Source organism: Leptodactylus fuscus, chromosome 8, assembly GCF_031893055.1.
Source record: "Leptodactylus fuscus isolate aLepFus1 chromosome 8, aLepFus1.hap2, whole genome shotgun sequence".
Lineage (NCBI taxonomy): Eukaryota > Metazoa > Chordata > Amphibia > Anura > Leptodactylidae > Leptodactylus > Leptodactylus fuscus.
This window is the reverse complement of record NC_134272.1, coordinates 71,424,815-71,568,993: the sequence shown is the minus strand read 5'-3', so window position 1 is coordinate 71,568,993 and position 144,179 is coordinate 71,424,815. Positions and strand designations below refer to the sequence as shown.

Sequence of the window (144,179 nt, the reverse complement as noted above, 5' to 3'; positions counted from 1 at the left end):
ACATGCCTACGTGTAAAGATCTTATTCCCTTTCCATTCTACTTTTACTTTTACGTCACACTGAGCGTGTTAATGTTCATTGCCGTAATAGTCCAATACTGTAATGCTGCTGCTTTAACCACTTCAGGACCGCTCACTGGGTTTTTACATCTAGAAAGTGGCTGCCTTTTTTTTGGGAAGGACGTACTGATATGTCCAAGCAGATTTCAGCAGCACGAAATTGTGCAGCTGCTGAAACAGGGAGATGGCTGTAACTGCAGCTGGAGCTCCCCTAGAGAAGGCAGGGAAGGTTTATTACCGTCCCTGCTTTCCCTGATCGCTGTAAACACAGTTGTAAATGAGCACTGTGTAAGTCGCTGTGGGCGCCACCATGATGTAGCTTCCCCACTGACCCCGGCGGTCACGTGAGCCGTCAGCTCTATATTTATTGGCAAGAGGCTGTATTCCTCCTGCAACTGGGGCTAAAGGTACCAGCCCCAGTTACAGAGGAAATCTGCCTCCACCCCAAAAAAATTGTGATCAAATGTCCACAAAGGTCTTTTTATAACCTTAATGGAAAAAAATATATATAAAAAAAAAAAAGACTAGAGAGGTAAAAAAAAATAAATAAAATACTATGTCAATAACGTGCATTTATTAAAGATTTTAGCCCCACCCCCAATAATGCCATACAAAATAAAAATTACCATAACAGAGGAAAACCAATTTTCTAAATATTTTTAGTAGCACTTTGTGCTATTAAATAAAATTTAAAAAAAAATTAAGTGAAAAACAGGTTTTTCATCCTCTTTTTTTGTTTATATTTTCCTGGATATATATATATATATATATATATATATATATATATATATATATATATATAATCAAAACATAGAAATAAAGCCGTGTGTGTCACCGGAAAAAAAAAGCAGAAAAATTAGATGAATAACTCAAATGTGACAGCCCTCAAAACAGAATATACAAAAAACTCGAGAAGGTGTCTGGTCCTGATACCACAAATTGGCCCGGTACTGAAGTGGATAAAGGGTTAAAAAGATCCCTGTATTGCCCATTCATACATTTCTGCGTCCACCTATTCCCTCGGTCACCTCGCCTGCACCCCTCGCTACACAGGTGCCCAAAATTGTGCACAATATTCTGTGTGTTCTGACTATTGATGTGTATAGAGGCAAAATTGTGTTCCTGACATGGGCATCTATGTTTCTTTTCAGGCATGTCATGATTTTGTGTGCCTTGGCATCACCTACCTGGCACTGGTTGCTAAAGTTGAGTTTACTGGTAAATGTTGTTTATGGGCCAATCCCTTAAATTTATTTCTGAGTTTATACTAAGGAGATCAGAATTATTTTTAGCCGCCTTCGATTTACATCATGTTTAACTTTAGAATGGCCACTGAAATCTGAAAACAAAGTGATGGCTTAGAAGGCAGCGGGGCCTGCACGAGTGTGGCGAGAACCTATTGTCATTGTGTTTTCTATTGTTTTTAGGTGAATAAAAGTGTGACTTTTACATCATCTGGGAGGAGGGTAAAAAAGTGGATTTATGAATTTCTAGATGATGATCCGGATGAAGAGGTAAATGGGGTCAATATCTGTAGTTCACTAAAATGTATTTCAATACGTGATTATTAAAGAGGACCTTCAATGTCCACGGGCACATGCGGTTTTATATACCGCTAGAAAGCGAACAGTCGGCTTCCCCATTATGGGCTCCGGGGCTGGAGATATCATTGCAGTTACCGATCTCTGCCCACTGTCAGAAGGGCGTTCTTGTTGGTCTAGCTGGTCTGTGAGGAACATCCCCTGACAGTACTTGTCCATAGCCCTGTACTGTCAGAGGGGGTGCTCCTTACTGCCCAGCGATGACTCTAAGCGTTCCTCACAGCTCAGCGTCATGGCTAGGTGGTAAGGAATGCTCCTTCTGACAGTACAGGGCTATGGACGAGGACTGTCAGGGGCGGCATTCCTCACAGCCCAGCTAGGCTATCAGGAACACCCTTCTGACAGTGGGCAGAGATTGGTAACGTCACCAATATCTCCAGCCACAGGGCACATATCGGGATAGCCGACAGTGTGCTGAATTCAGCGCATTGTCGGCTAGTGTGTTCTAGTGTGTTGTTTGATGGATTGTGACTTGAGTTTACTCTTGGTCAGATAGAGGTAGACTACATGTTTTTCTTTTCTCTCTTTTTCTTTTCTTTTGTTTCCCACACACGTCCTCTACCCTAATCCCTACTGGGATTGTCAAGCATTAAAAAAAAAAAAACTTGGCTATTTCAGAAACCGCACCATACCTATCCACAGATTGTGTGTGGTTTTGCAGTTCAGCAGCTTTGATTTTACTTGAGCTGACAGCAGACACATCCCATGGGCAGGAGTAGCAGTGTTTTACAAGAAGGTAACCATGTTTTTTGTTTTTACCTGAAAACCCCTTTTAAGGCTGGGGCCCCACGTTGCGAAAACGCTGCATTTTACTATACCTGCAAAGTGGACGGGATTCTGGTTAATCTCATCTACACATTGCAACGCCCGCGTTTTTGTATATTGCAGTGTTCTGTATATGTATAATAAAGGCAGAAAGCCCAAGGAGGAAAACTCTGCAAAAAAAAAAAAAAAATACTGCAGAAAAGACCACTGCGGAAACAGCATTTTTCACAGAAAGTCTGCAGCCATTCGCTGCATGGGGCCACAGCCTAAACCAGTGATAGCAAACCTTTTAGAAACAGAGTGCCCAAACTGCAACCCAAAACCCACTAATTTATCACAAAGTGCCAACATGGCAATTTAACCTTAATAATGTGCGGATCCACAATTGTGGACAGTTACGGACTGTCTGTAATATCACTTGTCTGCTATAAAACAGATACAATGTGATTAAAAATAAAGGGTCCCCAGACAGTACAATCTGCTCCACAGTGGCCGATACACAGTACAATTTGCTCCACAGTGAGCCCCACACAGTGTAATCTGCTGCAAACTGGCCCCACACAGTATAATCCGTTCCACAGGTGGGTGCCCACAGAGATGGCTCTGAGTGCCATGGGGTCGCCATCATGGGCCTAAGGCATCCATTGCCAACTAACACATGTCGCCAGGGTCTACTACTACACTAGTTTGCCTGTGTCTGTAGAGTCAAATTCACTATAATTTATTTGAGCACCTCAGCAGGGACATATCATTGTTTTTCCTGTATAGAGTTTCATCTATCTAAGAGATGTCCAATCTGGTAACTCATTTTCATTTGCATGTGTTTCTACCATTGCTATAAGATCAGACTACATAGTATAGACTTTGTGGTCCTGTTCTCTGAACTTCAGATTGTTCTTTTCAGAACTTTGTGATTGTGGAGTATGAAGATGAGCTGGACATGCTGGTCGTGGTGGCTGTGAAGCAGACGGAGGTAGACTGCAAAGCCCGCATTGATCTATACTGCAACCAAACCGGGAAGCTTCTTAAGAAGTTCCTATTAGAGGAGTATTGGGATGTGGTAAGAAACAGACAAATACTGAGGACACCGAGCAGCCATTACAGCATTTTATATCTTCCCGTGTGTTAAGCAGCTCAGTTGACTCTTACATAAAACTAATACGGCGCCATTTTCTTTTGCTTTTAGACTTACAGCCATGTTGTAGCGTTTGATCGGGACACCCTTATCCACATAGAAGAAAAACCCAACCGTAACTTCTCATGTTATGTGTACAAAATGTGCTGTGGTTCTGAGGAATCGTAGAATACCGAAACTTCTTACAATGAGAAAATATTTGTTTTGTATATAATCCCTTTGCACCAAATCCTTGTTATAACGGCAATAAATCTGTATTTTTGAAACATTTACATCTGTTTATTATAATAGATAGATGGATACATAGATAGATAGTGTTTATTTTCATATACTAGCTTCTGCCTGCAACTTCATCTTTTGACTTCTGGCTACTTTCATAGCTCTTATTTTTGGAGAATTTTGCGACACATTAGATTTTCATTTTCCCGACATGTTTAAAATTGGGAAACTGACAATGTGGATTAAAGGGGTTTACACAACATTTATACAGATCAGATAATATGTAGATGCTTGTACAGAATGGACTCGGTGTTATCTGTGTATTTACATAGAGAGATAACAGGCCAGGCTTTATCGGCAAACTGCAACGCAATTAGCTTAATTGTCCTACAGTTTAACATAGTATATTAACATAAATTCATGTTTTTGCATGATTGACTAACAAACATACAAACTTTCACATCATATATATATATATATATATATATATATATACCTCCACCTTGTCTCTTGTGGATTCCACATGGAAATGCCAAGGATTAGTCCAGCTGAATGACATTGGGTCCATCCAAAGCAGATCTGCATCAGTGCAAGGTGCAGACCTGCACAAACCTAAGGGTCAGCCACGGATTTATACCAGGGAAAATATACATTAGACTGTAGTCCATACACTGATAAGAAGCTGCAGGACATTGTGTCAGTGCTACAGCCATCTGCTTGCTGCTGATGTCAGCATAAGACCGGTTTCACAACAAGTGTTTTTTAGGAAAAATGTAACCGCAGTTATTTTGAAGCAGCGTTTACAGCCCAACTCTGAATGGTCTTTATATTTTTTAGTATATACAATGGAAAGACGTCTTTTAGAAAAAAAAAAAATGTATGTGAAATCACCAAAAGAAGACTACATGGGAAAAAGCATAGTAGGTATGGACTACAATTACATGTGTGCACGTAGCTATGGCGTGACAATTAATACAAGGAGTCACATAGCCATGAATGTCTGAGTATATTCACATGTCTCTATGTTCTATGCTTAAACATAGAACTCTATGGAGAGGGAGAGAGGAGGGAAACGAAGAGGCTGTTTGTTGACTTATTGCCCCATTCTTTGCACTAGTAGCCTCTTATCTGCAGCATAGTAGTATTGAAAACCCTTTCTGACTCGCAGAATAGCATGGTGTAGCGCTACTCAGTGTTTTGCATCCTCCTCCTTCTCCTCCTCCCTTCTTCATAGGCTAATATGGGAAAAGTAACTCCGCTTGATAAATGGAATATTTCTGGACATCTGAAAGGTGTAAGACATCTATTCCAAAAAATGCCCCCTCCTCTACCAGACATCTTATATCTCTAACCTAGCCTAAGGGGTTAAAGTGAAAATGTGGAAGAGGAATCAAATAATGGGGCCGTCCTAAATGGTGGGTTTTGAGTAATCCATCATCCCCCAGAGACATGTTATTTATGATATAGCGATCTATCTGTATAGCCAAATCAGATATTTATTTTTCTGTGGCTAAACCAAGTCTTGTGCTGTCGGCTTTACTTGGAATTTTGTAGTAAATGCATTTATTGTCTAAATTGGCCAAGGCATCTGTGAGCTCAATATTCACACACTGAGCTGGACTTCCTGCCGGAGTTCAGTGCCAGAGCTGCCAACCCCTGCACTCACACACCGTGTATAACTGGTGCTAGGATGGGTTGTCAGCGAGCCAAGTATACAGGGTAAAATTCCTACTGATGGGACCTGGCTGACAGTCATGTAAAATTTACACACACAAAAAATGCTAAAATACAATATGCTACTTCCACGTTTAAAGAAGACCTTTCATGCTTTCGTGTCCCCAGAGAGGTGCGGTATTATATAGTGCTATAACAATGACAGTGTGCTGATTGAGTGCACTTTCGGCTTTGCCTGCATGTGCCATTAGTTTCAATACTGCTATCTCTTCACTGTCAGATGGGCGGGCCTTACAGTTCAGGGGTGTTTCTTACAGCTCAGCAATGACACTTGGCTGTAAGCCCTTTCTGACAGTGATATCTGTGCCGAAACTAATGGTATATAATATCGCCCATCTGAGGAAATGAACGTTCTTCTTTAAGCAGTAGAGTCTCCGTTTCTGGCCTCAGGTTTTGTGAGCTGGTGACTGGCTGAGGAGGCCTAGTAGGCTTACGTATATGGCCAATCTGGGTGCCATTATTAGTCATATTGCAACCCATCAGCAAACACCGCAGTCACATTTTGGGGTGAATTTTTGGGTAACAGGAAATCCCTCCTTCTGCTTAGGGATGGGATCATAGTTATCGCTGCTCTATTTGACTTAGTTCACATCTGCACACAGGTTTCCATTCGGGGGGTCCGCTTGGGGACTGTATACATATATAAGATAATGTATAATGCCACGGCGTTTGCGCTATGTGAGTCCCTGGCCATGCCAGGTTGAATGCTTGGCCCCCACACATTTTCCCCTCACCAAATCTGGCCCTCTTTGGAAAAATTTGTACACCCCTGTACTAGAGTTATACCTTGAAATCTACAAGGCGTGGATTTCAATTTTAGCGAATGGGACCTTACAAAAGGCACCATGTTTAATTAAGAGGCCGGAGCCTTTTAATATTTCAGTCGTGCCCTGTGCCAGTGGGCGAATACATTAAGACTGGCATAGGAAATGCCAGTCTTAAAGGAATACAATCCTAAAAACTAAGAACAAAAAGCTTGAGGCTAATTCTCCACATTGCGGAAACACAGCTTTTTTTGTTGCAGTTTGTTGCTTTTTTGAAACCGAAGCCAGGAGTGGATTGAGCAGAAGGTAGAAGTATAAGAACTTCCTATATATTTCACCTTCCTTTTTAGCCATTCTTGGCTTTGGCTCAAAAAACCGTAGCAAAATCTGCAACAAAAAAAGCTGTGTCTCCGCAACGTGGGGCCTTGGCCTGAGTTCATCCCTATAGTTGATGTACCATTCCTCTGTTGTCCCTCCTGAAAAACTGGGTGTTACCATTTCCCTTGTCGGTTTCCCTGCACATTGATCTGACATTGTACTGATTTGATCATGTCCTATGAATATGACAGTAGATTTAGGATACTTTATAGGAGTTTATTTTGTGTGTATCATTTTTGGATCTAAAATAATAAATCTTTGGTAAATTTTCCTTTTTCACATCCGTTTCCTTTTTTTCCCAGAAATAATTCTGCAAAATGTCCCTTGTTATCCAGATGTTTGCACACACTATGTATTCTGAAATCATTCTCTGTTTTATAGCTTCAGTGTTGCAGAATGTGGAAGCAGAATACAGGCCGCAATCTGTTTTTGATAAATCACTTTTATATAAGTGCAATGATCTGAGCTGTGTGTAATATGTGGCCGACAGAAGCAGCAAAGGAGAAACTTTGGCAGCCCGTACCTCCTTTTGTAAGGGAATCAGTTACCAGGAAACGTAACCTCAATAAATCAGGTTCTTACATTACAGCTCCCGAGCCTTAAGTGTTTACTTATACCAGCTTCTTGGAAAGGAAAAAAAATCTGCCCACGACCTATGACGAAACCAAAATCCTCTAAATCAATGCAAATAAATCTTAAGGCTGGGGCCCCACATTGCAAAAAGCAGCGATTAGCAGTACCTGCAAAGTGAATGGGATTCTGGCTAGTCCCATCCACACATTGCAGACAAATACCCATAGTGGAAACGTTGCCCATGTCCAAAACTTGCATTTTTGCAATTTGCAGCATGTCAATTATACTTATGGAAATATTGATGTTTTTCGTGTAGTTATAATATGGACCGAATGTCCGCAGGGGAAAACTCTGCGGACTTTCAGTAAAAACTCTGATGTGTTTCTACCACAGTCTTTTTTTTTTTTTTTTCCCGCAGTGCTTTTTGACTGTGTCTTTCCTACGTGAGGCCTCAGCCTAAGGCCGGGGGCCCCACGGGATGTAAACGCCGCGATTTGCCTGCAGCGGAGATGCTGTGGGAAAAATCGCGGCATTGTACAGTGCAAGCAAGGGGATGGGATTCATGCGGCTTTGCAAATCACAGCATGTCAATTATATCTACGGAAACGCTGGCGGCTTTCCCATAGATATAATGTTAAGAGAAAGTTTGCAGAGGTAAACTCCGTGAACTTTCTGTTGAAAGCGCTACGGAAAGAATTTTTTGCAGGCAAATTTTGACTCGGAATCTGCCTCAAAATCCGCCTGAAAAAACGGCTCCCGTTCATTTCAATGGAGTGACTAACAGTTTTTTCCACTAGTGTTGTTTTTTTAAGCTATCAGAAAAAAAAGAAGTGACATGACCTATCTTCAGGAAGATTCCGCCTGGAAAAACCCATTGAAGTGAATGGGAGATGGAAAAAAACACGACATGGTTTTTGCAAAAAAAACCCACTAGTGTTGTTTTTAAGAGAAGTTTCCAGGTCCATACAGTGTGATGGAGCAAAAAAATGAGGTAAAAAAACTCACACCAAAAACCAAGTAAAAAAAAAAAAGTTTCCTAATTCCTGCAGCAGATTTTTTCAGCTTGCAAAAAACTTTGTGTAGAGGACAATGGTGAGGAATTTGGTGTGGAATTTCAGCGCTGAAACAAAAGCCTCCCATTGACTTCATTGCTAGCAGAAAAAGGAACCCATTGAAGTCAATGGGAGGCTTTTTTTTTAGTGCTGAAATTCCACACCAAATTCCTCACCATTTTCCTCTGTGTGAATGGACCCTTGATGGTGCATTTACAGGGAGGAAAATGGCGCTGAATTTGGTGTGGAATCTGCCTCAGATTCAGCGCTGAATAAAAAAAAACCTCCCATTGACTTCAATGGGTTCTTTTTTCTGCTAGCAACAAAGTCAATGGGAGGCTTTTTTTCAGCACTGAAAATTCAGCGCCAAATAAAGCGCCATGAATGGACCCTTAGGCTTCATTCCCACAGAGTAATGCGCCGCTCATTCTGACACGTAAACACAAATCAGAGTGAGGCGCTTCAAAACAGATGCCATTGACTTCAATGGGTGCCGGCTTACGCGCGCTACCCATAGAACTCAATGGGAGGCTTTTTTACCTATTGCTTTTAATGTGATAAGCACGTTGACGTGTCAGAATAAGCGGCGCATTACTCTGTGAGAACGGAGCTTCAAATGGCGAAAGAATAATGCAACATCTAAAGGTATGGGGGGTGTCCTGCAGATTATGGATGGTCCTGGTCTCTGCACTTATAGCTTAGTATAAACAGATGGACATCTATACATTGGTAAGCAGATAACAGTATATGGTTATACAAGTGATATAAAGTTATATAAAGGTCTTTAGTTAGTGCCATTCTCTACTACACATGACTACTTGGTAATGAAATGGGATTCACGTCATAGCAATAAATCAAAGAGAGAACAACCTGCAAAATAATGAATAAAACCATTATTGCCGTCCAAGGTCATTCCAAAATGGTTTCACTTATTAGCACATTCCGAGTACAGATAAAGAGAGGAGGGGCGAAGATATACGAAACAAAAAAATGTAATCAAACACATCTGTGCTGGTATATTGGTGTAGATGTACGAAAATGTGCTCCATCTTTGGCGCAAGGCCCTCACATCCTCCGTTCTACTAATGTGGGCCAACATATTTGTTTAAGTCATCCCAGTTTTCTGCCGTGAGTTATACAGTTCCTGACTGGCACAGATGGATATGTTTTGTGTCTGACCCTATATTATGACTTACTAAATCTGCTCCAATAGGACAGATAAAGTAATATAAGGCTAAGGCCCCACGGGACGATTCGCAACGCCAAAGCGCTGTGGGAAAAACTGTGGCGGGAATGCATTGGTTCTTCCTGCTGCGCTTTGAACGGAAAGTTCACAGAGTTTTCCTCCGCGGACTTTCTGTCTATCTACAGCCGCCGGTGTTTCCGTAGATATAATTGATATGCTGCGATTTCCAAAACCGTGCTGGTTCTGGAAATCACAGCGTGTCCCCGCTGTGGTTTTAAACGCAAAGTGGGCATGGGATTCACTCGAATCCCATCCAATTTGCAGTTACTGTATAACACCGCGATTTTCAGAATCAAATAATAATAATAATAATAATAATAATGTACATTGTGATCCCTATATGGGGCTCACAATCTCAAACCCTGTGTGAACCCAGCCTAAGGGCCTGTGCACACGATGCAACGCGGTGTTCATTCTGACATGTAAACTCGTGTCAGAATCAGCGCTTCAAAACAGAATCCCATTGACTTCAATGTGTAGCGCGCGTAAGAAGGAACCCATTAAACTCAATGGGATTCTGTTTTGCAGTGCTTGATTCTGACACGAGTTTAAAGGGGCTCTATCAGCAAAATCATGCTGATAGAGCCCCACATATGCGTGAATAGCCTTTAAAAAGGCTATTCAGGCACCGTAAATGTTATATTAACCCCCGGTCCCGTTTTAAAATAAAACCCTAAAAAAGAATGTGTTCTACTTACCGAACGTGCACCCTGGGCGGGCATTCAGGGTGTGTCTTCATCTTCATCCACGCCTCTTCTTCCTCCGATGTCCTCCGGTCCCGTCTTCCTCCGGCGCTCGCGAGCGGACACTGATATAAAAAAAAATGGCCTGGGCGCCTGCACAGTAGCATGCGGCTTCTACTACGGCTACTGCGCAGGCGCCCAGGCCATTTTTTTTATATCAGTGTCCGCTCGCGAGCGCCGGAGGAGGACGGGACCGGAGGAAGAGGAGGCGTGGATGAAGAAGAAGACACACCCTGAATGCCCGCCCAGCGTGCACGTTCGGTAAGTAGAGCACATTCTTTTTTTTAGGGTTTTATTTTAAAACAGGACCGGGGGTTAATATAACATTTACGGTGCCTGAATAGCCTTTTTAAAGGCTATTCACGCATATGTGGGGCTCTATCAGCATGATTTTGCGGAAAGAGTCCCTTTAAGTGTCAGATTCAACGCCGCGTTACATCGTGTGCACGGGCCCTAAGGCCTCCGATTACAAGACTGGATTGAAGTACAGACGCCTACATTTCTATGGGCCCAGACACACCATATACAAGGACCACATATTATGAAACGTCCTATTTTTGCCCATATATACAAGTATAGGGGAACATACAACTCTTTTTGCAGATTCGTGATTGCAGATGACTAAAAATCACTATGGTCGTATGAAGGAGGCCTAAAAATGAGAGAGTATTAATGTATCTGCCCCAATGTACTAACACACAGGTGGATTATTAGAATATAATATCTTCCAGCATTTATAGTATCAAGCAGAATAACCCTAAACATTCAAAATGGCGTTAACATGAAGAACGACTGTAGTTCCCGATTAATTGTATACAGTGTTCTTATACCATTCTCATGTACACGCAGGATACCTGGCGCTCACAGAAAAACAGATGCACCTCGGGATTAGAGCCATACTGAAGTTGCAAAACATGATGTTAGGGCTCTGTTATTTCACCAGCAGCCTACTAAGTAACTTGTGGCTGGGCCTGACCCTCCTCCATCCTCTCCCCTCCTTCCTTCCATCATTTCAGGGGTGGGGAGGAGGTGTGGGCCCGTTGGCTGACTGCAGCCACTACACACAGTCAGTTTAGTAGCAGAGTATGTGCTGCTAAAGATGGAAGGTTACAAAAGTTTCCTGTTTTTCCTTGCGTCCTCCCTGGTCTTAGGATTCACGTTGGTCATTTTTGTATTGGTCTGGGTTTTACACTACAGTGACGGGCTGGCATGGGACGGAGGCAATGCTGAATTTAATTGGCATCCCGTATTAATCATCACAGGCTTCGTCTTCATCGAGGGCATCGGTATGTACGAAGTATCCATTACTAATCCCATATATAAGGACTAACATGAATTATGGTTCAGATGTAGCTCAGCTTAAAGTGACATTTTGTATCTTCATGCTCTGCTACAACTTTATTTGCGTTTTACATTTGATACATAGTTTCTACTCTTTGCTACGTACGACCTGATACAAATAGACAGAGTCTGCTAGAACTTGTCGTTGTCCAAAAAGCATCTCTGGCATTGACAATATGAAACCATGAAGTCAATGCTTGTAAACAAATACCTATTTCATAACCCCGCACCGCATGCAACATCTGGCAGGAAACTGCACTCCAGGGAGTCTGGAACTGAAGTCTTCTTACATAAGAGTCTGCTAAAATATCTCATTTTGGACATGTAGCTCTGGGCATGTCCCCTTTCTATGATATAGACACTTTATGTTCTGACTAGGCCTCCTTTTTTGGGACATGACCACCACATAAGCCCAAGTCATACGTAAATGATTGCTACCCTGACGGCTGCATGCCCGTTAGACTTGCTCAGTCTTCGGAAAGGAAGCCCCCCAAAATATTCAAAGAGTATTGGCCAGTATCGTATAATGTATGTCCGTGTTACAAAAAGGAGAAGGGTTCATGCCCCCAAAGTGGGCGTGGCCCCATTGAAAATTTTTCAATGGGGTCTCCCAGAACCTCTTTCCCCGTTTGGCAAATATGGTATAGCGCAATGATCACCAACCTTTGCCACTCCAGCGAACATGCTCCATTGGGACTTTTGAGAGGAGCCAAGCAAGTGGCCATGCTGGGAGTTGTAGTTCCACAATAGCTGGAGTTTCAGAGGTCACTCACCCCTGGTAAAATGTCTTTTGTATTCACTTTTGTTGTACAGGAATATTATATAAATGCCCATAGACATGGCATATTATGGCACCCTATAAGTTTGCTCTGTAGGGTCATACTGTACCTGCATACAGGGGATTTTTGAGTCAGATTCTGTATAAACTACACATGGGGGGAATTTTCTGTGCCAGTTTTCTGTGCATAAAAGTTGCAAATTTGAGCTCAAACCATATTTTTCCAAAACGTGACTTGTTTTTTTTCTATTTATTGCCATTCTCCTCTGTTAATAGAACTGTATATTTTTGAGTGGGTAGGGCTTAGTGAGTGGATCTAGCAATGTCCCATCATATTTAGGCCAAGTTTACATGACTACCTCCAGAGTCCATTGCTCTCATCCATCATAGGATGACCTTTGCTAGTCTGCACCAGCTACAACTATTTGCATTCATTAATTGGTCCCCCTCCGCTAATTTTTTTTTTCTCTAGCCCCACTGCTGCTGAGCAATCAGTGCAGTTTCAACTCCAATAGGTTATTTAGGCTGGAGCAAATATTCTGAGACCGCCCACCTGACAGTAGAGAGCTTAATTGGCACAATGGGTACTGAAAGTAACAACACACATTGCTCAGACATGGTGGGGGCTAGAGAAAAAAATTGCAACTGTGCAGGAATCCGAGGAGCTGCACCTATTATAGAATGCAAAGAGTTGGTGGAGGTGGTGAGAGGGCCTCTTTAAATTGCGATAGAATCTATCCCTCTGTCTACAATTCACTTCAATGTAAAAAAAAATCTGTCAGAATCTTTTTTCAGCCTGGAACTGCAGCCCCGGTCCAATTCACTTGAATAGGGGCAGGGCTGCTCCCAGCTGTATACTTAGTATATGACATCAGAATGGGATTGGGGTGTTGGACCCTAATCGATCTGGTACTGAAGTCTAATCCTGTGGATAGATCATCAATATCAAAAAATGTTCAGGTCCTGGACAACCCTCTAACATGAAGACTAGTTCCTATAGGCACATATATGTACCGGTATGTAAACCTTTGGTACTTCTCCCAGTGGGACACTAAAATTGCACATCAGTAGGAAAAATAGCAGCATATGATACCCATATGGAACAAAACAGCAGCAATCCCCTACCTCTACTGAACAACGTACAAAATCAAGGCCACATGACAAAACAAAGGTGGGGGTACAAGAATAATAGTTCACAGGCAACTACAGAAATAAGATGCTTGGCATCAGAGAACTCCTATGATCAATAAAAAAGAAAGCCTAACCGCAAATCCAAAGGGCCAAGCCAAGGAACTATCCATAGTAAAGTCCCAAAAAAATGGCAACTCTTGAAAAAAAACTTTATTCGTCCATCTGAGTAATGTTTCAGCAGCGCTACAGATTAAACCTACACATTTTTATGGTGATAGGTTCCCTTTAAGGGCCTTTAAGTCATGTGCAAGGAGTAGGTACGGCAGTGGTAGAGATGGTTCATATCCTTGGTATGGTTTTTTTTTTTGGATTGGTAACTTAAGATACAGTTCATTGACCGTGTAATTCTGAAGGAATGCAGAGTAAGTTCACGGCTTGGTATAATGTCCAAACACTAATGTCAGTGGTAACCAACATTATACTGTATACCAACATATTGTATAGAAAAGGATTCATTCTTCTTAGGGCACTGAATGGCATGGTATGATGTGCGCCATAGTAAACATTGAGCCTGTATACATGGCCTACACTTGCCTTCCTGCCCAGACAGTTTAATGGGCACCCGTACATTGTACGGACAGTGTCCCTGCTGCAGCTTTGTACTCCTTTGTCAGTATGTGACATGGCCATACAGGACATTGTCTAGCATGTTGTAAAGATTGGATTTAAGATGCCCATGTTATTGGTGTGATCCGGGCTGCAAGGTCTAGGTGCATAGGCCTTCACACCTGGTGCTTTAGGGTATGTTCACATAGTTTTGCTGCCTGAAAAAATCTGCGTTTTTCGAAATCGCGACCTATCAATTATACCTACAGAAATATTGCCGATTTCCCTATAGGTATAATTGAAGCAGAAAGTCAGTAGGGGTAACCACTGTGGACTTTCTGTGAAAATCGTTGCGGGATAAACTGTGATGCGTTGCTGCTACTTCTTTTCCCGCAGTGTATTTTAGCTGCAGCCCACTACTTGGGGCCTCAACCTTAACATCATAAACTGTAGCAGGTCATACATCATAATCTATATACCCTGCTGTGGTGCCAGTTTCTAAAATGGAGTAGAGTGGCTGCCATTCCAGAACGCTGAAACAACAATAACTTCAAGTATCACACCCTGGAAGGATTACTATAACATGGTTGTGAAACAGTGAATCATTCCTCATGTGCGATTCAATCCAACCATTGAAAGCCCTACAATCCCATATGGGTGCAGTCCACAGGATTCTTGTGCACATTTCTGCTGCTTATGTATTAGCTGACATGTTCCTTCCTAGACTTGAGATATTGTAGTATCTGCAGAGATCCACGTGGAATGGATACATTGCACCAAATTCTCAGCTGTATTGGGTCTCTAAGGACTTAGTGCAACAGTAATGTTGTGCCTAGCTAAGGCCCGGTTCAAATCTGCATTTGGTATTCCGTTCGGGGAGTCCGCTTGGGGACCCCCTGAATGGAATACCGAACGCATTAAAAAAGCGGTGATCAAAGAAACCACACGGACCCCATAGACCAGGGATAGGGAACGTACGGCTCTCCAGCTGTTGCAAAACTACATCTCCCAGCATGCACACTTGCTCTGCTGTTCTTGGAACTCCCATGGAAGTGAATGGAGCATGCTGGGAGTTGTAGTTTCACAGCAGCTGGAGAGCCGAAGGTTCCCTATCCCTGCCATAGACTATAATGGTGTCCGTGTGGTTTTCTGCACTGTGTCTACACGAATCATGTGGAGAGAAAAGTACTGCAAGTCCAAGAGGCGGTCCCATCAGTGATTGACAGCGATGTGTGTATGCACAGTCGCAGAGGGGAGGCTGTCAATCCTCCTGCTCCATAGCATGCTATAACCCATGCCACATCCTTGGCAACCAAGTGAAAGCTATATATATTACTGGTAACTGGGTGTGGGAGGCTAAATGTCAGGTGGCACCCAGTAAAACCGTGAAACGATAAATCTGTGATGGTTTACAGTTATGTTGCCTATGTCTTGTGTGCTTTGGACTTCATCCTCTAAATGGCACATCATGAATCACATCACACATTACATTTCACTGTTCCATCTTCTGACCCTCCTGAAATTACTATGGCTGTCAGCGGATGCTGGATGTTAAAATTTCCCAACAACCGGGAGAATCACAAGGTCACAGGCCAGGTGCTACTCTTCTAAAGATACCATATTGTCATGAAAAATGAAATCAAAGCTGGAGCTTGATTTGTAGCTGTATTATAATCAATATTAGATAGTGCCCCATTGGGAGCACTCTAAAATGTCTGTTACTAGAGATGGACGAATCTCTCAGGATTCGATTTGTTTCAGGTGGGTCCGGTCCAGGATTTGTCTTAAGTCGAACAAATTTTGTACAAACAGCACCTTAAATTGACTTAAAACATAATGTATAAGCAGTGTCAGGACTCCTAGGAACCTATTTGTAAACCATAGTGTATAACACTGTCAAGGCTCTTGGGAACCTATCTATAAAACATAGTGTAGAACACTGTCAGGGCTCCTAGGATCCTATCTATAAAACATAGTGTATAACACTGTCAGGGCTCCTAGGACTATATATCTATAAAACATAGTGTAGAATACTGTCAGGGCTCCTAGGAACCTCTCTATAAAACATAGTGTATGACACTGTCAGGGCTCCTAGGGACCTATTTATTCAATTTGTAGCTCTCTAAGGCAAAGTTATGTCAAAGTGAAAATGACATTGTACATCTACTCTTCAGCTCCTTCAGTTACCTCTTTTGGGCCTCCTCATTTTTCCCTTAGTCTTCTCAGTGATGTAATATGTCCAGGGGGGCTGTGATTGCGCTTCAACAGTGACCCTGAGTGCATGACGTCACCAGGAAAGTACCTGGCAGAACAAGGAGGCCCAAAAGAGGAAAAGTGAGTATGAATGGGGGTTTTTTCACCTTCACTGAGCCTCTTCCTATCATACTCTGTGTATAATGATGCAACCATTTTTGTTAGTCCAAGACATATCTCCATTTGTTCAGTTTTGTAAAAAACAAACAAAAAACGACAATTTGCAATATTTAGGTTCAACCCGGTTTGATACGAATCAGTTCGCCCATCTCTAATTGTTACCTGCATATGGAGTGTAGTTTCTTTCTGCAATGGGCCGTACCACTGGCAACCAGGAACAGAGATTTGCACCGACCCAGACAGTAAAACCTGGAAAGGAGGAACCAGGAGTCTTCTCTAGTCCTGGATCTATGGGGAAGTGCAGTGAAAAGTGAGATTGAGCTAGAACCCTTGCTGGTCAGTAGACCACAAAGCCAGCCCATCCTCCATATTAAGTTCTAGGCAGAAGGAAGAAGGGTTATCCCTGCTTTGGCTGATGAATTTGAGGAGAGTGTGCCAGCAACAACCAAACAGACCAGGCACCCTGTTAGCCTATTGATACCACTTGAGTACACATAGAGTGGGTGCTGATATAGACTCTTTGGTACTTTGTGAAGGACAGTGACGCACATAAAAGTAAAGGCAGCCGTAGCTAGGAAAGTGCAGACTGTTATCTGGGTATACCCACTGCCAGCTTAGCCCCAACTCCCCAGGGGTAGACATTGCAAGAAATCTACATTCATACTTGTAAGTTGTTCTACCTCAAGTAAAGTTGCAAGTTACCCTGTTGCGGCCTTCCCCATGTCTCCGGAGTCTTCATGTTCTAGATTACCATCATGGGCACTCCAATTCACATCAGGCTCAAAAATTCTGAACAACTAGGACATCCCCCAGGTAAAATACTACTACCATTAGGTCCCCTGCAGGCCCCCTCAGCCCTGCACCAGCCCTGGAACAGAGTTGGAGGAATTGATAGAGATCTTTGCCACCATGACAAGTTGCAGTACTACTACTCTCAGCCTCCGGGCTTCCTGCCTTAGAGACATTTTTCATGAACTATGCGACATTATGAAGATATTTACTCAATGACCTCAATGAAAAATCACCCAAAGATATTTTCCTAAGAAATAATTTGGATCTGTACTGCTGCAGATTTGGAATGTAGGAAATAGAAAATTTTGTGGAATAACAAAATCCTGGACTGCAGATATAAAAGTCTCATCAGGAAAACCAAAGCGGGAGTGGGAGAATTGTATATACAGTGAGTACAAGAATTGTTCACATGCCGATGCCCATCCGATGTCTTCCTTCTGCACCCCTTAGGCTACAAGAATGTACACATGTATGTAAGATAACGGCAGGGATGGCACATTGATGATATCTCTGTCCATGCCCCCCAAAGACCCAATAATGCCTGGATTGTAAGAAGGACAGGATTAGGACCTGTCCAAAGCATACAATTGTATACATGCAGCCTAATATTGTAGGCCGCAGGCTTAAACCAATCTGGTCTATGAGTCCTGAGTTCCCCTGCAATTGCCTCAACTTCCTCTGGGTCCTGAGCAATAAAGTTGAAAGTGTTTGTAGCGACTGACAACTAATCTCAGGTCTCCGACAATTGCAGTCAATAGTTAGTTGATCCAGGCCATAATTCTTTTAAAGAGGCCTCACAAGTATTCATAGTCTCCTAAACAATCAAATGCAGCAAAGTTTAACTTAAACCTTCTAACTTGCTGCATCATTTTGGTGCACGGTTATTTGCATGCAATAAACAGGGTCCCTTATGACGGCTGTATCCAGGGGGTCACTGCAGCATCATAGCCCATATACAAGCAGGGCTTAGTCATGTTCCTCTTATTATTTCCATATGAACTAAACAGAGAGACATTTTTTGTTAGTCTTTTTTTTTATTCCTGGAAAAGCTTCAAGTTCTTTAGTATGAACAAATATTTCTCCGACTCCTGTGAATTAGAGATAAGACATCTGTGATGGGGTCAAGGAGTTACATAGTTGTGGAGGAGTTGTGAGTCAGCTAATTCTATTCCTCTTTACCCATTGCAGCTCCTGGGATGTAGGGGTAACAGGTGCACCCAGGCCCTGGTGCTTGAGGGGCCTAAGGACCCATCTGCCATATAAGAGGCTACAGTATTGTAGATGACTTACTGTGCACTGAGCTCCACACCGTGATCGCCTGCACTAGATGCCATTTGATTTTTGGCTTAAAGTCGTTTTCTGAGTTACATATTGATGACCTATCCTTCAGTTTTCATTAATTAACTGATGGGATGCAACACCTGGGACCCCTACAGATCAGCTGCTTCAAGTGGAATAAGCTAGTGACATCAATTCAGTCCCAGTCAAGTGAGTGGGGCTGAACTGCAATACCAAGCACAGCCACTAAATAATGTACAGCCCTGTGATTAGAATTAAGTGAAGTGGCTGATCAGCGGAGGACCTGGGTGTCAGGTCCCCTCCAGTCACATATTCATGTCCTATCCTTAGGATAGGTTGTCAGTATCTAACTCTTAAAGTGCTCCTCTAAGTATAAACACTATTTTCTTTTGTTACATCATTTATGTGTTTATTATTTTTCTGATATATCTTTATAAGATTTGGATCTCAAATTCTGATCGCTCTAAATCCTCAGCTTCCCATCACATAGACCTAGAGCTGAACAATACCATTGTGGCCTATACACACACAGCTGTAATTTCTGTTGGTAACTGGCACTGCTGCTTCTACTCTATTCATTCATAACCTCTACGGTCTAAGGCAGGGGAGTAACTTAAGGGGTGCAGAGAGTCTCTTCCGAATATGAGAAAAATACATTATAGTTGGAGGCCTTGTACAGATTTTGCATTGGAGCCCAGGAGCTTCAGGTTATTCCTTTGATATAAGGGTATGGTTATATAGATTATACTGTATCAAAATCCGTATGTAAAAATCTTGTTCTCAAAGCGAATCTGCTAGGGGAGAGATCTGTGTCAGTACAAACTGCATATCGTTGACATTAATCCAAGTGTCAACATAGTGAACGTTCTTGAAAGGAGGAGTATTTCTATCTGTCTAGCATTCATTCTATCTATCTAAGGAGGCATTAACACAGAGTAAAGTGGCGCTGATTCTGCCACAATAACTCGCGGCAGAATCAGCGCTGATAAAAAGACTCCCATTGACTTCAATGGGTTCCGTTTTCCGCATGGAACACATTGAAATCGATGGGTTAAAAAGCCTCCCATTGATTTCAGAGAGATCTGTTTAATATATTGTGAGAACCAGCAACTATTTGTCGCCTTTACCGATACTATGTTTGGGTTAGGTGATTGATACCATTGCACTAAAAGCTGATCCGTGGCTATATCTGGTGTTGGGTTAGTTTTTGTATAGGCTTTTAGACACTCTCAAATGTGGCAGGGGGTTAACAGTGACCACAGTGGTGGTCTAAAATAATTTTTGTTGAGTAGCCCCCCCCCCCCCCACACACACACACCTCCTTTTAACTTTTGGCTTTCACTAGGGGCTCCTAGGCCTTTATAGCTATATCAAATTGTTGATTTTAACGCCTTCAAGCCACCAGGAGATCTACCAGGAGTGAGGGGGTTAATGACATATCGACCACACCTAATCTTGTCTCAAGCTCACTGCTAATGAATTTATAGAAAATATTTCTGGCACTCAAGTAGAATAAAGAGAAATCATGTGATTATTAGCATCCAAACATAAACGTTTCGGTCAAGCAAGACCTTCATCAGTATAACGGATGCAAAGTAGGGTGCACATCTGGGTGGATGAAGAGAGCAGAGGATCCACTGCTCTAGATAGATTGTAACCTCAATTAAAACATAGGCTATTTTTTATCCTGGGAAATCACATTGCTTCATGATAGCTATGAATGAATTTATGTTCATACTGTTGAGGGAGAACCCCCGCCAGAATACGGGTCACTTCCAGTGGTCAGTCACCTGCTCCAAATCAATCATGCATGTGCGCGCTGACAAAGATAAACACTGACATTGATGCAGTTTCAATCTCAGTCCATGCAATGAGCGTGATGCCTATTCACACAGAACTGAGGTTTATTGAGGAAGTTACAGTTTTTATACAGGAATGCAAGAAAGATAAGAAAAAGGCAGGCTGTAAGCATATACGTCTTGTATCCGAATACACTGGCGATCAGTCATTGGCTGTTAAATTTCAACATCTCTTAGCTTTCGAGTTCCCAGGAAATGATACTGTCTTTCTTGTAAACCACATGACGATCATGTGCGTCAGCATCTGGGTGCGGTACTGGATACAGGCGCCATCTTAATGTATAAACGTTGCACAAAGAAAAATATAATTTCTTAAGCAGTATAACGCATGTATAAAAATAAGAATAGACATGGTCTACCTTCACAATACTAGACACAAGGACCCTTAATGATGTCATCAAAGGTCCTTGAGCCTTTCTAGGATAGGATCACGCTATTTTGTGGGTGTGTATATAGTATTGAACAGGACAGTGTGGAAGCTGCTGAAAATGGAGTCTCAAGGAAGGTCAGGAGAGCAGAGAACATGCAGACTGTGTGTGTGCAAGAGGAGTATATGGGGTGTAGAGTTTGTGTGAGTAAAACGAGGGAATGTGGTGTTCTGGCTCTGATGGGGGAGGGGGAGCATGGCAAATTTTAGCAACATCCATTGAGCCATTTTAACACACAAGCTGCTCAGACACTGACATAAGAAAACCACTGTAATCCAAATTGCCAGATGTAGCAGAGCTTAGGCAGAGCTGTAGCACAGCTGGGTATGCTGTCCATATGCAGAGATGTAGATAGAGCTGGTCATGCTGTGCATAGGCAAAGATGTAGTAGCGCTGAGACGCGGAAGCAGGCGGATCATGGACAGCAGCAATAGGCTAAATATAAGCAGATCATTGCCAACAACAACGCACAGACGAAGTCGCGGGCAGAGGCTAGTAATTCAATAAATCATAAGCTCTTCTGGGCAGGATCGTCTCTCCCACTATACAACTTGATCAATAAGTTAGTCTACAGTATTATACTTATTATGTATGTATTATGTTTGTGAACCCTGTTCATATGTTATTTCACACCACCGTACAAATAAATGTATTTTCACCACAGACTGTTATATATCGCTGTCTTCTGCTGTTTACCCTAGAAAACAATAGACCCCATATGTTTAAGGCGTTGTAAACAATTCTGAAGTCTGTTCGAGGCCCATATGGTACAGAAAGAAATGTTTGTGGCAAAATAAAGCCTTACATTTCTGTGACTGCGTCTTTATTATTATGCATTGCTGAAAAACATGAACAAAACATTTCCATCTGCAATGAATCGAATAGAATAGGATTCATAGTCCTGTATAATGCTGTATATGGGAAATTTGTTTGCCTATAGTATTGCTTATAGGTTGTATGTTGACTGATACTAGGTTCACATTTGTGTTCGGGTTTCTGCTCTTTGGGACCGGATAAACGGAAACCGAGTCTACTTAAAAAGCGGTTACCTGCAGACCCCATAGACTATAATGGGGTCTGTTGGATTTCCATCTGGAAAATGCGGAGAGAAAAGTCCTGCTTACGTTTTTCAAGCAGAATGGGGGACGCAATCTCAGAACGAGTGCTCATGTGAACCCAGCCCTATATTGGCAATATCGGCCGCAGGGGACGGGTGTTTGGAAAGTACAATTGGTGCCTATGTGAACTTTTATTAACCCTGTGTGGTTTACATGACTTACATTAAACTCCTGTAACCCCTGAGGACACCCTGGTTAGGCAAAACATTTCAGGGGAGCTTAGCTTTTTAGTTCGTAGGGTGTATATGTACTCAACAAGGGCATATACTGCAAAGATCCCAATCACCTCCATAGTCATAGATTGAAATGCTCATTACCTTTTCAACAAACTTTGCATAAAACCCAGATGCGAATACAATAAACTTACATGTAATATATGTTATTAGAGAAAAAAATGTCCTCTGTCCACTTATCAGGCTCCATGTCACCTCCCTTTCCCATCTTACTTGCTCTAAATTCCCTGCTAAATCCATATTGGTAGATGAGAAGGACTGTCAGCTCATAGGGCTCAGATTACAGCTGCCCATAGAAGTCTATGAAGAGGGCAGGGTAAAGGAGGAGCAGGCAGACATAGATGGACATACTGCTGCAGATAACAGTAGATTTTCTTTTTCACCCCAAGTACTTTATTTGTATCAGGACTGCTGTATAATGTTCTAGGGGCCAAAATCTACTAATGTTTTTTTCTTCCCATGAGCTGTTTCACAAACCCCCTCACTGGAGGTCACAGGAGGGAACGCCGTGGCTGGGCGATCAGTACAAAGACACTTGATCTATCTAAATAATTATTAATGACCTAGAACTGCAACCACTAAGGTTTGTTTCCCAAGAGCTTACACTCTTGCAGGAAGTCTTCAGTTACTCCCTCCTATCCCCACATAAATCCAAGTTATATTATATATAGCTACTACTATGTTCCCCAAGTTATTATCTGAACAGGTAGTGTTATACACCAAGTGTAGCACATGGATTCATTCAAGACAGAACCTAATAAAAGGGATTTAATGTGATCCATAGGGTCACAATGCTTACATAAAAAAAGGTAACAAATGGCATCGAGTCATATCTTGTAATACAATTTCATACAATAAAAGTAAATAATCTAGAAACCTAACACTCATGCATATGGGCTTATGCTAGGTTCACACCTGTATTCGGGTTTCCGTTTGCAGGGTTTACTTGAGGACCCCACGAACGGAAACCTAATCCACTTAAAAAAAACATTTACCCCCAGAAACCCATGGACTCCATAGATTATAATGCAGGTTTCCTCCCAAAAATGTCCTGTTCCTGAAATGGTTGTTTCTTCATACATTAAGAAGTTGTTGTTTTTTTTTTTTTCCTCCAATATCCCCCTTCCTCTTATAGCATGGGGGTGAGGTCAGGGTCTTGCATTGTATAATACTCTTTGGTACACGTCCTAGTCACATAAACCTTATCTGTTCTGTGAGTTGTGACTTCAGGTTTGGAATTCACAGAACAGAGGCAAAACCTACAGCACCCGCAGGAATCCTTTGAAGTTGACTTTGAATTTGACTAATTTTATATTTAATCTTGGATATGTCATAACCACCACATACACCATATACACACACATCAACAATACAATTCCCTGATGACTATATACAAGTAGGGACTTTGTTACAAGTTGTCTATGGGATACATCAGCAGCTAAGGTCAACTGAGAATTAGATCTAGATCCTGCAGAGGGAAAAACTGCAACATATAATGGATACAAATCATATAATGGCCAGAAATAGTGTTACTTCTCATATATGAACAACACATGGCAACTTATCCTGAAGTCACATGAAATGACCGGCATTGAAAATAGCAGTCTTCATAAATCTCCGCATGCGGTGCCGGCAGCCATATAGAAGGATCACTCCGCAGTTATATTAGCATCACATTAGTACAGTTTTCCATTATAATTTATCAGTATTGTAGCGATAAGATTCTTCTAAATCAAAGGTGTGCCCAAAATGGTAACTCTATTCTTCTGCTACGGAACATAGATGTAATAAGGAAATGTTCATGTATTACGTGTTCCTATACAGTGGGGCAAAAAAGTATTTAGTCAGTCACCAATAGTGCAAGTTCCACCACTTAAAAAGATGAGAGGCGTCTGTAATTGACATCATAGGTAGACCTCAACTATGAGAGACAAAATGAGAAAACAAATCCAGAAAATCACATTGTCTGATTTTGTAAGAATTTATTTGCAAATTATGGTGGAAAATAAGTATTTGGTCAGTAACAAAATTTCATCTCAATACTTTGTTCTATCTCCTTTGTTGGCAATGACAGAAGTCAAACGTTTTCTGTAAGTCTTCACAAGCTTGGCACACACTGTTGTTGGTATGTTGGCCCATTCCTCCATGCAGATCTCCTCTAGAGCAGTGATGTTTTGGGGCTGTCGCTTGGCAACACAGACTTTCAACTCCCTCCAAAGGTTTTCTATAGGGTTGAGATCTGGAGACTGGCTAGGCCACTCCAGGACCTTGAAATGCTTCTTACAAAGCCACTCCTTCGTTGCCCTGGCGGTGTGCTTTGGATCATTGTCATGTTGAAAGACCCAGCCACGTTTCATCTTCAATGTCCTTTCTGATGGAAGGAGGTTTGCACTCAAAATCTCACAATATATGGCCCCATTCATTCTTTCATGTACCCGGATCAGTCGTCCTGGCCCCTTTGCAGAGAAACAGCCCCAAAGCATGATGTTTCCACCCCCATGCTTTACAGTAGGTATGGTGTTTGATGGATGCAACTCAGTATTCTTTTTCCTCCAAACACGTAAAGTTGTGTTTCTACCAAACAGTTCCAGTTTGGTTTCATCAGACCATAGGACATTCTCCCAATACTCTTCTGGATCATCCAAATGCTCTCTAGCAAACTTCAGACGGGCCCGGACATGTACTGGCTTAAGCAGTGGGACACGTCTGGCACTGCAGGATCTGAGTCCCTGGCGGCGTAGTGTGTTACTGATGGTAGGCTTTGTTACATTGGTCCCAGCTCTCTGCAGCTCATTCACTAGGTCCCCCCGCGTGGTTCTGGGATTTTTGCTCACCGTTCTTGTGATCATTTTGACCCCACGGGGTGAGATTTTGCGTGGAGCCCCAGAGCGAGGGAGATTATCAGTGGTCTTGTATGTCTTCCATTTTCTAATTATTGCTCCCACAGTTGATTTCTTCAATCCAAGCTGGTTGCCTATTGCAGATTCAGTCTTCCCAGCCTGGTGCAGGGCTACAATTTTGTTTCTGGTGTCCTTTGACAGCTCTTTGGTCTTCACCATAGTGGAGTTTGGAGTCTGACTGTTTGAGGGTGTGCACAGGTGTCTTTTTATAGTGATAACAAGTTTAAACATTACTACAGGTAATGAGTGGAGGAAAGAGGAGACTCGTAAAGAAGAAGTTACAGGTCTGTGAGAGCCAGAAATCTTGATTGCTTGTAGGTGACCAAGTACGTATTTTCCACCATAATTTGCAAATAAATTCTTACAAAATCAGACAATGTGATTTTCTGGATTTGTTTTCTCATTTTGTCTCTCATAGTTGAGGTCTACTTATGATGTAAATTACAGACACCTCTCATCTTTGTAAGTGGTGGAACTTGCACTATTGGTGACTGACTAAATACTTTTTTGCCCCACTGTATATGATGGTCACCTTCTAAAAATTCACAATTCTAATACTTCTTCTCTTTCCAGCTATTATAGTGTACAGGCTACCATGGACCTGGAAATGCAGCAAGCTGCTGATGAAATGTATTCACGCTGGCCTGCACCTCACTGCAACGATTCTTGTGGTGGTGGCTTTGGTGGCCGTATTCGATTTTCACAATGCCAAACACATCCCTAACATGTATAGTCTGCACAGTTGGGTTGGGCTGACCGTGGTCATACTATTTGTATTACAGGTGAGACAACTTAATGTTCCTAATAAAAAAAAAATAACTTATCACCTGTCCTTAGGAAAGCTGAGAAGTATCTTATTGATGAGGGTCCTGCTGATGGGATTCCCACCAACCACATGAACACACTATCAATCCATTTGAAGTCTGAAAATGACAGTTATCTCCATAAGTCTCGTAGACATTGAATAAAGTAACAGTGACATCACACCTATTCTTGTGATTGTGGGAGTATCATATGCCACAAGAGTATTACATGTGACTGTTGACTTATCCGGTGTTACTAAGTGGTACAAATGTTATTACAGAATTAGTGTGACAAATCGGGACGTGATAGAGGGAGACAAATGTGTGTGACACAGGTCAGTGATGTATAGGGTTACATGATAGAGGAGAAGCTGAGCTATGTGATATATAGAGTTATATGACAGAGGAGAGAAGCTGAGCTCTGTGATGGGTTATATGACAGAGGAGAGAAGCTGAGCTCTGTGATATATAGGGTTACATGATAGAGGAGAAGCTGAGCTCTGTGATATATAGGGTTATATGACAGAGGAGAGAAGCTGAGCTCTGTGATATATAGGGTTATATGATAGAGGAGAGAAGCTGAGCTGTGTGATATATAGGGTTATATGATAGAGGAGAGAAGCTGAGCTGTGTGATATATAGGGTTATATGATAGAGGAGAGAAGCTGAGCTCTGTGATATATAGGGTTATATGATAGAGGAGAGAAGCTGAGCTCTGTGATATATAGGGTTATATGATGGAGGACAGAAGCTGAGCTCTGTGATATATAGGGTTATATGATATAGGAGAGAAGCTGAGCTGTGTGATATATAGGGTTATATGATAGAGGAGAGAAGCTGAGCTCTGTGATATATAGGGTTATATGATAGAGGAGAGAAGCTAAGCTCTGTTTAGGAAGCTGAGCTGTGTGATATATAGGGTTATATGATAGAGGATAGAAGCTGAGCTCTGTGATATATAGGGTTAAATGATAGAGGAGAGAAGCTGAGCTCTGTGATATATAGGGTTATATGATAGAGGAGAGAAGCTGAGCTCTGTGATATATAGGCTTATATTATGGAGGAAGAGAAGCTGAGCTCTGTGATATATAGGGTTATATGATATAGGAGAGAAGCTGAGCTGTGTGATATATAGGGTTATATGATAGAGGAGAGAAGCTGAGCTCTATGATATATAGGGCTATATGATAGAGGAGAGAAGCTGAGCTGTGTGATATATAGGGTTATATGATATAGGAGAGAAGCTGAGCTGTGTGATATATAGGATTATATGATAGAGGAGAGAAGCTGAGCTCTATGATATATAGGGCTATATGATAGAGGAGAGAAGCTGAGCTCTGTGATATATAGGGTTATATGATAGAGGGAGAGAAGCTGAGCAGTGTGAGATCTAGGTTTATTTTTGCATTCCAAATGTTTTATTAATTTTGACAAACTCATGGAATCCTCGTTCTATTTTTCAGCTTGTTGTCAGTATTTTTGTCTATCTCCTTCCGATCACCCCGGTTTCCCTACGAGCAGCATTTATGCCTATTCATGTGTACTCCGGTCTTCTTCTGTTTGGAGGTGTGATTGCAACAGCACTTATGGGAATCACAGAAAAACTGATCTTTTCATTGTAAGTATGATTCAGCAAAAATGACACTACAGATTCCAAATAAATTTTAATCTAATGTTTGCTTGTTTAGTAAAAATGTATTTGGCTGACCTACTTTGGAGGTGAATGAAGAAAGTAAAACACAATCAGTGGTGTAATTATAGCCACGGTGCAATCTTTTGTCGGAGCCCCCTACCTCCTCTCTAGAGCGAATTCTTGATAGTGATGGTTCCGGGAACTAAGGAGTTTATTCAGCCTTAGTGTGGTTAGGGGTAATCTGGGGGTCTACTTGGTTTAAGGGCCAGATGGAAGCTGCAATCTCAATACTGATGCCAGTGCTTATGGGCCCCCTAAGGCTACTGGGCACCTCTTCAAGTTACACCCCTGCACACAATGTATATTGGACTAGTTAAGTTTCAAAATGTATAGTTCTTGTTAGACATTAGAGTGTGACCTCTTCATTCACCTTCATTGCCTTACTCCTCCATACACATGCATGCTTAGTTTGAAAATGGGTATAATGTCACTGATACCACTGGAATTCGTATCACTTTTAAATGCATACAAATCACAGTATGTACTATATGCCCCACCCCCAGGACCACCCAAATTCTGCTTCAAAGCACCCACTCATGGCCAGATTTGCCAGGATTTTTACAGATAATTTAGGAATAATTGAAACTATGCTGGTGACAGCTTTATTCCCCTTCAAAAGAAAATGATCTTGAGAGAGCTGTGCAGCTGCATGGTTCTCTCTATCACCTCCTTGAACTCGCCAGTGCAGGGAGGAATCAGGAAATTACAACTAATGCAACATGTAAGCCTGGAGAGGAGAGAAACCACTGGACCACATATTTGCACTGTAGTATCAGTCCTTTTCCTTCCTCCACCAGGAATATATTTCCATTAACCCCCTAATGTTATAGAAAAGCAACCTGACCTCCTCACTGTTTTAGATCACCAGGGATGCTGGAAATAACCACCTCATTTCCCCAGATATACTGACATGAAACCCTTCATTGCCCTGTACCACCTTGGATCCTTATATTGAAGGGGTTGTCTAGGAAATACAGAACTGATGAAGGAGATCAAGGAGGGTGAAATATAGAAAGAAAACCAACTGACCTGTCTTCGGCACTCCGGTGTCCCCTGTCCCACCTTGTTTTGGTGAAATTCTTTGCCACAAGTGATTACCGAGGCCAATCAATGGCCTCAACGTTCACAGGAAAGGACCAGAGACATCACTGGTGACATGCCAGGTCCTTGGCTGTGCCAATCACCTATCTCAGTGGTCACATGCGGCAAGGACTTCAGCCGGAACAAACCCCTGGGCGGTGCTGGACCAGACACGGACAAGGGGCACCGGGGACAAGATTATGTTTTTTTTTTTTTGTGTTTCACCTTCCCAAGCCTCTTGCATCAGTTCTGTATTTCCTCGGCAACCCCTTTTACCTCTTCATTGCCCAAGACCACCAGTGATACTTAAATTAACGGCCTCTCTGCTCTAGACAACCGAGTATACAGAATGTTTTCTTCTTTCTCCGACACCAGGTATTTTTATTTCGAGGTTGAATTTTCCTTTAAATTTGCCCTTATGTATAGGGTCTGTACTATTTCTTCATGGTATAAGTGAATTAGGATAGAACGTTTTCAAATGGACACGCATTATTACTAGTCTGCAGCAGTATAGGATCACTTGTTCCAAATGGTGCATGCAGACCAGTCAAAGAAAGCTAACATACCTATAATCATTGGACATGGCTAGCTGGCTCCTACAGTTTACATTAATGTTTCCACATCTTCCATAATCGATATAATCACATCCGCTGTTCTCTCTTACAGGAAATCCCCATCCTATAGTAGTTTACCGCCCCATGCAATCTTTGTGAATACTTTGGGGCTTCTGATTGTTGTTTTTGGTGGATTGATCTTATGGATAACCACAAGACCGGGATGGAAGCGACCACCTGAGCACGTTCCGAAGGACCAGCACCCGTTTGGAAGTGCAGCTGATGATGTTAGCACAACAGACTATAACAAAGAAAAGTCTGATGTAGAATTAAACAGCGAAGCCAGGAAAAGGAACCTGAAATTAGATGACGCTGGCCAAAGGTCCACCATGTGACAGTGGTCCGGAGTAAATATGTAACGTGGTTGGATGAGCTTCAACTGGATCCCATAAGAATTAACATACCTTAAAGGGGAAATCACTTAACATGATGATATGAAACTTCATAGAGACAGGTTTGGAGATCCCGTCATGGGGTTTGCACCTCTGCTCATATCTGACAGTATAAAGCAACCTCGTACCCTTCTGTAATGTCTCATAGGCTCATCTATACGCCCTTCAAAAGCTCTTGGCACATATCGCAAACCTATCCATAGAGCCCCATCTTTTTTTACAGCTATATGGAATAACTTAGTAGACTATGCTATTCCATACAGAAGCACCCCTGGAATATTGTATACCCCCGTATAAGGTGTAGCCATACTATGACATTTCTCCCAGCCTTCCGTCAGCAGTATACCTTGAGAAATCCTCTTGGCGTATACCTCTGATGGCTGACTCAGTGTCAATAGAGCCTAAGGAGTGTCGTAGCCCCTTTGTTCCTCTAACAAAATTCTATGCCATGTCGATTTTGTATGGATTCCCCCTTTAAGTGTATTTTGTGAATAAAATTTATACTAAATGAACTTCTATATGGTGAGCTATATATCGTAATGATATACAGACTGTGCACAATCTACTCACTATTAGTAAAGATTGGGAGCGACTGATATGCAGATTTCTTACTTTGGTTCCCAAATGTATAGTATGAGATTAGACAAAAGAATATGTATTTTTCCTATAACCTGGGCCACCGTTGTTCATTGGCTGTTTCGTATTGCTGCCAGCTTTAATCAAGTGAATGTATCTAAGTTGCAATACCAGTCACGGTCTATCTATGAAAGTGGCGCTGTTTCCATGAAAAAAATGTTTTCCTTTCTTTTCTAATTTCTATTTTCCTATTCATGGTGAAATAACCAATGAAACAGGTAGACAAATTGATCATGTAGTAAAATCTGACTAGTACATTTTCCGCTCAATATAATACTGCGATACTTCCACACAAAGCTGGAGTTAAAATTTTTTCATATATTTTGTTCTCTTTTGTATAATTACTTTGTCAGCTTCTTTGCAGGATATCCATTTATAATAAAAAGAATATAAATCAAGAAAATGGTACTGAGAAGGTTACAGCCATGCTACACTTCAAGCAGGTTTTGGTGGGCATAGCCGAATTTTTGGTCTTTCCTTGAGGTCCCATGGGTTGTATGCTCCAATTTCTGAATGTTATCTTTTTGATGAGTTTCAATAAAGAATATTGATATACGGTACTCCATTTACGTGTATGACGTCAACCTATTGGCCATGGCTATGGGGGATAGTGGATGATGCAAAAAGCAGGAATTGCTTGAAGACCAACGCTATAGATATTTCTGGTTCTCTATAGATCTCTGAATGTTCTCCAGTTGTGTTGTTCAAGAATGCTGGATATGTCACACAATGGACACCACTAGCACTCAACGGAGCCTATCGACGATCAGGTTCTGCGGAGGTTTGACAGTAAAAATCGGACTATATGTTGGATTGAATACGATGGAATCTCGTTGTACCCTATTCTTTTCCATTTGTTTTTGTGATGCAAAAAAAGTTTAATAAAAAAGATTTGTTTAAAAAAAAATGACGGGATAGGAATGTGTTATCTCATGAAAGTTCGGTTATAGTTAAATGCATTAAAGAAGAAGGACATCATTAAGGCTGGTCTTACACGGCCGTAATGTAAGTCCGCAAATGGTCCGCAATTGAGGGTTTTCAATTGCGGACACATATTCAATGCGGCCTCTTACACCACCGGATATTTTATCCGTGGTGTGGCTGGGCCGCAACCGTGGTCCACAATTTATAGAACATGTCCATAATTGCCGTGAATTGCGGCTCGTCCATAGAACTCTATGGGCGAGTGCAGCAGTTTACGGGTCTATGTTGATGATCAGCAACATACAAACCATAAAATCATTACGGCCGTGTAAGACCAGCCTAAAGTTTTTGTCCTGGGGCATATGTCCATCGTAGAAAGGGATGAGTCCAATGGACTCCCAGCAGGAAATAGAAGGGAGAATTGCTAAAAGCAGCATCAGATCTCTGCATTAAAGGCAACTTTTCGTCATCTCTGCCAAATCCAATTGTAGGCATTCTTTAATAAGCCCCACTCCACTAAATCGGGCACAGTTGGAATTTTTTCTCTAGGCTCTACTGTTCCTGAGCAATTTCATGCTGAGCAATTTTATTTTCAGCACCCGATATACTAATTCAGTTCTCTCCTGTCAGGTAGGCTGTCCATCTGTTCCAGGTAAGGATCGCCCACTTGACAGGGGAGGGCCTGATTAGCATATTGGGTACTGGAATAAGTGTGTCAACTCATTGGAGGGTATCCAAAGGCTATGAGTAGTACAGGAAACAATTGCTAGAGCTCTAGATCAAGTTCGTCCAACTTTTCTCTTGGGCTATTGCAGAGCTGAGGGGGCCTGTGGTGTACGTGATGGTGCGTGTAGTCTGTCCCTCAGGGCAAATCCTAATGACCTTCTGTTCTCCTAAACCTGATGGGTATTGGAATGACCATGATGGTGTTGCAGAAAGGAGACTTGCGGTTGCATTCACCTTACCACCACTCTTCCCTTCTTTGGTAGTGAGAGGGGAATAAGCATGTCTTCCTGCAAACAGAAGGACTGGGCATGATGATATCCAACTGCTCAATCCTTGTCTTCCCTGATGTCTGCCTTTTGGGAGGGTGAAGAAACCTCCATATAGACTAGATGGTCGACTGACAGATTCACCCAGCATTAATCTTATGTTTGTGGCTAGCTTCAATCCCTTAGTTTGAATAACATATTACACTACCTTTACTCTGAAGCATCCAACAGCAACTGAGAGCCCAGCTCAAACCCATGGCATTCAGGTTAATGTGCCAACAGTAATGGCAAGAACCAAATGTAAATTCTAAAAGGGTCCATTGCACAAAAATACTTCAATCCAAAAATTCTGCACAAACATTTTAATATGTTGTTGTGTGAATTTACGATTCTGTGGTCTTGTTAAATTCCATCTGAACCTGTAATTAGATGTTTTGGCTTAATAAATGTTGTCCTTTGTTTATATATGTAATATGGTGCTTAAATGAATTTTGGCTGGAGCCACCACCTATTTACACAGAGAGCACCCGGTTTATTTAATTTGGCAGAACATGCAAAATCTTGTCCACAATAGAATTTACTTTGGAAAGTTCTGTTCCATGTATACAAGCATATTACAACTTTGTGCAGGAGCTATGTATTTATGAAAGGAACAAGAGCAGATCCCTTCCTGAAAACTGCTAAACTGTGACATCACAGTATGAAAGGTCCTGGATGGGCTGTAGAGAAGCTGCATATTAGTCCTGTATGACCTATAAGGCAAACAAAAACAGATTTTGGCATGTCAGAAATGCAATTTTTCAGACTTATTACTGGTTATAGTGAGACTGAAGCTTATTGATATTGTGCAATTGACACGTACATTTCCATTTTCAAGGACTTGTCTTTGAATTTCAGTTGTGGTTACAGAATTGCGAACAAACATGACGGTCAGATTATAGAGGTTTCACACAATAGTAACTATGACTCTATTCATATCCAGAATACATTATCCTATCCTTGGCATCATTGTGACTATACAACTTCATTTACTATGAAATTATTAAATTGTGAATTTTTAATAAAGCAAATCGTACATTGTATAACCTTCACATCTGATAAGCGAGAATTCTATTTACTAGCACTCTAGTCTCAAAATACAGAACTAGTGGCCATTATTGTCTATAGGCCCTATAAGTTCTTTTCACACATTAATTATTAAAAATTATTGTACATTAGACTATAATTTAGCTTAGCCGCCCTCCGAATATCTGCAAAGAGAGTTTATAAAGGTCTCACAATACTATAATTATTCAGGTATAATAATTAGAGATGAGTGAACAGTAAAATGTTCGAGGTTCGATATTCGTTTCGAGTAGCCCCTCAATATTCGACTACTCTAATCGAATATCGAACCCTATCATAATCTATGGGAGAAAATGCCCATTTCAGGGGTAGGCAACATTCAATCTAATTATACTTACCAAGTCCACGAGTGAGGGTCGGGCTGGATCCTCCGAGCAGTCTTCTCCTTGCAGCGTCCTCGCGGCGTCTTCCGGCTCTTCATTCACTCTGCCAGGCATCGGGCCCGGGCAGAGCCGACTGTGCATGCCTGCACTACAAGCGGACATGCACAGTCGGCTCTGCCCAGGCCCGATGCCTGGCAGAGTGAATGAAGAGCCAGAAGACGCCGCAGGGACGCTGCAAGGAGAAGACTTCTAAAGGTAGAATGGAAAAGGAATGTATAGCATTCGGCCAATCAATGCTGGTTCTGCATCAAACTTTTACATTCGAACAGCGAGTGGTACTCGATCGAATACGAGTATTTCGAATACCGTAGTATTCGATCGAATACCTACTCGATCGAGTACTACTCGCTCATCTCTAATAATAATCTGTTGCCAAAGGGCAGTAAAAGAGAAACAACAATGTGCCGCTCACCAAAGCTAACAATATCTCCCACTACTGTGTGCCATAATTCCCCTGTTAGTCTTTGCAACAATGTCCCGTATAACCAGCCACGGTGCCCCAACTAAAGGCGACCACAATGTTCCTGTATACTTTTAATATATGTACATTGTTGAAGTGTCGTCATGCTTAGATACCATGCAGCGTTATACTTTGCAATCTGTAAGATGACCTGATATTACCTGCCAAGGTTGTATGTTGTTACCTGCATGCAATGATAGTTCTGCACACAGTGATAGCCTTGGAATGCTGAACATACATTTGGTTCATGAGAAAGCATTTTTTTTTTTTTATAACACATTCTTTCCTTGCTTGGGAAAATCTACTGGATAACCTTGAGATATAGGCAGCAATTTACACTATGCTTCATGTTCTATCCTCAAAGCCTTTTAGGGAGTTCATTGTTTAGCGTAATGACGTTTTCCTTTAATATGTTTGGTAATAAAACTTTATAGATCACTATAAAAAATGACACCACTGTAGTTAAAGGAGATGTTTGGTTTCACAATCCTTTTTTGTTAGTAGGGTACCCTAAAAAATATGGCCATCATAGGGAGTCCAACTACTGGAACCCAACGTAATAAGCTCAATTTCCTTACAACTCCGCCAGTGTAATGGACATGCTGGGTCCTCCAATCCAAGAGATGTTTTTTGCAATCACTTTTCATCAGTTAGGCATCTACACATCTACACTTTAGTCTGCATTGGAGACACCATTGCAGGAACCGCTGAAAAGCAATGGAGAGAAAAGTCTTGCCTGATAGATACACAGTGGACCCCCATTATAATCAATGGAGTCTTGTACTGTCCGTGTGAAATCGCAAAAAAAAGCGGTCCAGCTCTTTCCTCAGTAGACCCGAACAGAGAGCTCTCAATGTCTACCGGTAGAAGGGCAATGGGCTTGTAGGACAGTTCCAAGTCTTTGCCCGGTTTAGACACCACCACTATTATTATCCTTCTCATCGAGTCATGAAGGACCCTCTGCGTAACCGCATGTTACAAAAATGTTAAGAAATGTGGGAGAAAAATACTACTGTGTTGTTCATAAAATTCGCACCGGAGGTCCATGAGCCCAGACGCCTTCACTTTGGGGACCAGCCTGAAGTGTTTCCCCTAGCTCCCCAAGCCTTAGAGACCGCTCCAACAATGTTCTATGAAGAGCGATCCCTGACAAAAAAATTTCCAGGTCACTTTCATCCTTTACAGATCTACAGGAATACAATTGGGTATAGAAGGTGCGCAAACCATTCAGAATGTCCTCATCATCACCTACCAGGGCGCCAGTGGGAGCAAACAAGAGAGTTACGTAGGAGGAACCCCCTGTGACTTCAATATGGCTGCCAAAATCTGTCCCCCAAAAAATAAGCCCTCCTACATGAACAGAAACAGTAATAAAAATGGCTTTTGGGATGCGGGGCCCTTAATCTAATAAATCGGTGACCAAATAATAAAGGGTGCTAGAGGAGAATCTACTTTTTCTAGCTATGACTATCAACTATTATGAATGACAGATTCTATGTTATCTATGTTCACACTATTGTTAATGTTCGTTGATGTCATCTGTCATAGGTGAACAGCAACGGACATTAACAGTAGCAGAGTAATGGAAAAAGATCCCTCTCTATCTAAGTCTGTTCCCATCTAAGGGACACTTTTTTCCATAATTTTTGGTTATTTCTATAACAGAAGAAAAATTTCTGCATGTACGATTTTCTCATCCATCGGAAAAGCAAAAAACACGACAAAAGAAATCTTCCATCATGGTTTTTACATTGGGGTGAATGCAGACGGACACTCGACAGAGGGGGCCCCATCCATATCTGTCATTTAATGAGCTTTGTTTTCATCTTATGACGGATGAGAGCAACGGACATTAAATAACGTAAGCATGAACCCTGCCTAATTCTGCCTGTGCTGGTAATAAATTGACTGCTGCAAAGAAATCTCCATTAGGGAATGCTAACCTTAGTAGCGGCCAGACTGAAAATACAGGATTTTACAAATTTTTTTTATCATTATAGATGTTGACATTTATGAAAATTAAAAAAAAAAATCACCAAAATTCTGAAAAAAATCATAAAAAGTTGATTTTAAAGGTAATTTTCTGCACACGCATTGCCTTTAACAATTCTGAATGTCTTGTTTTACAATAGCTTACTCAATTTAATGTAATTTATTAAGTCAACAAAATTAATATGTAAATTCATAATATCCAATCTAGAAAATAATAATTGAAAAGGTGTAATGAAAAAAATCTGGCGATCCGTCTTATTAATATTTTAGTTCGCGGTTAGCTATATTAAATTTATGGACATCAGTGGTGCGGCTTATTTCCTGCCCATGAATGGTTCTTTCATAGCCGGTGAACAAGGAGTCATATTCACAGCGCGTCTTACATTCCTTCTCTCCTGTTCCTTGAGTAAAGCAAATTGCCCTTCTCTGCTACAGGGTTTGAGCCGGAGATTTTAATCAAGTGTTGCTGACCCCAATGCCCCCACTATGGGAATAACACAGATATCAGACCAAGACACGCAGCATGGCACCCATTGTAACTGGTGACATCTGTGATCTTTATGAATGTCCTTGTGTAGTAGCAGTTACAGGTTACATAGAGATGATAACATTATGCTGCTATATGGAATGTAAGCGGTGCTGTAACTTAAGTCTTGTGGACCTGGGTGCAATCTTTCGTCAACCTCAACCCTATAGCAAATTCTTTATAGTGATGGTTACGGGTGCTAAAGAGTTTAAAGGGATCCTATCATTAAAATGTGTTTTTTTTTTCTAACTGACATGTAGGAATAGCCTTAAGAAAGGCTATTCCTCTCCTACCTTTAGATGTCTTCTCCACACCGCCGTTCGGTAGACATTCCGGTTTTCTTCAGTATGCAAATGAGTTCTCTCGCAACACTGGGGGCGCCCCCAGTGCTGCAAGAGAAATCTCCAGTGCCGCCTTCATCCTTGTCTGGAACGGCCTCTCTCTGCATCTTTTTCCGACGCTAGCTTCAAACTTTTACGCATGCGCAGTCGGCTCTGCCATCGGGCCTCGGGCAGAGCCGAGTGCACCTGTGCACAGCCATGTTTTTGTGGCCGCTTACTACAAGAACTCGCGTATGTGGCCACAAAAAAATGGCCACGCCCAGGTGCAATCGGCTTTGCCTGAGGCCCGCTGGCAGAGCCAACTGCACATTCGTAGAAGATTGAAAGCCAGGCCGGAAGACGCCGCATAGAGGCCGGTTCCTGAAGAAGATGGAGGCGGTGCCCCCCTACATCTCTCCCCCAGTTTCATATACCCCCTTCATCTGCCCCCAGTTTCATGTCCCCTCCTTCACCTCTGTCCCCAGTTTCATGTCACCCTTTCATCTGCCCACAGTTTCATGTCCCCCCATCTCTGCCCACAGTTTCATATCCCCCTATTTCTGCCCCCAATGTCATGCCATCCCCCCTCCCCCATGTTTAACACAAAAACCCACTTATACTCACCTTCCAACGCTCCCCCGCCGCTCTCTTTGCAGTCTCACTCACAGAGTTGTAGGCGTGATGTGACGTCATTACATCGCATCTACACATGCAGGAGGTGGAGCACAGCTTTAAAGCAGGAGCTGAGCTGTGACAGCTCCTACTTTAATTGCCTATGTATTCAACTCATTGGCATCCTCCGGACGACGATGAGTTGAAATCGGGACATATCTCCCGCCGACCAAGACCATGGAAACTGAGGTCTCATTAACCAGCTGATCTGCGTGAGTCCTGAGTGTCAATCAATTTTGGAGTGCTGCCTCTTTTTTACTTTGCTACAATGATAATTTTGCCACTGACTGAAGGTTTGCACCCATTGTGTATATTTACATAGTACTGATCTCTTTTTGTACTAGATAGACAGATAGATGATAGATAGATAGATAGATAGATATGAGAGAGAGAGAGATAGATAGATAGATAGATAGATAGATAGATAGATATGACATAGATAGATAGATAGATAGATAGATAGATATGACATAGATAGATAGATAGATAGATATGACATAGATAGATAGATAGATAGATAGATATGACATAGATTGATATGAGATAGATAAGTAGATGATAGATAGATAGATAGATAGATAGATAGATAGATAGATAGATAGATAGATAGATAGATAGATAGATAAGAAAATTCAGACAGCACCTCCCAATGTGAACAGGTGCAAGCTACCGTGGCAAAATACATACATTTTTAGATAGATAGATATTTCTTACTTGTTTTCCCAGTTTATAGGTTATACATTTCACACCTTCCTCTATTTCAGTCTGACTACGAGGTTGAATACGCACGGTAACCTGGAAAAGTACAGAAAAAACATCATACTCGGTGCTACGTGATTGGTGCGATGCTGCCATCTCTGGAAACCTGAAGAGAGAAAACAGAGATAACTCCTAAGATTACGCAGCTTGCCATGGATGATAGTCAGAATAAACTAGGGTGAAGTCTATGTGTAGCCATAGCTGTCAGTCGCACATGCTGTGTGCATGTAGATGTATCTGGGGGCACTCAGTAGCGGAGATACATCAGATAAAAGTGGCGATTACAGGGTCAAGGATTTTCTGGATTGAAGAATACTACATTTAACCTCCCCGTCTTGAAGTGGCTGATAACAGCGTACAACAGATTGCATCCAGCTGTGTTGTACTGTGGTGAGCTCCTTGTCGGACGCACTTACCGTGATCTGATGATACTGAATGTTGTCTTTTGCATTCTTCATTGTCCCAGATTCTGTACCGAGACGTGCAATATCTGCAATAGGAGCTGCAAGCCCAAGACGTACTCAGCTGCCTGATCTACACGGCATAGACACAGAGGAAAGCATAACGTCTCATGGTAGAATGACATCAACACTGGCTCCTGTGTGTACAGGGACATAGGGAATGTGACATAAGCACATGAGAGCGGGTAATGCAATGTACAATGTGATTGGTACATGGTGTCTTGTGCTCGCACCAAGTGATCATCCTGTGTGCCCATAGTTGTCTTTACCTGTTGCAGGTGGTAGCACAGTAACAGAACTATGCAGTATTGTCATACCACCAATACCAGGAAGAGCTGCATGAGTATACCACTGCCCAGCAACTGTCAGCTGCAGACATGAGCATGCTGCAGCAAAGTCAAGTCAATTTTATACGTGGCAATGCTTGCCTTTTCCCTATAGATTTAATACCGGAGAAAAACTGCAAAGAAAGGCGCAGCAAAGATGCAATGTAAAACAATGCAGAAAAACGCAACGTTCCCACAGTGTTTTTTAGCTGTATCGTGCAACGTGAGGCCTTAGCCTAAATGGGTTTTCCCATCATAGCAAGTTGCAGATCAGAGGGGATCAGTCAGGAGAGCATGGAGAAAATAGCCAAAGTACAGCACTCGGCTATCTACGTCACTTCCATTGAAATGAATGGAGCCAGGGGCGTAACTACCGTGGTAGCAGCAGTAGCAGCTGCCACAGGGCCCGGGCCATTAGGGGGCCCGGTGACAGCCGCTACCGCTGCGGTTTTTTCAATAGGCAATTACGGGCCCTATTCACTTGCCGATCCTGGCTGGGCCGGGATCGGCAAGTGACACCGCGGGCCCCACAGAGTATAATGACCAGCGGATCGGGAGAGGTAATAAACATAAAAAACTGTTACTTACCTCTCCGCGATCCTGCCAGACCTCCGTCCTACTGCTGTCTGACGTCTCTGACGTCACATGAACCCGGCATGCTTCCCGGGTCATGTGACGTCCGACGTCATTAACGAAGGACGCGAGAGGAGGACAGTACAGCACAGGAGCCGGGGAACAGGTAAGAAGCAACAGTGGGGTTTTTTTTAATGTTTTTATTCCCGATTTAGTCTCCGATTATTATACTCTGGGGTCTGAAAAGACCCCAGAGTATAATAATTGTTTATGGGTGTCCACAGAGGGACACTATTGGGGTTAACACTGTGTGTGCAGGGGACACTATAGGGGTTAACACTGTGTGTGCAGGGGACACTATAGGGGTTAACACTGTGTGTGCAGGGGACACTATAGGGGTTAACACTGTGTGTGCAGGGGACACTATAGGGGTTAACACTGTGTGTGCATGGGACACTATAGGGGTTAACACTGTGTGTGCAGGGGACACTATAGGGGTTAACACTGTGTGTGCAGGGGACACTATTGGGGTTAATACTGTGTGTGCAGGGGACACTATAGGGGTTAACACTGTGTGTGCATGGGACACTATAGGGGTTAACACTGTGTGTGCAGGGGACACTATAGGGGTTAATACTGTGTGTGCAGGGGACACTATTGGGGTTAATACTGTGTGCAGGGGCAAGTAAGTAAGGGACATAATAGAGTGCGGAGGAGGGGGTCAGTCGAGGTCTTCGGCGTCAGTTGGGATGGGGGGGGGCCCCATGTCAAAAGTTCGCCACGGGGCCCCGCCATTCCTAGTTACGCCACTGAATGGAGCGGTCCTTGCTGCCTGGGCCACAACGCCATTCACAACAAGGGACAAAATTTCCCATTCTCCTGATAAGTGGGGGCCCCACAATGATCTACAAGTTACTCCCCGGTCCACAGGATAGAGAATATGCTTCCAAGATGGGGAAACACCTTTAAGCGATTTCCACCTTTATCATCGTGGCACTTTTAGGCCCAAATCTTGTGCCTATTAATTTTTCAGTTTATCCTAATATAGTTTGGGACCGTGGGGTAGATTTATGAAGGTTGGCATTGTAGCTGTGTAGATTTCAGGGATCACCTACAACATAAATAGACCCTAAATGTGGCAGGGCCGGTGGCCCCGCACACGCCGCACCCCCTTACTGTACAGTGACAATGGTGGCGCACACACAGGGAAAGTGGCAAACAGATTTGTGCAACATTTTTATGCCTTGTAAGCTTGATTACTGATGTACAGGACAAGATAAATTGATACAAAGCTCCAAACCCACTGCATAATCCTAAAACATTGCAGGAGAAAAATAGGAAGCTGTTAGACGTTTCTCTTCTGTCAATCCACTCCTGGCTTTGGCTCAAGAGAAGAGCAGCCATCTTACTACACCCACAGTTGGCCAAAGCACTAGACTATTTGCCCAATTCCACAGTAGCAAAAATCATACCAAACGATGCAGTGTTTCTGGCGGTATTCATAACAAATAGTGGTGGGGGAGGTGCAGATTTCCTCGGTGACGCCTGCAAAATAAACTGACATGGGGCAGAATGAGAAGCACAGATCAGGATACACTGCAGATATAGGAAAGCATTGTACCTATAGGGGGAGGAACCCTATATGTATATATAGCATCAATGGTCTGTATACAATACATACAACCCAGGTCTGTAGGTGTAACCACCAGGGGTGCTATTGCAACGAAATGGTTAACCCCTCTCTATCCCGGATACACTAAATCTAGAGTAAAGCTCATTGTAAGAGGGGGCAGAATTTTCACGTACCCTTAGTGCCAGAGTGCCCCCTAAAGAAGATTAGAGTGCCCCATAAAGATTAGAGTGCCCCCAAAGAAGATGAGAGTGCCCCCATAAGATTAGTGTCCTTATAAAGATTACAGTGCCCCCATAAACAAGATAAGAGTGTCCCCATAAAGATTACAGTGCCCCCATAAAGAAGAGTAGAGTGCCCCAATAACCATTATCAGGGCCCTTTCAAATGATTATGTTTTTTATAGACCCCCAGGAACATGTATTACACATCTATTCTTTCCATACATATTAGTAGTAACACTTTCTATAATAATGGACTATGGGCACAGCCGGCCCTCATATAGCGCTCACTTCTTCCCCATCTACTAATAATGCAGCACTAGAAGTCACCATAAAGGTCTCAACCAATCCTCAGGACACTGGACTGTCCCCCATGATGCCAACCACACAGTGTATATGTCAGTGCAGAACAATGGAACACTGCCAGGCAGGAGCTACCTGAGTGTCTCACGGCCATGACATCACGTCACCTGCGCACGGCCAACTGACATTCAGTTCTTTACTGTCGACGGCGGAGAGAAGAAGCATTTCTACAGATATCTACAGATTTCTACGGATATTTTTGGCTTTCTGGATTTATTATTGGACTAGTGAGACGACCAGAATGGCGTCCATTGGAAGAGGAGACGACGGAGAGGAGAAGAAGAGAGAAGAGGAGAGTGATGGAGGAGAGAAGAAGAGAGACGAGAAGAGGGAAGAGGAGAGTGATGGAGGAGAGAAGAAGAGAGAAAAGAAGAGGAAGAGGGAAGAGGACAGCGATAATGGACCAAAGGAGAAGAACAAGAAGAGAAGATCTGAGGATAAAGGATCGGAGGACCAAGAGCCAACCCCTGGCAGCAGCCAAGACGCTACAACATCAGGCCCCTACCCCGGCTTTAACATCAGCCGCTTCATCCTCCTCAAGATGTTGGGTAGGGGCAGCTTTGGCAAAGTAAGTTTTATCACTTCTTATTCATTTTGACCCCATTTTATTTCCTGATGTCAACATTGCAGACTGGGTAGATATTAATTGTAGTCTAGTTCTATGGGGCGACTGTTAGGAGACTTTCCTACCCCCATGACCACTGTTGTAGGCCCCATATCTCATCTGTTCTGTGTATCACCATAGTTAGGTTTAGTGTTAATATTAAAGGGGTACTCTGACTCATGGAGGATCTCAGGATCAGAGCTGTGTGTGTGTGTGTGTGTGTGTGTGTGTGTGTGTGTGTGTGTGTGGGACTGTTTATATCCATGTCCTGGTCTATGCTATACAATACATACATTGACCCAATGTGAATAAGACTCCATTCTGATCATGTAATCCATATCTTGCAGTTTTTTATTTTCACAGAAACATAAGTATGGTAGATTACCCTTCTATGTAGAAAATGGATCCGTTTTTTTTTTTTTAGTTTTTTTTTAACATTGATCTCTATGTATACGGACGACCATCTGGTGACATCCATTAAACTGATCAAAAAAACAGATGTAAAAAGAAAAAGTGATCTAAATTGAGCCGAATGCTGATCCCAAACCGATCCACCCAGCCATCTTGTGCCTATTCTGTCCATTCCCATATGGTAATAGTAGAGTCCCCTTTTATGGCCTTTCCATACACAATCCCAGATCTGACACTACATGATGTGAATGAGCCCCTTTTCCTTTTAGATGTTATAACCATTTTCTATTTGTCTCCTTCAGGTTTTCCTGGCATCAGTCCCTGGCCGAAAGACCTTCATGGCCATCAAGACCATCGAGAAAACAGAGGACGATATGGATACTATCGTGAGAGAGCAGCAGATACTCGCCGCTGCCAGAGAATGCCCCTTCATTTGCCACCTTTATGCCGCACACCACTCTGAGCAGCGGGCGTACTTCATCACCGAGTATCTGTCTGGCGGCAGCCTGGCGGATTTGATCAAGATGTGCGGCTGCCTGAACATCGGCAACGTAAGGTAAGAAAAAGGGGTAAATACCGGGGGTAGGGAGAAGATAAAAGCTGAGGTCGAGGGTTGTAGTCAGGGCTTTGCTAACACTGAGATTTCTCTTTGTTCTTCCCATGAGATTCTACACGGCAGAGATTATTTGTGGACTTCAGTTCCTCCATGGACAAGGCATCGTCCACCGGTAAGAACTTTCTTCCTTCTATGTCTCTCCTTTACATTCTGGATTTCATGCACCGAGCTTTCCTAGGGTCCTGTCTGGCTATTCTGCCTGGTCTTGTATTTACCCATCCCCCGTCTCCATTGTCACTGGGCAGATCGTAATTTTCTTCTCTTATTTCATTACAGTGATATCAAGCCGACGAACATCATGTTGGATGCAGAAGGCCACACCCGTATCATCGATCTGGGGCTGGCCCTTGATGGAATCACCGCCTCCACCAAAATCTGTGGCGTGACGGGCACCTTCAACTATATGGCCCCAGAGGTGCACTTCAAACCAGGATATGGCATAGCAGTGGACTGGTGGAGCTTGGGAATCGTGGTGTCCAAGATGGCAACAGGACGCCACCCGTTGTATGAAGGCTCGATGCGACGGGAAGGCTTTATCGCCAAGCTCACTAAGAAGCCCGAATTTCCAACTGACTTTGATGCGGACTTGAAAAGTCTTGTCGAAAACCTGCTATGCAAGAATCCTAGGCAGCGCATGGGTTTGTGCAGGAACATCAGACAGCATCCATTTTTTTCTACCATCGGCTGGGAGGAACTGGAGCAGAGGAGAGCAAGGCCACCATTTACACCATTTCAGCCAGTTCTGGAGAAGGAACATCTACAGTGGCCGGAGGATTGGAGCGCCCTTCACCCAGCAGACCAACATAACTACACGTCACCAAGCTGGGATGCCTTACAGAATGAACTGGCGCCCACAGCCCAGAACTGCACGACTCCTCCATGTCTCTGCTGCTCTGTAAGACCACGGCTGCCGTGAAACAACAACTCTCTCCTCCTTTATGCCACACTTGCCAGGCCAGCGTAAAGATCTTCTGCGTCCCCAGGAGCGTCCTGATCTTCTGCGTCCCCAGGAGCGGCCTGTGCTCGGCTGGTAAGTATGATGCACAACACACATCACATACACTACATGATAAGTATAGGCACCACACACTCTACATGATAGGTATAGGCACCACACGTAGACACATAGAGATAGCGGCCATTGATCCTGGGATTTATTCCGATTGCCAGATTTGGAGTCAGGAAGGAATTTTCCCCTATACTGAGGATAATTGGCCCACTCCTCACAGGGTTTTTGCCTTCCTTAGGATCAAAACACGGCCTTAAATAGGATTAGATGAGAAGTAAGTAGTAATAATAGTAAGCTAAAAATAGGAATTAATAGGAAAAAAATGTAGTTAACAAAAATATAAAGATTAGATAAATGTATAAGAAGCTGTAAACATAAATAGTAGAATAGAAATCTAAGGAAAAAAAATAAGATGTAGGTTATAGTTAACAAATAATCACGCACACACACATATAGAATATATATACAGATATATACATGCTAGCTTAGTATGGAAAAAATAGGATAATATGTAGTTTTAATATTGTAGTATAGTATAAAAGAAAAAAAAAGAAAAAATAAGACATAGGTTATAGTTCACATATGCACACACATATATAGTATATACGCTACTTTAGTATAGAAAAATAGGATATGTGGTTTTAATGTTATAGTATAAAAAAAGAAAGAAAAAAACCCGAAAAAAACCCATAGGTTATAGTTCACACATGCACACACTTATAGAATATATATATATATATATATATATATATATATATATATATATATACTGTATACGCTAGCTTAGTATAGAAAAAATAGGATAAAAGAAAAAAATAAAATATAACTTATAGATCTCACACACATATACACTAGGTCAGTAGCCGTATAAAAAAAAACTTAATACATAGATTTAAGATTATAGACTGAAATAGAAACATAAAATTTTTTAATAAAATATTAGAACACACACACACACACACACACATATATATATATATACACACATACAGTAATTTAGTAAGTATAAAAAATAGCATAATATATTGTTTTAATGCATAATATTAAATAGTACAAAAAAAAAAATCTCAAAATGTAATTCTACTTAGCCAGGTTAATATAAAGCAGTATAACATAGGAAAAAAGAGTATATCTATATACACCTAGTTATACAGTAGTGAGATATAACATTCATATAGTAATAAAATATGACCCTGCCCCATCTATAAATAAGATTAGTATTATAACACATACAAATAGATATATAATAATAGGAATATAGTAATATAATATGACCCGCCCCCATCTATAAATAAGATTAGTATTATATACATACCTATAGACAACATAGTATATATAATAGCAATATATTAATATAATATAACCCACCCCCATCTATAAATAAAAATTTCCCCTTTACCTCTTACATCGTTGTCCTTGTCTTTATTTTCATTGGATGTCCTTGTAGTTAATGTTCTACAGGCCTCAATGTCCTTTCCCCAGCACTCGGGATCCTCAGGGGTTTCCAATCTTACTTAAATCTATAGGTGGTTTGTACAGAGCCCCTAAAACGGGTTGTCAGCTCTTTACCATTTTCTGTAACGCTAGGTTCACAACTGCGTTCTACTTTCCGTTCTGTGGTTTCCGTCTTCTGCATGCAAGAAGACGGAAAGCACAGACCGGGTCCGGCTGTGAGCGGCGGTGAGCGTTTTATGCTCTCCGCCGGGAAACCGTTTTTTTTTAAATCTGGACACAGAGTACTGCATGTCCAACTCTGTGTCCGGATTAAAAAACCTGATTTTGCGGGTTGCATGCAGGGTTCAGTAACACTAGCTTAGGGAGGTGGGGGCGTGCATGGCGCTCTGAAGACATGTGAATAAGAGAGAACCGGACAGAGAAGAATGGGGAGCGGCAGCGGATCTGTGCAGGTAAGTGGACACCAGGGGGACTAAGTAGCCAGAGGATTTTTTTTAAAATCACTAGACAGCGTGGAGTCCAAAAATTGAAGTGTTCAATTTTTGGACTTCATGCTGTGTAGTGAATAGAATCATTTTTAAAATCCGATCTTCGATCATTAAAAAATCCCATTGGCTTGCATTAGGATCGGAATTGGGTTCAGATGGAAAATGATCGGAAATCGGATTTTAAAAACGATCCTGAAATCTCAAGGTCGGCTCAACCCCACTGCCTGCCATTTATCACAGTCCGGCGTTTGGGGTTCCCACGTTTCCTTCTACGAGGTCGTGCCTATTTTTTGTGTCACAAGCCTGAAGATGTGCTGACTATGCCGCTTTCTGATTGTGCCCGTGTCACACAATGATAGGGTGCTGTCCGGGCGATTCCCCCACTCTTCTGGTAGCTCAGGAACACAATGCAGAGCCTTCGACAAAGTATGGAGACTCGTCCACTCTTCTGAGACTCCAGGACATCACCCCTATCAGCAAAGTCTTGATATGTGTATGGTAGTGGTGTATGATAGACACCATGATAGTACTTAAGGGTTAAACAAATATAAACATATACATATTAATTATTACCTTTACCAAAAAAAAGAAAAAAAAAAGAATATACTCACATTTGTGAAGAAGGAAGTGCAGCACGGCTATAGACCTTCTGTAAAAATTTTGTTAAAATTTGCAAAAATATAAACGTTTAACCTTATATTGTCTCCAAATTTAAATATGTTTATGTTCATTGTAAAACCCCTTTATTGAGCACATAACACCTTTAGTCACTTCGGCCTATCCCAAGGGATATTCTATTAAACACCTTATAAGATTTGTGACTCACATGGTGCTAGACTAGTAAAACATGTCTGGAACTGAGCATGCAAAAACCGAGCATGTTTCCAGAGCACCATCTATCCCAGTCTAAATGCAGGAGCAGCAGCTTCTCTACTTTTCCAGGATTCATATGGTGGGGAATTGTCTAGGACACAGTAATGGTAGTGAGCTGCCCCCTGCTGGACAAATTAGGAAATACGTTTTCGAGCAATATTAGCTGTAATAGAGTGGAAGGAGATGTCAGGGTGGTTTGTGAATTTCATTCTAATATCAATGTTAATTGAGATATATTCCTTCTGTATGTTACTGAGTTTTATATGTGCATTAACAATACTGTATACATTTCTGACAAATAGTACCGTAATTCTTTCCATCAATGTACAATATACAAAGATTACTTAATGCAATTACATAATAAGTAGAGATGAGCGAGTACTGTTCGGATCAGCCGATCCGAACAGCACGCTCGCATAGAAATGTGTAGAATACTAGAATACTGCACACAGTATTATGTCCCACTGTGGACACCCATAAACAATTAGTATACTCTGGGGCCCACAGCGTAGCATTCGCCGTATATCCCTGGAGTGTGGCATTAGTCGAACCTCAGTTCGACAGTTACTGGGTACACACAGATGGCACCCTTACAAGAGCCAGCTGCTACAACATCTCACTGAGGATGATTCGGACCGATGCGTCAAATTTGCAGAGTGGGCAACACAACAAGTGGAACAGGACCCTCAGCTTACACAAAGGTTCTGTTCAGTGATGAGGCAAACTTTTATGTGAAGTTAACAAACAAAATTTGCTCTCGGTGTGTCAAGAATGGGAGAAAAGATTCGCATTGACAATTCAACACAATGGGCGGCACTTTGAGCACATTGTTTAGCGGGTTACTGTTGTTGCTCCGTGTCACAAATGTGCCAATAACGCCATAATGAATAAAGCTACGTTAAAAATGAGCACACCATTGTATTTCTTGTGCAATTCGCCATGTGATTGATGTGTCACATGACCCCCTTCCCATTGAAAAAAGGGAAGTTGAATCCAAAATGGCGGCTTTGCAGATGGCCCCCATGAGCATCATCAAATGTTTCCTTCCTCCCATATACTAATATGCCCAAACGGTAAGCTGATATAAGCAACCACTTCCATTTGATCTGGGTGCATCCATACTTATGGCCCACCCTGTACATCCACAGAAGATCTGTGCTTACTTCTCAACCTCCCTGCTGAGTTCCTTGAAAGGATACCAAAAAATGTTATACCATACTCTGCGGACTTTCTGTGAAAAGCGCTGTGGGAAAATCTGCAATGTGTTTCCATTGCGTTTTTTTTCCCACATCGCTTTTTGATTGCGACCCGCTACGTGGGGTATTAGCAACGCCGCACCTCCCATGAGGTGACCTGAAACAACCGCTTCAGGCAGCGCTATGCAGGGGCCCCGGGGAGGGCGGCATTTTTGCTTACCTAAGCCAGTCCAGGACAAGCTATCCGGAACTGGCTTAGCGTCACCGTCTCGGCAGCCCGGCACGGGAAGTGAGCGGTGGATTGGGGCAGCCTTGTGGATGCAGCGCTGCTCCAGCGGCCGCCCCTCACGCTTAGCAGAGAGCAGGTCCTCTCCGTGCCTGCTCTCTGCCTGATAACGACGCTCGCTCCGCCCCACCCCCTCTGCTCAGCCCCACCCCCTCTGCTCGGCCCCGCCCCCTCCGTCCCACCCCCTCTTCCGGGGGGGGGGGGGGCGGCTTTCTGACGTCCACCTCAGGCAGCACAAACCCTTGGTTCACCCCTGGGTATTAGGGTTATTAAACAGATCTGCTAAGTGGTTGTAAAAAAACTGGAAGTTAATGCGTCCTAACTAAGGTGTCTAACCAGCTTGTTCAGTCTGTGCGTAGAGTTGCAAATTTAGGAAACCGAGAGTAAAACACCTGTCAAAATACATCTAATGGATAGACAATGAATGCAAGAGAATCTACATAATGGACGCGCCCATGTAACTACGGTATGTGCAAATGGTAAAGGAAATATATATGGCATCATCATGTATTAAATAAACGTCATTTAAGACTAAATGCATGTATTTACTTTTGGAAAGGAGTATTTTATCGTGCCTTTATACTGCGGGGTGTAGGGTTAGAGTCCGATACATAGACAGCCCATCATATGGTATTATTTCTGCTTCTAAGTACGAACCTGGGTAAAACTGTTTAGAATTTTCGCATACGTTTCTGGCTTTCTCGAGCTGTACTTTATCCTGTACTGTGAAGTCTTTAGAGAATATTACCCCTTTGCTATGCAAACTGTAAGTCTATCACGGTACTTAGCTATTAGGGTTAAGTGCAAGCCATCCAGAACTATTTTAAAGGTATAAAGGGTGAATATTCTACAATCTTCGTCATTCTAAACTCTATCATCAAAATTATTATCTAAAATGCTGGGAAAAAAAGGTAACTTGACATTTCTGATTCTAACAGTGGGCCGCTAGGTGACACGCTAATTCTAGGCGTCCTATAACTGGAAAGTACATAAACACATATGAAGAGCGGCGACTAACCATCTACTGAATGTTCTAATAGGCAGGGACACTTTGGTGTTAAAAGTGCAACAGAAAACCCAGTACGCAGTATAAGACGTGCAGATAAGGGAGAGAGCTTTCCATATTCTACAATTCAATTCTCCCTGGCTCTTCCCATCCCTCTCTTATCAGGGGCGCTCATTTTCGGATATCATAGCAGGGTAGCATGGGACGTTGTGACTGATACTTAGGTATAATTACCTTATTTTACTGCTATTTGCTAAGCTGTACCTGTACTTATGATATCGCTTCAAATAAAAAGTATAAGTGTGGTCTAGGAATTAGCGCCTGCCGGATTGGGCCAGGCCGCACCGTGTAATGGCACCCTAAGGGCGACTTCAATTATATGAACAAGAGGACAGTAACTGAAATTAATTCGGGGAAGATAAGAAACCATGTCAGGAAATATTATTGCTGAAAGACAAGAAGTAGTAGGTGCAGCCTGTGATAGAAGTGTCAGTAATGTGCAATGCATCGCAAAAAAATTAAAATAATTAAATAAAAGGAATTACAAATGTGAGTCACCCCCCCCCCTCCCCTTTCCCTAGAGAACATATAAGTGAAAAAAAAATATTTGAAACACATACACATTAGGCATCCCTGTGTCTGAAACGCCTAGTTTAGAAACTTTAAAGGGATTCTACTATTAAAATCGAATATTTTCTCGCTAACACGTAGGATTAGCCTTAAGAAAGGCTATTCGTCTCCTACCTTTAGATGTCTTCTCTGCCGTTCCGTATAAATGCTGGTGGGCATACGCAGTCGGCTTTGCCCTAGGCCCGAGACCTAGAAGTTTGAAACAACCCCGGGAAGAAGACGCGTGAAGAGGCCGTTCCTGAAGAAGAAGGAGGCGGAGCTGGAGATTTCTCTTGCAGCATTGGGGACGCCCCCAGTGCTGTTTGAGTGCTGGGGCCCGCCGCCAGTGCTGCAAGAGAGCTCATTTGCATGCCAACAATAAACCGGGATTTCTACGGAACAGCGGCGTGGAAAAGACATCTAAAGGTAGGAGACAAAGACTTTCTTAAGGCTATTCCTTCCTGTTAGCGAGAAAATATTTTATGTTAATGGTGGAATCCCTTTAAAAAAAATAAATTCCCCATACGATTAACATCATAGCAAAAATTAAAATTTTTAATAAGAAGCAAAGCAATAGACATTCTCCAAAATGGTATAACTAAAAAGTACACCCGGCCCCACAAAATACATGCCCTATACATCCCCATACATGGAAATATATATAAGTTATGGGTGTTAGACTATTGCAACTCCAAGAAATTTTATAGAAACGTTTTTGTTTTTTTTAAAAAAACAATGTAGTTTTTTTTCCCTCCAATTCTACCCCATTCTGAATTTTTTTTCCAGCTTCCTAGTACATCACACAAAAAAATTACAAAGTAAAATTAGTTCCACAAACATTAAGTTCAATACAATAATGTTCCAAGGAGTTGTTAGAATGGAATGAAACGTTCTACGTGTGATACATGTAAGTGCTAATAATATTCATTGTCATGGCCCACAGATATTGCAGCTTGGCCTGTATACTTGTAGGTTGTGCTGATGTTCCAACTGGTCCCATGAATGCACAATTGGCAATAAATGTGGCAACCGGGGAGGATTAGAACATATTTCAATCTGTTGGAGACATTCCTGGGAAACACTTGCTGTGGGTGGGGAGCATTATCCTGCTGAAAAATGCCATCTGGAAGACCTGCCATAGGAGACAACACATGTGGCTGGAGGATGTCCTGTAATGTCACTGAGCTGTTAGTACCCCTTGTATCACTACTATGGGTGCTTAAGGGTGGGTTCACACCTGCGCCCGGTCTCCGCTTTAGCCAATCAGGTGGGTTTCCATCTTCTGCCCCAAGAAACTGGACAGGGGACGGAAACCCAGCGGTCAGTATTCAAACCCATTCACTTGAATGGGTTTGCAAAGTGACTGCCCATGTGCGTCTTCAGTCTCTTCACGTCAAAACCGTTTTTTAAGACACAAAGTCGAACATGTAGGTGTAAAAAAAATGGTTTTGCTGCAAGGGGCAGAAGACGCACCCAGGCGGTCACTTTGCAAACCCATTCAAGTATATGGGTTTGAAAACTGATTGCTGGGTTTCCATCCCATGTCCAGTTTCTCGGGGCAGAAGATGGAAACCTGCCGGATTGTCTAAAGCGGAGACCGGGTGCAGGTGTGAACATGCTCTTATTATCATATGTGATGGCTCCACAAATCACAAGCAGTTGGGGAACTGTGTTGCTCCCCAGCAAAGGCAGGATTGAAATGCTTCCCAAGATGGCTCCATACCCCAACCTGACTGCATCTCAAACAGAACCTGGATTAATTGCTAAAGACGATACAGTGCCAATCTGTAGTATTCCAGATTTCTCTCGCAACACCACTGCAAATGAAAGTGATGGTGGCTGGCTGTCAATAGCAGGACACATGATGGTCCCATCACACCATATTTCCTTCTGCTAAACCTATAGGGGTGTATAATGAAGGTGTTACCTGCATCTGGATGGTAGACATCCATCAGTATAAAGGAGCTGATCTTCTCTACTGATGGTTTGTCTGGGCCATCTGTACCCTTACATAACCGCTGCTCTTACAATATACTTCTCATAACAGTTAGGTCAAAAAGATCTGGTGGGCGATTTATCGAAACAACCATCCTGCTTCTCTCAGTCTATTGATGCACCCCTCTCAAAGTCTGTCAACTGGGCACGATGTCTATGAGTGTGTCGTAGAGGAGAGTCTAGCAGTCAACGACCTCTCACCTAAAGGTAAACTACCCTTAAATTAGCCTCTGAGAGCTTTTTTTAAGGCAATGGGGGAAACACTTTTACACCCTCTTGATTCGAGCCCAGTGTCCTATTAGACCACACGTAATAATTTACACATCTGCCTGAGCTATAAGTACATGCCGAGTTTTGCAGCAATTTGTCAATTCTTTCTGTACTGTGTTATCTTATTTGTTTAAAGGCAATACTTTCCCGTCCTCCAAGACAGTCCAGGAACATCACAAAATAGGCAACTCCATGGCAAAGACTGCTGACAGCTGCTTGATTCAAAGTGATTATTAAAGGGCTTTCCCTTTACTAAAATATTAATAAGGTCCCCGTAAGTGCTTCAGCCCCGTCATTTTGCTGATTGACAGATCTCCAGGGACTTGGAGCAAATATTGATGGCCTACTTTAAGGGTCGGTTCCCACAGGACTAAAATGTTGTAGAATTTCTGTGCAAGATTTGGTGTAGAAAATACATGTAAGAATTTATAGTAGTAGCAAATTGGATATTCTCCAGAAAAAAATTTACAAAATTTGACTGGTCTGGTCTCCTAGGTTGGATTGTGACTCCATTCATTTACAATAGAGAAGGAGTTGCAGGGTACACGGTGATCATTGGTCATGCATCAGGAGTCGTGGCAAAAAGTTACCATGTGGCTCAAGCCTACAGCAGCACTGTGGCCCCCTTCATTCTCAGGATTAGTAGAATTACCAAAGGTCGGATCCTAGCTAATTATAAAGTGATAATACTTCTAGCTATATGCTATCACTTTATAAATTGGGGATAATGCTTAAAGGGGTTTTCTGTATTGGTGATGCCATCGGTCTTGCAAATTGAGGCCAATGATTGAATGCAGTAGTCATACACACTGCTTAACCATCCCTGATTCAGCAGGACAGTCCTGGATTTCAGGTGCTGTCCAAGACATCAGGAGGTAAGTCCTAGCTCCAACTCTATTTGCTCAGAGGATTGAAAGAAAGACAAAATTTACCTATCATAAATGATGCCTCAAACCTTGCCCATGTCGCCTTGCACTTCTTACTATCCACAAACCCCACCCGCCCTTTGGCCCCCACACAGTATAATATCCCCTCAGTGTCCCCATAAGGCATCATGGCTCTTTGTGAGACCCATACTATCATGTCCCTTCTGCCCCTACTGTGTAACATCCCCGCTTTGGCCCCCACACAGTTTGATATTTCCCTAGTGGCCTTTACACAGTATAATCCCTCCAGTGGCTCCCACACAGTTTAATACACAATACAATGTCCTCTTGTGGCCCCCATACAATATAATCCCCTCTTATGGTCCCCACACAGTATAATGTCCCTGTTGTGGCTCTCATACATAATGACATCCCCCCCAGTGGCTCCTACACAATATAATGTCCCCGTTGTGGCTCTCATACTGTGGTATCTCCGCCCAGTGGCCCCACACAATATAATGTCCCACATAGTACAAATAATGGCCCCTTTATTGTGATTCCAGCACTATAATGTCCCCACATAGTATTATCATGCCCCTCATTGTGACCACAACACCATAGCGCCCCCTAGTTGTGGCCCACATAGTAAAATGCTCAACAAATAAGGTAATTTTCACCTCCTTCCCCTTCATTTGACTTTGATCTGGTCTGAGCGCATCTTCAGGGAGCTGCAGTTGTGATGTAGTAACGTCACTACGTCACTCCTGCCTGCTTCGAAGGCGCCAGGCATATTTAAAGACGCATACTCTTTATAAATGGGGTGGCCTCTATGCCAGGCCGTGCACCTGGGCTTTAAGAAGCTGGCGTAGATTTCTGTGATGCAGCAATCTGGTATTAATGACGTAAAATGTAAAGTAACGCCCAACGCCACTTACATGAAACTGGCGTGAAAACGCTATTAATGTCACAAATGGCGTTAAAAGTAAAATCTGAGGTCACACCAGATATCTGGCATAAATAAAAGAGAAATCTCCCCAAAAGAGTGGTGCAGAATTTACATGGATACTACACCTCTACCTATGCAGGAGAATGAATGTTAGAAGAGACCCACTTTATCATTGCATCCCTTTTAAAACATCAATAATGATATTACAGAATCTGTATCTATCTATCTATCTATCTATCTATCTATCTATCTATCTATCTATCTGTCTGTCTGTCTGTCTGTCTGTCTGTCTATCTATCTATCTATCTCCTATCTATCTATCTATCTATCTATCTATCTATCTCCTATCTATATATCTATCTATCTCATATCTATCTATCTATCTATCTATCTATCTATCTCTCATATCTATCTATCTCTCTCTCTCATATCTATCTAGCTCTATCTATCTATCTATCTATCTATCTATCTATCTATCTATCTCTCATATCTATCTATCTCCTATCTGTCTATCTCCTATCTATCTATCTATCTATCTATCTATCTATCTATCTATCTATCTATCTATCTATCTCTCATATCTATCTATCTATCTATCTATCTATCTATCTATCTATCTATCTATCTATCTATCTATCTATCTCCTATCTATCTATCTATCTATCTATCTATCTCCTATCTATCTATCTATCTATCTATCTATCTATCTATCTATCTATCTCCTATCTATCTATCTATCTATCTATCTATCTATCTATCTATCTATCTATCTATCTATCTCTCATATCTATCTATCTATCTATCTATCTATCTATCTATCTATCTATCTATCTATCTATCTATCTATCTATCTATCTCCTATCTATCTATCTATCTATCTATCTATCTATCTATCTATCTATCTATCTATCTATCTATCTATCTATCTATCTATCTATCTCTCATATCTATCTATCTATCTATCTCCTATCTATCTATCTATCTATCTATCTATCTATCTATCTATCTATCTATCTATCTATCTATCTATCTATCTATCTATCTATCTATCTATCTATCTATCCATCTATCCACATGGTACAAAAACAAAATTTTCCTTATCTATCCACACACAAGGGAATAAATAAGCTGACAGTAAAACAAGTTCTATACACAATGTCTGCTAAACATGTCTCCTAAATGAATAATAATGTGATGGCTTTGCCGGAGACCAACATTCATTTTCACTTATGGCCATATCCACAGGAAAATGGCTCCTGCACTGGAGACATACAGGAAGCATTTCCTCCCGCCCTCTGCTTTTTAGAAGCCTGTCCTCCTGTCATCTTACAAGGGTGGCGTCATTGCAGCTGCGCGGTCTGTGTTTTGGCCTTCATCCTTTTCCGTAGAGCATCAGTCATTCGCAGTGTATGTGGCCGGTGTCGGGCGGGGTGCACAGGGAGACAGGGCGGTGACACGATTGGACCCAGTGGGGAAAAAGTAAGGTTGGCGATCGGTGGGTATGGGTCGTGGTGTGGGTAACTGGCTGCCATGGCGGCTTCAGCCTGATCATAGTGGGGCCTAGTGGTTGTTATTATTGGAGGCTATGCACAGCCAATGAGCGGGCTGCTGGAGGCAGCAGAGCTGTGGAGGGGCAACTGTCCCCCGGTATGGCTTATTGCTATCATGGCTGCTCCTTGTGTATATACTGACTGTATGATGTCACTTATGGCACCTGGGACTACAAGTACCAGCATGTCCTGACAGCTATTGACCTTGCATAGTGTGCCTCATTGCTTAGTTATCTTCTGCTATTTGTTCCTATTTCTGGGAAAGCTGGGTGGCCACCATTGTTGCTGCTGTCTTTGCTCCTATGGGCTTTGTCACCCAGCTTTCCCAGACGTCAGATTTGCATAGCTGCCTACTTATGTAATGATAACTCCCTTGCTTTTGTATTGCTTCTTCACTTGGCAGGCTTGATGGAACATGAGAAAGCTGGGTTGTATCCAGCTGCTATTACATGTCGCGCAGAGGTTGTCACAGCTTTTCCGGACTCTAATCCTAACCGCAAACCTTACTGTCCGTGTGTATTGGTACATAATGTGCCCATGTATTAAGGCATCAGTAGGCAGATTCTCAGGATTATGGAAAAGCTGTGTAGGGGGATCACTGTTAGTAGCTATATTTTTTGCAACCCATCTTTCCCAAACCGGATATAATAAAGACAAATATAATTCTTAGAAACTTGAAGGCAGGTGACGTAGGGAAGATGGCATAGTGGATTTTGCAGCAGGTAACCTTCCTGCCAGCAGTGGAGAGATGTTGTGTTCCCATTGACTTCAGTCTGAGGTTCAGGATAGGCGCTTCTTTTTTTCGGTAGCCAGTGGAAAATGAATTGTGCACCTTCCATTGAAACAAATGCAAGGTGGAATTTTTGTTATAGAAGTGGAAATAATCCGCGCTGCTGGTTAGGTTTGGTGAAACCTCATCCCCTCTGCTGGTACTGAAATAAACTTGTCCAATGTTCAAGGAAATATTATAAACGAAAAATCCGCAATGTATCAGCCTAAGGCAATAAAAATAAAATCTCTTTATACTCTGTACCCTGCCGCTGTACTCCTGCACCTGCGCAGTTCTTCTCTGCAGCCATTGGAGTACACCTCAGCTTCAGTGTCCATACCCCGTACCTCTGACACCTGTGCAGTGAAGCTGGGGTGCATGTCCTCGCCTTCACTAAAAAAACTGCGTGGGTGCCGAGAGCACCAGAGAGGAGTCTGATGAGACTCTTATCTAAGGAAGTATAAAAGTTTATTTATTTATTTATTTTTTTCGTTATTGGTATGGATGGATTTAAGACAGGGCGGTTTGGGACACTAAACCCCGATCTATAAGGATCTTTAGTGTCCCAAATTGACCTGACAGGTTCACTTTAACAGTCATAATTTGTAAATAGATCTGTATTGATATTGAAAATGAATCTGTATGCCTGTCTGTGCTGATGGATACAGGCCTAACCCGAACTGCCATACTTCTGCAGCAGAGTTTTTTTTCCCCTTGTTTTACAATCCAATTGTTTCTGCAAATTCAATTCAGGTGACTAGGACAATTCCACACATTTCTACAACAAATCTATTTCTTGTACGTTCATTTTTAGAGGTTGTCCATCTCTTCGTTTTATTATTTAATACTATAGCTTAAGGGCACTTAAACATAAGAAACCGGTACTCGTCTCTCCCGGGTCCACCTTTTTCAGCAGCTGGATTAATCGGTTTATAGTTTTGCATTAATCTCTAGCGGTGACATTAGTGGCGCCCCCATGTGGCTGCTTCAGCTAGTTACAGGCCTCAGTGATCACATGTGGTAGTTGGGTTGATCATTGCTGCAGAGGTTCTGGCATTACCGCCTGTAGGGGATACATGGTGGTGGGGGGGGGTCATTGACAATAACACCAGGGACTTACACTGAGAACCAGCATCCTGCTACCCATTGAGTACAGTGTTTTGGTTGCAGATTTTGTTGATGCAGCCTAGTGTAATCACCCCCCATCTAAAGGACGTCCCCAAACCCCTGTCCTTGACATAGGACATAAAATGTCCTCTTTAAAAACAGGTGCCCGTCTGCATATTGATGTCCGTTGCTCTCATCCTATGACAGATAAGAACAACAGACTGTAATAACAGTAGAGTGAACGTATCCTTATACTGATTGATCTCCCATAGTATCACAAGTAAAGTGTGCCGCCTGTTATTTCCATAGGACCAGCGTATCCGAAAATAATACTTCACACTCTGTTCAGTCTAGGCGCGGTCCTCATGACTCACCGCTGTCTGCGGCTAAGTATAAAGCACCGAGCTGGAAGCCATTGTGGATTATTTATTCTGTAGTGTATTAGTGTTTTGCTGTTACGTGAACAGAACGGGGATATATTAATACTCGCCTGCTCCGCACCTTGTAGAAGCATTCATCTCTGCGTAGTGTTTTCTGTTCCTTTTGTAAGCACCAAAACAGCAGGGGGCGCCGTATACAGCAGTTTTTAGACACAGGAATATTTGGTTATTACATGGTCCCAAATTATACATTTGTTATAAAAAATATGTCACACAGCCCAATGGTCTGATCCCTCCGATATAGGATGTAAAAAAAACTATTGGAAAAAATAGCAAAAAAATTCCTGCAGCAAAAATTGGAAATAACTAAAAGATTTTTAATTCCTATAGAAAATAGCATAAAAAATAGTGGGAAAATTATATTATATTTCATTCTGATTTTCATTGCTGGAATTTTTTATATGTCATATTGTTCTGTTTTGTGTTCTCTAATAGAGACGTGTATTATTTATTCGGTAGCGTGGACATGTCAGGAGAGTAATTGTACAACGTGGGTATCGGTGCCCACTCAGGGCATTGGCGCTTACCTCTTTGGAGCAATGGCAATGCCCTCATTGCTCCCAATAACTCATTTCCATATTGGAAAAAAACCATCACCACACCAATGGAGTTGCTATAGATGTATATTCTTTTGTATACTATATACTTCTTTACCAGGTTTGTCTTTTCAGGTAGACCAAAGCTTGAAGTTCTTCATTTGCCTTCTGAAGGATTACAAGGTAAATGTTTCTAACGTCAGAAATTTTATGTGCTCAGAAATTTGATCTGTGCTTTTATCTTAAAGGGGCTATCCATTTTCTATTATTGCTGGCCTATGCTTAGGATAGGTCATTGATATTAGATCTGTGAGGGTCTGACACCGAGGACTCTCAGAGATCACTTCGTCCAGGACAGTGCAGTTCCCAGTAATGTTTGTCATGAAAGTCCTATAGAACAGTGCTGCAGTACCCAAAGCCACCACTAGACCTTGTACAGTGAGCGAGCAGCATGGTTCCTGACATGTAAACATTACCGGGAGCGGCGCTGTCTCAGAGTAGCTGATCTGCAAGGTTCAGACCATCAATATTAGAAAGTGGATAACGCCGTTAAATTCTTAATATAATATACTAGTATTGTCATTAAGTGAAGCCAACTTTTTTCCTGTTCCACCCAAAACTGGTCCTGACTCCAACTCTACAGCCTTGGTTGCCACAGAAAAATCGAGCAATGTTGTTTTGTGCGTTTTTGTTTTGGTTTTTTTAAATACAAGTCCTGGTTGTAACTGTGAAGGAGTCGTAGGACAACATGGCGATCTTGGTCATGTGATGGGCATCTGGGCCAAAGTTGTCATGTAGCTTTAGCTGTATACAGCTTGGTGCAAACTACACAATTATATGTTAAACGTACATGGGATAGTGTTGTCAATAATACTGTTCTGTACTGCATGGTATATCGGTCAGCCAGTGGCCAAATAGTCTATGGATGTGTTCAGCGTGTTTGGTGGGGTCATCTCCCTGCATATAATCCAAATTCCGATTTTGACTATTAAAACTTAAATTTTTATGTAAATATAACTAAAAATTGTGCAGTGTTTTAAAGATTTTCTTAGTGGTGACAGTCTGTTGTCTTCATCGGTTGACAATGGAAACGACCACGAATGCAGAAACTTTCTATGGTCTGGGACTTGTCAGAATCCCAGCCATGATAAGGACATCATGGCTGGTTATCAGGAGGACACTACAGGTATGAGAAGATAACCCGATCACAATAAGGACATCATGGCTGGTTATCAGGAGGACACTACATGTATGAGAAGATAACCTGACCACAATAAGGACATCATGGCTGGTTATCAGGAGGACACTACATGTATGAGAAGATAACCCGACCACAATAAGGACATCATGGCTGGGTTTCATCGTATAGAACATCCCTGCATTCATGGTCCTATCCATTGGTGACTGAACATGACAACAGACTGTCACTATTAAATGATAGTTGGAGAAAATTTGCAACATTTTGAATGATATTTGCAAAAAGTTTAAATGTTACTTGTCTACAAATCTAAATACGGTTACGCTATGTTTATACTCCTTTAAGGTTAAGGTGCATGAAATGTTTTGTCCTATACCAGGCAGGATTAGGTCTGTTCCCATGTAATGTAGTGGTTGGTGCATACCCTGAATGCTTTTCTCCTTCCCTCACTGTCTGGCCATATAAAGCTGTAATTATTGTCTAGCTATAAGAATAGGCCTGCTTCTGAAGATTCACCTTCCATCCTGTCTACAAGATAATGGGCCACTGGCGCTGTCACGCTGGAACTTCTTCTTAACTCATTCTTTTATGTCTGTAGAATAAAACTCTTCTGGTTCCACCGGCCATAGTTTAATCTATTGAGATTTTAACAATTAGTGTGTGCCTACATTTGGTTGCTAAAAGGGGTGTTTGGTGGGGTGATTTTTTTTTTTTTTTTTTTTTTTTAAACTTTAGTGCCCTATTTAGTCTGATTTTATGTTGATTATTTTTCCTATCACGTCTCGGCTTATCATAAGATTTTATGACAAGTCTACAGTCATGTAGAATGGCAGCTTTGTAAGGCACTCAATGCTCTCCTTTGTATTTGAGGCGTACAGCTGTAAGGGAATACAGGGGGCCATGTAAGGGAATTCAGCATGCTAAGGCAATAACTTTTCCTTATTTGTCTTAAGTTGGGCAATTCTTTGTGGATAGAATAGACCGTTTGTTTTTCCTCCTGAATTTCTTGCTCCGTTGGTAGATGCTGTGGTTCATATCGGTTTTGTACACAGGGCAGATTTTGGTTAATTTATCAAAGAATTTACACCAGTTTTCTGGTGTAGAAAAGTTGCAAGTTTGTGGACAAGTCTCTCGGCAGTCACCATCAGGCTCGAAAATTTAACATTATTTATACACAGTCCAGTTACATTAATGTGACCACCTGTCAACATCCAGAATAACCCCCTTTGGCAGAGCGGATCGCTGGAATTCGTGCGGGAAGAGAGGGGATGTTGTGCTGATGATCACTGGGATGTTGAGCCATGCCGACTCCATTGCCGTGGCCAGCTTCGCTAGGTTACGTGGTTGAGCATCCATGGCATGAACAACCCGATCGAGGTGGTCCCACAGATTCTCGATTTGGTTCAAGTCCGGGGAATTTGCTGGCCAAGGGAGTACGGTAAACTCATCCTGGTGCTGCTCGAACCACGCACGTACACTGTGAACTTTATGACATGTCGCATTGTCCTGCTGGTAGATGCCATCATCCTGAGGAAAAACAATTCTCATGTAGGGGTGAACATGGTCCGCTAGGATAGATGCATACTTGGGTTGATCCATCGTGTCTTCCACAATGATGAGTGCACCCAGATGGCTGATGACACGTGCCTTCTGCGATTGGTTATTTAATGTTGGCATCCAAAGTAGGCGGTGGTCACATTAATATGACTGGACTGTGTATTAGAAAACTGATGTAAAATGTCGACAGACTGTTTGTTTCTAGCACATGGACCACCCGCGATGTACATGCCTCTTAATTATCAGCAGCGCCGGAGTAAAATGTGCCATTATTAAGGGGTTATCCATGAGTTTCAGTACTCGGGCAGAAGGCCGGGGAAGGGAAAACATAAAAACTTCAAGTCCTACCCACCTGGCCTGGCACTCCAGTGTCCCCCGTCGCTGTCGGGGCTTGTGTCAGCAGAAGTCCTCAGCACACATGACTGGCCTCAGTTTCCTAAGGAAAGGAACTGGTGACGTATGTGAGTGACATCGCTGGCCTCAGGGCTCACGTGCGGCGTGGACTTCCACAGGCATAAGACCTGACGTGTGCTGGACCAGACATCACCAGGGGACAGGTGACGTGCCCCTTACACTTACTATATTAAGCAAAGTAGTGCACAATTTGCTCTTAAGGACTCATCTGTGTATTACATGGTCACCCGTTAAATAGAATGGGGGCCTTGTAATAACATATTCTACCATTTGGCAGGGACTTTCCCTGTTAATGGAAGTGTCCTTTAAACTGATCATGAGCATGCTGCTGGAGATAGAAATGGAGAGAGAATTATTGCTTGTCCTTTATGGCCTGTCTGCTTTTTAAAGGTGTCCTGTAGAAAATCTGATGTGTTCTGACAAGTTCCAGAGGAGGATTCTTGGGAGGGAGACGCCTTGCGCTTTAATAGGCTTCTGTATTGCCGTGATCTAAATTAGCCGGATAACCTGGCAGCTAGATTTTGGACGTGGATCCAGGCCGTGTACCCCGTGACATTTCCAGCCTTGTGTGTAACCCTCCATTCCTCTTGTGATGAGATGACTCCCGTTCCTTCCTTTTGTGGTTGCTGAAAGGAAACTGCTTATTCTCAGCCTGCTTTTGTCTAGTTCCAAGGGAGAATTCTTCTTTGCAAAATACTAGGATTTTTAGGATGGCATGAGTCCTAGTATAGGTAATAGAAGTCACATATAGACATCCCGGATGTGACGTATTATTAAGATACAACACTGATATAAAGTGCAGTAGATATTGGCTATATTAGGTAATAACATAGAACAGCCTTTTTACCCATAGCAGTCCCATCCCAAAAAGCGTCTCCGTTATCCCACCTTATCATATGAGATCCCACAGTCTATACTTGCTGGGTGGTAAGTGTGACAAAGTAGCCACATCATGTGTGGAGAGTGTCATGTCTGGGTCCTGTTCATATTCTGTGTGTTTATATGGTCGCTGTATTATATACATAGAGCTCAATATGTAGTAATGTGTCAGTACGTCACTGTCAGGGCAGGAGGAGGTAAATGTCCAAGGAAACCTGTCAAGCTTGATGCTGCCCAACCATTGCTTGAAATCTTGGCATGCTCCATATAACAAAGATCTTGTCTTATATTGAAACACAGCGGCGCTTAAAATCAAGCCAAAAATGGGTTGACGAGTATCATGATAGCTCCCTTTCGAGAAACTGGCAGGAGGGGTTATCCCCATGTTATCTCCCCCAAGCTCGTGCCTCTGGATTCAGTATCATCCCAAGATTGAGCCTGGAGATTCAGCATCCCCCTCAAGATTGTTTCTGGAGATTCAATTCCCCCCCCCTCCCAAATTCGTGCCTGGAGAGTCAGTATCCCCCAAATTCGTGCCATTCGTGCCCGGAGAGTCGGTATCCCCCAAGATCGTGCCTGGAGATTCGGTAGCCTCAGAGGAGTAGTACCATGGACTTTATTCATGATATCTAGAGATGAGCGAACAGTGTTCTATCGAACACATGTTCGATCGGATATCAGGGTGTTTGCCATGTTCGAATCGAATCGAACACCGCGTGGTAAAGTGCGCCAAAATTCGATTCCCCTCCCACCTTCCCTGGCGCCTTTTTTGCACCAATAACAGCGCAGGGGAGGTGGGACAGGAACTACGACACCGGGGGCATTGAAAAAAATTGGAAAAAGTCATTGGCTGCCGAAATCAGGTGACCTCCATTTTAGACGAATAGTGGATTTCAAATCCGGGTCATATGAGAATGTGAACTTTGTGACTATGAGACAGGGATAGCTGTACAGGCAGGGATAGCTAGGGATAACCTTTATTTAGGGGGGAATGTTATTAAAAATAACTTTTTGGGGCTCTATCGGGTGTGTAATTGTGATTTTTGTGAGATAAACTTTTTCCCATAGGGATGCATTGGCCAGCGCTGATTGGCCGAATTCCGTACTCTGGCCAATCAGTGCTGGCCAATGCATTCTATTGGCGTGATGAAGCAGTGCTGAATGTGTGTGTTTAGCTCAACTACACCGGTGGAGTAGTTGGCTAAGCACACAGATTCAGCTCTGCTTCAATCAGCGCTGGCCAATGCATTCTATTAGCTTGATGAAGCAGAGTGTGCACAAGGGTTCAAGCGCACCCTCGGCTCTGCTACATCAGAGCCGAGGGTGCGCTTGAACCCTTGTGCACACTCTGCTTCATCAAGCTAATAGAATGCATTGGCCAGCGCTGATTGGCCAATGCATTCTATTAGCCCGATGAAGTAGAGCTGAATGTGTGTGCTAAGCACACACATTCAGCTCTACTTCATCGGGCTAATAGAATGCATTGGCCAGCGCTGATTGGCCAGAGTACGGAATTCGGCCAATCAGCGCTGGCTCTGCTGGAGGAGGCGGAGTCTAAGATCGCTCCACACCAGTCTCCATTCAGGTCCGACCTTAGACTCCGCCTCCTCCAGCAGAGCCAGCGCTGATTGGCCGAATTCCGTACTCTGGCCAATCAGCACTGGCTAATGCATTGTATTGGCGTGATGAAGCAGTGCTGAATGTGTGTGCTTAACACACACAATTCAGCTCTACTTCATCGGGCTAATAGAATGCATTGGCCAATCGGCGCTGGCCAATGCATTCTATTAGCGTGAACTGAGTTTGCACAGGGGTTCTAGTGCACCCTCGGCTCTGCTACATCAGATTGCTACATCTGATGTAGCAGTGCCGAGTGTGCATCAGATGTGTAGTTGAGCAAAACTGACTCAGCACTGCTAAGTCTCTGCATTCGCATAGGAATGCATTGGCCAGCCTTCGGCCAATCAGCGCTGGCTCTGCCGGAGGAGGCGGAGTCTAAGGTCGGACCTGAATGGAGACTGGTGTGGAGCGATCTTAGACTCCGCCTCCTCCAGCAGAGCCAGCGCTGATTGGTCGAGTTCCGTACTCTGGCCAATCAGCACTGGCCAATGCATTTCTATGGGGAAAAGTTAGCTTGCGAAAATCGCAAACTGACAGGGATTTCCATGAAATAAAGTGACTTTTATGCCCCCAGACATGCTTCCCCTGCTGTCCCAGTGTCATTCCAGGGTGTTGGTATCATTTCCTGGGGTGTCATAGTGGACTTGGTGACCCTCCAGACACGAATTTGGGTTTCCCCCTTAACGAGTTTATGTTCCCCATAGACTATAATGGGGTTCGAAACCCACTCGAACAGTGAGCGGCTGTTCGAATCGAATTTCGAACCTCGAACATTTTAGTGTTCGCTCATCTCTAATGATATCAACTCCCCATTATCAATATGAGAGTGTACTTGCCATTGAACCCCTGTGGTCAGGGGGCTATTCAGAAAATAAATCAAAAGATACTCCCTCTTCCCCCTTTAATGAAAAAATTAAAATAAAAACACAAAATTGGGATAGCCACATCTGTAATGACCCATAAAATAAAATTACCACGTTTGTTATTTATTTGGCATGATAAACGCTATAATGATGACCTCCATATAGACAATGACAAGCACACGAGAATATCTTTTTATCAAATTCTTGGCCTATATATATCTTTCTATTTGTACTGAGAACCATAATCCTTTGTAATGCCAATGTCTGTGCTGTAGACAGGGCTGCGGAGTCGGACTAGTTTTGGAGGGGTTGGAGTCAGAAAACATTACTAACTTCGGCATAAAAAATAAATTGTATTCATTCATTCAATAATTGATATTATATAATTAGTTAGCTGTATAGTTTGTTACGTATTTACTTTCATAGATATTCAATCAATAGTTTTTTTTTTCCCTGAATTAAAGGAGCTTTACTTAACACAGCCATTAGTAAAGGAGTTGGTGGTTTGCCCTGTGACTCCACAACCCTGGCATTGTGATTAGGGTTGAGCGATCGGGATCAGAAAAGATTGGATTCCGATCGGCGATCGAGTAAATTTCGCGATCGGAATTCCGACCTAATCTTTTCCAGCGGGATCGAGGTCGGAGATTATTTCAAGATCGGCTCAACCCTCAAGTGACTTTTCCCATAGAGAAGCATTGACTGACTAGGGTTGAGGATCGGGATTGGAAAAGATTGGATCCCGATCGGCGATTGAGCAAATTTCACTATCACAATCTGGATCGGCTGGAAAATGATCGGAAATCGGATTTTGAAATCGATCCTGAAATCTCAAGATCGGCTCAACCCTAATTATGATTTTTCTCATCTGACGTGTACAGCTTCTTCTAATATTCTTGTCGTTCATTCAGGTTCTTCAGCATGTCTGACAAAAGTGAGCTGAAAGCGGAGTTGGAGAGAAAGAAGCAGCGTCTGGCTCAGATTAGAGAAGAGAAAAAGAGAAAAGAAGAAGAGAAGAAAAAGAAGGAGGTAATACATGGAATTGGCAGGAATCCATGTAATTGACAGGTTTTCTTGTTGTACTAGGATAAGTTCACACAGGGTTTTTTGCACCGGATCCTGAGGTGGAGGCCGCCTCAGGTTCTGGTCCAAAATACGGGTAGCTGTGACTGTATGCCGGTACAGTATACCAGCGTCCAGCCGTGCACTCTGCTCCAGATTCGGCCAAATGAATGTGCCTAGTCGGGAGGAGGGAGCGTCTTCAGGCGGATGTCACAAGGCAAATCCGCCTGAAAGAATGAGCATGTCGCTTGACTCTCGGCAGATCATTTGGTACCTGCTATACACATAAGCAGCACCGGTATACTAGTTTTATACTAGTTTTGCTATTATCACTTTCCTTTAGCTGACTTTGACTGAGCCGTTCCCAAAAATGTTCACCCTTATTACTTTTACATATGAAAAGCAACCATAGCAACCTCCCCTTTTCTTACTTGTTCTATCCGGCTTCACAAAAGTAATCATTTACGGCATGTCCTCAAGTGAGATGGTGCCTGGAAAATGACGGTGTGGGTAGGGAACAGGTAGGGAGTAGGCGTCGAGGGGGAACAGCTTTCGACGTGCAACACAAAAAAAGAATCATTTTTACAGAGCAAAACCTTGTTCAGATATGCAGATGGTTGTAGCTGACAGGCTTCTACATTGTACAGTATTTCTCTCCAACTTTTATTACTTTGGGACTTTTCCCACTTTGTGGCGTATCCAGCACAGCATAAGTTTTAGATCATATGGTTGTATCCTTATATTCAGGGACCATATGGCATAGTTGTAGCTGCCAGACTTGGATCCTTCAGGGTAATAGCTATAGGAGGGGAAACAATAGGACCAACCCTAAATGTGTGACCATAAGAGTATCCACAAAAGAAATCCAGATCATCAGGGAAATGGTTATTATTGCGTACGATTGGATTGGATTGTGTATATATTGTATTGTAATATTTTTGGACTGTATTTTTCGCTTTATAAAACACAGTTTTCTATGCAAAGTTGGGGGGAGGGAGAGGAGACGGTGTGTCTTTATAAAGTGAGTGTGCCGAAAATCAAGTGGTACTTCCCTTTCCTGGGCTCCGGTGGGAGTCTTCTGGCTTCTTCTGTTCACAGAGGCAAAGTGAATGTGACTGGGCCTCAGCTGTCACCTCGCAATCATCGCACAAAATTATACTGGCATAATGTCAGAAGGTTACACCAATGTCATTTTGTGCTATGACGCCAACATTCATGGTGTCTCTATTAATAGAAGAGGCCGGGTCCCAGGAGAGGTGAATACCACTGTTTATTACGTTTAATCATCTCCCCTCATCTCCTTATATTCTGGGGTCTAAGGGACCCCACAGTATAACAATGGTTTGAGGGTGGTGAATCGCCCAAATGTATATATTTTTATATTTTATTCTTAAAGAGAACCATATGGGCCACTATAGGGCATTATACTGTGTGGAGTGATTTCTATGGGACATTAAATTGTGTACATGGCTTACTGTGAGACATTGTACTGTATGGAGGGGTTACTGTGAGACATTGTACTGTATGGAGGGGTCACGGAGACATTATACTGTGTGGAGGGGTCACTGTGAGACATTATACTGTTTGGAGTGGTCACTGTGAGACATTGTACTGTGTGGAGGGGTCACTGTGAGACATTGTACTGTGTGGAGGGGTCACTGTGAGACATTATAATGTATGGAGGGGTCACTGTGAGACATTGTACTGTATGGAGGGGTCACTGTGAGACATTGTACTGTATGGAGGGGTCACTGTGAGACATTGTACTGTATGGAGGGGTCACTGTGAGACATTGTACTGTATGGAGGGGTCACTGTGAGACATTGTACTGTATGGAGGGGTCACTGTGAGACCTTGTACTGTATGGAGGGGTCACTGTGAGACTTTGTACTGTATGGAGGGGTCACTGTGAGACATTGTACTGTATGGAGGGGTCACTGTGAGACATACTGTATGGAGGGGTCACTGTGAGACCTTGTACTGTATGGAGGGGTCACTGTGAGACCTTGTACTGTATGGAGGGGTCACTGTGAGACCTTGTACTGTATGGAGGGGTCACTGAGACCTTGTACTGTATGGAGGGGTCACTGAGACCTTGTACTGTATGGAGGGGTCACTGAGACCTTGTACTGTATGGAGGGGTCACTGAGACCTTGTACTGTATGGAGGGGTCACTGTGAGACATTGTACTGTATGGAGGGGTCACTGTGAGACATTGTACTGTATGGAGGGGTCACTGTGAGACCTTGTACTGTATGGAGGGGTCACTGAGACCTTGTACTGTATGGAGGGGTCACTGAGACCTTGTACTGTATGGAGGGGTCACTGTGAGACATTGTACTGTATGGAGGGGTCACTGTGAGACATTGTACTGTATGGAGGGGTCACTGTGAGACATTGTACTGTATGGAGGGGTCACTGTGAGACATTGTACTGTATGGAGGGGTCACTGTGAGACATTGTACTGTATGGAGGGGTCACTGTGAGACATTGTACTGTATGGAGGGGTCACTGTGAGACCTTGTACTGTATGGAGGGGTCACTGTGAGACCTTGTACTGTATGGAGGGGTCACTGTGAGACCTTGTACTGTATGGAGGGGTCACTGTGGGACATTATACTGACTGGAGGCTACTGTGGGACATTATACTGTGTACACTGTGGAAAGTTATTCTTAAAGGGGTTGTTCGGAAATTCAAATACATTTTTTCCCCCTATTTTCCTCCTTTCAAATCTAGGTGTATTTTATCATTGGGTATGTTCTATAAATCAAAAAAATGCAGTAATTATATGGCTCACCAGTCACTAATTATTGCCACTACTCAATTGTAATCACTGGTGCTTCCAGCAGGGGGTGCCAAAACACTTAGCTTTCTGTAAGAACGTAAATGAATGTTCATATACAGTATGTAGGATCAAACAACTTATACAATTCATCATCAAAAAGCAACGCTTTACCCGTGTGGCAACCAGCCAGTTTTTGTCATTTTTGAGGAATTACTTTTACTTTCATTCCCAGCCTTGCTTAGTGAACCTACCCCTTAGGAAATTAACAGTTGGAGAAAAAATAAATAAATTATATATATATATATATATATATATATATATATATATATATATATATTTTTTTTTTTATTTTATTTATTTGAATCTTTTTATAACTGAAGGCTGCACACCATGAATTTTACTTTGGCTTGGTCCACTTTTAGTGATCCAGAGAATTTTTTTTGGAGCAGAAATTTGTGTTTTATAAGGAAAAATAGCTTTGACAGTTTTCTATGTTTCATGATAGTCCGACCAGAAAAAAGATGTTGCCCCTACACAGGAAGAGTCTGATTTGGAGAAGAAGAGGAGAGAAGCGGAAGCCTTACTCCAGAGCATAGGAATCACTGCTGACCCCCCACTGGGTAAGGATCCTGACACTCACCCTTGACTGCATGCTAACTTGCATGCTTGCTTGCTTCATGGTATTGCTGCCTGCACAATCGTCATACAGCGCCACCTTCACCTTGATCAAAAATACAGTAACACATTCCAGTGCTGCATATTGCTAACCAAGTCATTCATAATGGCAAAATGGGTTCTAGAGAACATATTGGGGAAATCGGGTATTGGCTTTGGAAAAAAAAAAAAAAAAGTTGCAGTTTTTGGCTCACAGCTGATCCTGCTCCAAAAAATGAAAGTTTTTGGCTTTCTATGTAACCAACATGGCGCGTTTCTGAAAAGTGGGCATGACGTTGATGGGGATTAATTTATGCTAGAAACTTTAGCATCTCCACTCCAGCATAGAGGGGATCAAGACTGGTGTAGCAAATGCCAGGTCTGATAAATTTCCTCCACTGCCTATGAATCGGTAGAATTGAGATTTTGGGATAAGTGTAACGCTAGGTTCACACTTGCATTCAGGGTCTCCGTTCTGTGGTTTCCGTCTTCTGCATGCCAGAAGACGGAAACCACAGACCGGGTCCGGCCGTGAGCGGCGGTGAGCGTTTTATGCTCTCCGCCGTGAAACCGTTTTTTTTAAATCTGGACACAGAATACTGCATGTCCGACTCTGTGTCCGGATTATAAAACCCGGTTTCGCAGCGGAGAGCATAAAACACTCACCGCCGCTCACGGCCAGTGGAATAGGCTGCCACGGGAGGTGGTGGGCGCTCCATCAATGGAAATCTTCAAGCGGAATCTGGATAAACATATAGCTGGGATGATTTAGGAAAACCTGCACTCGCAGGGGGCTGGACCCGATGGCCCTTGAGGTCCCTTCCAACTCTACCATAAAATAAAAATAAATAAAATAAAAAAAGCTTTCTCACCCATTCAAATGAATGGGTGAGAGAGACTCCTGCAGGTTTCCGTCTCCTGCTCTGTTTTATGCAGGAAACGGAAACCTGCAGTACGTAGAGCAGAACGCAGATGTGAACGAGCCCTAAATAGTGTCAGATTAAGATACAGATTGATAACTGTAATATTTAGCACTTGTTTATTCATATTAAAGTTGTCGTCCCATGGATTAATATGAACTTAATGTGTTAACTTGGGCAACAGATAACAATTTTTTAATTGGAATAATTAAAAAAAAAAAATAAAAAAAACAACAATTCTCCCTTTCCTACATATTGATGTTAGGTCTTTGTTATAGCACCCCCTACTGTTACATACTTGTTATGGTGCTTCATAAAATTCCCTTCTGTGCCTCCTCCAGTGCTGGTGGTTGCACATGCTCAGTGGCTCAGTCTCCCTCCCTATTGTACACAGGTCGGCAGAGTTAGTCCAGCTGTTGTACAGGCCGTCCATTAAGAATCAGAGCACCAGGAGTGTCTTCTCCTCGCCAGCACCTGACTTGTTAGATGGACATTCTGAAAAGGAAGCAGAGCACCACCAGGGGGCGATATTTATATAAATATGTAACAATCATATTTAGGCATAGGAGAATTTTTAAAAAAAATAAAAAATTTAAATTAAAAACTTAAAGGGATTCTGCCATTTAAACACTTTTTTTTGTTGATCACATGTTGGAATCACCTTAAGAAAGGCTATTCGTCTCATAACTTTATAAGTCTTCTCCGGCACGCCATTCGGTGAGAAATCTGGTTTCTGTTGGTATGTTTCTGCTCACAGTGCTCGTCCATAGACGAGTATTATCAGGAGGGGAGAGGGGGTCGTTTCTCCCCGCTTACACAGTACAATGCTATAGAAGGATGTACCTGACAAACTGTCAGAAACGCCCTTCTGACTGTGAAGAGCTACGGTACCGGCACCGATAGCTCTTCACCCGGGGCACAGATCAGGAAAGCTGACAGTGCACTGAATTCAGCGCATGTGCTATATAACACCGTATGTGCCCAAATCCATGAAAGGTCCTCTTTAAGGCTGATCTCAGCTCAGTCTCATTGAAGTGCAATTCCAAGAACAGCCACTGTACAGATGTACGGCGCTGTGCTTGGGAAGTAGTGAAGAGGCTGCAGTGCTCACCTCTTCTGCAAACATCTGAGGGCGGGTTCACACCTGCGCCCCGTCTCCGCTTTGCAGGTTTCCGTCTTCTGCCCGAGAAACTGGACAGGAGACTGAAACCGGCGATTAGTTTTCATACCTATTCATTTGAATGGGTTTGCAAAGTGACCACCCGTGAGCATCTGCACCTCCGCAGCAAAACTGTTTCTTTTTTAACCAGACACAAAGTTGGACATACAGGACTTTGTGTCCAGTTAAAAAATAAATAAATATGGTTTTGCTGCGGAGACCAGAAGACGCTCACATCGGACACTGGCTGCCAGGTTTCCGTCTACTGTTGGCAGAAAAAGGAAACCCACAAAGCGGAGACCGGGCGCAAATGTGAACCCGCCCTAAGTAGTGAAGAGGCTGCAGTGCTCATCTCTTCTGCAAACAGCTGATCGGCCAGGAATTGGACCCCTGACGAATTGATCATCTATCCTATAGATAGGCCATAGGTTACTTTACCTTGTAAAAAAACTATTTTAGGTTAAGGCCGTACACAGCAAAAAGACTGATATCCTTTATACTTATTTCCTCATTATGCTTAATACCTGTTTTGTTTTTCCATAGCAAAAAAAAAAAAAAAAAATTAACAAAAAAGCCTTATAGAAATCTGTATAGAATCTTTAACAACTTGACAGAACAGGTCAGGCTGCATTCACCTCTGCGCTGGAGGTTACATCAGGAGCCCCCGGGGCAGATTGAGTCTAAAACTCAGACTAAAAGCTTCTGCAGACTCTGCTTTTTCATCAAAAGGAATGACATGCACCCTAACGGAAATACGACAGACCCTTTGTAGTCAGTAAAGTTTATCGCCTTGGTTGGTGTTTGCCATGTAATGGATCTGCCCTCTGCTTGCGTTCCATTTTTCTTTTTCTATGACGGAACAGTAAAAGTGAGTGACCGAAGCAGATGTGACTTTAAAAAAAAAAACACATACCGTATTTTTCGGACTATAAGACGCACTTTTTTTTCCCCCGAAAAGAAGGGTGCGTCTTATAGGCCGAATGTGGCGCCTGGCATCCGCTGTAATAGAGAGGCGGAAGCCGGCAAGTGATAGACGCCATTACAGGTGCCGGGGCCTGCGACATCGCTGCGCTCCTCTGCCCTGCATGAAGCCAGCAGCAGCTCCTCCGTCCCCCCGCCGCTGGCTTCATGCAGGGCAGGGCAGCGATGTCTCAGGCCCCGGCGTCTATCCCTCCCCGGCATCCGCCTCTCTAGTACAGCGGATACCGGGTCTGCAGTCTGTATCAGCGGCCTCTTCTCCCCCGGGGCCGGTCCCCACCGGCCCCGTACCTGTAAAGTTGCAGGCCGGCTCCTGCGCGGCGGTATCACAGGAGCCGACCTGTTCGGGTGACAGCCGGGAGCCTAATGAGGCTCCCAGGCCTGACACTGCTATATATTAGTATTGCGGCTGGGTCTATGACCAGCCGTAATACTAATACACAGAATGTCCCATAGACGGCAATACAGTTGTATTGCCGTCTATGGGACTTGCAATCAAGTGACCGCAGGTTCAAGCCCCGGGGGCTTAGTTAAAAAAAAAAAAAAAAAAAAAAGCTTTAAAAATATATAATAAAAATATGAAATAAATAAAAGTTATAAATCACCTCCTGTCCCTAGAATATATATATAAAAGTAGAAAATCATATATAATAAACCACCGGGTTTTTTTTTCAATAAAAGGTGATCTAAGCAATAGATATTCCCCAAAATGGTATAACTAAAAAGTACAGCTGGCCCCGCAAAAAAAAAAACACTCTATGCATCCCCGTACAGCTGCAGGGTCACCTGTCAATGTGGCCTTGCAGCTGTTGCAAAACTACAACTCCCATATATTAAATATTTTACCAGTTTTTGCTTCAAAATTTTTTTTCCCTATTTTCCTCCTCTAAAACCTGGGTGCGTCTTATAGTCCGAAAAATACGGTAATTTTAGGATTTATATTTTAGGGCAAAAAGGTCTTTTAGTTGTAAGGTTTTGCCTCCTGTTTACTATATACCCTTACAAAGCGTTATAAATCCTTGTTTTATCCCGTTGTGAGCTGTTGGTCTAGGGATAGTCACTTTTGGCCAGGTGTCTGCATCCCATCCAGCATTAATTGGTTTGTTAGTGCTGTCCTATTAGTGAATGGACTGAGACTGAACGGAGCTCTGCAGGTGGCCCACTAGGGATTAGAAGGCAAGTCACTGGGAACAGGCCAGCTCTTGTGAACCAGCCACACTTCATTTCCCCACACTGCTTATCGGTTCCCTCTTCAGATGACCTAAATACACAGTCAATGTGGCTGGGCCTGCTCTAGACAATGGAACAGTTGGGAAGTGCGGTAATATATAGTGTTCACTCCCAGTGACTGCTCCCGTGTTTGCATATTTTACCATTTTCGGCAGCCAGAATTACAGACAGGATTAGTCCTCCAATAACTTGTTTTCCTTGAATTCCTAATAAAATAGAACTTTACTTTTCCCATTATATCAGGGTGCAGCTAGTCACTGTCTTCAGGGATTGTACAGATTTTAGTATGGCTCCATAGAATCCCTAAGCGGTATAAAAGCCTACAGGGTAAGCGTCCCTGCTGCATTAAAGGTTTTTCCCATCAATATATTTAAATGTGTAGAGTTTCACTAACCATATCAGGGCGGGTTCACATTTGCGCCCGGTCTCCGGTTTAGCCAATCCGGCCGGCTTCTGTCTTCTGCCCTGCAAAACTGGACAGGGGACGGAAACCCGGCAGTGAGCTTTCAAACCCATTTGTGCGTCTTTGGCCTGTCCGAGGGGAGACCCGTGTTTTTTTGTTTTTTTTTTACCCGGACACAAAGTCGGACATGTAGCACGCTTGGAGTATGCTTGGGACAGGTGCTAAATTACCTTTAATTATTTATGTTTGCAAAATGTTTAACATCTTGAGAAAACGCTTTTAAGATAAATTGCCTCCACCAATAATATTGCTGAACATACACACAATGCAGCATACATAGGATATAACTTAACATGTAAGGCTATGGTTTTTTTTTTTTTGGTTTTTTTTCCTTGGACAGTTTTAAAATGGCAGACACACAATGGTTTAGTGGTCTGCCTTTCTGTCCTCTGACAGACCAAAACAATGGTTAGGCAATAGAGATGAGCGAGTACTGTTTGGATCAGCCGATCCGAACAGCACGCTCCATAGAAATGAATGGATGCACCTGGTACTTCCGCTTTGACGTCGGCTGGCCGCTTAACCCCCCGCGTGCCGGCTACGTCCATTCATTTCTATGCGAGCGTGCTGTTCGGATCGGCTGATCCCAACAGTACTCGCTCAGCTCTATTAGGCAACTCTAGTGTGAACCTAGTGTAAGGGGGATGCCTCTAATACTTCCATGACCACCTATGGTCCAGATGGAGTGCGGATACAAACTGTGGCTTTCATTTAAATGGATGCCAGCTTACCTGTGCTGAAGCAAATAATTATGACCGGGCCGAAACTTCCTAGTGATAAACGATCAGCAAATTGCTGAGCCAACTTTGACTTTGTTAAAGTCCATCTGATAGTGCTGCAGTACCTACCATCACCGCTGCAGTACCTACCATCACCACTAGTTTATTTGGCTAGTGAGCAGCGAGGCTCACCCACTCTGCCTCAGTACCAGTGACCTGTGGAGAAAGGGGATCAAATGTTCATATTCAGTCTCCAATCCTCCATTCTTACAAATAAGAGGTCTAGAGGAAACTGTATCTACTTTTCCCATTCAGAACACATACTCCTATCACCAAACTATTTGGGTGTCAAGAGGAATCGGCTGTTTTCTGAAAGCATTTCAACCAAAATCTGGGGACTAAGTCTACCACCAACACAAATTCTCTTCTGAATCACTTATATGATGTTTCAGAGGCTTCTACTGACCTGTTGAGCGTACGTTTTTAGTGTCCAAGTCCAAAATCAACTTTTAAGCTATGTTCACACTTCTGTTATTAATGTCTATTGCTGTTATCTGTCATTGGATGACAGCAATGGACATTAACTATAGTAGAGTAATGCATAAAGAAGGACCCCAGCTCCACCTGTGTATATTCCCTTTGGCTGTAATGTAAACAATACAACAAACGCCGCCTTCTGCCGTGTTTTTTTACTTTGGTAAGGGAGTGTTCACACTACCGTCAGTGTCCGACAGGTAGTGTCCGCTGTTAATGTCCGTTCAAAATCTTGTGCGGACACTAGCTGTGTCTGTGACATTTTGTGTTGATTTAAATGGACATCGGGTGCGTTCTTTTGCACTCCGTGCCTGTCCTTAACTGTCCGTTCCCAAAGTTGTCTGACTTTTCAAGCGAACAGCAAAACCCGACATATAGGTTTTTGCTGTCCGCTTGAAAAGTCGGACATCTTTTGGGAACGGACAGTTAAGGACAGGCATGGAGTGTAAAAGAACGCACCCGATGTTCGTTTAAATCAATACAAAGTGTCATGGACACAGCTAGTGTCCGCTGCTAATGTCCGCGCAAGATTTTAAACGGACATTAGCAGCGGACACTACGTGTCAGGCACAGATGGTAGTATGAACGCTCCCTAACGTTAGAAAAAGTCCGGCATGCACAACTTTTTCTTACGTCATAAAAAATGTGACGATTGTAGGCTTCTGTCATGTTTTCTACTTGGGAGTGAATAAAGAAGAACACCCAACGTAGGGGGCACCAAGATATAAAATAACGGTAATCTGAACCCACCCTTGGTCGATTTTGGTGTGTTTGTTTAGTCCCCTGTTAGCTATACCGTGCGGTATATTATCTCTATATTTATATTTAAAGATGTCTCCATAGTCTTGAGTCTTCTGTCACAAATGGCCGGGGTGGTGGACTTGTAGGTATTATTATCTGAGCCTGCGGTGGGGAACTAATCTTCTCATGCCTCATTATGCTTGCACTAGGCGTTTTCTCTTCTTCAGATTACACGCTTAAAGAGGGAGGAGGAAAAGGGATTTAGATGTAAATGATGTAGTAAATCCTATGTAACCTGTCAGCACTTAGAAAGAATACAGAATGTCTTATTCAGGCAGGCAGCGCCTCCTTTGCTTCCTTGGGGGGGGGGGGGAAGGATTCTTGAACATAAAGGTGATTCCTGGCGATTCTCCCTCTGTGCAAGCTACATGACTGTCGGAGACAGAACTTTAGTTAAGAGACAAAACCGTCTACGTGTCCGTGTTTATTTATCTTCAGAAAAATCTGATTGCTGAATTTCGGCAATTGTGGAAACTGATGTCTGCCGAGTCTGTAATTATAGCGGCCGCCGATAGTTCAATTATAGACGGAGCAGCGACAAATGGCGTATTATACGCGAGACTCATTTGTACAGGATTCATCATTTCTATATTTGGTGCCAACTGATCCAGAGATGATAGGCCTCACGTAGCAAAACTGGCTGACAGACAGAAAATGGCCTTGTTGCCCAAAGCAACCAATCCTAGCAATGCTTAAAATTCTCCGACTGCTCTAGAGACTTGGACGGTATGCTGGGATTGGTTGATACGGGCGACAAGGGCAGTTTTTCTGTCAGATATTATGATAAATGAAGCCCATGTTTTTACAGTAAAGCCTTGTAATGGTTTTGATGGATCGAACGGCCATTTTGAATTTGTTCCATTTCGTTTTTAATGGCCTTAACCCACGAAGTCGTTTTTAATGGGCATCAGTCCCTTGTTAAGAATGAAACCATTGATTTCTGTCAGGTCCATGTGCCTGTGAAAATGCACAAAGATAGGACTTGTCCCTTTATTTTGAGGGCCGTCATGCGAATGGACACATAGAAATCAATGTAATCTCCTCTAACCTCACTGTTGTGGCGATAGTGCGCTCGGTCTCTATTCGGGGATCCCGTTCCCCAATCGACTTGAAAAATACGGAAACTCGGCAGCCACCATCATAGTCTATGGGGTTTCTGGGTTTCCATGAGTAAACACTTTTTAAGCAGAGTGAGTTTCCGATTTTAGGGTTCCCAAGCGGACCAGTTCTATGTGGTCATAATACGGCTACTTGCTATGACCAGAAAATTTGGACCTGCCCCTTCAGAATCACGTGAGTTACCATAGGACTCAAGTAGTCACTTCATAGACTATATAGTTGAATTTTATGAATTGCCGCACCCTATGACGATATTCCCGGGTACGCCATTGTATTGCCACGGTTATGGCTGCCATTTTGCCTGCAACTTTCCTTATTTTCTGTAGTGTCCCAGTGGAAGTCTCCTGATATTCACATGTCATTTTGGGGCCACAAGTCATGATGTAGCCTTTAGCCATAGCCTGGTCTAAAACAGCCTGCCATACTGTGTGACTTACAGGGGAACTGCAGACAAAGGGCGACAACTCCGGTAATAACAATGTATTATCACAGTAGTCTCCAGCCAACACTACAACTCTCTCAGGGTATGTTGGGAGTTGTAGTTTTCTAACAGCTGGATAGCCATTGTATTTATAGTATTACTGTTTCAGAAGTTCCCTAATATTAAGGGGTTGTATGAGATTAGAAAAACATGGCTGCTGCCTTTCAGAAACCATACCGCACCACTTCAGAGGTTATAACTAGAGATGAGCGAACACTGTTCGGATCAACCGTTCCGAACAGCACGCTCCCATAGAAATGAATGGAAGCACCTGGCACTTACACTTTGCCGGCGGCCGGTCGCCGTGCCAGGTACTTCCATTCATTTCTATGGGAGCGTGCTGTTTGGAACGGTTGATCCGAACAGTGTTCGCTCATCTCTAGTTATAACTAGTGTTACAGCTCGACTCCATTGAAGTGTATAGGACAGTATCCTGTTCACCCTGTGGCAGAGTGGCGCTATTTCTGGAAGAAGGCAGCCATGTACTTCAATCCTAAATAGCCCCTTAAAAAGGACAACCCGTATGGCCAGTGGATATAGGTATATAGCTCTATATATGTCCTAGCAGTCACATGACAATCATGTGAATTGCTCTAGTAACATGACCCTACGCTGGTGACCATTGCTGGTGTTTTGTGATGTTACGGTACATTTCCAGGCTGCAATCTGTTCAACTGTCCCATTCATCTAAGCGGAGTTTGCAGAAAACCATAGATATGGTGCAAAAGCAACTCAATTGCAGATCTAAATATGGAGACATGCATTTCTATGGGCCACTTTTTTGAGGCTTTGTGACAAGAACCGCAAATTATGAAGCAATGCGTAAGGGAAAAATGTCAGACGAAAAAGTGCTGCAAGTAAACTTTTTTTTGTCTGGTGGTTTTAAAACATTGGACACCCAAAGGATTATAATCACTAGGGTTCGACAGGCACCATTGGAGTCCGTTATTATAGCCGTGTATATGTATGTTGTTCCGGTCACAGATGTGAACGTTGCATAAGTCGTTCTCACTTCAGTAGCAAATGTCTCAGATCTCTTGCGAGAGTCTTATTTTACCACTAGATGGCAGTACTGGTCCAAATCTAATAGGCGACTTTTCAGCAGCAAGTTGCATGCTATGTAATAAAAAAAAAATGCAAATAGAATAATCCTTAATCCTCAAAGTCTAAAATCATTAAGGGGTGGAAATAGTTTGCCAACATTCAAGTTAAAGTACACACTTTTTTTTTTTCTTTCCTAGCAGCGCAAAACCATCATTATCTTTTAATAGCAAGATCTGATTTCAAGGGGAGGGGAAAATATATGTATCATACTAATAGGTTAAATGACTTTCTATGAAGCTAGCCCTAGTACATGCTCGAAATAGGGGAAATCTATTTGGGGTGTCGCAGGGAAAATACAAGAAATGGGGAAAGGAAAAGATTAGATACACACATTAATCTATGCATGTGTATATATAAAGTGATGATGAACATGCCGCATAATACTGGCTGAGACTCGCTGCCATAATTGCACATAATTTATTCCCACGGCTGACTTTTCAGTAAGGTAGAGGGGAGGGTAAAGAGCGGTATAGATTTCCTCTGAGCTCCGTCAGTGTGAGAGACATCTGAGCAAGTGGAACGCTCAATGCCATTAGCATACAGATGCCATATAAAACCAATGTATTGCCATCCGTCCATCACACTGACTTATGGGAAATAAATCCTGGAAAGACTGAAATAATAAAAATGGCTTAAATAATGTTTAGAAATCAGCATTGATCCATAAATGTCATAAAAATCTTAATATTGTCGAGTGGCACACATTGGGGACCATGCAGGGGGGAAGGGGAGTTATCCAGGCTGTGTATACTCAGGGGGTTATCCAGGCTGCATATACTCTTAAGGTGTCAGAGGTGACCATGTACTGTCATGCATATTCAACATGATGACGTTTTTGTTGGAAATACTAAAATCACATTATATGATTGCTTCTCTGCATATATTGCAAGTATATAAGTGGCATTTTTTTACTAAATACATGTACAAGAGACTTTTACATATCTGCCATTGTTCAGATTTGCAGCTTGGGAATTAATATTTGCTTTGTGATGGCAAAAGACAGCATGATGGACGTTGCTGCATTATTAATTCACAAATATAGAAAGTATAGAAATAAAGCATTGACTTTGAAAAGTACATCAGAAGGTGCTGTTGCCTATAAGATGTGCAAGGGAGTCTGTCACCAGGGTGAAGTATATTGAACTAGTAGCACAGATGGGTCAGGCTCACCTGAATATAATATGCTGAGATATTTGCTTATTTCAGAATATGCAGATGAGCAATCTGGAGCACCGGAGGGGGCTCTAAGTGTGCTGTTGGTTTAAAGGGAGTCTGTCATCTGCAAAATGGGTATCAAATGAATAACAATATCTTGTAGGACAGTGTCTGCAAATGGGAACAGGGCTGCAGCTCCAGGTGCTGCTTCTACACTGTACAAATCAGAAGCGCTTTACAGTGTACAGCGCTCCATACACTGTAGTGGTGGCATCTGGAACTGCAGCCCTGCTCCCGTATGCTTGGTATATGGCTTCCAGTGGTTGCATCAGCTGATCGGTTCGGGTGTCTAACCCCAACCAATCTGATACTGATGGCATATAGTCTGGACATCCCCTTAAATAGGCTTCACATCGGTGATGGCTCCTTTAAGTTGGCCATACATACCGAATTTTTGTTGCCCAGATTGATCACTTTAAGAAATGTTAATGCCATGAATGTTTGTCAAAAGACTTTAGCTTGCAAAAAACTTCCCCAACAAGGTACTTTTTAGTTATTGATGATAGTGGGAACATAAGCTCGGGCATAGATGGCGTCCTGAAGCTCTGCCCTAGTCTCTTTAATGATCATGATAAATAATGGCGTATACAGTCATTCTGTAGTTTAGCATCATTGTTGTATCTCATTTTTCAAATCAGACCTGCTATTATTATACCCTAGGATCTTTCTAAGGCATAATAAGCAGAGGGCCAGTGGAAGAGATCAAACCCAAAACAGTGTCACTCACCTCCCCTGGGCTCTGGCGCAACTCCCTCTTCTCTTTAGGTCTTCTGACTGACATTAGGGACCCATGAGGCCTGTTATTGGGCGGGTCACATGGTGTTGTGAGCATAGGCACAAGTTTCACAATGCTATATGACCGCTGGTGGTCCCTGACGTCAGTCCCTGACATCAGGGAGTTTCAGGATTCAATCCCGCAAGCTTCACCCAACTTATACTTATGCTGTAAAAGGGACACGGATTGAAGGGGGATGACCTAAATAATTGGCATTAATAATAATCTAGGTAAAATGTCCTATTTAAACGGCAATTTTGACTTGGGTCATAATTGCCCAGCCCCCGTTTTTGTCTGTGATAAGATATCACGCCGCAGCAGTTTAACCAATGTCAGAGGTTCGGGTTAACTCTACTACATCTGTATGTAAAGGTGGTCTTACGCATCTGATCAATGTCAGCAGATGTGTATGGACTGTTTACTGACTGACGGCAAGTGTCAATGTAAAGAAGAAAATCCAAAATGCAAATCCTTTTTTCCCTCAAGGGTGATGAGCTGTCACTAGAGATGTCTGGCAGCAGCTTATTTACCTCTCTATACAGAACACCTGCATACTTGCCCAAAATGAGCATGCACGAAGAAGAACAGCCTCTCTATTGTGCAGATGTCTCTCTACTTTAACCAGGACAACTTATTGCATCCTTCAATAGCTGCTTCTGGAGGTTGGTTTTTTTCTCTATCCCCCACCATTCCTGAGCAATCATTTCTGTTTGAGCACAATTTTGCTCTTTACTGTCTGCCTGTTCCAGGCCCAACCACCTGACAGTAGAGAGCCTAGCTCGGCAACTGTTGGGGCTAGAAAAAAAGTTTCATCTGCACCAGCATCATTGGAGAAGGGTTTGAAGAGTTGGAGATCTTTAAAGAAGACCTTTCATGTCCTGTAATGTTGGCCGTGTTATATACGCTGGAAATACTGCGTTCCCTGTTGCGGAGATATCACCGCACTGTCATGGGAACGCCTCCCAACTATAGTGTAAGACTATAGAAGTGTCAGGCGTTCCTCACCACCCATGACATTGAGCTGTAAGGCTGGCCGTCCTGACAGTGCAGTGATATTGGTACCAAACGAACACCACCAATATCTCTGCAACCAGGGCAGATAGAAGTATAGCGGATAGTATGCACGATGTTAGAGGACGTGAAAGGTAAGCTTTGAAGGGAGTCTCCTGCCACCAAATCCCAAATTAAACCCCTCTTATGCTGTCGTAGGGCAGGTACTGACTTACTGTGCATTCTTGCAGACGGACTGCTAAGCTAGCAGTTAGGCCTCTTGTAAAGATCAGTGTGCTATCCATGTCTTTCCCAGATAGCACACTGTCGCATTCATTTCTATACAGAAGATTGCAAAAAATGAGCGCTGGTCCAACTTGAATAAATCTTTACACCAAATAAGTGTATCAACGCGTTTCAGGTTAAAGTCTGTAACCATTCATTTCTATGGGCCTGTACCCATGATCATGAATTACACGGTCACATGTCCGGGCCTCAAAATATAGAACAGTTGCTATTCCTGTCTGATTTTGCGGTAACTCCTACTCATTTAATTGAAAAGGTCTGTGGAAGCAGGGGCGGCACAAGGGTGACATCCACGTGTCTCCTGTGCGCCGCCCGTCCCTTTAACCACACAATCATGTGCAACCGTCCTTCTATGCAGAGACCTGCAGTCCTGTTGATTATATTGAGGTCAGTGGGGTGTCCATTGTTTTAAAAAAGAAACGGCAGATGAAAAAGCTGTGCATGCAGGAAACTCCAGCGCAAATGTGAACATAGCCTAAGAAAATCTACTTTTAGTCCACATGCAACTAGGCTGATAGAAAATGCAAAATTGTAGCTGAGAGCAGAACTGTCAGTCACAAGCCCATCTATACATGTGATGGACAGCGGTGTGACCCCGGTAGTATCACCTTGTTCTGTTCCATCTTGTCACTATTCTAGACTACTGTATATATATGGCCAGGGTGGTTGATGATCTTAAAGATTGCTATAAATTCCCATTAAGACATTGCTCATCCTAGGAATGTCTTGAATCTTCCTCATCACTTTTCATTCTTTCCTCCCCTCTTTATCACCGACATGTTATATACAAATGCATGTATAAGCCAGCATGTGATTGGTAACTCTCTCTCTTCCCTTCTTTTTCCCCATTCTTCATCTCCACCCACGTACATTTTGGTTTGCCATCCTTCTGGTTTTGTTACCCGTTTCTGTTTCTTTATCAACCCTTCATGTTAAACTTGCTTTGGAAACATCTTAAGCGGTCCAACCCCTGCGAATAGTAACAGAGGATACGTGTCTGTTTCACTATTTAGTCCCTCCGCCAACGTCTCCTTCCTCTAAGTCTGTGAGCACCCCAAGTGAAGCTGGAAGTCAGGACTCTGGTGATGGGACGGCAGGAGGCAGGTAAGTGCTTGTGGTTGCGTTACATTATTAACCAGTCGTTTTAACCTTTTTTTCTTTGAAGTTTACAGGGAAAAATTGGCTAATATTCTTATAAATGGCCGCCATGTAAGCCAGAGTAGCTCAAGGATTCTTCACTCTGCCTCCCAAGCCAACAGCACTCCTTATGACATCTATATACCTTAATAGTCAATGGACGAGGTTAATAGTTGATGACCTGAGGATAGGTCATGAATGGAAAACCGGTGGGGATCCAACATCCAGACTACCCACCGATCAGCTGTTTGAAGAGACCACAATATTCATAGTAAGAGCACTGCAGCCTCTTCACACACAACCATGCACAGCGCCATACATTTCAAAGTGGCTGTTCTTGGCATTGCAACTCAACCCCATTCACTTGAATGGGACTGAGCCACAATCGGGCCATGTGGCCGTTAAATGTGACAACACGTGGCCTATGAAAGTGGAAGCTGTGCTTACAGAATGCCACTGCCACTTCAAACAGCTGATCCGCAGGGGTCCCAGGTGTTGGACCCCTCACTGATCTTCAACTGAAGAACTATCCTAATGTCCGGAAAACCCCTTTAATATGTCTTAGTTGAGAACTCTTTCCTACGCAAATAATTATCAGCTGTTTCCCCATCTGCCTAGTGACTCACATATAGAGCTTCATGCCACACTATATTTACTAGGCAGTGTAGCGGAACTGCCAATAAAGGCAGATGTGAACAGAACCTTAGTTAGTAAAGCCATACAGCTGCTTAGGGCGTATGTCATTACTTATCTGTCTCCCACTATTCCTGGCTAGCATAGGTTTCTCTGGAGCGCTATGGGACCATAAAAGACGACGTTGCTTGTAAATGATGTCTCCATTGACTCCTAAGCTGCCGTTACAGGCTTTGGGACCATTCTGTATGCGCTATACATATGGATGCCGGCTTACATTACTCTTGGTCATGTAGACTTAAGCCTACTGCACATGGCCATAGTTTTTATCCATAATTGTGGATCAAAGTACGGACCTATACATTTCTATGGACCTATATACACAGCTGTAGCTTTTGTAGTGAAAGAGCTTCAAAATATGGAGCAGGACCTATACCTGTCTGTATTTGCAGCTCGGTCAATTCAATTGAATGTGTGGGCAGTGAAAATCTTGGATGACGCATGGATATAAATCCATATGTTATCCGTACCGTTTTACTGATTCATACACTGCACGTGGTTGTGTGTCTACAGCCTTAGTGACAAGATCTACAAATAAAAACAATTCTCTTAACAGATTAATATCCGTGATCTACTCCATGTCCTCATGTCTCTATAGATACGTAGGGCATTTAACACTGCTTAGTTCTCTTTCTGTATTGTGGTGACAGAGGCCTTTTAGAAGAAGTGCAATTGCTACTTATTTGGTAAAGCTAAACATTTATGGCTGTGTAGAGAAAGGTTTTGTGTCAAAGGGACTGTCCTCTTTCTAGATGAATTGAAGATATGCCATATACTACTGCGTAATGATATCAGAGGCCTATAGATCACATCAGGGCTTACTTTAGCCAATACAGAGAAGACCTCATTCCTACTTTCCTGGGTACAGATATGTTAGTCTTCATGATGGTACCTACTAGCATTCAGTGCACAACGCAGAGATCAGTTACTTGTATGTTCATACAGTATACAAGTGTTTAGTTAACAGAAACCTCATTAGAATTTATCTATCTATCTATCTATCTATCTATCTATCTATCTATCTATCTGTCTAGCTCTCCCCTTCCTATATCTGTGGAGGGCATTTCATCTTGAAAGCAGACAGCCTCTTATAGACATGCACATTAACAATATAACATTTAGAGCCTTTGATGCTTACTAACCTCCTGCTTATTTTACAGTTCCAGATCTGCAGTTACCAAGAAGTAAAGAATATTCCTTTTATCTGATTTGTACATTGAATTTTATGCTTTTTTAGTGAAAAATTTTGCCGTAGTGAAGAATGCTTATAGATTCAAAGATAGTTTTTATTTCCTTGTGAAAATATGTGTGCAGACTGCGCAATTTATCCCTCAATTTCCAAGAGGAGTAACCGGAGTAGCGGCACATCCCAGAGTTAACAGTTAATTGTATTTTCATGTTGAATATAAGTATTGAGCTACAGTCACATCATTAGGTGTAATGAATATCACATATATATATATATATATATATATATTAAATTATTATATATTATAATTATAATATATATTATATTAATTACAGATGAGATATATATATATATTCTCACACTGTGTATGGATACCCCTCTAAAAGAGGAATGGTAACACCTAACGGTCAAATTTTTATATGCCACAACACAGAGATGATCCAGACTTATTATACGATGGGTTACACATGTATTTTCTAAAAAAGACTGGTCTCCTGAGGACCTGTCCTTATGATACATCAATGGCAATACCTGATAGATGGGTTCTGGGTGAATACCGCTTCCACAGGCCAGTGATGTCACATTTATTTCACATGGCCTGGTTCCGGCTCAGTCCCATTCAAGTGATTGTGTCTGAGCTGCACTACCGATCAAGGCCCCACTGAAATATATGAGACAGTCCTTGGTATTCGGTGAAGAGGCCACGTCGCTCACCCAGATGCTGCAGTCTCTTCAAACAGCTTATCGATGCGGGCCCCATGTCTTCAATATAACAAAGCCAGATAAACCATATTAGGAAAAAGAAGTTTTAGAACCGGTTTCAGATTTGCACTTTTGTGAGGCTGCAGGATCCAGCTGTGCTGTATTATCGTTGGGGTGAATAGTGTTACTGACCCCACAAGTGTGTGATATGTTGTATAAGTTCTCTAGTTAATGTATACTCCTAAGTGTTATGTGAAACCATGTATGACAATGATAGAAGGGTCTGGGTGACCAGCTGGAGGTAAAATTTTGTCGAATTCCTAAATACTCAATGCCGCAGAGTGATCGGGGTTGAAATCTGCCTTGAGTATGACTTCTGTTCAGGGGGCTTGTGTTTTATGTTACCCCTCACCCCCAAGGAGGACTTAAAAGGAAGCGACCACCGGCCTCCATTACAGATCATGAGGGTTAAGCAGTTTTGCCCAGTCCTGCAGGCCCACTGAATTTCTATTAGATGTATGCCGGGTTTCACGTGAATTGACACATCTGGGCCTAAGGCTGTGGTTAACCTATAATTACGACCATGTCACATCTTGGAAACACTATCAGTACCACATCCCAGTGGAAATGCAGATTGTTTCCTTACCAAAGAGCTGATGTGTTAGCCGTCTTCCTGTAGCAATACTACCATTTCCTGCACATGTTTTCTGCTGTGGGCAATGTTACAAGATACCGATCATTCACACCCAACATGTACAGGTTCTGCTCAGGATCATGTGCCGTACAGGGATCACATCTCAAAGTGGATGAGAAACAGATTACCAAATTCTCTGTGTAGCAGACGTGACTGCATTTATAGAACGGCCCGGCATCCCAGGAAAAGGCCCTGACTCCTCACTCAGTGATGATCATGTGCTTCCATTTCTAATTCCGCACCTATCCAAGGCTATAAAAATGTAGATTGTACAGTTAATTTGTATATTAATATGGGCTGAAACTGAGATGAGCACTTAGGGCTCATTCACACTACGTATACAGCAGCTTATTCTGAACGTAAAACACGTTCAGAATAAGCGGCGTATAAAGCAGTTCCATTCATTTCTATGAGAGCAAGCATACGAGCGCTCCCCATAGAAATGAATGGGCTGCTTCTTTCACTACGAGCAGTCCCATTGAAGTGAATGGGAAGTGCTGCGTGTACGGCTCGGAATGAGCAGAGCTTACCGTACACGCAGCGCTTCCCATTCACTTCAATGGGACTGCTCGTAGAGAAAAAAGCAGCCCATTCATTTCTATGGGGAGCGCTCGTATGCCGGCTCCCATAGAAATGAATGGAACTGCTTTATACGCCGCTTATTCTGAACATATTTTTATGTTCAGAATAAGCTGCCGTATACGTAGTGTGAATGAGCCCTTATCGTTCAGACCAAGCTGCATTCACAATTTTTCTAGCTTCAGAGCTGAAATCTTGTAGCAATATAACTTCTAAGCAGAGTTTTCAATTCCATCTCATATAGTGATGACCTATTGCTAGGATATCCCATCAGGGGGTCTAAGGGGCTGCGACTCATTCACATACTGACCCATTTAAGTGAATGGACACCTTTATACTTGGGACTGGCCTTTTGCTTACTCCATATCCAGTGTTCCCTAAGACACCCTGTTAGGCCCCTCACCATTTTATGCATTTATAGATATCGCCTAAATATTATTTAAAAACCCTAAAACCTTTCTCCACTATTGTGTTACCACCCAATCTAACTTCCCGTGATCTGCTGGGATATAATCCTGAATTTTAACTCCCCGGACAATGTATGAAGAAAAATCCCAGTCTGCTCTTATTGCCGCTTTCCAGATATGTCCATAAGACTCTGAGGATACTGGGCACCTTTGCAGATGTATGCAGATTTACAAAGCCATTTTTGCTCCACTAGGGGATTATGGCGGAAGAAGTGTTATTATCCCCTGACCCTGGGCTAAAGTCTCTCACCCAGCCAAACCAGTTTCCCTACGCTGTGCTGATGAGGTCCAACCAGAGTGAAACAGCGCTGTCCACAGCTGGGATTCTGTTCCTTTTGGAATGGATATACTGGTTTGGCAATAACCCCGCATGATGTTTATTAGGCTTATTGAAAAAGTCATGCATGATATTAAGGGGGCTGTCCTAACAGACAGCATGCAAAGGCAGTTTTCCTAATTACATCCTGGGAAACAGATTTGCATATTCCCCATAAGACACTGCGTGAAGTTTATAGGACAACTGTCACTCATATAAAGCAGACCCTATGACCAGCCGCAATATCAATGTATAGAATCTCCCATAAATTAGTGGGGAAAAAAAGAGGCTTTAAAAAAAATGAAAAAATAAAAGTTGTAAATCCCTCCTTTCCCTAGCATACATACAAAAGTAGAACATTACTGTGAAACACAAACACATTAGGTATCCCTGTGTCTGACAGTGCCCGGTCTACTGAATATAAGGTATCTTCAGAGCTCCTGTTCCGTCAGGAAGGGGTTAATAGGAGCACTGCAGATCCCCTATAGTCAGCCAGACTGAATTCTAAGTGTGGGGGGGAACAGTCCTCAAGCTCAGGGAAGGGGCAGACAGACAACCAAAACACTCCCTCCCCTTCCCCATCACCCAGCAACTACTGCACCCAAAAACTCAGACCATTTTAATTTTTGAAATTTTCCAGTAGCTGCTGCATTTCCCCCCCTCGGCTTATACTCGCATCAATAAGTTTTCCCAGTTTTTTGTGGTAAAATTAGGGGGGTCGGCTTATCTTCGGGTCGGCTTATACTCGAGTATATACGGTATTCTGCTTTTTAACTCGCACAAATCATAGAAATCTATATAAGGGCCCCTTCACATGGAGTTTACGCTCCGTGTATTCTGTACATTTTACGCGTGTAAAAATACACGTGTAAAATGTAGTTAGCCATTGAGTTCAATGGCTTTTTCGTATAATGCGTGTCTTTTTGCGTGCGCAAAGAGACACGTGTTATACGAAAAGGCATTGAACTCAATGGCTAACTACATTTTACACGTGTAAAATGTACAGAATACACAGCGCGTAAACTCCATGTGAAGGGGCCGAACACATAACTCAGATAATGAGAAATCAATCACCTAACAAGATCCCTTTGAGCTTTTCGGTGTATATATTTTTATGCTACTGGGAAATAATCCATAATGGTTTACTCCATGTTCACAAATTTGATGGGATGTATTTATAATCCTGGCCAGCTGTGGGTGCCATATACAACTGGGGTAGAATCTGGGGCTCCCCTGTCCTATAGATAGGTATTGGTCACATATGGGATCACACCTGTTAGACGTTTATGGCACAGTGGATGTTATATATACCTGGCGTGGGAACCCCTTTAAGTTGATGGGGCCGGCTATACATGGTGACTTCAGCTGTGTGGTAGAATTCACCTTTACAACCTATGATAATTATATCTGCAGAGTCTGTATACAGTCCTATATATTGTATACAGTCTTACATTTGTATATTTGACCTATTTTACCAACTAGCCCCCAAACTTCTTCCACACCACTTTCTTCCCTTATGTTAAGTTCATACTAGTGTCAGGCTGTCCATTGTTCTGGTCTTTCAGAGGACCAGAACAACGAACAAGTGGACCGCTAATAGTGTGGACATGAACAGAGCTTAACAGACCCCATTAAATAGTATGGGATCCATCAGGTGTATTCTTTTTAATTGAAACTACTGAGAAAAAAAAAAGTTGGATTTTCAGGACTTCTTTGTCTGGTGATTTCTTGGTGATCTGAAATGCTGAACCCAGTTTTAGCAGGAACATCATGTGCAAGAAACCGCGTTTAATCTTTCAAGATTTGTAGCTTATGTTCTGTTGGCTAAATTGTAATTTTATTTCTATGTACATAAATTGTGTTTAGTTAGTATGTTAGCATATTCTAAGAGCAATGCTTTTTTCTGTATGAATTGTTATTGTCACTAACTGCATGCCTCCGCGTCCTGATCTTACTTACACTAACTGCTATACAGTATTTTGGCATCTGTCTTTATACAGCAGCTTTTACCACTTTGTTGTATTTGCTTAACTAACTTCTGACCTCTTCTGCTAACGCTGCGTGCTTCAGGACTCTGCACTGGGACACTGATCCGTCCGTTCTTCAGCTCCACTCTGACTCCGATCTGGGGTACTGCAATAATTTATTATGTTTCTGCTTCCATCATGTTGTGTAGCTTATATAATAGTCTTCCTGTATAGGGGATTTCTGGGTTAAAAGAATTGATAAACTGGGGGCCACACGGTGGCTCAGTGGTTAGCACTGCAGCCTTGCAGCACGGAGTCCTGGTGTTCAAATCCCGCCAAGGGCAAAAAACCATCTGCAAGGAGTCTGTATGTTCTCCCTGTGATTGCATGGATTTCCATCCCTTATTCCAAAAAGACATACTGATAGGATAAAATGTACATTTTGAGCTCTATGTGGGGCTCACAATCTACAAAAAAAAAAAAAAAAAAAAAAATAGTATTGATAAACCAACCCTAAGGATCAGTCCTTAATAGGAGAATAATGGAGTCAAACACCCGGCCACCCCCACCAGTATGCAACTGATCGACTAAGAATTGAGCAGGAAGCAGATAGCTCCGTTCTCTTTGTAGTGGCTGTAGGAGTCACAGCAGCTTGGTTTCCATTCAAGTGAATGGGAGCCAATCTGCAGTACTGGGTCTGGCCACTACACACAGAACGGAGCTGTCTGCTTCCTGTCCCATTCTCTATGCATCAGCTGATTAGGAAAGCCAACTGTTGAGGGTTCCAGGGGTCGGACCCCTACCAGTCTGATATTAATGACCTAACCCATATTGTCATTGGTGGTAATAATATTAATTACATGAATTCCTGCTATGTAAAATCTCTTCTACCCATTTCATTTCACTATAACACACATTTCCATGTTGTCGGGGCTACTTTATGAGAATTTATAAGCCACATTTAAGTCAGTTAAGATTTTTTTTAAAGATTTTATGAGTCACTTATTTTTCATGAAACTTCCAACTATATACTTTTTTTATTTAATCTATTTCTCTTTAATACTCCTTATGACCATCTACTATAGACGCGGTCCCTTGAAGTTGGGCATGGCCAAAATTACCCAAGTGGATTTTCCTCCTCGAGAGACTGTCACCTACACAAAGGAGACTCAGACTCCAACCGTGACTCAGGAAAACGAAGGTAAATGCAAATTTTTAATTATTTTTTTTAATGTTTTTTTTATGTACGCAATATTTAATTTATCACTTGATGTGTTTATTTTGATTGTTTGATCTGTCTTTGATCATATGGGTTGCTTAATAATATGTTAAAAGTCTTACTAGTCAGGCATATCTGGTTCCCTGTGATATTGTGGACAATGCTTCATCTACTAAAATTGTACGTACAGTTAAAGGGGACTGTATTCGGAATATGGATTCTTCCATGTGCTCACCCCTTAGGTGCTTTGCTGATGATGTTTTTTGGGCTTTTTGAATCTTAGAATACCTGGGGCAAGGAGATTTTAGTGAAGTTCGCAATGTTCATGCCACTGCATTTCTGCTATTACTATGCTTGGAGAGCCATATAAATACATACTAGGTAATCCATCGCTGAATCCTGGCGATCATTTCCCATTGCTGGATGGTCTTGGTGGTGGTAAGTGCTCATGTGGCTCCAACAACACAATGCCTCAGCTCATATCGTTCCTGTACAGTGACCTGAACATGTTTCGATAGTTACTCTGGAGAAAGGTGCTAAAAATTATTAACCCCTTAAGGACCAGGCCATTTTTTGGTTTCGCATTTTCGTTTTTCCCTCCTCACATTTCAAGAGCCATAACTTTTTCATTTTTCAGTTCACAGAGTCACATGATAGCTTATTGTTTGCGGGACAAATTGTACTTTGTAATGGCACCATTCAATATGCTGTGCAATGTACTGGGAAGCTGGAAAAAAATTCAGAATGAGGCGCAATTGGAGAAAAAATGCATTTGCGCCATTTTCTTATGGGTTTAATTTTTACAGCATTCACTGTTTGGTACAAATGACATGTTACCTGTGTTCTACGTGTCAGTACAAACGCGGTGATACCAAATTTATATAGTATTTGAAATTTTTTGATACTTTTAAAAAAATGATAAACTTTGCAAAATAGAAAAAAAAAATTGTGTCATCATGTTCTAACACCTGTAACTTTTTCATATTTCCATGTATGGAGCTGGTTGTGGTGTCTTTTTATGCGGGACAAGATGACGTTTCTATTGATACCATTTGGGGAAAGATCCGATGGTTTGATCACTTTTTATTCAATTTTTTATAGGAGGCAAAGTGTTGAAAAAAACGCTTTTTGGCTGTTTTTATTTTTTTTGCCGCTACGCCGTTCGCAGTACGGGATAAATGTTTTAATATTCTAATAGTTCAGGCATTTTGGAGCGCAGGGATACCTAATATGTTTATGTTTAATGTTCTTTAATTACTTTTATAGCTGATCTAGGGAAAGGGGGGTGATTTGAACTTTTATATTTTTTTTATTTTTTTAATACTTTTAAAAACTTTTTTTTTTTCTTCTGTTACATTTATGATCAGACCCCTTAGGTACCTTGAAACCTAGGGAGTCTGATCGCTCATACTATTCACTGCAATACTACAGTATTGCAGTGAATAGGAAAATCGCAGCACTTCTATTAGACGATGCCTCTGGCATCGTCTAATAGATCTAGTGCAGAGACAAGCCTGGAAGCCTTCAATAGGCTTCCGGCTGTCATAGCAACCGATCACCGCCCTCATGTGACGTTCAGGAGGGCGGCGATCGGGGAAACATGGCGGCGCCCATGCCGCCTGAGCTGTTTACACGCTGCGGTCGCGTTTGACCGCAGTGTGTAAAGGGTTAACAGCAGCGATCGGCTCGGGCACCGACCGCTGCTGTTATTGGCAGGTCCTGGCTGTATTATACAGCCGGCATCTGCCGTGTATGGAGCGAGCTCAGCGTGTGAGCTCGCTCTATACATCCCCATGCGACCCATGACGTACAGTTACGTCAAGGGTCGCTAAGGGGTTAAAGGGAGTCTTTCACCAGAACCCAGCATGTTAACCCAACCCCATAGATAGGTAGGTTAAAGTAACTGGAATCTAACAGTGTTTCCCCTTTGTGAATCGCTGTTTTTGTCAATAGCAAATACACTCAGCGGCCACTTTATTAGGTACACCTGTCCAACTGCTCGTTAACACTTAATTTCTAATCAGCCAATCACATGGCGGCAACTCAGTGCATTTAGGCATGTAGACATGGTCAAGACAATCTCCTGCAGTTCAAACCGAGCATCAGTATGGGGAAGAAAGGTGATTTGAGTGCCTTTGAACGTGGCATGGTTGTTGGTGCCAGAAGGGCTGGTCTGAGTATTTCAGAAACTGCTGATCTACTGGGATTTTCACGCACAACCATCTCTAGGGTTTACAGAGAATGGTCCGAAAAAGAAAAAACATCCAGTGAGCGGCAGTTCTGTGGGCGGAAATGCGTTGTTGATGCCAGAGGTCAGAGGAGAATGGCTAGACTGGTTCGAGCTGATAGAAAGGCAACAGTGACTCAAATAGCCACCCGTTACAACCAAGGTAGCCAGAAGAGCATCTCTGAACGCACAGTACGTCGAACTTTGAGGCAGATGGGCTACAGCAGCAGAAGACCACACCGGGTGCCACTCCTTTCAGCTAAGAACAGGAAACTGAGGCTACAATTTGCACAAGCTCATCGAAATTGGACAATTGAAGATTGGAAAAACGTTGCCTGGTCTGATGAGTCTCGATTTCTGCTGCGACATTCGGATGGTAGGGTCAGAATTTGGCGTCAACAACATGAAAGCATGGATCCATCCTGCCTTGTATCAACGGTTCAGGCTGGTGGTGGTGGTGTCATGGTGTGGGGAATATTTTCTTGGCACTCTTTGGGCCCCTTGGTACCAATTGAGCATCGTTGCAACGCCAAAGTCTACCTGAGTATTGTTGCTGACCATGTCCATCCCTTTATGACCACAATGTACCCAACATCTGATGGCTACTTTCAGCAGGATAATGCGCCATGTCATAAAGCTGGAATCATCTCAGACTGGTTTCTTGAACATGACAATGAGTTCACTGTACTCCAATGGCCTCCACAGTCACCAGATCTCAATCCAATAGAGCATCTTTGGGATGTGGTGGAACGGGAGATTCGCATCATGGATGTGCAGCCGACAAATCTGCGGCAACTGTGTGATGCCATCATGTCAATATGGATCAAAATCTCTGAGGAATGCTTCCAGCACCTTGTTGAATCTATGCCACGAAGAATTGAGGCAGTTCTGAAGGCAAAAGGGGGTCCAACCCATTACTAGCATGGTGTACCTAATAAAGTGGCTGGTGAGTGTAAGTTCTTTGGAGCAATGAGGGAGTTGCTGCTTTCCTCTTTGGAGCAATGAAGATGCCCTCGTCGCTTCAAAGAGCTCTATTACATATTGTCCAAAAAGGTGATATCTCCGTAACAGAGGCGCCAATTTACAAGGGGAAAGCACTTTTAGATTTAATTGACCCTAAGCTATCTATCTGTGGGGCTGAGTTGACATGCTGGGTCCGATACCGCTGATAGACTCCCTTTAAGGGGCTTAGGTTTTATTTTTAAGTGTCATCAGACAGAACCTTGTAAATCAGTAAGTGACCCTGCATCCAACGTACAACCCTCCATTTGGTTTTCCTCACAGTACTCTTAGACCCCACTCTTGACCAAGTGTGCATCTGCTATGGGGTTGAGTTTTCAGCAGAATGTGCTTGTGTGGCACTCAGAGTTTTTTTTTTTTTTTTAAATTTAAATGTGGATTGTGAGCCCCATGTAGGGATCACAATGTACAATTTTCTTCCTATCAATTTGTCTTTGCAGAATGGGAGGAAATCCACAAAAGCACGGGGAGAACATACAAATTCCTTGCAGATGTTGTTCCTGGCGGTATTCGAACCCAGGACTCAGCGCTGCAAGGCTACAGTGCTAACCACTGAGCCACCACTTTGCCCTGGTACTTGGAGTATTTTGTGATGCATTCACGTCGATGGGGACTTTCAATCCATTCTGTTCCAATGTCACCGAGCAGGACAGGACCTGATACATAACCATTCATGTCATTGGAACAGACTGGATCAAAGGCCCAATAGATGTGATTGTATAAAGGAATATATTTGGATTTCACTCCCAAGTGCCATCCATGTGCATTCCACTGCAAACTCAATCCCACATTGGATGCACGCCCGGTCATGTGCATGACAACTAACTAATGCAACTTTCAGGTCTGCTCAAAGAAATTCTCCATCTGTAGACAGCACCGTGATTCATTAGTTAGCATTTTTTCCTTGCAGTTTTGGGGCCCTGGGTTCAAATCCAACAAAATGTTAAACCTCCATGGAGTTTGCATGGTCTCCTCATATTTGTGTATGTCTCCTCCTGATGGTTTGGTGTTCTCCCACACGCTGACAAGCCTCGGATAGGATAATTTGGAGTCTAGATTGTGAGCCACATTCATGGTCAGGGACTAGGAGATCCTTATACAGCGCTGCCCATTTATGTTGGTGCTATAGAATAACTAAAACATTCTGACGCGTAAGAAAGACCTAGTGGAAGGTCCGATCATAGCAAGATGGCCAATACTCTACAATTTACTGGTTACTAGACCTCATTTTTGACAACTAGTACAACTAGTAGGACTATAACTGCAGTGATATATTTGTTTGTTTGCTGTCCATTGCACTAAACTATACAGATCCTTTCTCTATCAGTCCCAGGTTATTTCACTGCGTCTTTAGGAGGATCACATGACCACAGCTGCTAAATGCCGGTTGCTTATCCATTTGACAGTCGGAGAACACGTATATAGCATGTGTACATATGTGATTATATACAGTCTTCATATACATGCGGTTGCAATGCAATAACATGAATATACCAACCTGGTCTTCTGAGCTACTTTTGGTAACTGCGTACTACTTAGGTTTTGTTGGCGGGGGAGAAAAATCCTCCTGGCATAATCTCTGTACTAAAAGACACTATGTACCGCTCTGCAGGATATAGGTAAACAGGCTGTGAAATAAAATTTAATGTCACATGTGACAGGATTCACACATTATATATGTATGTATTCATTTGCTTTTAAAAGCTGTTAAGTTCTGAAGAGATAAAACGATCGGATGCCAGGGCGCAGAGACAGCTCTTAAGAAAAGGAGCTGAAAGAAAGACGCTGGTGAAATAAATGAGCGCACTTTTTTTTTTTTTTATACCCCCCTCCCCCCTTATTCTTAAATGAATCTGTAATTCTAGATTGACAGACACCTGAAATCGTCCTCATGGTAATTGGCTCCAATGTTGAGATTAGTCCAAGCGCTGCAAAAAAATAAAAATAAAAAAAAATCGTATACTTCATACTACATGCATAAGTCTGCCGCGGGTGACACCGCCGCTGTGAGCTATGGTATAGAGATGGTCACAAAATCCCTTATTTATTCACTGTCTGAGCGTAATAATAATAATGTTTATTTATATAATGCTCATCTCCCCGCGGGAATCGGAAATGATTCACAGTTACTAGTAAAATCCTCGCACTGTACAAAGAACACACACAATATCATGGAGATAAAAGCGCGCCACGTGGCGTTCGGAAGGAATTCATCATCGTTGAGGCTTCAGGTTAGCGCTTTCAGAGAGGCCGACAAAGCAGAACAATACCCCATGCCTGAAATCTTCTATCAATGGTCTCCGACTGTCAGTCATTCGTAGAGCTAAAGGGATGCGGAACCCAAACTTTCTCTTATGTTTATTGCAAACTATTGTTCCCCGTTATCAGCCATTTCAGGCTGAGCAGGCTAGCGGTTGGACACACTAGTGATCTTTCGCAGGGTTATGGACTAGAGGTCCCAAATGTTTGCCCCCAATGATCATTATTATTCCCTGGTCACATTTTGCGAAGTCCTTGGCCGTGTAAACTGCAGAACCGCAGCAAAAATACAAAGCTGAACCCAGGGATTTCACCACAAATAATAGATTTTCTAATGTTTATTTGTATACCCCTAAGACTTCTTAGCATACACTAAGGAAGATTTATAAAACAAAGACGGCATGCACATGAGAGTGCATGTCGCCAGGCCGTGATTGAACAGAACATGGATGACATCCGTGTGCTGCCCATGCTTCCACTGTCTCTTTGTTGTTAGTGAGCACAGTCCTCATAATGGCTTGTGTCCGGTCTATGGTCTTGTGGCCCCATACGCCGGACCTGGAAAATACACAGTCGTATGTATGGGGCCATAGAAATAAATGGGTTTGTGTGCTAGCCGTGAAGAACATGGCTAGCACACTGACAGTGCACACAGTTGTGTACATGAGGCCTAAGGCTAAGGCTCCATGTTGGGGAAGCACATGGGGCCGCGACAGAAAATAAAACTTGCATTTCACATTACAAGCAAAGCGAATGAAAAGCTGTGTCTTTGAAAAACTTGGGATGTTACTTTTATCTCCAGCATTGTTCCCTATCTACTTAATGGGTGAAGGCAAAAAGCTGAGATAAGCAGTAAAAAAAAACTGGGTTTTTTGCAGCGTTTTTTTCCCCACTCTATTTTGCAACACGGGGCCTAAGTTTCAAACAAAAAAGTCTTATATTGTTTTGTAGCCCCTAGCAGCCAATCACAGCACAGCTTTCATTTACTGTCCTGCTCAGGAATAAACCTCAGGAGCCTTTTCAGGGTTTAGGTAAGCCAGTGTCTACACTCCCTGTACCTGTGTGGCTTTATCACCAGTAGCCAGGACGGCTAGTGTTGAAGTAGCTCCTATCCAATGCTCTGATAACCATATCCTACTGTGGACCCGTCTACAAGCCAGACCAGAGTGTTGGCAAGTAGTGTAACATTGCCCATCAATTTTTCTAGCCAGACCTGTTACTTAGCGGATTCTGGACCTGGCACTGCCTATCCCCGTTGTACGTCCGTTGTGTTAATGTTGAGGGTTATGTATAGACTTAGAGCAACCAGCTAATATCTGTAGTCAGTTGAATAACCTTCTTTATGCCGAGTATCATCCAAATGCATTCTGTGATGTACTAACATTTGTGGGGGCTCTGATCCGTTCTGTTCCGATGACCCGGAGCAGGATAGGACCATCAGATGACACCCTCGTTCGTCTGCATAAGGCCTTAGTTTCCAAATAGCCATGCATCAAAATTTTAGCAGCAGGTGGTGTATTTTCAGTTGCACTCCCCTTTCTGGCGTGTAGTGCCCCCTCTCTGATAATCCAACTATCGTACAAGGTGCGGAAGGCAGCTGTGGGTCGGTTCACATTAGTATTCAGGGACTGCATCCCCCGTCCACTTAGAATAACAGGGCTTTTCTCTCCAAGTGGAAACCCATCAGACTCCAGAATAGTCTATGGGGTCCATGAGTAAGTTTTTTTTAAGTGGATAGGGTTTCTGTTTTTCAGGTCCCCAGTCGGACCTGAAAATCACTAACCCAAACGTTTACGTGGACTTAGTGTAAAAGAGGTGTAAAGCATGTACACTAGATTTTTAGCACAGTTTGTGCCATGTTTCTGACACTGCATAGTGATAGTACGTCCCCAAATGATCCAGTGTAAAGCGGACTGGACAACTCCGCCTGTCTTGTCCGGTTTAGTCTATAGTTGTATTCTCCATAAAACAACAATTCTGGAACATTACACCTGTTACGGGGTGTATCTTTATACAGATTGTTCAGACAGATCTGTGTCAGTGTGGTAGGGACATACCCAGTTGTCTATGTACGTAAATTTCTTGTAGGAATGGAAATTATTTATAAAGTGCACCTCCACCTTGTAGACCCCTGAAGAAGCATGGATGAAACGTACATAGGGGCTCAGGGTGGAGGTCGTGATGGGTATTGTTTCCCCCTTATATGTTATTTTGTATTTGATTCTTCTTAATGGCAGGGTTGTATATAATGCTGATGACTCGGCTTTATGCTGTAGGACCAATGATTTCAGGATTGATCATCATGCATATTGGAGATTTTAGTGTATTTTACCCTCCTAGCTGTTTTTGTCCTTCACATAGTATTGACATGCTTATGATTTTGCCTATTTCACAGTCGCAATAATTGCATTCGGAACGTGTGCTGTGTTTACCTATTGTATAAATAATTCTTTTTCACGATTGCATTTTTTTTTTTTAGATTTCTACACAAACCACATGCAGATAAGCCCCCTTGAATGGAGCTTTATCTACTTTTGGCTGTAAACTGATTCCGCAGCCAAAATACTCTACGTTTGTTTTTTTGCAGGCAAGTATTGTTCCCATGTGAACATGCCTGTAATGGGATAAAACGCACGGATACCGCTCATGAATTAACCGTCTCCAAATCACCATCCTTAATGTACACTTAAAGAAGCCAACTTTGCAAATAGCGGTTTGACGCTGCGTCTGGCGGTATACTTTTACATCACCTCCTTACTGAGATAATAACCCAAGTCACCGTGCGGCAGGCATTCCAGCGATCAGCCATTAGCTCCCCTGACTGACATTATCTTTGTATTCCCCCATTTCCTGTCATTTCTCCTTTATTTTAATAGAAGGCTCTTGTTAATTGAGCTCAATTTTCCCATTAAGCTTTTGTTTTACGGAATTAATCTAAATTCCGACTCCGGCTTGTAAGAAGCGTCGGCGCCTGACACGCATAAAGAATAGGGTACGGTTGGGAATGCCGGCATGCAGATTTTTGTTCTTTTTTTTTGACATTCAAGACAAGAGGTAAATATACATATTTTAATGCCCTGGCTTGGCGCGCGTTCCGCCATCTCCTCCGTTTCCCTCCTTCGTGGGGCATGCCCAAAATCTTAAATGAAATCCTGCTCGAAAAATCTTTTTGATATGAAGACACCTTGAGCTTAACAAAAGGCGCCCATTTCACAGATGATTTAACTTTGATTAACCTGCTCCGCGGCGAAAGATTATTCAGACAACTGGAATTTTACTCTATAGTGTTATTGCCGGCTGCAGTCTAATTTCCAGAGCTGTTTTTCTTTCCATCTCACCAAAATACATCACAATTTTGATGTTATCTCCAAGTAAAAATTCACCGGTTCATTAAACCAGGCTTTAGCATCTATTGACAAGAGGTTTGTCATCGCTTAAGGCAACCGCTACTTTTCTGCCATTTTTACTATACCGTGTGTAACCTTAGCTCTCCTGTCAGGAAAAGCATGGAGTTAACCACTTAGGAGACGGCGATGAATATTCATTGATCCCTTGACGTGACATCCAGGGTCTTAACAGCTTTGGAAGTTCAAGCAAAGTTTTTTTTGTTTTTTTTTTTCTTTTTGTTTTATGTTTTCTATTATGCCGTGCACTTTGCAGCCGTAAATGAATGAAAAAATAACTAGAGGGGGAATATATCATTCTAAAAGGTAGGACGAAATGGTCATGCATAAATGCATGGCGAATCCGTGACATACGTTCATGTGCTATCAGATCGCACAGACAGACCATGGAATAATTACTACGTTTGCCAGCCTGACTTGTGACTTATTTTTATTTTTTTCCTGCCTCGTTTTATCGGCCATAGAGGGTCAGTTTTGTACGGGTGGTCTTATCGGATTCCAGCTGTTGTATGGAATTGAATGGTTGGTTAAGACAATGAATAATCTACTAATAGAGTTTTCCGGGACTTTTTATTTGATGACTGATCCTCAGGATACGTCACCAGTTGAAGATCTGTTGGCGGTCTGACACTTGGCACCCCTGTGGATCAGCCTTGTGGTCACATGCCATTATCATGGCTCTGTCCCTTTCAAGTGAATGGGCTGATCTGTAAGGCCGGGGTATTTTGGTCAGGATTTTGAGGCCATATCCACCTCAAAATCCTGATAAAAGGACAGCTCCGATTGAAATCAATGGGAGCCGGTCAGTTCTTTTGTCAGAGTGCGGTTTGTTCCGGCTCCTGGAAAAAAAAGGACATGCTCATTCTTTGCAAATCCGCTTGAAGACACTCCTTCCTCCCGACTAGGGCCATTCATTTGGGCCTAATCCAGAGTGGAGAGCGTGACTGGATGCCGGTGTACTGCACTGGCATCCAATCGCAGCTACCTGTATTTTGGACCAGAACCTGAGGCCGCTTCCACCCCATGTGAACCCGGCCTAATACCAAGCACAATCGTTGTACAAATTCAAACAGCTGATTGGCCAGAAGTAGCAGGTGTTGGACCCTTGTGATCTTCAATTGATGACCCATCCTAAGCATAGGTCTCCAATTATTTGGCCTAGAATACCCTTTAAGCTGGATCCAGATTGTGGCATAAATGCTGCAGTAAAAAACCCCACAGCATTTTACAGTCCCTGAAAAGTGAATAGGATTCTGGTTAATCCCATCCACACAATGAAGAAAAATCCCTGCTGCAAACATGCTGCCGTTTCAAAAACCATTGCAGCTTTGTAAATTGCTGCATATCAATTATACCTACAGAAATGCTGCCGTTTTCCATATAGGTAATTGAAGCGGAACATCCTTGTAAGGGCAGATTCACCCTGCGGATTTTGCAATGGGTCCCATTGTGCAAAATCTTCCACGGGAATCTTCCTTCTGTTGGCAGAAAGGTTTCCTACTCCTATTCACTTCATTGGGAATTTGAGGGGCGGTATCCACCTGATGATCAAGGAGGGCGCTTCTGCCATGTGAACCTACCCTAACAGGGTCCACAGAATCAAAGACCTAAAATATATTCTGGTTTCCTACAGCCACCACTGTAGGAGCCTACGGCATGTATAGTCTTTAGTCCAATGTATACACCTGTAGCTCCTACGCTTCTTCTAATGGTGGCGCCGTCAGCTATTATAAATGTTATACCTATGCAGGGGGTTTGGAGCTCTGTACCAGTAAAATAAATCTCTGACCATGCTATAGCTATATTAAGAAATGAATCAACATAGAATTTCGACCCTATTTAGATCTAAAGGGTGGACGTTCTCTTAAGGGTGCGCGCACATAAGAGGTTCATTAACCGCCATTGTTACGTACCTATTAATACATTGGTCCAGGCTGATGGAAATTTACACCATGAGACGTAACAGATCTGTCAATCACCGTAAAGTCATTACTGATTAATCTGCTATTGTGCACGTAGAGAATAAATAATCCTACACTTGGAGGATCATTCCCAGTATTGCAGATTCAAGGAGAAATATTGCAATACTGGTGTGATCGGGACGATGTGGCCCATGTATACGCTTGTCTATCTGCCATGTTACCTTGCTAAGGGCATGCTTTGTTGGTATGCTGCATACAGTATTTTGCAAAAAAGTTTTAGGCAGGTGTCAAGAATGCAACAAAGTAAGAATGCTTTCAGACATAGAAGGGTTAATAGTTTGTCAATTAACAAAATGAAGAAAAATCTAAATCCCATCAATATTTGGTGTGACCTTTGCCCTTTGACGGAGTCCTAGAGGTGATGATACGGCCCCCACAGATATAGCCCTGATCTCAACATCATCCAGTCTGTCTGGGATGACATGAAGAGACAGATGGATTGGAGCAAGCCTACATCCACAGAAGATCTGTGCTTAGTTCTCCAAGATGGCGACGGGAACAACCTCCCTGCCAAGATCCTTCAACAACTGTCCAACAGGTTCACTGTAACAGCTCCTATACGTTTCGCTTGACAGTTTTCCGTCTTATTTCCTAATTTATGCAACGTCTTCGGGGAAACTCTTCAGATTCCTCTACAAGCAACCAAGCCATTGCGTCCCCTCCCTTCATATTGTGTAATTCCCATATGATATGCCATAAGGGGTAAACCTAAAGCAAGTTCATCAGCCGTATTGGTCTTATTCATTACTTAGTGCTGAAAACCTTATTTTTCATCAGGCCGAATACCAATGACGTAGTAAAGAAATATATAAGCTGTGCATTCCTCATGTAGGGATGAAGGGAAAGCCGCTTTTCAACAAGGATCTGCTTGGTTATAGATGGAGTCACTGTCCATGTCCATGATGAATGGTAATCTGAATTACGTCTCATGGTCGCTTTTATCTACGTATTCTGGAATACCCGTCATAGTTATATTATTGTTTCTATGAAGACAAATGGATTTAATATGTCTCTCTGTTCAGCCCAATTTCTCTTAAAACTGCAGTTAACCCCTGTTTTCCACTCCTCCTCCACAACGCTGCCGAGATCATTGGTTGTCCCTTTCGAGATCCGCAATTTGGTCCAAATTATTTTTGTAAAGGGGTTGTCGAGAATTAGAAGAACATGGCTGCCTTCTATCAACAGTGCCACACCTGGCCGCAGGTTAAGTGTAGTATTGCATCTAACTGCAATAGCACATACAACCTGTAGACTGTTTCTGAAAGAGGGTAGCTGTGTTTTCTAGTCCTGGCCAACCCCTTTAAATTTAGGACAGGTATGTTTCTTTAAAATATGGTTTTCCTTTGGTTGTCTAATATATAATGGGGTCCACCGGTCTTATACTGAAACCAGCAGAGAGAAAAGTTTTGTCCTGTGGAGTAAAGGTAACTTGCTGTGACCAGACAACCCCTTTAAAGGGAGTCTGTCAGCACAAAATTGAGAGATAATCTTTTCCCAATATCTTGTAGTTTACACCCATGTGTTTCTTATTCAGGACCGCTGCTCCACCCTTGTAAAAAATCGTCCTTTTATCCTTATACAAATGAGCAGAAAAGGGCTTTAGAGGTTTTGCTTTACATCTAAGTTCATGAAGTAGTGGCCTTTGTTGAGTAGTGATCTATTGCAGGGCTTTAGAGTTTGAGGGCAACTTTTGGGTAGAGTTGAAAAAAGTTAATAAAGTGTATAAATAATTGACAGTAAAATTAATAAATATTTTTAATTATATTATACAATGACTGATATTGCATAATTTGGTATTTTTATAGGAATTTAATCACTTTTTTTTGGCATTTAGAGGACCTTCACTATATCTATATGACCAAATGAAAAATAGTAAAAGACTGCAGCTTACCATATAAATCTGTCCGGACTCCCAGGGTGCACGGCCAAACTCCTCTGGACTTCTGAAGTGGAAATCCAATGAAAAAAATGTAATAAATAGGTCCGCACTCCTGTAGAAGCCCTTAAAATTTTACTTTTTTAATTCAGCGTCTTAAAACCGGGTCTACAAAAATTTTTGCAGACCCGGTTTTAAGATGCTGAATTAAAAGTTACATTTTAAGGGCTTCTACGAAAGTGCGGACCTATTTATTACATTTCTTCATTAGATCTGTCGGCCATTTATGAAGGAGTCTGAGTTTGGCTTTGGGGTAAAATAAAGGAATGGAGTTGCCTGTTTATTCTACTAACCACAGCCATATGGCTCTATCTATCTATCTATCTATCTATCTATCTATCTATCTATCTATCTATCTATGTATAATATATGCAAACACATTTAGAGAGATGCATGTGGTATATGTGTGTATAGATGTATATAAAGATATAAATCTATATGTATATCTATCTACAGATATCACATAGATAGATGGATACTATAGATAGGTAGATAGATACAGTAAATGCAATAGATAGATATTTTGTTTACTTATATAACGCCATCATATTCCATCAAAGCCTTACAGGCAATGTTAGAGATAGATAATAATTTGCAAAGCCTAGTGCTGTTTGCATCTATTAGCTACATCTCCGGCTCCTGCACAAGGTTATTCCAGACCTTGTCCTTGTCGTCCTCACGAGCGGCTTATTCCAGCCACCTCCTCCCCGCCGCCACCATCTCCTTTCCATCCCCTGATTATTTTGCACCCAAAAAGCTTTCTCTCCTTTCCAAGAAGCACAAAAGCCCTAACTGGCATGCTTTGTAAAAAAGTGTCAGTGTGTTAGTGAGTGCAGATCAGTAAGATTTCTTTGAAGCGCTCTTTCCCCTTTGCACCACCGCCTCCTCAGCAGGGTCACTGAGATCACTAGCTTTTCTTGAAATGGCCATTTTCACTGGCAGGTGCATTATACCCTGTATTTTCAGATTGTTTTTCCATTCTGAATGCTTGGCAGGTTGATTGCTCGGGCTGCATTGACGGAGAAAGGGCTGACAAATGCGGTTGGGCCGGCTGAAAAGACAGTGATTACTGTTTTCCTTTGTGGCTGATTGAGGCCCTTGAAAGGAAAGATTTTAACCTTCACCATTTGGTTCAAAAGTATGAGCATATATTGAAATCATTCATGCCATTTATCCGAGTTCTGTAAACTTGTCAGAACGTGCAAATCACTCAATTTCAAGTAATGTCGGACCGGCGTGTGTCATTACCATTTGGATTAAAGCACCCATCCTTCCTTTAAAAAAAATAATAAATAAATAAAACCTAAAACATGGCTTCCAGCTCCTATTTGTATGGTGCCCTTGTACATGTACTGGCGCGCTCCATGAATTCAGATTTTTAACTTGACCTTCGTGTTTTCGGATCTGTCAGTAGACATTAGTCAGCATTGTAATTTTTTAGGACAAATCCCACCTCCATGTTCCCGCTCAGTGGTCGCCATCATCCTCTTTTAATATATATATATATATATATATATATATATATATATATATATATATATATATATATATATATATTTATATTTATTTATATTCACCAACATATTTCAGAGCATACAAGAGCAGGCAAAATCAGATATTACAATGTAACAAAATAAAAATAGTTAACATATCAAACAATAGAAATGAGGTCTTTGCATATTAATATATATATATATATATATATATATATATATATATATATATATACTCTAAAGACGTCGATTGTGAGCCCAATGTCTGTCACTGCGGACTATGTTGGCGCTATACAAATAAGAGAATAATATGTGGTGGTTTTAACTTCTTCTACAGTCCTATTATATGACAGACTAATAAATAGATATTCTACTTTAATACGCAAAAGGTGTTCCGGTTTCTTCAAAACTCCTAATAACATATTGGATATATGGACCATTGGAATTACTGGCGATCCCTATTGATCACTCCTGTGTATTCAGTAGGCCATGGAAGCCATAGGGCTCGCTGAAGAATTTCCACAGTAAATGTTTTTTTTCCCCAAAATTTTTATACAATATTGTAAAACCCCCATTACAATACTAGTGAGGCTAGGTTCACGTCTGCATTCAGGGGACCCCCTAAATGTAACCCTAATCCGCTTAAAAAAAATCCAATTACCTGCGGACCCCATAGACTACAATGGGGACCGCCAGGTTTCCAATTGGTTCCCACCCGATAAATGCAGAGAGAAGAGCGCTGCTGGCATTACTTTCGTATTGAATATTTCAAACAGAATGGGGAACTGAACCCCCCCAACATTGTCCAGCCGTGAACCTAACCTGAGCCATCCATTTGTCACATTGCACATTATCTTAAGTTGTTTCCATACACATGACAATGGGTTCTGTAGACACCAAGGCCTGCCCAGTCACCACCACATATAGTTGCTATTAAGGCATTATGGACTTAAAGGGGCTTTCCAGGCTTATCAGTTGATAACCTATCCTTAGGATAAGTCAGCAATTCTATATTGACAGGCATTGGACACCCTCGACCCGCCCAGATCATCTGTTGAGAAGACCTTTCTATGTCTTTACACAAAACCAGACACTGCGCCATGTTTCTACAGCAACTATGCTTGATATCGCTGATTAGTCCCATTCTCTGGGACTGAGTTGAAAACAGGCCATGTAACCCTTGAACATAACATCACAAAGATGAAGAGAGCCATATTTATAGCAGACCACTAAAGCTTCATGAACATGACCATGGGCAGTCTGCAGGTCCGGTATGGATTGATATCCGTCATCTGTGGATTTCACTGACCCATACATTCAAATGAATCAACAGGCACAGTGATGGACGAGTATTGCACCTGCTCCACAATTTGCGGCTTTTCAGTTCGGCCCTGATACACATCTGTGTTGATGGGCCCATTGAAATGTATGGGTCTGTATTTTTATCTTCAATTGTGGATAAGATTATGGTCCAGCGCATAAAGCCTGAAATTTTAGACAATTTTTGCGAATATAAATAACATTTTGCAGAGTTTTAAAGATTTTGACTAACCATCTCAGTGGTCTTGATCAGTTTCCAATGGATACAGTCACGAAAGCAGGGACTTTCTATAGTCTGTGACTTGGCTGGGTTTCTGGCATGATATCTTTATTGTGGACAGGTTGTCAGGCAGGATCATTACATGGATAAGGCGGCCACAATAAGGGAATCATGGCTGGCTTACTGACCATAGATAGGCCTTGCATTATAGGTAGACCTTCCAAAAATTAAAAATTCCAGCACCCAACAAAGTAATCCAAAATCAATTAAAAAATTTGCTTTTAATTTATCATACAATAAAAAGGTCCACAAACTAACTGACGCATTTCGAGATGAAACACCCCTTTTTCTTAGCCGGTTATCACCTTGAAACGCGTCAGCTAGTATGTGGGCTTAAGCTGTTTTGTACCTTAAATTAAAAGTTAATTTTTAATTTAATTTTGGATTACTTTGTTGGTTGCTGGAATTTTTTTATTTCTGGAAGATCTGTTATTTACCCTATGGAGTCCAGGGTGTGTTTTCGTGCACCGACATCGAGGAGTTAAATTGGATGACCTTTGGAATTATTGGAGAGCTGAAGTTTTTTCTTTTTCTGGCACAAGTTGTAGGAAAACGGCGAACTAAATGAAGATACGTCCATGCAAATATCTTTGTGTTCTCTTTTAAGCACCTATGGAATAAAACCAAATCCTAAATGGTGCAAGAACTGTGTTACATTGGTATTTGCACACCTGAATGGAGTAAATATACGTTTCCCAATAAACCCACAAAGTTAATGACCTTTGCGCTCTGTCCAAGCTCTCGTCTATGTGTGTGGTTTGGCAGCTGGTCATAGAACCCTGCAAGATGTATTATTTTTGCATTGCACGGGTGCATTCTCTTGTGTGGGACCGCCTGCCGTGCTAGTAATTGCACATTCTTGCCATTGGGGAAAGCCATGATTGGAAGCAGCCAAGCAGAAAAATGCTGTGCCATCCCATCGCCACCTCCGTAGCAGGGAGAGACAATCCCCAGCAGTGCCATCTGGTTGCTGCTATCTTGTCAGCTGGCTAAGCTGGCTCAGTCTTGGGCTTTGCAGCTGTTCAAGGTCCCTTTGCCATTTTTTTTTCATGTAGTGCTTTGGATAACTTTGAGCATGGGTCAGAGGCATTATATAGAGACACAAGTTGAACTCCTGTTGAATGGCTGCTCATTACCAGAGATAAAGCAGGTTCTAGTCCCCCGCTGCCATTTCCCCATAGACAGATGACATCGCTGTTTGACCAGTAGTGTTTACCGTGGGAGGCAGCAGGAAGGAAAAAAAAGAGGCCAGATAGGAAATGCTTGCTTTTAACCAAGTCGCTAAGGTTATTTTCTGATCCCCGTTTTCAGTAGTAGGATATATAGTGATTATGCAAAGCAGTTGTCACGCACCGTTCTACCAAGCCGAGCCTCTCCGCATGCCGTACCAGACTCCTACATTATTCATGGAAATTAGGAAAATACATTTTGGTTTCAGATTCTCATTGTCAAACATGATACTGTGTGGCAAATGAGTCTTGCATCCGGGATGACAGGAGAAGCGAAGGCAGTGGAGACCATTATGTTTTGTAAGAATTTGTCTACGGCAGCAATCTGAAAACTAATGAAAGACATCTTTATGCCAGCAGGCCCGGGGCCCATTAAGCCCATGATCACAAGCCCCACTTTGGAAGATGGTCTTTATTCGCCAGTATTAATATGTCACTGTGTTGCCTACAAGTATACTGCCAGCATTGTTTTGTTTGACTTTGCCTCTGAAATACATGGATTTGCCAGTGATTCCCATTGAGGTTTCCAATAAATTTTCTTTGCAACTCTCTGACACTGTTTATCCTGAAGCCTGTCCTCGTGTATTTGTTCTGATAGTGTATCAAACTCTTTTACGTAGGAGCTGGCTTTCAGGTGTTCCCCTTTTTTAAAATTATTTTATTTACTTTTAAAATATAAAAATTTTGCACAAATTTGATAAAGATCCTAATTCAAAATTCTATTCAGAATTCTAAATTCTAATTCCTAACTCTGTGTTGTGGATAAAAGTGTACATTTATATTTTGTGTTTTTATGCAGAAAATGGCGGGGGTGGGGGTGTTATACTACCTGTGGTCATCAAGTTATAAAGCATGAGGAGCTGAGCAAATCTTTATAAGGATTGCAGGGAAGATTCATATAACTTTATTGATGAAATATGTTTACATTTTTGTTATTTCTATGCTAGGGAGTCAAGTGGGCGTCCTACATATGGATTGACAGCTAACTGTTTGACTCTGCAGAGCAGGATGGTTGTCACTCACTGCATAGGACCGCCTACTGGACTCTTTAGCATAGAAACTGAAGGACTTTATACATCTTACATTTGAATAGCTGAATTTCCCTAAGTGATATCAATCTGTTTAGCTCCTCCTGCTCTATACCATAGATAGATAAAGATATGTATAAAACAGAGACGGACATATACACCATGATGTTGGTAGGATAGGTTTTGCATATAGGGACTCTTAGGATGTGGCATTAGGGTAAGTTTATTAAAACTGGCATTTTGGATTCCAGTCTTAAGGAGGGGGGAGGGGACATTCATACTTGTACCCCTGTACGTACTGTATCAGTCTGCCGGGTCTCCATACTATTCCCCAGAGAAACTGGACAAGGGACGGCTTCCCGGTGGTCAGTTTTAAAACCCACTCATATCTTGTGCATCCCAATGGAAATTTACGCCATACACAAACTATTGTCTGTTTTAGGTATTTATTCCAGCTTTATGCCGTGAGTTACAGTAAATCTGTTGTCTCCATCCCCCCTTTGTAAAAAGTGACAGGTGGGGTGCAGAAAGAGAGAAGTGGTGCTTTTCAGGCTTAAAAAAGACATGTGCCCCAAAGATGCATCACCGCTATCACCATCTACGCCGCGCCAGTGTTCTGGTGCAGGGGGAATAGTAAATACCCCTTTATGTGTATGAAGCACTAACTCTCATGTAGTCTGGTCCCCCTGCTATTTTAGTGGTCCGCCTCGCTGCTCTCTGTCAGGCAGCAATAGTGTGAACCTAACATAAAATTATTAACATATCAATCAATAGGAGTCAGAACCCTGCTCACAATCTAATAGGAAATAGGGGTGAAAATAGAAGTAAGATGTCATGCTTGGTACAATGGCCAAGTCATCTTCTAATAAGGTCATATAAGAGAAGCTGTATACTCACAGATACCAGCTGGTATCTGTGAGTATACGGCCACTAAGCGCAGGGAGTGCAGAGTAACTTCTAGATGGAGGGGTCTGGTTCTGAGTAGTAGAGTAGGAAGGATAGCTTAGGACCGTGATGGTGAACCTATGGCACGAGTGCTAGAGGTGGCACTCAGAGCCCTCTCTGTGGGCACTCTTCTGTGGGACGGATTATGTTGTGTGTATTGTACTGTGTGCGGGCCACTGTGAAGCATATTGTACTGTGTGGGAGCCACTGTGAAGCATATTGTACTGTGTGGGTGCCACTGTGGAGCATATTGTACTGTGTGGGAGCCACTGTGAAGCATATTGTACTGTGTGAGAGCCACTGTGGAGCATATTGTACTGTGTGGGGGCCACTGTGAAGCATATTGTACTGTTTGGGTGCCACTGTGGAGCATATTGTACTGTGTGGGAGCCACTGTGAAGCATATTGTACTGTGTGAGAGCCACTTTGGAGCATATTGTACTGTGTGGGGGCCACTGTGAAGCATATTGTACTGTGTGGGGGCCACTGTGAAGCATATTGTACTGTGTGGGAGCCACTGTGGAGCATATTGTACTGTGTGGGTGCCACTGTGGAGCATATTGTACTGAGTGGGAGCCACTGTGAAGCATATTGTACTGTGTGGGGTCCACTTTGAAGCATATTGTACTGTGTGGGGGGCCACTGTGAAGCATATTGTACTGTGTGGGGGCCACTGTGAAGCATATTGTACTGTGTGGGGGCCACTGTGAAGCATATTGTACTGTGTGGGGGCCACTTTGAAGCATATTGTACTGTGTGGGGGCCACTTTGAAGCATATTGTACTGTGTGGGGGCCACCGTGAAGCATATTGTACTGTGTGGGGGCCACCGTGAAGCATATTGTACTGTGTGGGGGACACCGTGAAGCATATTGTACTGTGTGGGGGACACCGTGAAGCATATTGTACTGTGTGGGGGACACCGTGAAGCATATTGTATGGTGTGGGGGACACCGTGAAGCATATTGTACTGTGTGGGGGCCACTGTGAAGCATATTGTACTGTGTGGGGGCCACCGTGAAGCATATTGTACTGTGTGGGGGCCACCGTGAAGCATATTGTACTGTGTGGGGGCCACCGTGAAGCATATTGTACTGTGTGGGGGCCACTGTGAAGCATATTGTACTGTGTGGGGGCCACTGTGAAGCATATTGTACTGTGTGGGGGCCACTTTGAAGCATATTGTACTGTGTGGGGGCCACTTTGAAGCATATTGTACTGTGTGGGGGCCACTTTGAAGCATATTGTACTGTGTGGGGGCCACTTTGAAGCATATTGTACTGTGTGGGGGCCACGGTGAAGCATATTGTACTGTGTGGGGGCCACCGTGAAGCATATTGTACTGTGTGGGGGACACCGTGAAGCATATTGTACTGTGTGGGGGCCACCGTGAAGCATATTGTACTGTGTGGGGGCCACCGTGAAGCATATTGTACTGTGTGGGGGCCACTGTGAAGCATATTGTACTGTGTGGGGGCCACTGTGAAGCATATTGTACTGTGTGGGGGCCACTTTGAAGCATATTGTACTGTGTGGGGGCCACTTTGAAGCATATTGTACTGTGTGGGGGCCACTTTGAAGCATATTGTACTGTGTGGGGGCCACTTTGAAGCATATTGTACTGTGTGGGGGCCACGGTGAAGCATATTGTACTGTGTGGGGGCCACCGTGAAGCATATTGTACTGTGTGGGGGACACCGTGAAGCATATTGTACTGTGTGGGGGCCACCGTGAAGCATATTGTACTGTGTGGGGGCCACTGTGAAGCATATTGTACTGTGTGGGGGCCACTGTGAAGCATATTGTACTGTGTGGGGGCCACTGTGAAGCATATTGTACTGTGTGGGGGCCACTGTGAAGCATATTGTACTGTGTGGGGGCCACTGTGAAGCATATTGTGCTGTGTGGGGGCCACTGTGGCACAGCCTGGACTAAGTGGGGGCTCTTCACTATTTATATCACACACTATCTGTTTTATAGCAGACGTGATATTATTACAGGTCCTAATAACATTGTACAGTCACTATAAAACAGATCTGTACGATGTAAATAGTGAACATTAATTGTTCATAAGAACCAAATGCAGTACAAAGCTGTTTGTATAATTGAAAGCTCTGTAAAGCCCCAGTCACATGACCATATTTTCTGGATCCAGAACTGTCCAAAATTGTGGATCCGCACAATATTAAGGTTAAATTGCCGTGTTGCCACTTTGTGATAAGTTAGTTGGATTTGAGTTGCAGTTTGGGCACTCGGTCTCTAAAAGGTTCACCATCACTGGTCTAGATGAATTGTCACTGCAGTGATTCTATGACTCATCACTCGGGATAAAGCAATCCTGAGGTGAAGTATAGAGAGGTGTGATAGGGGCAACATGGGGCAGAAAATAATTCCATCCTCTAGTAATGTTCTTCTGTACTTAATTATTTTATTTTTTTAAATCTTTTATGCTGCTGTTCTGTGCCAGAAAGGTCTCAAAGTTCACTACCTGCAATAAAGGAAATTCATAAATGTGATGGTTGACAACCAAATTCACGGGTTCTTCTAGCTAAAATCTCTCTCCCTAAAAATCCCTAGAGCCAATGATAGAATCCCTTTAAGCTGACTTTCATATATTTGCTGGAGTTTCCATCTCGGTGTACGCTGGGAATCGGCAGAGTTAGAATTCCTGCACAGAGGACTTTTTCTTCTGCCAGTTTGTCTATCAATGATGGACCCCATTATAGATAATCAGGTCCGCCGATCTCCATATGTAACCACTGTTCTAGCAGTCCACCTTTCCATTGTTCGGGTCCCCTGACTGATCAGGACAGTGGAGAGGTGATGCTAGTGTGACCCTAGCACAATATTGTTTCATTGGAGGGCAGAATTGCTTTGTTATAACCTAGTCTACTACCCATTTGTAGTTCAAAGGGGTATCAGAAGTTGGTGTAGGTCAGTTATATCCCATGGGTGCTGGGGTGCACTCATAATTTGCGTTATTCCATTCTTCTGATAAGTGGTAGGAACAGGAGACGACGACAAACCCCGAAGGACTCCATTGACTATAATGGGGTCTGTCGGGCCTCTATTGTTTTCTCTCTGCAATTGTCAGATGAGAGTTATGCTTGTAGGACTTTTTCGTCCTTGGTATTCACCGGTATCTGTGCCAGCCTGAAAGGGTTCCCGAGCCCAGAACAGACACTTCTCCCTCCATAGTGTAATGGTTGTGAATGGTAATGTCTCCCACACAATTGAATAGATCATAAGAATTCCAAGATAAAATCCTTTTAGGGATACGATCTGTAAAAATGATAACAATGTGTGCGGTAAATGTAAAAAAAATCACTCAAAACCAACAACTCGAATTTTGTTAGCATTATGTCATCCCTTGTCCTAGGCTTGAGGTTGGGAGAAGGTCAGATCCTAAAACATCATCCCAAGGCCTCTTTGGTCCATTGATCTCTTCTACAAGCCAAATTAAATTATGGTACATGAGGTCATAAATAACTACCAAAAATGACAATTTCAGGTTTAGGTGGGGTTCACCCGTAAGATGTTGTGTGGCTTCTAACTAAAGCGATCTACTTGTTACAGAACATACATGTCGGGACTGACTCCTGGAGACATAAATTTAATAATATTGTACATTAGACACAAGCTGAAGGGGCAGAAGAAAAAAAAAACAACAAAGAATTGATTATTTTTCCAATTATCATACCGTCTTCCTTAAAGTCTCCTCCAAAAACAGTAGAGCTCAGTAATTTCTTGTAAATAGATATTTGACAAAACCTGAAACGTAATAGGTCGCTGATTGTCATCCAGCTAAATGGGGCTGATTAGAATTTGTAAGATAATCATTATAATAGAGAGGAATCTTCCCCGGGCCTCTCCAAGCAGATGAAAGCTTGGGAATTCTTTGCTGTCTCGGGATGAACATCAGGATGGAATAAAAGCTTGAGGTTTTCCTTCTGGTTCTGCATCACCATCCGCCCAAAGCAAACAAAGAGACACAAAATCCTAATGCACAACGCTTAGGAAAAATGGTTATATAATATCTACAAGTATTGCGTCCTGGACCCTGGAATGCAGCCTTAGGACAGACGGCGATTTGTTTAATGAAAATGTTACATGGATCCTATAATGGTTACGCTTACATCCCACAAAGACGGATCCCATGGTTTCCCTCAAGGCCTTCTGATTAAAAAATAGAAAATCCACAAACTATGTAGGAATCCTGGCCATTCTTTTATAATGTAAGAGCTCATGTACAAACCCATGTTGTACAGAGTTAGCCCCCATGATTACTAGAGATGAGCTAACACTGTTTGGAACAGCCGTTCCAAACAGCACGCTCGCATAGAAATGAATGGACGTAGCCGACACGCGGGGGGGCTAAGCGACCGGCCGCCGGCAAAGTGTGCGTGCCAGCTACTTCCATTCATTTCTATGGGAGCGTGCTGTTCGGAACGGCTGATCCGAACAGTGTTCGCTCATCTCTAATGATTACGTCCGATGTGGGGCTGAGTGACATCCACGTGCGCTCCATGATGCATCAACGTCTATGGAGGCTTCCAATTCATTTTGTTTCAATCAGATGGAATGGATTGGAAGCCCCCATAGACGTGAATGTCACCCCGAGTGTCTTCCAAGTGTAAACTCTGCCCCACATCAGAAGCACGCTCGCTCATGTGCATGGGGTTTGGTAGCGTTCACACCTCCTCTGTATTTGTCACTTAATGTCCATTGCTCTCATCCGGTTACAAATGAGAGTAACAGGCATTACTAATGGTAGCGTGAAGCATTATTAAGGCCTTAAGCTTTAGTCACACATTGCTTTGTATTAGGGATAGTAAGTCAAAACCAGGAGCAGGGCAAAAGTGCAGAAGAGGTGCAAATCTTTTCATTCTACCGTACTTCTGTGTACTCTGCACTTCTTCTTTTGGCTCACAATATACCACAATGCAGCGCCCCTCAAAGTGCCAAGGCTCTTCAGTCACCTGATCTATACTGCTAAGGGTCACTCATGTTAATGCAGTCATCTTTAAAGGTGTTCTCCAGGGAGTCTGTCATCACTTTGCATGCAACGAAGATAGTGGTTCTGGGCTGGTGATCAGAACTAGCACCCAAGTCGCTCCACCTCCTCTCTTGTTTTCCTTGTTCACCGATAGTTACCTGTATCATGGGGGCACGCTTAGTACATAATTTCTAATAGTAAAGCCAGCCGCCATGATACAAGCAACTAGCGGTGAATGGGTGAGGAAGTAGAAGGCAGAGTGACTTGAGGACTCTGGTCAGGACCAGTCTAGCACCCCTGGATTTGTTGCTTGCCAAACCCCAAATGATAGACCTTTTAGGGACTTTCAGTATAGTATCCACGATTATGGGTCCACAATTGCGCACTCTTTTCTTTGGCCCCATATACACATCCATAGTTTTTTCAGGTGTGTTTCTGGGCTATAGAATAGAGCCACAATATATGAAGCAGGCCCTGTACCTGTTGGTGTTTGCATCTCTGTCCATTCATTCAAGTTTATGGGTCAGTGAAAATCATGGACGTGGCAAAGATGGCAATCCATGTTCCTTCTGTTCCATTTTCAATGACCCGTACACTGCACGTGGTTGTGTGCATGGGGCCATAGGGGTGATTCTTCCTCTCAGTCCTTTCAATAGAAGACAAAATGCTTCTTTTTTTTGCTACTAGCTGAAAAAAAAAATTCACATAAAAAATAGAAGCATCCTGCCCGATATTTGCGTAGATTCTTCCCCACCTTCCTTTAAAGGGAATGGGAGTAAAAAAAAAAACAAAAAAAAAAAAAACCTTCCTGCCAACTGCAGAAAGACTTCCATGGTGGATTTTGCCTGGTGAGTCCGGCTGCAAAATCCTTCATGTGAACTTGCCCTTAAAAGTTGATACATCCCTTCTGCTCCAATGGGGCTCTCTACTCATTGTGTATGGGTGCGTCTCTGTAAATGTCCAATGCACGCAGCTTTGCTATTTGTATGAAGCCTAAAAACAATATTACACTCAGGTGTTTGTGTTGTTAACTTAACGCATTTCCAGTGTTTCTCTCCCTTGAGATCAGTCAACATACATAGACGTTGGATTGGTAGCAAATGACTCATGTATTTGTTCACCTGTTTCCCTGGGCAAAAATCCAGGACTGTTTTATGTTTCTGAGGATAAAGGGGCACAAGTGACAGCAGTGGTGGAAAATAGCAGGAAAAACATGGCTTTCTGATGGCATTTTGCAATCTGGCCACACACCTTTAGTGTGAACCTAGGAACATATGGAGACTTGCTCCAAAAGTTATAGCAATCTGCAATGGACCCTGAATAACCTGGATATTCTCTGCAATAAACATTGCAATAAACTTCATTCTATTGTGATGTATGGATATACCCTATGGCACCACACATAGTACTAGGACTCAATAAAGCATACCTCCAGTTATAAACAACATTTCATAAATGAATAGTACAGGTTAATATATGAAACGTTGTTGTATATCTTATTAAAGAAAAATGTCTTCACTTTCAGCAGAGTTATTGCCTATATACTAGTCTATGAAGTGTGGGGGGTTGATAGAAAAACATCCAAATACTGTTTTGTTTTGTTTTTCACTATTTGGAACTCTCTTAATACTATTAGGTTGTAGATAAGAGACTTCTAGTGCACAGAATGATATAATAAATCAATTAACTCCACCCCTCCCTTCTCCATAGAGCTCTGTTGGCGAGACTGACGTAAACAGATCTCCTTTAATAAGATATATTTCAAAGTTTCATATATTCACATGCACTAAGCATGTATAAAACGCTGCTTATAACTAGAGGTACAATTCAAGGCCTTCTCTGAGGATGTTGCAACCACGCCTTGTAATCACACAAAAGTTTAGTGATGCTCCATAGTTTCATGAGCAGAGGTCACAGCATCGTCTGGGTCATACTGTGACTTTATTCATTTACATTAGTGACGGAGTCGCAGGGCGACCTAGCCCGAACCTCATATTTAAAAGGAGTCTGCCACCTCCCCCAAGCATATGTAACTGCTGACACCGCGTTACAGAGCTCAATGCAGGGATAAACATCGTATATACCTGTTATCTATGTCACTTTTGAAGATTTGGAGAAAACCAACTTAGAACTCTTATGTAACTGAGACAGTTGGTGCACTGGGGGCGGGACTACAACTTCCTTCTTGCCATTCAGGCTCCTCCTATCTCCTGCCCCGATCACCCCATGCTGGGGAAGTCGATCCTCTGACATTTATTATGTCGCCCATTCTACTTGAGCAGCAAGAACAGTACTGAAGACCTGCCTCGTTTTCTTGGTGGTGGCAAGTTGAATATTCTTGGAGGAGGTGGTAGGCTACCTGTAAGGGGCCATTCACACGGCACAAAATTAAGAGGAATTCCCCTTCATTTTCCAGGCGCCATCTACCCTTGTGCATAACATCAGCATTGTGACACGATTTTCCTCTACTGATTAGGCCCAGATGAATAGGCTTAATAAGTTGGGAGTCTTGAGCAGCAGACTGTGCGGCTAAAGGCTCGTTCACACGGAGTCGTTTGGCAGTGGATTTTTACGCGGAATCTGCCTCAAAATCTGCTGCCAAAAATGGCTCCCATTGACTTCAATGGGAGCCGCTCGCTTCTTTTTTTCTGCTAACTAGTAGCGGAAAAAAAAAAACACTGCATGCCCCTTCTTTCTGAGTCAGCCGCGGTGTCCGCGGTACGAGGCTCCCTCCCGATTAGGCTCATACATTTGGGCCTAATTCGGAGTGGAATGCCGTGACGGGATGGCGGTACACTGCATCGGCATCCTGTTATGGCTAGCCGGGCGTAATGGTCACACGCGGAATTCATGTAACTCTGTGTGAACCAGCCCTACAGCAGCCATGGTATTTGTGGCCAGCTTGAGCAAGATGTTTTGGGTTTTTTTCAGCGCCCGCCCGCGATCTCTGCCTCCCATTGACCTTGCAGAATTTGGGCGGAATCTGCCCCCAAAATCCGCATCAAATTCTTACTTGTAAGCACCCCTTTACCGTCTGCATCAAGCGTTCATTGAACAACATGAAGAACGAGACGATGACATCTACATATCTGAAAACAATATTTATGCTGGCAGATAATGGCGGTATTATTTTGCAATTTTTTTTTTTTTTTTTTTAACTCAGGCATATTTTTACAAACCTCTGCTTATTAAAACAAGAATTGAAAAGTCAGACATGGAAAACATAGTGCGGATGATTGGGAGCCAAAGCGACAATTGAGCTTTTATTTGTGGATATTTATGAGATGCTCGGCCCCGCTCCTCGGTCATGAATATTTCAGTGTGTTTACGAACCGTCGTAACCTGAATGTTTCATATTCATGCCATATGTGCAAAAACGCTGAGCTCATTTCTTTGATCAAGTATTCGCTCCACTTATTAGGGGCCCTCCCATGACTGCCGGTTTCCTTACGGAGCCCTTCATTCTTATTTAAAACTTCTTGAGTAGCTCCATTGTCTTTTGATTGCCGCAACATTTGTGCAGCTGTTTTCACTGATTAGAACTGGCAGGAAAACATCTTTTTTTCCTTATAATATTTCAATCTGCTGAATATATTTACATTGTAGTTACAAGGATGCTTGGCAGCGCTCATGTGTATTTACATATTCCGCCATGCCGCATTGGTTGGGGCTCTATATTTGTCACCTTTAAATCAAGTGTTTTTGCTATATATTCTTTGTCATTCTGGCATGTTATTGCCTGCGTATCTTGAAACCTGACGCGGTTTGTGGTTTATTTTTGTTTAATGCTTATTTTTCTATGGCTTTTACATAGAGCTAGTACACTGGCCTCAGTCAGGGAAGGAGAACGCCTTCTGCAGGACTGACAAGCAATATTTGCTTTTATATACAGTATAATTTTTTGGGGGGTTTTGATGGAGTTCTTAAAAGGTTCCAGATTGGTAAGGAAAACTTAGCATTAGGCTTCCAGCGCACGACCGGGTGCATGTCACCGGGCCGTGATTGAACATCAGGGGCGGCACATGGATGACCACATACCAACCAAGGCACTACGGATCCATTCACGGCTCTCGGTGATCCCGGGCTATAAAATGGGACCTATACTGACGCCCTCCCTGCAACATACAACGGCTTGTGGTAAAACATGAGTGTGTGTATGGGGCTATAGAAATGAATGGGCCAGTGTCCTTGCACACCAGCATAGCACACAGTCATGTCTATGTAGCCAGAGATTTATTTTTTTTTAACTATTTTTTTTTATTATATTTTATACTATTTATTTATAGTATTTTTTTTTCTCCTTCTGAAATAAAGTCTATAGGAAAAAGGTAACCCGTAGTATACTATACTATACAAGTATAAAGGGAGTCTTTTGCAAAGAATCTGGCCTATAAATAAACCTAGACCTGCAGATAGATAGGCTCGGGTCACATGAATCAGTGTTTTCCCCTTAGAATCACTGTCTCCATTGCTGAGGTTCCACCCTTCTGTCACTATGTAGTTGATCTCTTTGGAGCAATGAGGATGTTGCCGCTTGTCTCCTTTGAGCAATGGCCACATTCTTGTTGCTCCAAAGTGCTAATTTCCATAATGAAAAATCGGAAATATCTTGGCAAGGGAGGCAACGATTCACAAGGGTAAAACACCCTTTGATTCAGGTGACCCCAATCTATCTATCTGTGGGGCTGGGTTCTGGTGACAGACTCCCTTTAACAGGTTAGGGTTTAGAAGACCCATTTTTACATACCCCTATAGGGCCTCATGAGTAAATATAGGCATTTTAATATACTGTAAGAGAAATCGACTACAAAGAGGGTCTCTTTTGGAGGACATAACATAGCCCATTGATTTAAATAAGCACCGTGTAATTCCTCATTTCCCCAGCGGTGGCACTGTAGGGGATTTGAGTTCACTATGTTGGGTTCTCCTAACTGATCGCACATGATCGCTCAGCAGCAGGTCGGCCTTTAAAAAAAAAAAAAAAAAATGTTGTAAAAAAACTGGCAACTCCTCTTAAAAAGTGAGTACAGACCTACAGCACTTTGCATCCTCATTATAATAAGTATGTAACTTGATTATCGTCAGGAGTAAATCTTGGGCATACAGAAACATACATTTCTATATGTTTATCATCTAGGAGATGAAGAAGAGGAAGAAACTGCAACTCCAAAGCCTGCAGCTGCCCCGGAAGCGGAAAAACCTGTAAAGAAAGAAGAGACGGCCGAAGGTAATTTCTATGGATAATTGCTCACATTGCTTTATAGCCATGCAATATAGTTCTGGTCTTAAAATCTGACAACCTCAAACAACTGTATGTTGTGAATCCACAGCCCCGCCACATGAGCTGACAGAGGAAGAGAAGCAGCAGATTGTTCACAGCGAAGAGTTTATTAGTTTCTTTGACCACAGCACCAGGATTGTGGAGCGCGCCTTGTCCGAGCAAGTCAATATCTTCTTCGATTACAGTGGCCGAGACCTGGAAGAAAAAGAAGGGTAACTATAGAGAATACATTATATATTATAGAATCTTCTTATGTACAGTTTGTATAATGCACTGCATGTATCTGACCTCATCATTGTTTGTACTTCAATCTAACAGGGAAATACAAGCCGGAGCAAAGTTATCTCTGAATAGACAATTCTTCGATGAACGTTGGTCTAAGCATCGTGTGGTCACCTGCTTGGACTGGTCTTCTCAGGTACCAACAAGATGACTCCATGGTTCTTCTAAGTCATTTTGCTTAAACTGAGTCAGGGTGGGTTCACATTTGTGCCCGGTCTCCTATTTAGACAATCCGATCAGTTTCCGTCTTCTGCCCCGTGAAACTGGACAGGAGACGGAAACCCGGCGGTCAGTTTTCAAACCATTCACTTGAATGGGTTTGCAAAGGTGACCACTCATGTGCATCTTCTCCCTGTCCGCGTGGAAACCGTTTTTTTAATTGGACAGAAAGTCCTGCATGTCTGACTTTGTGTTCGTCAAAAAAAAAAAAAAAAAAAAATGGGCGGTCATCTCTGCAAACCCATTCAAGTGAATGGATTTGAAAACTGACTGCCGGGTTTCCATCTCCTGTCCGGTTTCGCTGGGGCAGAAGACTGAAACCGGCTGGATTGGCTAAACCGAAGACCGGTTGCAAATGTGATCCCGCCCTTAGTCTACTACCTCTCACAGTATATTTCACTACTGCCATCTCATTACTGAACACTTTACGGTGATAAACAATATACCTCTATGATGGTTGACATGTTTCTAGAAAAGGAGAGCGATAACATTGAAGCCTTGTGCAGATAAGGCAAGTAGTGCACTGCGGGCGGGCTTTCAACTTTGAGAGCAATGCTCTTGCTAGCGAAGTAGGGAGCATAAGGGAGGATTAACTCTCACTGCATGGGGTGTTATGGACAAGAAATGGTAGTGATGTGAGTGGCAACAGCAGTGCTGCGGGGAGCTGAAGGCCCGCCCCCAGTGCACCAATACATAATTTGCATAAAACTTCAGATGTTTTTCTCCAAATATAACAAAGGTAGTTTTTTTTATCATTGTAATGTGGTGGTGACAGAAATTATATTTGGGGGAGATGGTAGACTCCCTTTTAAAGGGCTTTTCTATCTGCTAGAAAACTCCTAGATGGATGGTAGTCTGGCTGAGTATTGGGTTTCTGTGTTCCTTTGTGTAAATGGAGCGTTGGTCAGTTGTGTTTTAGTGCACCATTCATCTCAATGGGTTGCTGAAGTCCCACTAAGTGGGGGTGGCTATGTGCTTACATGGCCCTGGCTTCTTTCAAGCAGGGAGACTCTGGCCCACCATTCTTATGATTCATTGGGGACCTTATGATCGGACCCGCGCCTATCTAGCAGTTATCCCCTTCCCTGGCTGAAGACCTCGCTGCACGTGACCCCTCAGGCCAATTGGTGGCTTCAGTGGTCACAGGAAAGGACACTGGTGACATACGTGAGTGACTTCCCAAGTCCTATCCTGATTGGCCTTGGCAGGCACGTGCGGCAAGAACTTCAGCCAGAATACCTTTTCCAACTTCCCTGGTCTTCTGCGAGAAATTTGTAATTCCTGGACAACCCCTTTAAGCGTTCCCTATAGTTGACTGACTGTATGGGTCGTGGCAGTCTTGCAAACGTTGGTTGCATTTCTTGTTTGCTTGGCACAGTAGCTTGGTTCCTATTACAATACTGTAATCGGCAGCTTATGTGGTTTCACATTGCAGAGTATGATATGGCATCCTTTGTCATCTCCACCGACAAGAATAAAGATATATATATATATATATATATATATATATATATATATATATATATATATATATATATTTATTTATTTTGTTTTTATAACTAAGGAGTTTCCGGCACATCCTGAATTGCCCAGATATCGGACTAGCAGAAATTTTTGGTGTAATATTTGTCCAATAGATTTATCGTACTGTATATGGTATTTGAATAAGTGTCCTGGACATAAATGTAATCCAAGCCTATGTATGTAGAATTATTCTGTAACCTGCCATTTAGAGCTGTCGCCTCCTGTCTCCTACTAGGTAACTTCAAGTGAATGAGACGTTTGTAGAACCATTTTAAGGGTCAATTATTGGGTCAAGTCTTTTGTTTCCCCCTCATGTCATGGAGATCCATTTCATTACTGTTATCTTGTATCACTCTGATATAAGTTGTCACACCGTCATGTCACTGCAGTGTTTTTACTCCGTAATATATCATATCGTAGCAATTTGTTGCAGTTTTGCTCTTTTGCTTTGTAATCTGAGAACGTTTTAATAGCCTTAGTTGCCCCTGGCCATGGAGACTAAATGTATCCGCAACTTGTAATCGTACTAAATAGAGATGAGCGAGTGCTATTCGTAACTCCCGTTTCGAATAGCACGCACCCATAGGAATGAATGGAAGCGGCCGGCATGCAGACTTTGCCGGCGGCCGGCCACTTAACCCCCTGCGTGCTGGCTGCGTACATTCATTCCTATGGGTGCGTGCTATTCAAAACGAGAGTTACGAATAGTACTCGCTCATCTCTAGTACTAAAGATAGAGCTGAGATCTCAGGTTTGATGAAAATCAAAATTTCAGCAAGTAATTCGGAACAGTGGATTTAAGAATTACCCGACAGAAGTCTGTCTGGATCAGCTCTGTCCTCATTTTTTTTCTGTCCACCCACCAAACCTACTATTACATAGTGCACGGCAGTGATTTGTGACTGTACCTATGTGTACTAGGCAGGATGTCATGATATGCAAGCATTATTATTTCACTGTATGGCGGTATTATTTGGGCACTGTATGGTTTATGCATGCCTTACGTCTGCTAAATATATAAACGTATGGTATGGTGTGGATTCTATCATTCAGTTAGAAACCTATATAGTGTATACAAAATAACTATATAACATCCATCCGCTACAGGGTGTGCAGCTGTGGGATGAGCCTTGAACATGTACAGTATATATACAGAATATACCGTATATGCCCCCATAGATGTGGGTTCCCTTATAGAGCCTCCAAGGGTTTCCCTTGTTGAAATGGCCACTGCATTCAGGCAGAAAATGACTGGAAAGGTGATTGCACAGATCTGGCTCTCTCCATTCACTTCAGTGGGAGCTACAGAATAGCTGGAAATGCTTCCCTTACTGTTATAGAAGTAAATGGAGAAAGGCCCGTGTCCATATGTCTGCATGCACAGGGCAACATCTGCATCACCATGTGGGTTGGGTGAGCACCATTCTCCATATATGCTGTCACATCCTTGGTGGAAATACTTCCTTAAAGGAGCTTTCCAGGAATTATATATTGATGACTTATTGTGATTGCTGGGGTCCTACATCGGGGATCCCAATCGATCAGCTGTTTGAATGGACAGCCGCGCTTCTCTATACCGATGACCTCATATTCATCAGTCGCATTCAAGTGAACAGGGCTTAGCTGCAATACCAAACCCCTGCACAATATATGGCGCTGTACTTTGTGTTCATTGGCGGACTGCAGCACTCACCTAAACACTGACACTTCTACAGCCAGCTGATCTGCGCGGGGTCCCAGGATTTAGACCCCACTTGGATTTTGACCTGTCATCAAAATCCAAGTCCTGGAAATCCCCTTTAACACCCTGTTCTGCAGCAGTAATGATAATATTGATGTTACATGTAGACATGTCTTAGTATCACGGTGTGTTATGGTTTTTCTGACAGTACCCAGAGTTGCTCGTTGCATCCTACAACAACAATGAGGACGCCCCGCACGAACCAGATGGTGTGGCCCTTGTTTGGAACATGAAATATAAGAAGACGACCCCGGAATACGTATTTCACTGCCAGGTATGAAACCAGACGTCTCATGCTAATCATTTGGATGCAATCTCTGCTTTGCCCCAAATACTAGTTAGCATAATGCCTTCATTGCCCCTATGTAAACCACATGCGTCTGCAAACATATGTTGATTGAGCTCTTCATCAGTTCCAAAAACGAGAAAAAAAAAACTTCTAGACTTGTTGACATCATTCACATGGTGTAGGGATGCCAAAAACCTGCATGCTACATCCCTTCTGATTTATATTAATTCAAGCCGCCCGGGTCCCAAAGAAAGATCCTCGCTGCTTTCTCATGCCAGACAATACGTTTTGGGCCATTAAATGAGAAGAACGTGGCCCGAGGAGATGGAAACAGACTTGTTTAAGTGGAAACACATGCTCAGAATGTGATCGAAATTTTAAGCAAAGAGAATAGCTTAAATGTGTTTGCCAACAAGTGAGCGGCTTCTATTTTCTGGATGTCAAAATTTGCTGAGTTTATTGTGATGGATTAAATGTAGCGTGTAATCCGGAGCTGTCAGATTACTGTCAGAGCACAGGGGAGATGACTGACAAATGTTAATTTTGCTGAAACTGATATGAGAAAGCCCTTAAACATTTCGGAGTATAAAACTATATTTTCCGCTTTGCGGCTTGTTTTTTTTCTTCTTAGGCTTTTGTGCCTGTTTGAAAACTTTCAATAGCGTTACATGTTAGGGGTAAGGAGCTGCTACAAGACGTTCTGTCAATCCTCAACGATAGTAGGGCAGGCAGGCGGGTGAGGAATATTTTATAGCCCAGCTGTCCAACTAGATAGGAGTGGCCCCATGAAAGTGAGGGTGACAGCAGACGAAATCCACTCTGATATATGGTCGGAGGTTGTCACCCATGTTTTTTGGTTTTTTTTGTGATTTTTATTTCAATAGGGAGAGAGCCTATGAAGACTTGACATGGCTAATGTCCTCTGAGCGTAGCTTACAATATCTACATCATATGCTAGAAACTTTGATAATCTGTGTTTTTAGGGCTCTTTTGCACAGGGCAAGAGGGGCAGATTCGGCCAACTCAGAATCCGCCCCCTCACAATAGAGGTCTAAATGAGGCCTACTCCGGAGCCGTGGCAGGCGCATTTTGGTCCTATTCTGATTCGGCTTTCCGCATTAGAATCAGGACCAAAATACGCGGTCCCGTTCCCCTTATGAACGAGGCCTTAAAATCCTGTTCCTACCATGTAACATGACGTTTAAAGCTAGGTTCACACTGCAGGATTTATAGAAGCTGCTTGTGAATTCCCCAGATTTTTTCCACTTTACCAAATCTGACACAGAATCCACAGAATTTGCAAATCCCACACTGGTCAAGCAATACAGTTGTGCCTCCCATTTGTTTCAATAGGAGTTCTCAGGCGGACTATAGTTTGAAGTGATTCTTTTTCTTTTTCCACTATCCAAATCAACTTCTGCTTCCATTGCAATGAATGAATTCTGATTTCAGGTGGAATTTGGAATTGATTTTGAGGCAGAGTCTGTGGGAACGTATCCTTAAGACATCTGCTCGGTGCAGTAGGATGACCATTTACTAAAGTATTTGGTGTAATTACATAGCAATTCTACTATTAAGGTCTTATTCACATGGATAGATCCCTGCTGTATCAACTCCAAATTGGGCAGAGCCATGATGTATACATAGAGTACATTAATGAGTACATTAATGAGTACAACACTCAGCTAGGTCAGTCCCATAGACATTGAATTGAGCAGAAGATGGCATGGGCAGCCGCTGCTCCATATAACTTAGGTGCCATGAGACCTCCAATCTTGTGATTCCAGCAGTGTAACCCCCACCAGACATTTATCACCTATTCTTGTGGATTTGATAGACGCTCCATCAGATTTTGGTGAGTTGGAGAACTCTCGAGGCAGATTTTGGCCTAAGTCCGAGTTCTTAGTGTACTGATTTTGGGAGAGCTTTACTCGGGCCAATACGGCTTGATTGCGGCTAGCATTTTAGGGTCTGCAGAACTATTTGTTGTCCACAAAATGAGGGGTTCCCTGACCCCATAGCTCGCTCCTTTGAGGAGACTAGAGACCAGAAAGTTGGTCGACTATCACCCGGGAATGAGGCACCTATGGAGGCATAGTTGAGGTAAGCTGTTATTCTGAGCAACCCCATTATCGGGGCCCCTGACCTCAATATTTCATGAAAAATACATTTGGCAGCTTTTTAGAAATCCAATAGGTCCCGTGACCCTCAGACATAAATGCCGTATAATATATTTGTACATTATACATACAATTTTACTCTTGTGCCGATGCATCTCTTTGTGTGTGTTTTTCAGTCTGCAGTTATGTCGGCCGCTTTTGCTAAGTTTCACCCAAACCTGGTAGTTGGTGGGACATATTCAGGCCAAATTGTCTTATGGGACAATCGAAGTAACAAGAGGACACCAGTCCAGAGGACTCCACTATCAGCTGCTGCTCACACGGTAAGGGATCTAGAACGTTATCGCATCATTGGGACCTGACAGAAGTTTTGATCAGTGATGGGTCCGGGTGCTGAGACCTCCATCAGTCGCTTATAACATGTCAGAAGTTAGTACAAATGATAGATATACCTTTTGAAAGTGAGAAAGCCAAAAGTATTCCCATATGTAGTGTTCTGCTTCCCATACATAAGAGTAAAGCATAGCAATGGCAAGGGACGATATACATTAGCATTGAGCATTTGCCATTTATAACATGTACTATCTAGTTTTCAGCTGAGGTTTAGTTTGGTGTCCCAGTAGTTGCATAATATGGTGTTAAACATGACATATATTTTGTTTTTTAGCATCCAGTGTACTGCGTTAATGTGGTTGGCACACAGAATGCCCACAACTTGATCAGTATATCAACAGATGGCAAGATCTGTTCCTGGAGCCTTGATATGCTCTCTCAGCCGCAGGTAAGGCAGCTTTTGATGAATGCAAAAATTAAAATGTTTTTCAAGGGAACCGATCACCGTGAACATATACAGGCAGCATGTTATAGAGCAGGAGGGGCTGAACAGATTGATTTATAGATTTGTGACAAAAGATTCAGTATAGCCTGTCATATATCCATTGAAATCTCTGCTCTTTGCTTCAAGAGACAACCTTTTAGATCAGGGGTGCTCACACTTTTTCAGCGTGTGAGCTACTTTATTAGCTGACCAAGGAAAAAGATCTACTAGGGTGGGGCCGGGGCAGGCCTGTGGGTGGGCCCGGGCTTGTGGGTGGGGCAGGACATGTGGGCGGGGCCGGGCGGATCATGACAGCAGGAGACAGCAACGTTCTGTGGCTGCCCAGGCATCCCCGCTGTCTGCTTCTTCACAGTGCAGGCTGAGAGTTATCTCTGGACAATGGCAGGCTGGGGCTGCGGCAGCCCCGCCTGCCAGTGTCCGGAGACGACTCTCAGCCTGAACACGCAGACACCAGGGATCCCTGCATCCCGCGATCGACCCATACGTCCTTTGCGATCTACCAGTAGATCACGATCGACGTATTGGGCACCCCTGTTTTAGACAGTTCTCTATTATTTCTCCAGAAGTGCACTGGTTTATGAGGTTGTGGGTGTAGTATCTGCAGCTAATGCTGAACTTTCCCCTGCTTTGCTAGATAATGGTCAGTCCTCCATATTATTGATACACGTGAGTCATTGGATGAGCACATTTCTGTATGTGCGGGCTATGATTATAATAAATTGGTTACTATACATTGTAAATGCACTACACATTGTACGTCCAGGGTAATGTGCCACATATTGTATTAAAATTGAAGCAACCAGTCTCATACCTCCCAACATTTGCAAGATGAAGACCATAAAGACTTGGGGCTTCGAACTCAGGAGCTAATGGTAAGTTCACACGGGCTTCAGCCTCAGGTTCCGGTCCAAAACACGGGTAGCTGCGACTGGATGCCAGTGCAGTGCACTCCGCTCTGGATTAGGCCCAAATCAATGGGTCTAGTTGGGAGGGAGTGTCTTCAGGCGGATGTCGCGAGGCCAACCTGCCTAAAAGAATGAGCATGTCGCTCCCATTGCTTTACCTTTGCTCCATTCATCTCCCACTAAAAACGGCTGGAGGTCCTTTGTAGAAATCTTCAGTGGACATGTCTCACCTATCCACACAAACTATGATCACTAGCGACCCCACCAATCACTCACGACTTCTAACTGTGAACAGTAGTTGGAATGGTGGTCACACTTGTATCTTGCCGCTGCATTCAATGTCCGTGGTCTATTCTGTCCGTCCCATAGACATTTAATGGAATAGCAGTGTAAGGGAAGCATCACGTTAAATCTCCCGGCCTCCCTGTGTGTTTCAGCGTACCTATGACATGTACATAACCGTGTATACTTTGATGTGATCATTCCACATCTTGCTATGTATTAAGTTGGTGACTCTTTGCTTTTAATAAAGGGCATATGGGTACCAAGATGCATGTGTCTTAATATATGCATGGTGTCACTGTTCCTTATTCAGATCAAATTATATACGAATCTTTATGTAATATTTGTCAAGCTAAAATCTGCTTGTAGGCTGCAGCCATGACATGGCCCCGGAGAATCCATTATACAAAGCCTGAGAATACATTTTTGCCCCCTACTTCTTTCCAGGACAGCATGGAGTTAGTTCACAAGCAATCGAAGGCCGTAGCTGTCACCTGTATGTCCTTCCCAGTGGGAGATGTCAACAACTTTGTGGTGGGAAGTGAAGAAGGTTCTGTCTACACAGCATGCCGCCATGGAAGGTAGAATAAAAACTTCAATCTTTCTTTTTCATGCAATTCATAGAGCTGACAAGGAGGAAGCCTCCCTAATGTCTCCCTTAGTGCGACATATCGGTAAGACATTTCTGGCTAAATGTTTAATGGAAATTGCCCCATTTAGGTAGGACAAAAAAATACGCAGGAGAACAGCTCTGCATCTGCCTTTAGGTTTCTTGTTGTAGAAAATCTGAGAAAACTGCACAAAAGTGAGGCCTAAAAAAATATCACAGAAGCAGTCACCCCCTCCATTTTTTATTTTTGTGTGTACCAAGGCCTCAGATATATGGATGTGGCAGAGCTAACCCGAACTTCTGCAGTTGGTTAAACTGCTACAATGTCATATCTTATCATAGAAGACAACAAAAACCTAAGAAAAGTCATTGGAAAAACCTTTTTCAATGACTTTTCATAGTATTTAGTTGTTTTCCATGATATGATATCAAACTGCAGCAGTTTAACCAATTGCGGAATTCAGGATAAAACTGCTATGTCTGTACGTGGCCACAAGGGGCACAATTCATTTAAAGGGTACCTGTCCTTCGATAGGATCTAAAGCCCTTAAACAACTACCGTGGCATTATATCACTATGAAATGGCTGCAGTCCTGAGCGCTCCTCGTTACATCGGTGTTATATCTGTCCGTATGCTCTTTGTCGCTTCTTACAGCAGTTTTAATGGTCTCTGCATTTTATTTTTCATTGCAGTAAAGCGGGTATAAGTGAAATGTTTGAAGGACACCAAGGACCAATCACAGGGATCCACTGCCACTCCGCCGTGGGGGCTGTGGACTTCTCGCACCTCTTCGTCACCTCCTCCTTTGATTGGACGGTAAAACTCTGGACAACTAAGGTAAATGAAAGTAAAACCAAAAAATCCTAAAAGCGACCATTGTACTTGTATAGATGTGCCATCCACTGCTGTTATAACATTGCATTGCTAGCCTTGTGCAGATTCTGACTTAAAGCCTGTGGTCTAGATGCAAACCATCACAGTTCTCCAGGGTGTTACTGGAACCAGTTCCAATGTCCCCATGTAGACTCACTATACTGTGGGTTAATGCAAAGTTTGTGGAAAGGTATTGTCTACAAGTAAAGGGATTGTCCAGATTTTGGCGCAATCTTAGGGGCAGCCAGGTGGGTGTAAAAGAAAAATTAAGACTTTCTCGGCGCTGTGTTGTCTGCTCCTATTTCCCGCAGCTGCTGAAGCCATGAGGCTCACATGACCCATGTGACCAATCAGTGGCCTCAGCAGACACTGGAGAGGTGATGTCATTGATTCATTACCAACGACGGCTGTGGCCACTGATTGGTCTTCGTGGTCAGGTGACCCTCCCGTTAGGGAAAGAGGAGTGGGGATAGGCAAGTGGGGATTTTTTTCGGGGGGGGGGGGGGGGGGGGGTTTACACTCATCCTGGCCACCCCGAAGATTGCTCCAAATCTTGGACCACCCCTTTAAATTTCCTTCCGCATCCTAGATTTAGTATAAAGTGCAGTCGACTCCTTTGATTAGAAGAGTTTCTTTTTTTTTTTTTCTCTCGCAGGGCAAGTTATTCAACACAAATAAAAATGTTCTTGCCTAATGCGGGATTGTTCGTCACCCCAGGGGTTGCTTTTCCCATTAATCCATTAATTAAGAATACTGTAGGTGGTTATAAATGAAATAATTCAATTTATTGCAAAGAGAGAAAGAGCGTTTGGCGGAGAAAGAAACCGATTTCAGGTTGTTAAGTCGAACGTATAAATAAAATGTATGAATGCATGAAGTGCGCGCTAATACAAATGATCTTAATTATAGTTTTGTAAATGTAAGCATTGTTAATTGGAAATTGCTTGTTGCATTCGCCGGCGCTGGAGTCTCTGTGAATATTCCCTGGCTGGGGCCTGATTATAAAAATCCCCCTATATTGTACTTCTCACTTTCCTGACAAGCCTTTGAGAAAATAATTTTACCGAAAAGATGACATTCAAAAATGTTTAGCGTGTGCATAAAAGATATTTATCCATAATCATTATGAAAAAAGTGCATTTTTAGACAGAATAATACCGCAAGCTGCTTGCATGATGCTCACCTGTCAGTCACGACGGCAATTCCTTCAATAAATTGTTTGTAAGTGTAGCAATATCGCTACTTTGTGCGGGAGGTAATTAGGCAGAAAACCGGAGGAAGGTAGCAATCTTCAAATGTAAGTATTAGCCCTGCTTTAGATAGTAAAATAAACCTACATACTACATATACATCACACTCAAGCCTCTATTCCTGTGCTAGATGGAGAAGAAACCAATAATCATCGCTCTGCAAAATATCGCCTCTGCGCCAAAATAAGATTTAGTACAGCACCAAAATAAAACGCCTCTCCGACAGTTGCGCCTGGGCTTTTACCGCACTTTTTAAAAAGGGATTATCTCACTGTATCGTGTCGTTTCAATGTGGTGTCTGCCGCTTCGTATGCTATTGATATGTCTGATCCACCATCAGAATAACAGATACAATGGTGGCAGTGTTGACTGTAAGATTTAAGTCTTTAAAGGGATCCTATCATTGGAGACTCTTTTTTTTCCTCTATCACACGTAGGAATAGCCTTGAGAGAGGCTATTCTTCTCCTACCTTTCATTGTCTTCTCCGCGCCGCCATTCGGTAGAAATCCGGGTTTTGTTTGGTATACAAATGAGTTCTCTCGTAGCACTGGGGGTGGTCCTCAGCGCTCAAACAGCATTGGGGGCATCCCCAATGCTGCGAGAGAAATCTCCAGTGATGCCTCTATTTTCTTCTAGAACGTCCTCTCCCTGTGTCTTCTTCTGTCTAGGGTTTCAATATTCTAGGCCTCAGGCAGAGCCGACTGCGCATGCCCGGGCCACAAGAAAATGGCCGCAGAAGATAGAGGCGTCGCTGGAGAGTTCTCTCACAGCATTGGCGACGCCTCCAGTGCTGTTTGATAGCTGGGGACCGCCCCCACTGCTGCAAAAGAACTCATTTGCATACTGAAGAAAACCGGGATTTCTACCGAACGGCGACATGGAGAAGACATCTAAAGATAGGAGAAGAATAGCCTTTCTTAAGGTTATTCCTACGTGTTATCGAGGGAAAAAAAGTGGTCTCTAATGATAGGATCCCTTTAAGTTGTCCTCGTCCATCGCGTCTGTTGAATTTGCTCTTTGGTAAGGTTAATGGCTCCCAGTATATCATCCACAGGGGCTCTTGCCAAGGTGGTTCTGCTTTTCTTACCGAAGGATAATTGCCCCTGTGCTGGCTCTGTCGGCGACAATATTAGTTGTCCCAAGTTAGACCCAGTCAGAAGTGAGAAGTGTTTGATCGGTGGCGATCTCATTTCTTGGGCTCCAACTGACCACAACAACATGGGTCCTGTGCCCTACATGATCACAATTGTATTCAGGCAGGGGACTTGTAATCCCTATTCTCATGATCAGTGAGAGTTCCTTGGTGGAGTCCCAGGCATCAGATACTTATGTATTACTTTGTGATAAGGATGCAGTCACACAAGCGTTGGGGCTATGTTCGTGGACGCCGTCTCCCATTCCGCTTGAAAAATGCGTGGAGAATATTCCTGCAAGTACTGTGCATGGGTGACCACTTTTTAAGTGGATTGAATTTCCTTTTTTTGCGAAGAACGATGTTTCCAACGCTAGTGTGAACCTGTTTTTGGGACAACCCACTTGAACTTTAGTACAAAGTAACAGCAGATTTCTTATTTTCTACAATTCTGGCTGTAGCTTTGTTGGTAAGTCAGTCATTGAAGGGGGTTTTACATATGTAAGATGCTTGATATACTTCTTGTAGGAGACGTCTTGAACCTATAACCTATAACCTACTGTCCTTTTCTCTCCTAGAATAACAAACCCTTGTATTCATTTGAAGACAATTCTGACTACGTCTATGACGTCATGTGGTCCCCCACTCATCCTGCCCTATTTGCTTGTGTGGATGGAGTAGGGCGACTGGATTTGTGGAACCTCAACAACGATACAGAGGTAAGTCGGTCGCTGGGTATTAGACTTGGCTGATAACCATGTCCTTGGGCGACCGTGCGGTTGGTGAGCGTGTCCATGATTTGGAATGAGCGTCTCTAGGCCTGAGCACTGTCTTCCGGATTAGATGTATGACATAATGAGATCACTAGAACTCCTCGGCTGAGGGACTGAGCTAAGTTGATGGGTTTTGCACCATACCCTTCTATCCTTAAGATATCCATAAAGGGGATGTGCCGTTATGGACGTTTATCCCCTATCCATGGGACAGGGGATAAGTGTCCGATCACTGGGGGCCCCCGAACCCCGGATCTCATGGTGATCACTAGGACCATAAAAGCCTTGTCTATGAAGTGTCAGTGCACTTGTGTGACCGGTGCTCCTTTCACTTCAATGGGGTTGCAGGGATTACAGCCTTGACAGCCCCATAGCAGTGAATGGAGTGCTGGTCATGAAGTGTACTGCTGTTCCATTTGCAAGGACCCCTTGGGGGGGGGGGGGGGGCTATAGCTCCCCATCCTCCTGAATATCATAGGACATGGTGATCGGGCCCCCAGCAACGAGACACTTTATTCCCTGTCCTGTGGATAGGGAATAGGTGTCGTTAATAGCACAATAGCATTAATGGTTGACCAGTTATGTTTATAAGGCAACCTAGCATCCGCCACAATTCATTACAAGAAAGGTGGTGCAAGAAGAGACCCAATCATACAATCTGTCATCTACTAAGAAGCCATTGTCGCCATGCCTCTCCCTATTTTGGTAAAACTGAGTGTCATTGATACCGTGCCTTTAAGACAATGCTATAACATAAATTCTGTTTCCAATATTTGTAAAAAATAATATTTCATTTTAGTCTAAAACACATTTTTATGCTCAAAAATGAAGCGACTCCATCTGCATGGGAACATGGGTCTGATCAGGCTTTTATTTTTGCACCTCGAGTGGTTAACAAGCCGCTCTAAGAGACTCTTAAAGACTCATTAACACTTATTATTATGTAATTGTGTTTGACTCCAGTAATAGAGATGAAGGGATCCAAATATAATTATACTTATACAATTAAAGGGATTGTCCCACTATAGACACTTCTCCTCTATTCACAGGATAGGGAATAAGTGTCTGATCACTGGCGGGCTGACTGCTGGGATCTCTTGCGATCTCAAGAACAGGGACCCATGAAAATGGAGCAATGGCCTTATACGTGCCCCCAAATCTGAGTCCGCTGCATGAATTGTGATCCTAGAACTCTTGATCCCTCCAGTTTTTGGCCAAAAAAAAAGTGGAATTATTCTGATTATACAAATGAGTTATGGAGTGATATCACCTGTATATTGCATTCAGAGACCATATGTTCATGTGGTTCTGCATATTGTGTCTTGTGAGCAGGTTCCTACAGCGAGCATTACAGTTGAAGGTAACCCAGCTCTCAATAGGGTGAGATGGAGTCATTCTGGGAGAGAGATCGCAGTGGGAGACTCTGACGGAGAAATCTTTATCTACGATGTGGGAGAGGTAATGTTATGTTCTTATACGGCAAGGGATGGAAATGGTGAAAATATATATCTCTGCAGCCACCACTAGGGGGAGCTTAGAAACCAAGTGTTTATTATTTGGCAAGGGATTGCGAGCTAGGTTACAGAAAATTAGAGTTTTCCAGGGATTATTCTATAGCGTGGAAGCCAGCAAGATATGATGAAATACTTAGCTGCGACTTACCTCCACTAACCCTGTGCTGCTCCATTCAGACAATGCTCAGTCCACACTGCTTCCTGTGTTCCATTCTGACGCACAGGAAATACATCCTAAGCCAATCATTGGAGGAGGCGGGGCTCCACGGCGGCCAGTGATTGGCTGATGATGCATTTCCAGTGTGTCAGGCAGGGCAGCTTCTACTCCTGCCAGTTGTCTTACAGCCAGACACAGGGCAGTGAGGAGGAGAGGAGGGTCATTGACTCCTGGGATACACTTACAACATTGCTTTATATATTTCTCTGTAATATAAGGCAAAATGGGATCAAATGAAGGAATTGTTGGAATTTTATTAAAAAAAAAAATTATTCATTTTCTATGTTTAGTATAATTTTATATTATTTTGGTAATTCAGCAAAAACTGCAACAAAAAAGCAGCTTTTCTGCAACGTGTGACCTCAGCCTTAAGGTGGTAGATGGAGTCTGAGAATGGCTGCCAGGCTTCTGCCCCGATGACGAATCAAGTGCCAACCATTTAGCCAGTTTATACACGAACCGTTGTAAAGACTACGAGGGCAGATTTACTTGCTGGTTGTCAAGAATGTGGCTAAGTGTGAAAGAGGTGTGGTTTAATGTGAAAGGGGTGTGGCTTAAGATGCAACCTTTTCTTTTAATATATATATATTTTTTGATCATTTTGTCAAAAAATCAGCAAGCTGCTGGGCTTATAGTTACGTTTTGTGCATACATGGACACCTTTATCTTATCCTATAGCTTAAACGTCTTATATCGACAAAATACTGGATAGCATTAGTCTTTCCTTATGTTCTATGATGCTGATTTATTCTACCACCTACCTTGCAGCAAATTGCCGTACCACGGAACGACGAGTGGACTCGCTTTGCAAGAACGCTGGCAGAAATCAATGCCAACAGGGCCGACGCGGAAGAGGAAGCAGCGAACCGCATTCCGGGCTAAATGGTTTCTGTAATGTGTGAGGTCAGGAGAGACGCCCCGGCCTAATATACCCTCCAGAGCTCTAGCATGTATCTGTTCAAAAGATAATTTAAGAAGCCGTATGTGGATAGGATCTGTGGACTACAATGTTTTATAAACTTCATTGCAACCAAATGCAGTGTCCCTTCTTATTTGTACGCCACGTCCGTCCTCCTCCTCCTTCTGTGTGTAATAATAGTCTGCGTCTATCTGACTCGTGGCTGGTATCCCCCTTACTGTCAGACAAGCCGATAAATGTATTTTCACTTTTTATAAGAATCCATTCACCTTACTAATGCAAATCTTCCTTGTAAACTGAACGCCTAACCCCTCAGGATATAGCGCGATTACTAGGGCTGTGTATGTGCGCGGCGGTCCGCTCCGGCCGCAGCACTCACAACAAACTACTGCATGCAGTGGACACTGATGTTGTATGTTAATACCGTTACCTAGTCTGCCATTTTATTAAAGGAAAATGTTTCTAACTTGAGATTTCCAATGACTGTCTTGTGTTTTGTCTGGTACATTTAGTAAAAACGGATTAGATTTCTGTACAAGTATCTGCCTGGTATTTTCTTACTGGTGGTCATAGTACAAGACATGTTATACAACATAAAACATATAGTAGCCCTGTTTACCTATATACAGTGTGTGCACACTAAGGGGTTATTTCACTGGGATGACATTGAGTGGCCTCTGTCCCTATGAGAGTTATTTTATGATGCCCCAGTGTAATATAGGACCTGCTCTATATGGTAATAGAATGCAGCATCGGACTGACTTGGTCTGCATGCACGGTCATGTGCATGAGGCCTTACCATCGTTCACATGTGCTTTGGTATTCCGTCCAGGGGAGTCTGTATGGGCACCCCCGAATGGAATACCAAACACAACTGCAAGCGGTATGCTCTAAAAGCACATGGACCCCATAGACTATAACGGGGTCCATGTGCTTGCCGCCAGATCTCCACAGGGATCTTGCGGACAGGAAAGTAGTTCACCGTCTACTTTCCTGTCTGCAAGCACATGGACCCCATTATAGTCTATGGAGTTCGTGTGCTTTTACAGCACACAGCTTGCAATTGCGTTTGTATTTTGTTCGAGGGGGTCCTCATGTGGACTCCCCCGGATGGAGTCCAAACGCTGTTGTGAACGAGGCCTTAGTTAGGTTTCCCTGGTAGAACATGAATCCCATCTTGTCTTGCTGCTGTGGCTGCAGCGATCACTTGTGATCTATGAAGGAATCCAGCATCAGAGGTTTAGCTTCCCTCCACTCATATGGATACTTTCATGGTTCACAGCTCATATGGTTTCCCATCTTTTGGCCTTTAGCATAAGTTTTTGTTGTCTTAAATATTAATTTCCAGTTCTAGATTTTTTTTCTTTACTTTATTACATTTTTTTTTTTAAATATTGGTACTAATTTCTAGGGTTTTTGGAAATCCTTGAATTGTTTTTGTTCATTTGCTTCCATGTTTTCTATTTAGTGGTGGTGCACCAGGAGATCCCTGGAATGAATCAGTCTCCTTTCCCCTCTGGAAGCTGACCGTATAGTCCCTTCCTACTTTCCCAGGAGAGGGGTCTTCTCTGATATACTGCCAAGTTATTGCAGCGACTTTGCTCCTTCCTCTACAGGCAGGGCAGAAAAGTATTGTTATTGGCTCCTCTGCAGTGAATAAGGGGGGGGTGTGTGTGACTGAGCATGTGTGTCCACCAGCGCTCGGCTCAATAGGTGGACCTGCACAAGCTATACAGTGTGAACAGGTGGTGCCATAATATGTAAGTAAATGTAATATTTCATGTTGTCTACAGCAGCCCACTATTAAGCTTTGCTGTGTAGACTAGGAAAGGGTCAGCAGAGTCGCCTCTTTATCATTACTCTACAGTACTATACTATGATGAGTACTGATGGAGGGCTCTATAAGGCTCTGCATGTACTATAGGGTGTCTTTTAATGTTCACATTAGACACAATACCTAAATCTCCAGCTGTTATAACCAAACTTGGATCACTATGTTCTAAACTCAGTTCAGTACTGCTGTGCCAGGTCCTAAAATGCAATAAATACACCGCTATTATAGCCATCTATTGATGATTAAAGGGAGTCTGTCAGCAGGACAATAGGGACTCAACCAGACCCAGTACCTGCCAGCGGACAGTCTCTTAAGCATCCTCGCATTTATTATTGTAGATCTTCCTTTTATTTGCAATAAAGTCCTTTTTTCCCCATATATGCAAATTAGAATAAAGTGCTTTGGGGGTGTGGCCAAGCCTGTTTGGGCTCTGTTTCCACCTCTGACTCCCTATACCAGACCCTGCCCAGCTTCCTGCAGTTGACGGAAGTCTCTGTTTTCACGGCTCTTAACTGAGCTTGTGCAGCAGATGAAATCCTCCCAGTGTCTGCTTTATCAGGGCCCATCATGGACATGTAGAAAAGCATGGCTACCGTTACATTTCATTATTACAGCCATATAGCTAGATACCTACAACATTTCATTGGCTGTTCCTGCTAATAGGGATGCTGGGAGGATTTTAGCTGCTTCACAAACCTTATTAAAAGTTGAAGGTATGAGACAGTCCACTAATAATACCGGGGCTGGTTTGATCACCTGTTTCCTGCTGATAGACTCCCATTCATTGCAGCCGCCATAAAGCACACCCTGTACATACCAGTGTTACAAGAAGAATCTGTATTTCTCCAGTATGGCTGCCCCCAAAAATAAAAAGCTACCAACTAGGGTTAAGCCGATCTTGACTTTTCAGGATCGATTTTAAAATCCGATTTCCGATCATTTTTCATTCGAACCCGATCTCGATCCCAATTCCGATCCAAAGGGATTTTTTTATTAATCGGAGATTGGATTTTAAAAGCAATCCTATTCACTATACAGCATGGAATCTAACAATTGTTATAATCCACGCTGTGTAGTGAATCACTAAAGTAGCCAGAGGATTTTTTTTTTTTAATCCTCTGGCTACTTAGTCCCCCCTGGTGTCCACTTACCTGCAGAGATGGCTGGTCCGGTGCCTTCCTTATTCTTTGCCTCGCTGCACGCTGCTCTTCTCCCTTCGCTGCCCCCTCCCTGCCAGGTTAGGAGAGTGTGGGCGGGTACTGGGAGGGGAGACTTCATGTCTCCGCCCCCTGTACCCGCCCACACTCTCCTAAGTCACAAACCCCGCCTACCTAGCACTTTAAACACTAACCTGGGAGGCGAGGCAAGAAGAAGGAGGGCACCGGAGCAGCCATCTCTAGAGGTAAGTAGCTGTTAGAGATGTTTAGTTTAGCCTCCCATTCGAATGAATGGAGGCAGCCGGCGCACAGGGGGTTAAGGCTGTGTGCCAGCTGCTTCCATTCATTCCTATGGAACTTCAGCGGAGCCTTCACACTGAGTATACAGCGTATACTCAGTGTGAAGGCTAAGCAAAGCATTGTGGGAAAAGATCACCGATCTTGATCCCACATAAAAAGATCGTGTTCGGAGTTCTGATGGCGATCGTGAAATTTTCTCTATCGCCGATCGGAATCCGATCTTTTCCGAACACGATCGCTCAACCCTAGCTACAACCTTAAGAACTGGCCCAGTATTTTATCCGTTCTCTTTACCTAACAAGTCGCGCTTAAACCATTCGTATCCTTCCATCCCACAGGTAACATTTACGGCTTCTTTTGTGATTTCTTTTTTCCTTATGACAGCCGATCTAATATTCATGAGTCCAACTTATAGAAAACATTACAGAATACTTCATAAACCTGTCAAATGGATCGCTGAAATGTACGCGAAGTCTATGAAATAAAGGTCATACACCCGGCTTGTTTATGCAGCACCGCCAGTATGTTTGTGACGTGATGCGGTGGCGGCAGCCATTGTTGCTTTAACGCCGAGCATTTACAGTCTTGACAACCTTTCTATAGTGTTCGGTGGTGTTTGATAAGTCTTCACTCCCAGCCTGTTATAGAGCAGCCTACTACTGAATATTCTTTGTGTTCCCGCTGGCGTCTCGGAGTATAAGAAACCCGTTCTCCGCTGTAATGGCTGGTTTCTGCAGAGATTAGCTGGGTTGGTTTCTCGCACATCTGCTCTCATGCTCCATTTCTCCAATATATTGGTAAGTGATTAGTGAGGATAGTGCGAGAGTCTCCAAGACTGAATGAAGGATATCAAGTGAAAATTGCTCCCAAAAATGAGATTCAAGAAATTGTTCCAACAATTTCGTCCCGATTTCCTGCGGAGAGGGAGAGAATATTTGGCAGTCTCATTGCAGACCCTTTGACCATTACAGGCACCTAATATCACCGGGTTGTGTTTTAATTTGTGTAATATTGGCAGGTAGGATTTTCAGCACTCCCTATGGCTCATGAAAGTTAGAAGAAGGATTTTTTTTTTTTAATCAAAAACAATTTTACAGACAAAAAAAAACACTATAGAAAATGTCCTCGGTTATAAGCAAAAATGACCAAATTCTGGCGCGCAAATTGCAGCACAAAAGTGGAATACAGACCAGATGCATCATGGGATTGATGCTGGAATTGCTGCAGAAAATTCTATCCTGGTTTGATCCAAATGTCCGTACACAGGCGATTTATGTTGGCTGCCATAAAAAAAATTAAAAACAAACGTAAAATTTTGTGTACAGGTATATTAAAGAATACAGAAAATTGCACAGTTTGGTCTGTGGCATCAACCAAAGGGTGCCCTCTGTATTTGTATGGTATTGAATGTTACGATCACTTATTTTGGTTTTAACCCACTCTGAACCATCTTCTGGAATATCCAGGGACTATTTCCTACTAAGAACACAATGAGGCACAATCTTAGGTGCACGGAGACACGTTTGCATTTCAAAATACGTCTTTTCAAACTTATTTTCGCACTTTCTTACGTAAGGTTATTGGAGGGATTGAGTTCAGAGAGGAACGACCATCATGGCCTGATATAGTTAAGGTTACTTATAACAATTTTGTGGTGTAAGTAACTCCTGAAACCTACTCCACTATTCCAGGTACCTCCTCATTGTAGTGCAACGGATGCCCACAAAGCTCAGATTAAGGCGGCATTCACATGACTGTGTGCGTGTCGCCCACTGTGACTGAACATGTGCCGGTTGTGCTTCTGTGGCCCCGTGCATTAGGGCCAGCGGTGGCCACAAAAATGTTTAGCACTGCAGCTTTGCAGCGCTGGAGTCCTGGGTTCGATTCCAACCAAGGACAACAGCTGCAAGGAGTTTGTATGTTCTCCCTGTGTTTGCATGACTTTTCTCCTACACACTAAAGACATACTAATAGGGAGGGGGAGGGGAGACTAGGACCTGTCCAGAGTTCTGCAATAGTCTCTTGGCCCGCATACTGATCCATGGATTACACTGTAGTGTGCATGGCCCTATAGAAATAAATGGGTCAGTGTGCTATCCAGGAAAATCCCGGATGTGCACTGGACTAGTGGGCTTATACACCCTGATCAGTATGTATAAGAAGAACCTCATGTTCAGTATTGTAGAAATTGCTGAGAAGCACAAGATCAATGTATAAGATTGGGATGTGCGGGCCATCTTTTCTTCTTTTATGCACAGCAGTCCTGTCTTTTTTTTCCTTTTGTTCTGCCTTGGCCCCGTCTCTCCTCCCATCAGGTGTTTTTGAATTAAGGGATCCTTCTACTGACTCAGACCTATGACTAGGTGAATGCTTTGAGACCTGCTCACGTGATGCAGTTCTTTGATTGAGACCCTATGGTAAGGTGAATCTTTTTGTGATCTGTTCACATGGTGCGGTATTATGTGATGTTGCAGGCACCATTGCTGTGATTCTGTGCCTAGGGGGCAGTGTGACCTAGAACCTGGCGGCAGGGTTATTGCTAGGCTGGTGGGTCGTGTTTTTGGAAATGCTGCTTTTCTGCTGTGGTTTTTTTTTTCCCGCATGAATGGATGGGTTTAGCCAGAATCCCATCTACTTTGCAGGTCATGTAAAATATAGCACTGTGGGACCCCGGGCAAAATACGTAATGGGCCCCCTCTTACCATGTAATATTGGTGTTGTGTTATGTTGTAGAGAGACCTTTGGGATCCCTGACAATCCGGTAGCATTTGATACTTCTGCACCCACTATATCTATATACCCCGATAATATAAACCTCCATCATGGTCGTATTCATGATCACACCATGGTCAGTAGGGGGCGTAATATTGTGAATAATATAGTGAATGATGAGACCAAATGCAGAAAGTAAAAAAAGTGCATTGCAAAAACCAACCAAAATAGCCAAACCTGTATAAATAAATCAAATGTTACAAACAAGGACCCCAAATATTTCTATAACACCCTGTCGATACCTGTGTCCTCACCGCCCTAGGCCACTGCCTGCTGCTCTTCAGTATAACCCCTTCTGTAAATGAGAGAAAATTCCAGATTTGCAGGGAATTAATAGACTTTTACCTCTCGCCGCCCCAAATTCTTAGTTCTCAGAATTAGCAATTACCCTGAATTATTAAAATGAAGGAATCCTATGGAAACAGTCTCGGACGGGCGGCTGATTCTTGATTCAACAACATGCAAAGTGCTGGATTATTAGCGGCTCTCCCGGATCCCGGAGCCGTTGTGCCTGTGTACTAGATATATAATTTTAATCATAAGGCATTATTGATATTTATTCCTTGGTATATTTGTGATTGTAGTGTGGCTTTCATCATAATTAGAAAATTTCATATTTTAGCAGGAAATTGCTCTGTTACTATGTCGTATCCCTGGTAACCAGCCAGACAGGTTAAATACGAAAACCTTCCAGTTATTAACATACGGTACGCAGAACGCGGCCAAAAATAGGTGGACACCCCGTCTGATTAGTGGGTGCTGCCGACGTGACTGCCGCCATTGTGAGCCGAGACGTTCTGTATGGCCGATTATTATCAGTGGGATGGGTCGTAGTATGGCGCGCACGGACATTAACCCTTTAAGGATGCAGGGAGCTTGTACGGCAATACTCGGCAACCTTTTCCATATTTTCCTTCTACATCTTACAAAATTCATAATTTTTTTACATTTTCTGTCCGCATGTGGGGATGCTGAACATTGTTTGTGTTTTTTTTGTAAATTAAAAGCTTATTCTTTTTCACCTGTCCCACACGGGAATTGAACCTGGGATTGCTGATATCCAGTGCGTTATACTGCAATATATGGTATTGCAACACATCACACATAGGCTCCCTATGTGTTATAGGGAGTGGTAGTCAGGACACCATTGCTTGGCCTCCTTGGCAACTCGTCGGACCCCATGATCTTATTCCAGGGGATCTGAGGGGTGTCAGGGAAGCAATCTTGCCCCAGGATCCTGTGATCCCTATTGATCATGGCATCTGAGGGGTTAATCTGATGGAGTCTGAGTATTTTCTGACTCCGGCAGCTAGTCCTTGGCTGGGCAATACAA

General features: G+C 42.7%; 3 protein-coding genes across 7 annotated transcripts in view; all 3 read left to right on the top strand.

Annotated features, from left to right (window-relative positions):
• Positions 1-3,799, top strand: part of DCAF17 (DDB1 and CUL4 associated factor 17) — a 20,749-nt gene extending 16,950 nt beyond the window's left edge. For both annotated transcript variants that reach the window (XM_075285286.1, XM_075285285.1), the window contains exons 13-15: positions 1,487-1,573; positions 3,330-3,485; positions 3,612-3,799. In XM_075285286.1, the coding sequence (XP_075141387.1) occupies positions 1,487-1,573; positions 3,330-3,485; positions 3,612-3,728 (360 nt within the window). In that variant the 3' untranslated portion in view covers positions 3,729-3,799. The remainder of the gene's footprint in view (positions 1-1,486; positions 1,574-3,329; positions 3,486-3,611) is intronic.
• Positions 3,800-11,300: 7,501 nt separating this feature from the next.
• On the top strand, positions 11,301-31,179 carry CYBRD1 (cytochrome b reductase 1). The gene is made up of 4 exons (XM_075284160.1): positions 11,301-11,555; positions 25,701-25,909; positions 27,394-27,548; positions 29,370-31,179. Exons 1-4 carry the CDS (start codon positions 11,369-11,371, stop codon positions 29,650-29,652), a joined length of 834 nt encoding a protein of 277 aa, XP_075140261.1. The 5' UTR covers positions 11,301-11,368; the 3' UTR covers positions 29,653-31,179.
• Positions 31,180-56,052: 24,873 nt separating this feature from the next.
• Positions 56,053-137,254, top strand: DYNC1I2 (dynein cytoplasmic 1 intermediate chain 2). Of its 4 annotated transcripts, XM_075284179.1 has the most exons (18): positions 56,053-56,181; positions 59,240-59,287; positions 66,547-66,664; positions 69,989-70,103; positions 83,945-84,035; positions 90,779-90,838; positions 91,761-91,876; positions 121,150-121,239; positions 121,343-121,505; positions 121,612-121,711; positions 125,208-125,333; positions 127,645-127,791; positions 128,136-128,249; positions 129,941-130,074; positions 130,797-130,941; positions 133,939-134,079; positions 135,466-135,591; positions 136,633-137,254. In XM_075284179.1, the coding sequence occupies exons 3-18, from the start codon at positions 66,557-66,559 to the stop codon at positions 136,744-136,746; spliced, it is 1,890 nt and encodes a 629-aa protein (XP_075140280.1). In that variant the 5' UTR covers positions 56,053-56,181; positions 59,240-59,287; positions 66,547-66,556; the 3' UTR covers positions 136,747-137,254. The 4 variants fall into 4 exon arrangements, with proteins under 4 accessions (XP_075140280.1, XP_075140282.1, XP_075140283.1 ...); XM_075284181.1 differs by lacking the exon at positions 90,779-90,838 and having other exon boundaries at positions 83,891-84,035; XM_075284182.1 differs by lacking the exon at positions 90,779-90,838 and having other exon boundaries at positions 56,054-56,181.
• Positions 137,255-144,179: the final 6,925 nt, after the last annotated feature.

Coding starts and splice junctions, on each gene's coding strand:
- CYBRD1 (XM_075284160.1), top strand. CDS start 11,369: ATGGAAGGTTACAAAAGTTTCCTGTTTTTCCTTGCGTCCTCCCTGGTC. Junction 11,556..25,700: donor CGTCTTCATCGAGGGCATCG/GTATGTACGAAG, acceptor TTCTCTTTCCAG/CTATTATAGTGTACAGGCTA. Junction 25,910..27,393: donor TCATACTATTTGTATTACAG/GTGAGACAACTT, acceptor TCTATTTTTCAG/CTTGTTGTCAGTATTTTTGT.
- DYNC1I2 (XM_075284179.1), top strand. CDS start 66,557: ATGTCTGACAAAAGTGAGCTGAAAGCGGAGTTGGAGAGAAAGAAGCAG. Junction 70,104..83,944: donor CACTGCTGACCCCCCACTGG/GTAAGGATCCTG, acceptor TTCACTATTTAG/TCCCTCCGCCAACGTCTCCT. Junction 125,334..127,644: donor AATACGTATTTCACTGCCAG/GTATGAAACCAG, acceptor TGTGTTTTTCAG/TCTGCAGTTATGTCGGCCGC.